We start from the raw sequence: 144,179 nt of genomic DNA on the forward strand, positions 1-144,179 counted from the left end.
CTATTCTAGAGCCTGGTCATGTTCCTCTTTTGTGCTTCTCAATACCAGAATATGATCATGTTGGAAATTGGGTTACTGGCTGAGGGGGGTGAAACCCTACTCAAGCAGCAACCATAACCTGTCAGGGTGAAACCCAACCAAACCCCAAATTAATCTGTGCTTAACCATCTTGTAACTTGGCAAATGTAAGTAGTGCTGTGCCCAGCTCCATCCCCCATCCTGCCAGTTGATGACTGATCAAGGAACACCTAATCCCTCTGTTGTGTGGTTGTCTGGGAGGAATAATCAAAGTCCAACTGCCAACTACACCCAGTCCTGTAGGAACAGGCAACAAAGAGTTAGGGTAGGAAAATGCAAACATTCTAAAAGTGTCATTTTCAAAATTGTAACTTAAAATCAGACTTTACCATGAAAGAGGATTTTTAATTACAATTTCTGAGACACCAAACATGAAATGTTTACCTGTTCCCCATCAAACATTTGCACTCATTAAATATAATAAGGTTCCTCAGGGCTCCTGCCTCAGCCCTACCCTGTTCAATGTGTATGTGGCCCCTTTCGCTAAGATTATCAGAAACCATGGGTTCACTCCCTATTCTTATGCAGACGACATCCAACTCCTCTTATCTTTTGATAACAACAAGGTCTCAACCAAATCTCACTTCGCTGGTGGTATGCGAGCAATCTCCGGGTGGATGACGAAAAACTTCCTCCAGCTTAATGCTGCTAAAACCGAAATTTTGTTATTCGGCAGCGCTCAAACTCTGTGGTGCCCATACTGGTGGCCCGCGGAGTTGGGCTTAGCCCCTACCCCTCTGTCAGAAGCCAAACACACACGTGCACTAACCTGATGTATCTAGGCCCAGCAGGAGCGATGAAGATGACAGTCCGACCACTCCCAATGCCGTTCTCCATGGAGAACAGTAAATTGCTCCCCGTGAGGCACGTCAAGGGGAATGGGGGTTGGGAAAAAAATAATAAAGACTGCTTGCGTGTTTAGCGGACCTCCCTCACCGGTTATTCTTCCTGGAATGGTGAATGCAGGGACTGGAAGATCCAGAGAGCATCTAAAGACTGTATAAGAGAGGAAGAAGAGAGTATCAGCACGCTTAGCCTCCTCAACCGCCCAATCAACAAACATACAGGGTGTTAAGTGTGGATTAGGTTAACACTCACACTTGCGCTACTCCAGCTAATGAGAATAAACCACTTACGTAAAAGCTACAAGCTGGGTATTTTTTTAGACAAACGTGGATAAACAGGAAACGCTGTGAAACTTAAGTCCATAAAGATTAGAGCCTCTCTATTGAAAGTTCCTTCCTGCTTTCCTAGAGCTGCGTCACATGCAGGTTTATAAACGTGTTAGTAGGTTGTAATGCCTTCTCAAGGTTGCATTACCTGTGGTTTGCAAAGTGTTAAGAGTTCGTAAATAAGCTGCATAACATGCGGTTTCAACAATGTTAATAGTTCCTTAAAGAACACGTGCTTGCATGGAAGCGACTAAAGATTAATAGCCCCTACATTACTATTTGACAAGTACTTTAGCCCGTAATGCCCAGCACACTTGGTTATGTATCTGTTAAGAATGCAATTAGTCACGCGCGTGTGAGGCCTTGGAGACGCTGACTTAGCTGAATGGGGAATCCTTCTAGTTGTACAGGACTGCTTCCCCGGAGCTGGATCCGAACAGATGAAGGGACCGGAGATCTAATGGTCGCCCCTTGATGGCAGGAGTCCAGTCGAGGAAGTCTTCCGACAGGAGCTGGATCCGGATGACAGAAGCGGAGAATATCTCTTGATGATAGGTGGATTGCCTGGCAAAGGGAGTGGTCGTTGGGGGTGTTTATATACCCTCCGAAGACCAACGCCAACAAGAACATAAGCGCAAAAAATAGCCTGATGGGAGATGAAGTTCTTTATCGGTAGTGTGAAGTCATTGTGGAAAAGAAAAGTGCCGCTTTACCCCAATGCATGATTGCGGTGTTTGTTGGTTCAGAATAAGTCCAACTGTACCTAATCTCATACATGCAGGACAATGACAAGCATACTCTTGTCCTAAGACCATACATATTTCAGGTACTATGAACAACAGCATTGCAGTCCTGAATTTACACTGGAATCTCCATATCCTCCCAGTCATGATTAAGCAGGGATACCCTTAAGGACTTGGTGTAATATCTCCTGCGCCAGCGCCGGAAGCGAGCAACCCAATGGAACCCTGTTGGTAGAAGGGTGCGTTTTCTTACATGAGTTGTCTGAGCCAGGACTTGGGTACCCATGACACCCTCAAATAGTGGCAAAAAATCTGGGTGTCCAACTCGACCACCCTCCAACTATGAGAGACCAAGTCATGGCCACCTCAGGTACTTGCTTCCACACGCTGAATCTTCTCCGTAGAGTGTTCCATCTCCTTCCCCTAGCAGTCCGCAGCACCCTCATTCAAGCCTTGGTAATCAGCCGCCTTGATTATTGCAACGCCCATCTTGTGTCCGCAAATGAATCCCTGCTGAATAGACTGCAGGTGGTTCAAAATACAGTAGCCCGCCTGGCACTTAATATACTCATTGCCTGTTCAACTATGTAAGTGCTCTAACCTCTGCTTTAGGAAACTTCTTAAGGCAGAACTTTTCAGTAACTGATCGCTTTGGATTTGCATATTCCGCTCCTCTAGCGTGGAGATACCCCTCCGGGAGCGATTCCAGCGCTTTACAAATTCTGAAATAAATAAACCCAAAGTTATCCTATTGGAAAGTTAGGCCTTGAAACAGTGAAAAAGAAATTACAAGTTAAACGTACATGTCCAACTTTTTAAATACCCTGCCTTATGGGCTGTTTGGTGCCTACCCTCGGGGTGACTCATATGTATAATAAAAGGCAGGTTCATGCCTGGTGAAAGGTTTCTGTTGTCAGGTAAAACTGGTAGTTTAAAACTGCAGAAACAGGCTGCAATGGCAAGCACAATCAGTGCTGCAGGCCCATTAGTAGCATTTCATTTACAGGCTCTGGGTACATGCAGTACCACTTTACTAGGAACTTAGACGTAAATTAAATGTGCAAATTGGGTGTAAGACAATTTCACCATGTTTAAAGGCGAGAGCACAAACACTTTAGCACTGGTTATCAGTGGTAAAGTGCACAGTGCCCTAAAAGCCAACAAAAATAGGTTCAGAAAATCGAAAGGTGAAGGCAAATAGTTTGAGGATGACCCTGCAGTAAGGATTAAGTCCAACATAATGCTCCTCTAGCCATAGGCCAGAGAAGACTAATCAATATCTAGATGGGCTTCCCTGTTTAGGCTATAGAACATGAATTAAGGCTTTATCATGCAGGGGCACTTGTGAGTTTAGCGCCTCTCTGAACTCGTATAGATCCCTCTGTCTACACTCTCTGAAACCACTGAACTGACCCATGGGGAACCCCGCTCCTCACTTGTTTCCCATCTGTGAAGCACGTAACCTTAACTTGCTTATAGATGCATCTCAGTAAGCAGATAATACTATCATGGCCAATAAGGAAACCGAGCCCATCCCACCCCTTGGATCAGACTTCTGTCCCCAACCCAAGGAAAATCTTGCGCATAAGGACATCAACCAACAGGGGCCACTGACAGCGGTCAGTGTCAGGAGCCAGGCCCTGTACTGTCTACTGCCAGGTATAGGCGTCAAACAGGTAAATTCAGTAGCTCTCTCTTCCAGCCTTGGACTGGAAATGAGCTCCTTTTGGGCTTCTGAGGCTGCTCAGAGTGGGTAGCAAGCGCCCTGGGCATTAGGTGCCCTATTTGCACCCGACCTCCCACCTGTTCAGGGGTGGTATCCTGAGACTGGCTTTTCAACCCAGGCTATGTACCTTGAGGGTGAGCAGGAGATCAGGGTGAGTACATCCTCCTCTTACCCCTCCATCTGGCCCTCCATAACCTCTCCTCCTATTCCTAGGAGGTGTATGGGAACCCTTTTCCCCACACTCTTCTGGGACCTCTATAGGTCATTCGGTTTTGGGTAATCGGAACCACCCTTTTCAGAATCACTCCTGGGTACCTTCCAGGACACTCTGGTACTAACTCGAAGGTCTGCCTCCTTTGTAAGCTCCCTGGGATCAATAAGCTTGCAGTCAATCAGGTGTTGGTGCAACTCTTGAAACAGTTACTGAGTATGTGCTGTCTCACAATTAGAGCACACAGTCCCTAGATACCTACTCAGTTGGCTGCCTGTCACCCAACCGTTCAGTGCCTTACTGAAGGAGTCCATAAAATCTACCCAAGACTGGCCTGTCAGTCTGCGACTGTCCCTAAATTGGTATCTGTGTGAGCCTAAACTTAGTGATATGGGTTGGGTTATGTATAGTGGGATTTGCATAATGGGTAACGTAACAAGCAGATAGAATGGACAATGTGGAATGTATGTTTTTAAACCTTGCTGGGGCAGCTGTGGTAATTCTGAGTCCCTTCCGTATTTGTACTAAGATGCTTAATTAAAGAAGAAGTAATCATTCATCACCAGTGGTGAAAAGCATCTTTTCAATAGGGGCTGCTCTGTAGGACATCTGGGCAGACACCTTGAAAACCAACAGGGTATGCCTCCATACAGCTGGCATATGCCCCAACAGTCTGGACCCCCAAAACTCCTCTGGTACCCTATGTATTATAATGGCTACCTCATTAACTGCAAACCGCAATTCAATATCTTTCCCCCCCACCTCAAAGCTGGGCACTAGGTCTTTAGGTATGTGAGCTCCTTGATCCCCTTTGGACACTGTGGAATTGCTGCCACCATTTCTGCTGGACTCTGACAGCTGTTTGGCCTTCAAGTCCATCTCCTTTAGACTCAGTCCATGAGCAACATTTGTCTCTCCTCCAAGGCTTTCTCTGCCTCAGCCTTTCTCTTCTCCTCTACGGCTTTTAAGCCTCAGCTCTTCTAGCTCTTCTGTCTGCTGCAGCCAGCCTGGCTAATTGCAGCTTTGGGTCCCTCTCAGCCTGTCTGTCCTTCAACCCTTCGGGAGACAGGCCGTGGGGCAAATACACTAATTCCTACATTGTATCCAGCAGGGGGCTCCATCTCTGTGGGCCCTCCTCCCTCCTCTGGAGCCACTGCAAAGTAATTTCCCTCCTTTTCCTCATCATCCTTCTCAGGGTCATCACCCTCTTGATTTCTCTTGGGGTGTCACCCACCGATATGGTACCTCAAAATTATACAGGACATCCAGGAGCTACTTCACGGCCAGCCCCTCTCCTTGTAGGACTTATTCAGCTCCCTCATATTGCAGTAAGATAGGCAGTTACGATTCATTTCCATTCTGACAAGGTATCACAGCTGCAACAACAAAAGAGTCCCAAGTTTATGAAGGAATCACATTTTGCAAAATGACCAATTGAGGGAAAAAGAATTTGAAAAAGGTTTGAAATTGGGGAGAGGATGTCACCGAACAGGCTAGGGCGGTCGATCTCAAATCTGAGGAACCGGGTTTGAGTCTCTGCAATGATGCTCAACATCCTGTGATTCTGGGCAAATCCCTTAATCTCCCCGTGCCTAACAAAAATCAATATGTCCTTGTGTAACGTAACTGGTGCTCATGTAAAGCGCTCTGATACCGGATACCTTCGCGTTAAGTTTGCGCTATATAAAACTCCAAGAAACAAAATGGTCTTAAATTATTTACCTGGAATTTTAGTGTGAGACCAAATCACCATACAGCACTGCACAAACACAAGTCCAAATATCACAGCTGAACACCAACAATGTCGGAAATTGAATTACTGGTTGACGAGGGTGAAACCCTACGCAAGCAGCAAACATAATTTCTGTCATGGTGAAACATAAGCAAACCTCAATTTAACTTGTGTTTAACCCTCTGGTAGCTTGGCACAAAAGCAGTCAGGCTGAATGTAGAGGCAGTGTGTAAAGTATTTATGCAGCAATTCAAACTGCGAAAACATAAGGAAAATCCCATAACAGTTTAGAAAAATAGAGTAACATTTAATTAATTATTTAAGACCAAAATTACAAAAATCCAATCCCTAGAACCGGAGATTGTCAGCTTTTAAGATTTCCATTAAGTAAAGTGCCTAAAGGGAAAAAACACCAGTCATAGTTATCTGGCCACATGACACAACACCTCCGACAACTCTAATGGCTCCCTATCAACAAGAGAATTACTTTCAAACTCCTCACACATGCCTACAAAGCTCTCCACGATGCAGAACGAGAATATCTGAACCACTGCCTCGCCTTCCACACACCAACCAGACAACCCCGCTCTGCCCAACTTGCCCTGGCCTCCGTCCCATGAATCCACAAGACCAGAAATAGAGAAAGATCCTTCTCATACCTCGTCGCCAAGACCTGGAACACCCTGCCCCTGCACCTCATTCAATTCACGTCAATGACCCAATTCAGGAAGGACCTCAAGACCTGGCTCTTCGACTGAACCTCCACACCCAGATGGATCAGCAGCCCCTCCCTCCCCGCATCACCTAACGGGTGAGTAGCCACTCTGTACAAACTCCTGATTGATTATCTTGTCTCTATGAACTGGATCAGGGTTTTGTCATTGTGACGTTGATAAATGTTTTTGAAAATGTTTGAGTTTAGTTTACTCCTAAATAGGGAAGGGATATAGTATTGTAGGTCAATAGGACCCACCCATTTGGGATACAGAATGTAGGGGGGTTTTAGGTGTGTGCCATTAACATGTGTGTCCAGACAATAGTATAGTCTGGCGTCCCAACATTGTATGTGAACTAAAAAGTCTGGTATGTTGTAAGGCGTGGTCGGTTAGAGACTCACCAGACCCGTGTGTGTGTGTCTCCATTATTTTATTGCTGCCGGCCCATATGCAGGTCACCACAGAGTTGAGGTCCAGTGGTGTACCGAAACTTGAAGGGGCCCCCCTGCGATGTACATGCAGGGGGCCCCCCACACTCTGGATCCAGTCTGGAGGTCTCAGGCCAGGGGCTTGTCTCTACCCGAGGAGGCCCCCCCAGAGCTCGGGCCCCCCTGAACTGTCGAGCTCCCAAGATGTGAAGAAATATGCATGTGCACACTATTACAGATGTCTCTAGATTAGATTGCATGTTTGAAAGGTTTTGATGCTGTAATGAGCTGGTGCAGACTCAGGGGAGCAAACAAAAAGTATCAACTTGTGAACAAAGTTGTAACAGAAGCAGCAGTTTTCAAAAAATCAAGCCTTGGGTGCAGGTAGTGCCACCTGTCCAGGCCCAGATGGGCCTTCTGGTTAACAGTAATTGGCATTGTCAAGAAAACATGGCAGTCATAAGCCACATTTGTCAAGCATTATATAAGGCTAATTGTATGGGTTCAGTACTGGGATCCTTTTACCGAGGTCTTCAGTGTTCACATTCTGTGGCAGATATAGGGATGGTGAATGTACATTCAGTGCATGCTTCTGGCTGAATATGAAGTCCGTATCCATGTCTGTTGATAGCATGTTAGAATCATTGGTCTCCAAATATTTACGGCTCTCAAAATGGTGGCTGGCTTTGTGCAAAGGCTGCCCTGGTCTTTTCTGACCTAGAAGGCTGTGCTGTTGCATTCCTTTCCACCTTCCTTCTAAGGCAGTTGTTCCTGTGGTTGAGGCGGTTAGGTCATCAAACCTTTGTAGGCGCTGCAGTTCTTTAGGCAATGGCATGTAGGTGAATGAGAGACTATGTTAAGGTCCTATAGCATGCACTAACCTATGTTTGTCTTCATTTGCTTTTGTCTGCCATGTTTTACTGCAAAAGGTGTGGAAGAGGCACTGTTCCTGCATGCTGTGGTACTGTTCCTGCATGCTGTGGTACTGTTCCTGCATGCTGTGGTACTGTTCTTGCATGCTGTGGTACTGTTCTTGCATGCTGAAGGATCTTGCTGAAATGTCAGCCAAAAGCAGGAGTGATGTTTGCAGGACCCTACCATAGATAACAATGACTCGAAGCAATCTGCTAAGGGCCTGTCTAGGTGTAGCTTCAGATGACTGACACTCCTTCAAGACCTTGCATTCTGTGGGACCCGCAATGCTCCAGCGAGGTCCGATCAGCTTTATCCATATGAGCACTAAGGCTCCTGTGCGAGGTGCTCTCATTTCCTCCCATCCAGCCCTTTTCCTGCACCACTTTTCGTCTCTTGGGCCAGTAAGCTTGTAGGTATTAGACCACATCAAGGATGTCTTGGTGCCTGGCATATCTTAGTGACCACCACCAATTAGGGACTCAGTATTTCTGTGATCGATCAATGAACAGGTCAACAGATCATGAAGCCACTCCAGGACCATGAATTGCAAACCACAGCACCCCTGAGCCCAGCAAGATAAACTAGCATAGAATCAGTGCTGCATCTCCCACAAAAGGAAACTGCATCAGGCGAGCAAGATTGTTCTGATCTTAACCCACAAGTGTCAAGAAGAAGACCTGGAGAAACTGAGTATCTACGGCACTAAAGGTAATTCCTGCAACCAACAGCCGCTGTAGATATCCCAGGAGACCACCTTGGTACACTTCCTCCCAGTGTGTTTGGACACAACATTCGTTGACCACTACCTGCTGCACAGTACTCCAGGAACCAAATGGTGACCACCAGCCCCAGACTAAAACAGCTGTCACAGTCTTTACTCCAAATAGACCCATCCTTTATTGTCCACTTATCTGGTGTCTTTGGCGACCCTTTGCTGGGTGATGTGCCCTGGCTTGTTAGAAATTGGGTATCTATTTGGCAGAGGTATGCACCCTGTCCAAGTAGGGATGACAATCCTAGTCAGGGTAAATCAGATACACACCATAAATTAACCTGTGTGCACTCTCTGGTACCTTGAAAAAAGGCAGGAAGGCTTAACATAGGGGGCAATGTGTATTTGTGCAATACTTAAAACAGTACAACAGAGAAAACACCACCCAAAAAGATAACACACCTTGACTGGGGTAATACAAAATACAAAAGTTCAGGCCGACTGCGATGGAGCGTGGGTTGGATACAGGGACCAACCTTGTCCCGCTGATAAAGTACCTTGGTTGGAGGATGCGTCGACGTCGAGAATAAGGAGCAGGGAGGCAAAGCGTTGATTCTGATCCTTAGGATCCGTAGGCAATGCATTGTCGTTTGGATACGCACTCGGAAATGCGTCGTCGTCGAACAGCACTGGATGTAGGCAATGCTTTATTGTCGAACCGTGCAGTTGGTGATGCAATGTCCTCAAAGCAGGCGATGCATTGGCGCCGAAGGTTATGAATCATTTCTGACCTGCGCAATGACAGTGATGCGTGGGTTTTGAAGAGGCAACACAGAAAATCCACTTCCAAGGGCCCGAGACTGGATTGGCACCACTTGGAAGGGTAGAACTCACAGATGGCAGAGTCAAGATTCTGTTGCAGAGTTGCTGGACGTCTTTGATGGCTCTGAGACTTCAGAACAGGAGGCAAGCAGATAAGCCCTTGGAGTCACTCTGGGTTCAAGTGGTGTAAGTCCAGTCCTTCACACCTAGGCAGAGAGTGCAGCAGACAGGTCAACAGCAGAAAAGCAGTTCTTCCAGATCATCACTCTAGCAGAGTATGATTCCTTCAGCAACACAGCAGTCTTTCTTCCTGGCAGAGTATCCACAGGTACGGAAGTGTACCGTGTTGGTAGGGTCAGAAGTCCAATTCTTATACCCAGTGATGCATTTGAAGTGGTGGAGACTTCAAAGAGGGGCTTTGAAGTGCACAGAGATCCTTCCTACCTGCCCTGGCTCCATACTCACTACAGGGGGTTAAGCAGTCCTTTATGTGGGAGCAGGACACAGCCCATTAAGGTATACGTGCCAACTTCTCCCTCCCATCCTGCCCAGGATGACCCATCAGGATGTGAATGGACCATCAGACACACCTAAGCTTCCTTTGTGTGTGGTTGTCTAGAGGGAATGCACAGGCCCAGCTGTCATACACCCCAGATGTGCATTGGAGACAGGCAGCAGGCAAACCGAGCTTAAGAGAAGAAAAATGCAAATGTTCTAAAAGTGGCATTTTTAAAGTTGTAATAATCAATCCATCTTTTCCAATAAATAGGTTTATTATTGCAAGTCCATAGGAATAACAATCTCATTTATAAAGCGCACAGCCACCTCTGAGGAGGCGTCCCGGCGCTAGCGGAAAAAAACACTCAAAGAAGTGAGCAGAGGAAGGGGTGACAGCTACCTTAACAAGAATCAAAAAGATTATTTTTTTAAGGACTTCCTAAAGACCGCTTCAGAGGGACTGCTTTTCAAGTTAAGAGGCAGTGCCTTCCAAAGCTTAGTTGACAAAAAGCTGAAGGATCGGCCTCTTTTTCTGGCTCTGTAAATCTGAGGGATTCAGAAGAGTTTCAGATTATTGGATCTCAAAAGTCTCTCCTGTGTGTATGGTTTGAAATGGCTTCTAATGTAGAGAGGGCCCCTTTGATGGTAGGCCCTGAAGGGCTGAGAGCAAAGCTTTAAATTGGATTTACTTATTAATGGGAAGGCATTGAAATGAACAAAGATGGCCAGACACCAAAATTCGAGGTGGAGGTTTCAAAATCAGTTAAGCAGCAGCATTCCGAATGGTTTGCAGGCAATGAATCAAAAAGACTGTGAGGCCCAAGTAAAGACTGTTCTAATAGTCCAGCTTAGAGGTTATTAGGGCGTGGACAATCGTCTAGAATGAAGTGCAGCATCCGTCTCAAAGATCTGAGGGTGAAAAAACAGGAGGAGGATAAAGCCTTAACCTGGGGCTCACAGGTCTAATTTCACCCCCAGGTTTATAACTACCGTAGTGGGACTGAGGGTGGGGGACACCCAACTCCGAAGGCCTGCAAAGAGTTGGTGCCGAAAAAGGCAACCTTGGTCTTGTCTAAATTAAGTCTCAGACAGCTTGTGTTCATCCAGTCCACCATGAATCTTATGCAGAGCATGAAGGGATTAAAGCATGTTTTACTGGAAAGCCATAGGTAGCAAACATAACAGTTGTACTCCTTCGCAACCAGAAATGACACTTATTAAATGGAATCAACAATTCCTAAGGTTAACCTATGAGAGGGGTAGGCCTCACTGTAGTGAAATAGGAATTTGGAAGTTTTTCACTACAAGGACATGTAGAACTAAAAAGTGTATATCCTGCCTTTTACTTACACAACACCCTGCCTCAGGGGTAACATTTGTAAGAAAAAATGAGTTTAAGGCTTGAAAAGGAGTTTTAAATGTCAAGTCTATATGGCAATAAAACTGCACATACAGGCTCTACAGTGGCAGGCCTGAGATATGTTTAAAGGGCTACTTAAGTGGGTGGGAAAGTCAGTGCTGCAGGCCCACTAGTAGCACCTTATTTACAGTCCCTGGATATATATAGTGCACTTTATTGGGGACTTAAAACTACATTAAATAAGCCAGTTGGGGATAAACCAATCGCACCATGTTTAGGGGAGTTTGAACATGCACTTTATCACTGGTTAGCAGTGATAAGGTACCCAGAGTCCTACGGTCAACAAGCACAGATCAGCAAAAAAATTAGGCAAACCATGCAAAAGGTTTTGGGGAAGACCACCCTAAGGCTGACAGGTCTAACATTGCTCCAGTGAGGAAACCATCAATTTCTGTTGGCCCAAACTATGATGGCAGTTGTCCACGGGGCTATAGAGAAAATGAGGAGTAGGGATTGATTGGTAGTCTGCCTTGACCCCTCTGTGCCATCCTATCCTGGCTTCAGGAAAACACACTACACGTGCACAGTATGTATGGGCTATTCCACACATGGTCCAGTTACATACACATACAAAGAATATTCAGCCCTACATCAGGCGCCGTTTCAATAGGTTAACAGGGATGCCGGCTGGTGTTTCCTTTTTCATGTAGGTCTTGTTTTGCAGTTTATTTGTTCTTCTCCGGATTCTCTGCTTCCTATTAGAAGGTCTTCCTTTAGACTGCCCTGCCTTTTTTTGCTGCTGTGGTTTGGAGGGGTTGCCCTCACATGCATCCTTTTGCTGCAGCCTGTTAGTGGACATTGACAGGGCAGATGTGGACTCTATGTGGACTGCACAGTACTGCTCTACTGGCATGGTGGATAATTGGTCACTGTAAGTGCCACTTCTCAACACTGTCACTTTTGAAATCTCTACCTTTTGGAACTCCAGTTGTTGTGGATAATAATTGTGCTGAAGTGTAGTGCAGGATATTTTCCAGTTTAGTGAAGGGGAAGGTATGGATCACCATATTTGTTTATCTTCTGTTGTGCGACACCTGAAGTTGTTGCATTACAAGTACAATTGAGGGAGAGGTGCTCTAGGGGAACCACTAAAACACTATAACATTTTGTTGGGCTTATCTACCTCTGATAATAGTAATAGTGTCCCTTTATATCATAACGCCTACAGGCACCAATGCACCAATGTAGGAAAGTGGAGTATTATGTAATAAGGCTGGTTAGGCTTCACCATCTAATGCGCTCACAGTACCCCAAAGATGGTCTTTGGATTCACAATAATAAATCTTTAGCTCAGTCCTGGTAGAGTGCAAAGAGCAGTCAGGCTTTAATAGAGAACCATGTGTTAAGCGTTTTAGAGTACCATCATTGACAATCAGTAATTGACACGACTCTAAAGAAATCTAACACCAATTTATAAAAAATAAAGCAGATATTTATATTAATTTAGACACCAAAATGAAGACAATTGAATGTGTGTAACTGGAGTTATGGAATTTAGAAGGAAAAATAAATCAGTGCACTTCAGACTGCAGAACTTTAACATTGTGGTCAATGGTTAAAAGCACTAGTGACAATCGGTCACTTACAGGTCGAGTTGAGTGGAACCCACTACGGCGTAAGGTGATGTGGGTCCCAGAACAGGCCATGGCAGTCAGTTGAATTTTACCTGGCTTATACGACCCCAGTGCTGAGTTGCTCTGACTGTCCCTGGTGTTGAAGTGGGAGCCACAGGAAATCTGATTTACCACTCAGACGGTGCTATTGAGGAAACTGATGCAAAATGTCAACAACGGGGACAGTGAGGTGGTCAGTGAAGGTGCTGTGGAGTTCCCTTATGGTGCAGCTTCGAGTGCAGGTAGTGATAGCCGGACTGGCCACCAACAAGCCTTGGCAACTGTAAAGTCAGCATGTGGATACTTCCACATCTGGGGATCCACGGGAAAATGGTAGCCACCTGAAACTTGCTGGAGGTCAGGACTGTTTCCCACAACCACAAACATGACCATCTACTTTTGGGCAATCCCTCGGAGGGCCTGATGGCCAGCAATTCTTTGGTTCCTGGACTTGGTTTTTACCTGCAGGCGATTAGTGCCACTAGTCTAATACAGTCTAGAGTTGTTTTTGGCTCTCAAAGGGGTCCCTCTGGTTGGGGCAGTCGGTCTTTGGTCCGGGATGAGTCGCAGTTGTGCAGCTGCAGGGTGGTTGCCACAGGAACAGAGTAGCATGCCTTTGTTTTGTGCAGGTCTTGAAGTTGCAGACTCAGGTCTCATCTTTGTCCTCTGTTGCAATTCAAATCAGAACTGAGGTTCTGGTTCCAGGGGTGCCCCTTAAATCCTAGATTTAGGGGAGAAGGTGCAAGTAGCCAATGGGCCACTAGCCCCAGCATCTAATCTGCCCCTGAGGCCACTACATCCAGTGGGTGGTGCCACCTTTGCTATCCAGAACCCTCTATTCTACCACTTTTAAAAATGGCAGAAAGCTTCCTTAGCTGAACAGACCAGGTAGCCAATCCTACAGGTGTGGCTATTCTTCTAGGTGTGTACACCTCCTAACTACATAATTTTCCCACCTGCCCTGATGCAAATGCGCCTGGGGGAAGTAGGGGAGTTTAGTCCTTTGGGATGCAGCCTGGACGTATATCAGAGGCGGAGTGAACTTTGAAGCTCACTGCCTTGATGTGCCACTACACTAGCCATCCTGTCAGGGAGGGAGGTGTCACCTCCTTCCTCTCCAGGCCTTTGTTTCTGATTCCTGGGATTGTTCACATCTCCTAGCAGGAAGTCATATTCCTGTCTTGGCAGTAGCAGCTCCAGGCTGCTAGCCAGAGCACAGGAAAAGCAGGGGCAACCAAGTGGCAACCTCTAAACTAGCCACCTGGGTGTATGCCACATCAACCCTGGCATGAGAATCATGCCAGCGATAAGGCGAGTTGTTTGATACCCAACATGACATATTTCAGCGAAGCCATAATGGAGCTGGCAACCTCAGGTGCCCTGGTGGCAGCCCAAGGTATCCTATGGTCCCCCTGTCCACTTAGAGCAGTCCTTAATGGAAAGGGCTACTATAGGGACATGTAAGCTTGCACTTATATGTCCACACCTTTAATATAATGCACCCTGCCTCCTGGGCTCAGGACGCCTACCTTAGGGGCGACTGACATATATTAAAAATAGTGCTTTGACCTTGCCACTCATGGTGAGGGCAAATTTGAGTTGGAGCAGTTTGCAATGCTCCTGTAGTCTGCACTGGCAGGCCTGCTGTCATCCTTATACTTGGGTCACTCAGGGTGGCACGATCAGTGCTTCAGTCCCTAGTGACCCCTTTAACTCCCAAGCCCTGGGTACCACTGGTATCACCTACCAGGAAGGGGGTTAAAGTCCTTGCCAATTGGGATTACCAATTCACATTCATCATATTGAGGGAGAGAGAGCACTGGCACTGGGGGCTGGTTATTAGGCTTCAGTGCTCTTTCAGTCATGCACCAGCAGCTCGTAGTCCAAATGGGGGCAGAAAGTGGGGGGACAGCTGCAAAAAGCCTTTTTTCTTAAATAGTGTCATAATAGTTATAGTGTTCCTTTATGTCATTGCACCTATGTGCTGTGCCTGGTCTAGAGGTGAGTGCTGTTGGTCCTTCTTCTCTTTCTCTTCTTCCATCCTCCATCCACAATTGACTATTTTAGCGTACTACAGCCCTTGGCGCTAATCACAGGTGTTAGTCACTATCGACTGGTTATGTGTTTTTTTTATCTGTTGCTGCATCAAGTTCCATGTTGGTGCTTGACATCACTATGCACCTGTGGAAGGCACCTACTCACTCCACCAAGAAACTGTGGGGTTTTATACTGATTAACTGTAATTGTAGCTATACACATGTGTCCCTTGATTTCCCTATGTGTTCAGCCCCCCTGACTCTCTCCAATCGTTGTGTATACTTCTGTATTTCTGAGCCTTTTTTGTTCACTTCTGTAAACCTTGTAAGGCGCTCTGATACCCTCACGGGTCAAGTTTGCGCTCTATAAAACACTAAAATAAAAAGAATAAATAAAAGAATAAAGAGAGCGACACAGGAGGCAACTAGCAAGATTTGTATCTTTCGAAAGATAAAAAGGTCATCCTTAAACAAGAGATATGGTTCCATATCAAGATCATATAATATTCCTTCCAAAAGCTTGACACAAAGTCCCCAGAACGATAACTTGCACACTTTCTTTTGCAGTACAGCACAATTGCACAGCGGCACAACTACAGTCACTCCCTGTCAAGAACGAGATATGGGCTTGGCTGACGGTCCAGGACCTCACCACAAATCAAATGCCAGCGACATGATGGAATCGAAAGAAAGACTCTGGCACTCATGAGGGAAAGAACTGGGGGATCACAACAGCTGATACAGACCAGCAATATGAGCCCTGGCACAACTTGAAGAGGTGCTCTTACACATCCTTGGAGGTGGCAGCAAGCAATCACTAGTGCAGAGGGCATTAGTTTCACCGGCATTGCCAACCTGATATAAGGCAACCCACCCATCCTGGCAGCAGGGATCACATATAAGGAAAAATTATATAATGGAATATATGGTTCTGGGAAAAGGGTTCATCTTAACACCCTTTACTGCATTGATGCCTTGGAGGTTGAGAGTGGGCCCTGGTACCGCCAAACTGGATGCCACACAGTACAAAAAGAAGACCAGGAAACAAGCCTTTTAATACCAGACACCCAGGGCATGGAATCGCAGTCCACAGCAGAAGTGACACTTTAGCTGTTGAAAACACATCGCTTTAATGAACATCTTTTTGCAACTTGTACAATCTACTGCGTTGGTGATCTTGCTTTGTCAATGTGTACCGCGTGCTACTGCTGCCTAGCTAGTTCTGGACAGTTTGCATTTTCATACATAGATATAAAATGAATATGTGACTATGACATGGTTGGGGTCACAAGCTGAGTATAAAATAGCTTCAATCTACAACACCCTGCTCTCCCATCTTCTTTAGGTTCAAGGCTGATTGCTGGGTCTTGGCAATATAAGCAAATGGCAGAGGAGAAGATGCTGTATGGAGCTGTACTGGAGCTGGTAATAAACCATGGTAAAATAACTGATGGGTGATGCATAGCTTCTACCAAAAATAACAACCCTGGTACTATATGCTTTCCTGTCTATACTTCCAACGTTTTTTGTGAAAACACGGTTAGATTCAACAGTTCTGCGGGTCATATTTTAGAACCCATACACATGACGTCGAGAAAAACTATCCTTAAATCCAACTCCTGGTGCTCACCAACGACTAGGATCGGGATGGGTGTAGTCCTGTTATGGACTTTTGTGCCCACGACTGGAGCTGGCAATTTCTGTATATTGATTAAGTTCAGTAGCAGGCGATGAACATTCTTGTAAGAATGAAGGACAGGGTTGTCGTTTCAAAGCTTTATATAAAGTATTAATAGGCAGCTTACATAGACCATACCATAAGTAAATTCGACAGCAAGGTCATAAGTACAGAAAACTCAGTACCGTTCTAAATAAAATCCGGCATAGGTTCTCCTTCTAGAGGTGGGGGAAAAGGGCTCTTTCTCATAGAAAACGACTTGTCCTTTTATAGGACTGTAGACAAAGTCGTTCATACATTCTACACGAGTACACAGTTCTCGGGATATTCACCAATAGGGATTGAGCAAGAAGAAACATTTTACTAGAGAATACATTCAAAGTTCCTCAACGTGGTACTACATCGGGTCTGCAGACGTTCTCACAGTTTATTCGGCAATTCGATTGATACATTGTATAGCAATAGCCTGGGAAAGTTGCAATGTCCTTGTTTAGGTACAGAGGGAGAAAAAGTCTCTAGGAACATTGCTCAGTTCATTAGTGGGAGTCTCGCAATTCTTTATTTAGAACGAGAAGAACAACAACAGTTAGCACATGATATTTGAGACATTGGTGCAGGATGGAGAACGTTGTAAACACAACCAAGGTTAGCGTTGGCCCAATTTATGATGAGTTTAATATGTAGAGAGAACAGTTCTCATAGGCACAGATAGCCCCTGCTCTGAGAGTAGCTTGGTAAAATGCAGACCCAAATAGCCAAGGTCACCTTCTCTGATTCCACCTCAGGATTCCTGGCACTGTGCTGGAATCAGTCCATAAAATGTATTTTCTGTCGGAAAGAATAAAAAATCATAAGGGTGGTTTCAGGGCTAAAGGATACTCCCATTCTTGTTGATTGACATCAGTTGTAGTGATGTGTGGGTAAAGGTATTGTTTAGATAGTACTTGGCAGAGAACCCATTCAGTATCTAAACCCATCTTGTCTTTTTGAAACCCTTCGATAAATATTTCGGTGAGACTGTCCGCCACCGCTGTGCGTGATACTTGAGTTTGTATGACTGAAAATGCATTGAAGACGGCGACGGTTGAACTGGATAGTCAGGTTTGCTAAAAGGCGCCACCCTATTTTCCAATTTGCCAACGTGGGTTGGTAGGAAGGGCTATGTTTAGTCACACCACTCAGGATTTTATCCCTGTAGCTTGGCGCAGTTGGTTACGTTTCTGTGCTCAATAAAGGGCATTTCAGAAGTTAGAATGGCACAAAGCATTGATCTTTTAATGTTCCCTTGGGTCCAGATGTCAATAATGTAAATAATGAATATTAATAAAGCATAATCCCCTTTTGATGCCTTTGGTGTATGTAAAATATTGCTTATGCTAAGATTTGATTGGACGCACGCGACCCTCAAGAGGTGGGTGTCTAAGCTCATCTACCTCTCCCACCTCAATTTTCCGTTGATGTTGACGCTACGCGCCCTAGTACCGAGGAGGCTGAGGGAGCTAACATTATAACGTGACCTTTATTACAAGGTTCAGGAGTCACTGCCAGCTCATCCGCCGAGGTCTGATTGAGGGGGGCTCCCAGGAGACGCGGCTTCAATGTCTCATCCAAGGCTCACCTGATGGCATGGGTTTAACTTCACCTTGTATGTCTTCCTAATCATTGCACACAGTGGACGTCAACAAGCGGTCCCAGCAGAGAGGTAAATTACACAGAGCTAAGCTGGGGGACGGTATAAATAAAGAGGGCGCGCGCGTGCTAATCAGTGAAGACGGCACGCGCAGCGGCTCAGAGATCCAGAGAGGTGAGTTACTCTGCCTTGTGCGACTCCTTGAGCGCAGACATTCGAGTCTGGCTGATTTTAATGCATGTTAAAACTGGAAGGAGGTACTTGGTATTGTCTGAGACAGCTCAAATAAATGCAAAAATGCTTTATACAAGATTATTGGCTGCCACCATACAAGTGAGTTGAACCAATTTAATGCTGCATGAAGTTCTCAGATGAGATGCCATGCAAGGAATATTTGGAGTTTTTGGACCGGTGATGTGTTGCAGGGCGTGCACGCCTCCCTTCTAAGCAGCATCTGAATTCCAAATTAAGAGAATAACTTCATAAGAGGAATCCACGTTTAACCTTACCTTCAACCCACCCTCCTTTTTTATTCTTCACTCGTAACTTGAATTCATTGTATATTATCTGTTTCCTAAAATTATAAAAGTGTTTTGAAAAGAAAAAGCGAGGTCTTGCAATTAATTTCATAAAGAAAGATGAAAACGGCCCCTCTGCTTATGAACTCACAGTTTTCCTATTTAACTTTCCTCTGTGCTAATTCAATGTCCCAGGAGGGTGAGACTAAATTATAGATGCATTTATTACAATTCTGATGTTTGTCCTTTTTTACTTCATGCTGCCGCGCGATCTTTAGCTCTGTGCGTGCTCTATGTCACATTATCACCAGAGGGCCGGCGCTTTAAATGTAAATGTCAGCCCGAGTTGGCCTTCTGGCGCCTAGACGTGCAGCGCAAATTCCTAAAGCGCTTCAGAATTCGGCATTAATCCTAATGAAAGGTTTGACGAGGCATCCGCGTTCTAAACGGTGCATGACTGGATGTCTTTATTGCAGTACCTCCAGAATTATTGGTTCCGATCGTGCAACACAGGGGATTTCGTAGCATATCATTTTCGAATTACTTCACTTCAGTAAAAGATGTCGCAGCCGCTAAGGGCTGTCCACGCAGGGAGTGCTTTAAAGTAACACTGTGGCCGGTCATCTTTGACATGAACGCAAAATTGCCCGATTGTTCCTAAATGTGTTTCCTTATTTGCTGTGAATTAGTCGTGCATCTTGTCATGCTAAATACTTCATCTCCTAGTTTGATTCCGAGGAAACGTGGATTGGAGATATGGTTATGACACCTCCATATCCCTGCATGGGCAGCGGTGCAGGAACACTTTTCAGATGGGGGTGGGGGGGGGGGGGGGTGGTGGGCAGTTGGGGGGGGGGGAGGGGGGTGCTGCCATCAGTGGAGTCACAGGGACTGTGAAAAATCCAAGTGTCACACGAAGAACAAGTGTCGCAAACGAGACGCCCGTTTAGCAGGAGGGTGGCGAGGGTGCGGTGTGCGGCCGGTGGTGCATTGTGGAGGGCACTGGCGGAAATGTATTAATAAAGCAAGGTGTGGTGGTGCATGGTCATTTACACAGCACATTTCCCACTGAAATGGGCTCTAAATTTGCACAACCAAGAGGCTTCACTGATAACAGTATGCAGTATACGAACCATAATGTTTGAAAATCCGGTTTCAGTGAATATTTTTCATTTGCACATTACCGAATAACGTGTATTTATTGATTTGGATCCTATTAAAATCTTTGTTTTCATCACACTTCACAATTACAAAGAAAGTGCTTCTTTTCTGCTTTCCTAACTGCTAATACAATGAGATGCATTTTTTTCAGTTCATTGAAAGGTATTTAAGTTTTGTGGTATATTTGAATACACTGACACCCTACACCCTTTCCTTTCATACTCCCTGAAAGTAAACACCAATCTCTATGTTAAATGAATAAGCAGCAATTTGTCGGAAGACAGAACCTGTGACCTCTGTGACAAGATGAGAACAAACTTTAAAGGCATCTTTATTGCTCTTTCACCTTCTGACCTCCAGTATGGTTATTTTGGGGGTGCTGCAGCACCCTAGAAACCATGACTTCCAGGTGCTGTGTGCATGGGACGGTTGGCATCCAACGCCGCCCCTCGGTGCTGCGTACATGTCACATTGACTGCACTGCAGCAAGCTGTCTCCGGCCAGACTCACCCTGTGGAGCCTGGGGCTGCCCTCTTTCTCAAAGGACCTCGCTCGGCCCAAGGTCTTGCTTTATTGAGTGGCGGCCGGCTTGAGAGAGATGTTGAGGGCCTCTTACTCTTCTCTCCACGGGGTGGGCTAACCTAAATATTTTGGTTGATGGCCCTCAACATTTGCATTTCCACACTGAGCTAATGGTGTAAGGCAAAATGATTAGGCCCAGGGCCGGCTTTCGCGCTGGGGACGCACGGTGTGACAATCTTTTTTTTAGCGCCCCCCATGACTTCCTCCTCGGATTCCATCACTACCACCTGGCAAAAGAGCTGCTCGTCTCTCCATAGCCCCTCTCTCACATACTCTTCACTTGTTTTAAAGCGCTGATAATGGATGACTTTACTAATCCACTCCGCTATCAGGAGACCGCTCCTTCTCCTTCCGCACGGCCAGAGCCTGGAACGACCTTCCGCTCCAACTCACAGATAACATCGCTCCCTATCAACGCAAGAAACCTCAAAACCTGGCTCTTCGACAGACCCCCTCCTTGAAGGACCGGAACCTGTGAACCCTCCCACCCCCCAGCGCCTTGAGACCCTTATGGGTGAATAGGCGCGCTTAACAAACACCTGATTTTTGATCCACTCAGCTATCCACTTCAAATACACATCTGTTCTTTGTAGCTGGCACATTAACCCTCTGTGCTACTTTATGGCGAAACTGCCACTGGACAAACAAACCTCAGATTTCTCTCTCTCTCTAGCAGGAACATTAATCACAAGAGTTATCTTGAAATATTTATTGCTGCCTGAAACGTGGACGCACAAGGAACTCTCCATCAGCTGATTTTAAATCTTAAGTTATGTTAAACACAGCGCCCCACCTGAGGTTGCGCCCCCTCCAGGTCAGCGCCCAGTGCGGCTGCACCGGTCGCACTGCCATAACACTGGCTCTTATTAGGCACCACATTCCAAAATATGCTGAAGGTTCCCTGACAAAGCCATGATGCACTGCTACCCTCCGTAGCCTTCAAGTCACTAAGGCCATTGGTTTTGAAGCCTCAGTGGCCCTCAGCTTCTGACACTCTCAGGGGTACCACATTTTCATGGCAGTGAGTTGTAGGGTATAATGACCGTGTGGCACTGACCTGCAGCCAGAGTCTGGGGTCCTCCATTTTAGGGTGTGTGGAGGAGGTATCCGAACTGTGGTCAGAATAATTGGCCCTCTCTTTTAATGAGTTTGGGGCTCTGACCTGATCCTATGTCTGTTGCCACCATTATATCCACTCTTTTGATACTACTATATCTAAAGAAAAGGTGGAGATATCGGATATTGTCAGTATGTGTGCTATGAAAAATGACATTCATTCCCAAAAATGCCAAGGGTACCCTTCACTGGACCTTCATTCTCCAGGGCCCTGGTAAGATTGAAAACCTAAGGGGGTGTTTGATCTGAGAAAACTGCAATGGTTTTCACATCTTTAAGCCAACATGTTTCAGTCTGTCATTTACATCCCAGGGGGTCTGTAGCTTGTATCAAGACGTCCATTCGCCCCTGTGCTCTTAATGTGCATTCATAATATTAAGCAAAATAGGAAGCAGACAACTCTGGGCAGTTCCCAAATTTAGGTAGAGAGCAGCTTCTATGTAGAGCATTCCGCAAAACCTGCGACACACAGAATCTGCTCACCTCAAATGTCTGTATTAGAAATACTTGCTATTGTTTGGCAGGCTCGTAACCTAAAATGAGGTAAATAGAATAGAATCATAACTGGAGGGTAGCCTAGGTATTTTTAGTTATCTCTTGGTTCCCCAAAAAATATATGGTCTTTAGGAGAACCCACAGAATAATTTGGTGAGCGCAGATAGGCGACTTCCGCCCCATCCGCAGGATAGTCATATGACGAAGCATGACATGATAGTGGGGGAGGGCCGAACCTCAAAAACATTTTTTAATTAACATAATCTTTCATGGCACACTTATTGGAAATATCTGCTACCAGGTCATTTTCTTTGGTGATAATAGCTCTCCGTTAAATGGCTGTGCAGCTATTACCAGCTTCTAGTGTCTGAGGCCTACGGTTTTAATGGGAGCAGCGAGTCTGACCTGCTTCCGGTCTCTGTGGCTCTCTTTTTTAATGATATTGGCAGGGAGTTGGACCTGCTTCCAGTGTCTGGGGCCCATGATTTTAATGAGTCAGTTCCTTTCTGCTGCTAGTGCTGGGGGTCCTCCATTTTGATTATAGTCGCGGGGTGTCAGACTTGCTGCCAGTGTCTGGGGGCCCACGATTTTAATGAGCGTGTGGTGGTGACCTCCTGCCAATGTATGGGATCGCCCAATTTGATGATAGTGGCGGGGTGTCGGACCTGCTACTAATGACGTGTGGCCGTCTGCTTCAATGATAGTATGGCGGGAACCTACGCTCTGCCCACCTGACCCTCGCACAGACTCAACGCATCAGCCGTTGCCACATTGGAGGATGCTCCTTCTCCCACCTCGCCGCCAAAGCCTAGAACACGCTACCCCTCCACCTCCACACCGCATCCGCTCTGAACCAATTTCAGGAAGGAACTCAATACCTGGCTCTTAAATTAAATCTGCAACACAGCACCTGGAGAACCCCTGGGGTGACAATTTGCGCTCTTAAAATACCTCTTGATTGATTGATTGATTGACTAACCTGCAGCCAGTATCTGAGGTCCTCTTTCTTAATTAGGGTGTAGTTCATATCATCTATCAGTATCTGTGGTCCTCCATACTGATGCTAGAGGCAGGATGTTGGACCCGCTGTCCGTGTCTGGGGCACCCCGCTTTAATGAGTGTGAGGTTCAGACCTGCTGCCGTTTGCTGCCCTCCGTTAAATGACCGTGCTGCTGTGTCCTGCTGCCCGTGTCTAGGGGTCCAAGGTGCTAATGAGAATGTGGTTGTGACCTTCTGCCGGTGTCTGGGGTCACTCTTTCTGTTTAGAGTGGGGGAGTCTGAGACTTTCTGCCAGTGTCCTGTGATTCCAACCTTTAAAGATGATGGAGTGGTGGCTGATCTGCTGCTGGCGCCTGGGGTCAGCCATTCTGTTTAGAGTAGGGGTCTGAGACTTGCTGCTAGTGTCTCAGGATTCTACTGTTTAATGATAACTGGGTGGTGGCTGCCCTGCTGCCGGCGCCTGGGGTTGGCCATTCTGTTTAAAGTACGGGTCTGAGGCTTGCTGCTAGTGTCTCATGATTCTAATGCTTAATGATAACGGGGTGGTGGCTGACCCACTGCCGACGCCTGGGTTGGCCATTCTGTTTAGAGTATGGTTCTGAGGCTTGCTGCTAGTATGTTGGGATTCTACTGTTTAATGATAACGGGATGGTGGCTGCTCTGCTGCCGGCGCCTGGGGTTGGCCATTCTGTTCAGAGTACGGGTCTGAGGCTTGCTGCTAGTGTCTCATGATTCTAATGCTTAATGATAACGGGGTGGTGGCTGACCTGCTGTCGGCGCCTGGGGTCGGCTATTCTGTTTAGAGTGTGGGTCTGAGACTTGCTGCTAGTGTCTCGAGATTCCAACATGTAACGATGATGGGGTGGTGGCTGACCTGCTGCCAGTGTCTGGAGCCCTCAAATGAAAGTGGAGTCCTGACCATTTGCCTGGTCCGGTCAGCGATGTATGCTGGGACTCTAGAAATCAAGGCTTGTGCAGAATGCCCACGTTGTCATTAGGTGAACTTTTTATAGTTATTTCATTAGCAAAATCAAAGTCTCAAAAAGTAGACATGGAGCTTTGGGAGCAAATAACTTCAGCAAAACTCAACCTGAGTGAGGTGACAGGAGGATTCCTCTAGGTTTGCTTACTTCCAGACGGCAGAGCAGCAAAAGTAGTGTGTCTCACTACAAATGCAGCCAATGGAAATGTAGGGAGTCTGTATGATTTTCAATACAATGAATGAAAATTGATGGCATCAGACAAAGTCCCCTACTGTCAAAGGAAATGGAGGGAGTCTGCCCACGCCCCTATTTCATCAATGGCAATGCAGGAAGTCTGACTGAGTCCCTGGGTAACCAATGGAAATAGAGGGAGTATGTTTAAGGCTTGACACCATAAATGGAAATTGTAGGATTATTTCCTAGTTCCAATGTCATCAGGAGAAATAAAGGGAACCTACAAAGTCCTAATGGAAATGGAGGGCAGTACTCTGGACATGAAAGGGACATAAAGTTGGACACCATCCAGTCAATAATATTTCTCCAAAACTCGAACACATCTACCCTTATTATTATTATTAAGTACATCACAGGATCAAATCCTGGACCACACAGTCTTATACAATGCAATCTGTGCCAGTCTCTGACATGCAGCCTCCTCTTTGGAGGATCCGTGGATATTTCTGGACATCCAAACTTGCAAAGACAGGTCATCTGGAGCACTGACCAGATGTAACTTGCAGCTCGAGGGAACAAGACCTTTCTTTCTAACATCAAGTCAGTGATGCTTTCGAAGCGCATGCCTGACCCATGTCACACAAAGTCAAATACAATACTCCTTACAACAGTTTATTTACCTTAGGTGATGGAAGGTTTAAGAGTTCCTTGGTGGGTATCAGCCATGAGTGAATCAGCTGCCACCTTGCCAACGTAAGGCTTGTTTCTCATACTACAATGTTGCCACAACTACTGCATCGTCAACTCTACACTTCATCTTTGCCTTCACTTATGTTAACAAAGGACCTTTTTGCAAATATTGTGTGCTCCTGGGACTGACCTCCCTTCTTCAATCTTTATCCCGTCCCCACCTGTTATAGACATGCGCTATAGGCGAGTGAAAACCTCCCTTTCACCGTCCTATTCCCTTTTTTAATTGTACCTATCTTTCTAGATAAAGGATACGTGTTTGCTTTCTGCAGGAATTATGGGCCAGATGTACTAAGCATTTTAAAGGTCGCAAATGCTCCGATTTGGTGTTTGCAACCATTAAAGTGTCTTTCCTTGCTTACTGATCCCATTTTAGAAGTCGAAAATGTGTTTCCGACTTTGAAAGTGGATTTCTGAATTAATACAGATTCGGTTGCTGAAGGTGCCCCTTCCAAATACCGAATCTGTTATCGAATGTATCGTGGTTTTGTGACCAAAATCTGGTTGCAAAACAATTTCCTTTCTCACTTACATCTGGTAACCCAACTCTGTAAATATATGAAAAGTTTTAAAAATATTCCTCATGAAAGAGGACCTCTGCCTCCTCCCAAAGAAACTTTAAAAAAACTAGAACTTTTCTTTTAAAAAGGTCTGTTTCCTTTAAGGAAAATGGGCTGCAATTAAAAACATAAAATGTTTGCTTTATTAAAAAGCAAACACAGACATGGTGTTCCGCTGATGCCAGCACGCCACCATCCCTGCGATGGCCCCATTTGTAGTGAGTCAAAATTTGCGTTCTACCTCATTTATATGTTTGAGGCTGATTAGATTCTGTCCCAATTTTAAGAACCTACTTATTACTACATTATAACAGCAGGAGACCTAATCGATTCTTAAAATAATTTACTGGGGGAAAAAAAACTAGTGGCAAGTTGCAACCAGTAATTTCTACATCTAGCCCAGTGTTGCTTGTTAACATTCACTCCATTTCAATAGGAACCTACCACAACATGAGTGCCACTTTTCTTTTCCAGCAACCAATGGGGATGAATTCTAGAAGCAAGGAATGGCACCAGTGCATAGATTAGTGGTGTCACAAGGTAACCGAGTGAGGACAACTTACCTTAGTCAAAAAGAAACTCACAAATCTGGCTGTGCGTCATCTTAAGGGTCTTCACTGACATAACACTCCCTAACACAGAAGGGGCCTGAAGAACTGTCTCGCTAACTACCTGAATGGAAGTAACAGAAACAGGAAACAATGTCAAAAGCATCTGGATAGCCAGTTTGCCCTCAAACTTATTCTCAAGATTGCATCATCTGAGTTGTTGCATCATCACATTACAGATCACCCACCTGTGCGGAGACATCTCTTCCCAGGTGCGCAAAGACAGTAGCAGTGAGGTGGAAGGTAACCCCTTTTATGAAATAAAGGGGCACACTCTGACTCACAGAGGAAAAGGGTATACTTCTGGGCCTGGCTGTTTTTCTAGCTAGTAATCTGAAGCCCCATTCTAGCCATCTCACCTGTTGGACCTGGCCCTTTTGCCCGGATGGTCCCTAGACTTTTCGCCTTCCACCTGTACTTTTTCTGACCTGTTGTTGGCTATTCTATGACTCTGGGCACTTTACCACTGCTGTTCAGTGCTAAAGTGCATAAGCTCTCCCTATTTAAAATGTATATGTTGGTTGGATTCCATGATTGGCTTATTTGGTTTACTGTCAGACCCCAGTAAAGTGCACCAGGGGTGCCCAGGGCTTGTAAATACAAATGCTGCTGGTGGGCTTGCAGCACTGGTTGTGCCACCCACAGAAGCGGTCTGGTAAAATGTATCTAAGGTCTGCCATTGCAGAACCTGCGTGCAGTCTGGTACTGTCATGCTGACTGGGTAAGTGCACACACTTGCCAGTCCCTAAACCTTCCCTTAACTTCATATCAGTCACCCCTATGGTAGGCCCAAGGGCAGGGTGCATTGTAAGCATAAGGTAGGACAAGCCCTAATGTGTGTGGCATGTCCTAATAGTGAATTACAGCCATTTTCGTTTTTCACTATTGTAAGGCTACCTGTTCTCCATAGGCCAGAATGGGCTGTTAGAATTGTTACATCCTATGATCCTAACAGACCCAGGGAACATGGTAGAAATTAGAGTTTAGTATGCCTAAACTCAGAATAATAATATACATCTTTTAGTAAAGTTTATTTTAATATTCTGTGTTTGCAAATACCACTTTTAGAAAGTTGGCATTTGCTTGCCTGACCATTTCAGCCCGCCTCTGCTATGATGTGTATCTGCCTGTCTGGTTGTGTGAGTGACAGGGCTGGGGAAACCCAGAGGGGCAGGGCTAGGTAGCCTGGTGGTGAATAGGAAGATTGGCAGTCAGATGGGTGGGAGGATTACACCTGGGTTCAGAATAGGGTTGTGCTCTGCTACCACAATGCTGGCTCCACCTCCTGCGGAGCGGCTGATGTCTCTGCCCTGCACCCTGAATAGAAAGGCAGAGTCATGTCAACAAAGTGCTCAGGAACTGGTTTGGACTGGGCAAAGGCCCCTCTACCCCAGAGCAACAAAGGATTTAGGGGTATAAGTATTGGGACCCTGCTCCCAAGAAATTAGATCCTGCTGAAACAAGAAGAACCTCTGCCAGAGGAGAAGGAACTGGGAAAGCTGTAGGAGGAGTAACTGTCCCTGACCTGGGGGATTGGCCTGCAGTGGTTGCCTTGCTGCTGAAGGAGAGGAGAAAGACTGCTAAAGACTTTACTTCAACTTGTGCTTTGAAAAGATCTCCAAGGGCTTGAACTGAGCTTGCCCCCTGAACGAAGTCCCAGGACCAGTGGACTTCACCCCCAGCTCCCCAGAGTCTTTTGGAAGTGCCTGCTGCTGTTATTGGGCCTTCTGAGGGACTGCGTGTCGCAAGGAGCTGGAAGCGCGATGCAAGGAAGAGAAGCGTGCCGCCGTCGGAGCCGCTGTCGTCGCATCTCGCAAAGGGTGTCGCCGCTGCAGCATCGCATCGAGCGGAAGCGTCTCGCATCATTCCAGAAGTGTCTCGCAACGCCGAAGAAGCGTGTCGCCATCGCAGCCATCGTAGCTGTCGCATTGCACCGCATCGAGAGAAGAGTCTCGCATCGAGGAGGAAGCGTGTCGCCATCGCAGCCATCGTAGTTGTCGCATTGCACCGCAACCAGAAAAGCGCCTCGCATCCACGGAGAAGCGTGCCGCCGTCGGAGCCGCTGTCGTCGCATCTCGCAGAAGGGGTGTCGCTGCTGCAGCATCGCATCGAGCGGAAGCGTCTCGCAACGTCGGAGAAGAGTGCCGCTGCCAAGGCCGCTGTCGTCGCATCTCGTCAAAGGTGACGCCGCTGTAGCTGACGCATCGAGTCGAGCCTTCTCGCAACATCGGAGAAGTGTAACGCATCTGGAAGATCCCGTCTTTATTTCTTTTGCACCAAGAACTTCAACGCATCTGCATCGCTGCAACACTTTCGTTGCCCTGCGTGTCGCATCTAAGGTACATTGACTTAAAGTGTCGCACTTAAGAACTTAAGAGAAACTAAGCAATCTTCTACCAACTAAGCAACCGTATTGTGTATTTTTTTAAATAGTTTTGTGATAATCCTATGTAAAGAATCCTTATTTTTAATATAAATACCTGTGTGGTGTCCATTTGTAGTGTTGTCACTTGGTTACTGTATGTGTTCACAAATGCTTAACCTATAACGCTCTGAGATAAGCCTTGTCTGCTCGCGCCAAGCTACCTAGAGGGTGAGCAGGGGTTATTTTAGGAGTGTAACCCCTTACCCTGACTAGAGGAAAGGTTCCCTGCTTGTCACAAGTACCTACCTGTGCCAACCAGAGAACCCGGATTCTAACATCACCTATGAGTTGGTAGCCCTTGTGGTGACATGATCTGTGGCACTGACCTAATGCACTGACCAACATCTCAGTGACCCAGCTTACATTCGACTCCCCTATCTGCGGGACTAGGCGTTGGTAGGATGACGTCAGCGACCCTTTCTACGAGTATATGCACTATCACACCACTTCGCCTCACTGATTCTGTGTACAATGTTTCCTAAATCACAGATTTATCTATCTGATTAGATACTACATAATCTTCACACAGTCTTTTCTGTTACAAATCAATGTGAATATTCACATGAAGAGCTGGATACTACTTTCTACCTTCAAGTCATCATTACACAAAAAATTCCTTTGTGGTGAAACGCGTCGGCAGTAGTATGTGTCAAATATCAGAACATACCTGTCACATCATTATCTTCCATGTAACTAAATATCGAGTGTACATGTGTTTGTTCTGACCTTACAGACATAACAACATTGTTTGTTCTGTCAATATTGGCTGTGATATTTAACTTTTGTTGGATTCAATAAATGTATAAAATTGTAGAACTTGCTGAAATCAATCGTCAAATAGGGATGGAATGTTCTAGGAGTCTTATAGCCCTCCGTAGCGGGCTCTACCGGTCATTAAAGGCCCGCTCCCTTGTTAAAGGCCCGAGCCGAACCCTGTAGCGGGCCGCCACTGTACTTATTCTCACTGCTTGGTATGCTCCAAACAAACCTTGATAATGTTAGGGAACTCAAGGGCGAAATTTATTTTCTCCTTGTGGTTTAACATTTTCACCCTGTTAACAGCACAGAGAACCTTAATAAATGACATGCACTTTTTTGCCACAAAATAGTTTTTGGGGAATTCATACACAGACCTCTGAGAGCACATTCAAGGGATAAAAACAACCATGATTTTGTCATGTATTCAAACTTAATTCATCATTATGTTGTTGGTGACACAATTACATATTATACAACTCTACCCAGGGTAATATTGTCTGTATTTTTGGAAACAAATTGGTGTAGCATGGCAAGGCAAAAGGCTGTCTTGGAGGTTATTGTACTGAAAGAAGTAATCAGGTGTCATGGTTTATAATATAGCCTTAGAGCCTGCTGTAGTGGGCTCCACCAGTCATTAAAGGCCCGCTCAAGCGGTTCGGCTTGGGCCTTTAACAAGGGAGTGGGCCTTTAATGACTGGTACAGCCCACTATGGAGGGCTCTAAGGCTATTAGAATATTCCTCCCCTAGAGGGAAGATTGTTCCAATTTGTAGAACAAAGGCCTCACGGAGCCTGAGGGGGTTGAAAACCCCTCGGATTCCATGAGGTGTTTGCTAACAGCAACAGCTGTAAAAATCAAACATTGGAATGGTGATGCTCCGGGCGTCTACCAGCCATTAGAAGCCCGGAGCTACTTCATTGTTTTCAATGGAGCTCCCAACATTCCAATGTTTTAATAGTGCTTAGCCAGTGCTCCATGGTTATGTGGCGTCTGCTGTTTTCAATGGTGGCGCTGGTAGTAAGATTTCCCATGATCCAGGGAAAAACAAATGAACGCAGACATAAGCTGTACTAGCCTGCGTGTGTTTGAGTTTTAGTAAATAGTACATTGACTAAACTAACAAGTGAGTTGTGGATTAGCTGGTCTTTCTTAATATCATATTGGAATGGATTATCACCTTGACTTTTCAAGTCTTCAGTAATGAAGTTTCCAAGATAAGAAAATCAAAAGTACAATAAGAATTAGGTCCTGATTACAAGTGTAGGTGCTATATAGCGCACCTGATAAATAACCATATTGGCTGCGATATATAGCACCCATTACGAGTTTGGGGGGAGTAACATGTACACTTTGGTGTTTAACGCACAAAAATCTGCATGAAATGGTATATACTATACACGTTTCTCTTTGGATTCACCTGCCAAAATTTAAGGAAGCTTGAGGTATTCAATGCTTCTGATAATTATCGGATAATACCTAGCAACTCGTATCGTAATTCCGACCCTTGCGTAAACAGGGGTTTATGTACAGTGTCGAAATTAACCAACCTACTCACAATCCGGACCATAGTATTCTAGGAAGTACTAACTAGTTTAGAAAAGTATATTTATGCTGTTAATAGATCAAAAGCTATTTCAGCGGTTCACTTGAGTTTACGGAGCTCTGGGTTTGTACAAAATACAAGGGGGCATGTGTAAAAGCCCCTATCACCACATCAATGTCACTTTTATGGACGTTGTGGTGGTGGTGATAGGAGCTGCGCCTTATGTACCAGGCAGCATTAAGCCACTTAAAGAAGCTTAATGGTGCCTTGTACATAAGGCACCCTTTCACACTATGGTAAGCGTGAAAAGAGCTTCCAATGGGTGTTATGGTGGGCATTCCACCACAACACCCATTGTATTTGAGGCTGCCCCCTATGTACAAGGATGGCGTACATAGGGTGCAGCACCAAAATTAATACCAGTAAAATCCTGGTCTTCAGATGGCGAAATGAGGAGAAATGCATTATTTCTCCTCGTTTTTGCCTTTTTCACGTGTGCTGCTTTGTGCAGCACACATGGAAAAGCAAAATGCCATGGTTTGTTTATGTTCAGGAAGGTGTCCTTTCCTGTACATGAACAAACCTTTTAAAAAAAAGCCATTTTGTAACTGTCATGTGACCTGCATGAAGCAGCACACATGGAAGTTATGAAATGGCATTTTAGGATTGTTTATGTGCAGGAAGGGAGACCTTCGTACACACAAACAATCCTCCCCTGCACACAGACACCCTTAGTGCAAGGGTGCCTGCGTTGGCGCTAAGTTGTTAAACTTAGCGTCATCGCAGGGAGAAACGCAAGGCTGCACCACATTCTTGTAAATATGGTGCAGCCTTGCGTTTCAGAAGTAGCGGAGCGTGTCGTTAAGTCAAGTAGGCTAACGACTCGCTCTGCCACTTCCTAGTACATAGCCCCCCATGTTTTTTAGTCCTAGATTTTCATTTAGCAAACCATTGCATTTTGGGAGTTGTATTCCTTGTTAGCTTATTTTACATAATAGATTAATACACTTGAAAATAATGATTTGTAATATTAAATTCTGCATCGCATAAGGCTAGTCATCCTAAAAGGTGTCCAAAATTGTTATAATACCCTTCTACTGATATATCTAAATCCATGATCAACTTTACTTAAGGAACTACAACAACCTTTCACCCCCATTCTTTAGCCTTTACGTTATGCATGGCTTGGTACAATCCAACATTTAGCTACACAAGACGACGGTTAACTGCAACCAAGGCAGTGCTTAATTTGATCCAGTGGTTTCCGGTGCTCAGCACCAGCATTTAACTGTCAGCGCCAACACTTATGACAGTCTGCCACATGGTGGTGTTGTCTGTCAAATTTAGAGAGGAGCACAACTGTTGTTCATTAATTCAATATACATAAAAAATGACTAATACCTCCCACCATTCTTATAGGTATGGGGCAAGGAATAGTCTTAATTGTCACACTTGTAGGAGTACAATGGTTAGTAGTTGTTTTTTACTATCATTGGCAGCACTAGCAGGAGCAATGAATAGCCCAAGCTACAGTGGCCTCCTGACAAGGGCCCTGGCACTTATATTTTACAAATTAAGCACTGAGCCAAGGGTCACTCCTGGATCCCTCCAGCAATATATAATGCATTATATACCAAACCATGAACAACCGGATGTTAGGGATGACCCCTACCATCCTCCTGTTGATTCATTAGAACCATGTGAGGATTTCTCGCATTGTTTTGTCTCTTTACAATTAAGGTTCATTTCATGAAGTCAAGGTCAACTGTTAAATTCTCCAGTCACAACTAATCAAGAGTAAAGATATCACCTCCTACCCAATTTTCCCAGTGTAGTGTATTGTCATTAATCTTCACTGCCGGTACCCCGAAACTCAGGATTTTTATGCATCAAGTTTAGTTTATCCCTGTTTACACCAGCAGCCTGATTCACAACTATTTACACCTTTTCAATCAACTTACTTGAGGACGCAGCTATCTTTACAATTGAAAGTTCATATTTTTCAGTCACACAATGTTAACTTAGACTCTCAACTCAATATCTTCACACATAAAATTATGCTAATAGCGTGGTACATGACATGGCAGTAGACCTGCTCTCACAGGCGGAGTGGTGAGAGTTCCCGGAAGGGGATGCGCTGGTAAGTTTGCAAACACCCACATACTTGTACGTTTTGGGGTATCCCCAGGGCTTTAAGTGGGATCAAAAAAATGGGAAGGGGGGGGGGGTCTTCTCATAGGGGCGTAACCGATGTGATTAAGGGCGTGGCTTAAAACATTTACGTTTAAATCTGTACTCTGCATGGTGTGCCGCCCCACTGGTATTTTGCTGCTTCTGTCCAGACATCCAGATATATAACACAGAAAGTAACATTACACCTACAAGAAGCCGGGACTATTGGCTTTGTCAATGGTTGTAAGTTGCATAAGGGATATAAGCAACAACTATGACTTCCTTGTATATAATGATGAAAGGGCCTCGTTCTTGTGACTGAGGTTGTGGCTAAGGCTAGAGCTGCTGGCTTTCAAGCTATCAAAGCAGGTTCGAGCCTGACGTCAGCTCCAAATTTTGTGATTAAAAAATTAATGTGGGGGGCGTGGTTTGGACGCCGAAGGAGATGGCGGCTCGGTGATTCTCTCTGCCCGTGCGACACACAAATGAGGGCAGAGGAACGGGCCTCACCGCTCCTCACCAGCAACGGAGGGTGGAAGATGTGAGCGGAAGGTGAGGAGGCCTGAGTGGAGAAATTTGGAGGCGTTTTGCTGCCGGGAAGCGGCTCGGCCACGGCCCTAAGCGATCCGACCGATGCCTGTGAGGACTTCGGCAGACTACGGGACCGCGTGACAGGAGAGGTGTCGGCGGCTGGGCGGTCGTCGATGTGGAGCGGGGTCAAGTGTGAGGCTAACGGATCTCAGCCGTTGTGGGTGCTGGAGCGCACTTATGGTGATTTGGAGGAGTTGCGCAGTGCGATGAACAGTCGTTGATGTATGTCGCACTGACAAAATGGCGGATGCCCGACATGAAGGAGAGCCCTCGTGCTTCTGATGTGGAATCTATGGGCCGCTTGGGTATTTCGAGCTATTGGCGTTCCGCGTGGGATGTGTGCCTACCCTGATGATGTGGGCTGTGGAGCTGTGAGACCGACTCTACTACCTTCGTTACGGCCTGTGTACAAATGATTATGGCGTGTATGTCATTGTGGCGGTGCGCATGGAATATACGGCTCCCTCCGGGGTGAGCTCGGCCTTCTGGGTGAATCCGGAGCTCTACTTCTTGTCCGCGACTGGGTTGCTCTGTGCCTGCATGACTTCCTGGCCACTGGGTGATCTCGCCTGCGATCTATTGCCTGGCACCAGGGTCCCGATACGTGGTGGTGCGGCCATTTCCTGTCCATCTACATTGATCAGCGCCATGTTCTGAGTTCCTCCAATCACATTGCTTGAAGACGGGAAGACGCCATTTTAGACGGCAGAGTGAACGACTATCAAAGTCACTCCACTGGAGCAGGCTGATGTAATTTGATACTTTTTATCTGGCAGAGGTGTCTTCTCGACGGTCTATCATGGCGGATGGCAAAGAATCGATGAAGAGCACGAAGAGGCTCAAATCTGACCAATCAAATCCTAGTTCACCCAGCAAAGGGGCGAAAGGTAATCCCGATTCAACGGAGCTGATTCTCAATAAACTGGAGGAAGTTAGGGAACTGGCTAAGGCTACTAAAGATGAGGTGGCGGCCATCAGGCAGGATAACCGTGAAACCAATGCAAAATTGGTGGAGGCAGAGTCGAGGATCAGCAGGCTTGAGGATCTCGAGGTGAAGTCGTGTGCAGCCATCACCCGCTTATGCATTTCATCGGATCACACAATGCGGAAACTGGCGGAGTTGGAGGACAGGAACAGACGGGGGAACCTACGCATTTTTGGTCTTCCGGAGGGGTCGGAGGATCAGCATGCTAGTTGCGGGGCTTTCCTGGAGTCTTGGTTCTCCCAGGCTACTAATCTGTCCTTCCACCATCCACTGGAGTTCGATAGGGCCCATAGAGTACCAGGCCAGATAAATAAAAACCAGAAAGGGCCCAGAGCAATTGTGTGCAAGCCATTACGTTATCAACACGTGGAACAGATTCTTGGTTTCATGAGAAAAAACAACCATATTTTATGGAAATCTGCCAAGGTGTACATTTCGCAGGACTACAGTAAAGAGACGGTGGAGCTTAGGAAAGCGTTCTTGGCGCTGCGACCAATGCTAAAGAAAAGGGGCTTTCAATATGGGTTCGCTGGCCCTGCAAAGTACCGTGTTTTGATCCAAGGGTCCCCTCATTTCTTCTCTGATCCTTTGAAGCTGAAACGCATGCTGGAGGGCCCGAGCGATCAGGACATGGACACGAGCGCCTCGGTGGGACCGGCGGCACATGCCTCATCCTCAGGTTATGGGTGAACATAGCTTTGTTCGTTCTAATGCTGACTGGGGAGCAGGCTGCCAAGGACATACTTCCTGTCTCCGGGCTTTCTCCAAAACAGCGTTTTTGGTAGTACGCAGTGGATGACGCACAGGATATCTAACTATGAGTGATGTTTTAGAATTATAGCTTTCTGTATAGAGGAGTTTCAGTTTACTGGGCCAACATAGTAAACGGTCATGCATAATGTTTTACAGGTTTATTACGGGGGTTGGCAGGGTTTGTCGGGGGCTTTAAACTACTGGTCCGGATGGATTGTTGAGGTGCGGGTGGGTTATGCTGGTGGGGGGGTGGTGTTGCCTAATGGGTTGTATCAGGCCTTAATCTAAGGGAGATAGTTCCTCAGGTCCATGGGGCCTTCTCTCAGTATAGATGTTGCACGGGGGAGTTCCGACGCATTCTCCTTCCAGTCACCATGTCTATCTCGTTCAGTTGGGGTGGGGAGGGTGGGGGGCAGGGGGCTTGTTGGGTAAGGGTGTGTGTTTTTTGTTTCTTATTATTGTTGTTGTTATTTTTGTTTACTCCGGCTTGCATGGTCCTCATCTTTTTGCTTCTTGTGGGTGTGGGGGGTACTGGGATTAACTGCGGATACGATTACACCGTGAAATATGTGTTTGTTGTGATGTTGTTGCAACCTCCTGATGCTAAATAGCTCATTTGGCTCGCCGTTGGGAGCATGTAATTTAGATAGACTAAAGGTGCTGTCGTTTAACGTTAAGGGCCTGAACCAGCCTGTGAAGAGACAGAAGATATTAGATTATGTTAAAAGATTGAGGGGTGATATCGTCTTGCTCCAGGAGACGAAGCTTGAGGCAAAGCAGTTTTACCACATGAGAAATAAATTCTATAATGAGGTGGTGGGTGCAGAGGCGGTAAATAAAAAGAATGGTGTCCTGATACTTGTGGCAAAGAAATCGAAGGTGGAGGTCTTATCGTCTGAAGTTAGTGCAGATGGTAGATGGGTCACGGCCAAGATGAGTAAGGATAATACGGAGTTTTATGTCACCAGCGTGTACGCACCCAACACTAGCGATCTGGTCTTTTGGGACAAACTAAATAAACACCTTGAAACTATTCCGGATACTGCGTTGCACATAGTAGCTGGGGATTTCAATCTCCCTATAGATGCAATTCTGGATAGGGATTCACGCTGTGTCTTTAAATCTACGAAGGCCCATAAAGCTTTTCTTGGTATGTGTAAGCGTTTCCACTTGTTAGACACATGGAGACTCCAGAACCCCACGGAGAGAGATTATACTTTCTATTCTCCACCACATGACTCATACTCACGGATTGACTTCCTCTTTATCACACAAAATGGCGTTTCTAGATTGGATTCTACAACCATTGAGCCCAGGGTATTATCGGATCATTCATGCATTTCCTTAACACTCACTAATGTTAAACCATCCTCGCGTCAGACAGCTTGGAGGCTGAATGATGAAATACTAGCTAGTGACAAGCACCGGGCCACAGTACAGGAGGCTATAACATCATATCTTCAGATTAACAAACAAGGGGACACGTCCGATCTCATTAGGTGGGAGGCTCTGAAAAGTACTATAAGGGGTGTGTGTATCAAACTTAGGTCAGAAATGAATAAATCCTACAATGAGAAGTTGGAGGCTTTGGAGATGGACATTAGGAACTTAGAGATTAAACATCTAAAAGATAGGGATAAGATGTCTCTTGCTGCATTGGCGAATAAAAAATATGAGTATAATAAAATAGTTAGTGAGAGGGCGGGAGTCTGGCTAGACAAGGGCAGGAGATTTAAGCTTTGTGAATCTAATAAGGCAGGTAAGTCCCTCGCTTCATACTTGAAGTTCAAGGTCCAGAAGAACTCGATTAGTGTCATTAAGGATGCTTCTGGGCACTCGCACTCGGACCCTGATAAAATAACGGAGGTGTTTAGAGTTTTCTATGAGGACCTTTACGCCAAAAATGAGGCGGTAGAGGAACCTAAAATTAAGGACTACTTAGATGCGTGTGATCTCCCACAGCTTTCGGAGGAGGATCGGACCAAGCTGAATGGTCCAATTAGCTCCGTAGAAATAGAGGCTGCGATTAAGCGTTTACGGCAAAATTTTATAAAACTTTCCCCTCCCTTCTGGTTGACCCCCTCCTCCAACTATTCAAAGGTATTAATGAATCTGGTGAAGTGAGAGGTACTTTGGCTGAGGCCATAATTGCTGTACTTCCTAAAGATGGGAAAGACCCCTCGCTACCGAAAAATTATAGACCAATCTCATTGATTAATATTGACTGCAAGCTCCTGGCCATGATACTTTCTGCTCGCCTGCAGGGGGTTCTTCCGAAGCTGATTCACCCATCTCAAGCCGGATTCCTTAAGAACCGTTTGTCCAGTGACAACACAAGAATTCTAGCGCATGTGTTGGAAAAGGCGAAACTCTTAGACACGCCGACTGCAGCGATAACACTGGATGCTGAAAAAGCATTCGATAAGGTGGATTGGTCCTTTCTGCGAGCTGTTCTTTGTAAGTTCAATCTAGGAGAGTCATTCACTAAACTGGTAATGTCCCTCTACTGTTGCCCGTCTGCACGTGTCAGAGCTGGTGGATCCTTTTCCTCTCCCTTCCACTTAAAACAAGGTACGAGGCAGGGTTGCCCCCTATCTCCTTCACTCTTTCTGTTGGCGATTGAGCCGTTCTTATACCATATACGGCATGATCCGCGTATAGCCGGTATACCATTTGGTGATTGTACTATAAAACTAACGGCCTACGCGGATGATGTCCTGATAATGTCGGAAAGAGCGGACGAAGCAATTCCGGCTCTCATGGCTGACATTGAAGATTTTTCCAGAGTATCTGGTTACAAGCTTAACAAAGATAAAACGGAGGTCAAACTTTTGAACAGTGTGGGGGATAAGGGGATTATTGGAGATTCCGGGCTTACGTGGCAACCTCGGTGCTTTAAGTATCTTGGGCTGGATTTTGACAAAGATCTGATTTCCACGCTGAAAGTAAATGAAGACTTGACCTTGAAAAAGATTTCTACACTGCTTGATGGTTGGTCTCCAAAGTTTCTCTCTTGGTGGGGTAGAGCAGAGACGCTTAAAATGATGTCGACTCCGTTGGTAAATTATTTGGCAAGCATGCTCCCTATGACGTTCTCTAATGCTTTTCTTACTAAAGTGGATCAGGTGTTTGGGAACTTTCTGTGGCAGGGTAAGAAGGCCAGAGTCTCTCTGAAGAAGTTACAATTAGCAAAGGATAAAGGCGGACTCGGTCTCCCCTCCTTCAGGAGCTATCAGACGGCGTTTCTGTGCAAACAGGGCGCACAGTGGCTGTTGAAATCCCCTACTTACACACCATTATGGATAAATATAGAGGAATCTTTGGTAGATCACGCGCCTTTGGAGGCCCTCCTTACGATGAACCTGTCACACCTTCCTCACTCTAAGTACATCATGCTTAATACTAGAAGGGCCTTACTTAGACTCGATCAAGTACATAAAACAAACCTGACAGTCGCAAGGTCCTCGTATATGTCCCTGTGGAGGAATGCACATATTAAGATTAAGGGTAGTACTATATTTTGGGAGTCATGGTCCAAGAAGGGCATTAACTTGGTGAAGGACTTGTATGAGGGTGGGGATCCTCTGCCATTCTCGACCTTACAGAGCAGGCATGATCTTAGTTCGATGGATTTTTATGACTTTCTTAAACTTAAATCGGTTCTGACAGCAAATAGCTTCTCTCCATATGTCCCTTGGCTTATACAGCAGATCCCACGACTACTACACGATGGTCACTTTGTGTCGAAAGTATATAAATTGTTGTTGCCCCTACCCATGAAAAAACATAAAAGAGTGGAAAGCGTTTGGGAAGCGGAGCCAAATCTATCAGGCATACCCTTTGACTGGGAGGCGATTCATAGGTTAGCCCTCACACACAAAGTCTCACCCATTCTATTTCAGACGAAGTATATGCTTCTCAACAGGGCATATTGGACTCCCGACCGGTTATTCAAATGTAAATTAAGAGATTCGCCTGTGTGCTGGAACTGTCAGCTTGACACCGGGGATCTTGCGCATATGCTTTTCTCATGTTCTTCATTAAAGGATTATTGGGGGAGAGTATTTGATTGCATTTCCCATGTCTTTAAGATAAAACCTGTACAGGAATTTGTGTACGTCATTCTGGGGGCACTGGACCCACAATTAACATCTGACCAAGATCGCCAATTGATGGACTTAATGTTAACAATGGCATGTAAAGTGATTCTTTGCAAATGGAAAAATGCGTCCGAAGTGAGCTTTAAAATCTGGCAGGAGTGGTTGTCTTTCCTGAGGGGGTCAAGTAATCCGGCGCTTCAGGCTTCTACCTGGAGCCCCTCAAACAAAAAGCTCTGGAGGTCATTGGATGTATCCTCCTTTCATTATGACCCGCCCTGAGGGGATACTTTGCTTGTTCCCTCTGAGTGGGGTTGTGATTGGGTGCAGCGTGTTCGATCCAACGTGTCCCGGGGCGCTGCGCGCCACGCAGGAGGCAATGTACTAGACTGTATTGGTAATTGATGATGCGAGCTGGACTGGGGTTTTATTCTCCATTTATTGTTTTGTCATTCATTTGCATTTTTGGTATTTGTACATATGACATGATTGTACTGATTTTGGTGCACGGAAGAGTTATTGTATTGTCTCTTGTTTTTTGTTTCTTCAATAAAAAATATTTGAAATCAAAAAAAAAAAAAATGTATGTGTACTTGTGCAATGTAACTGGTGCTCATGTAAGGCGCTCCAATACCTTCAGCCGACTTTGCGCTATATAAATCTTACAACAAAAAAAAAGTATATTTGAAGTTACATCAAAAGCAGTGAAGGGTGGAACTACTGCAGAGTAAAGGTATTTTTTCACACCGAAGGAAAAATGGAGAGCCCGATGGGGATCCATTTCAGCACCTGCTTTTAAGAGCTGCCGTGCTGAGAACCCGCAGGACCCGGCCCACCTAGAGTCCTGGGTATCCCCAAACGATTTCCAGCCCATCGCATTCCTGGAAACAGGAAGCAGTGTTTCCAGAGTGGGGAAACGCAGGGTGCGCCCTCAAAATTGGCGGGGGTTTAAGAGAGAAGGTTTCCACATGAGAAAACAATAATTTGTAGGTGCAAAGGCTCACTTGATAAGCATTTACAAAAAGGTAATTGCACATTTTCCGAATTTAAAAAACAATTAATTTTACAACCAAATGTAGGTGAATCCATTACCCTAAGATTGCAATAGCTCCAATGGAACCAGGCAGGGCTTTAGGTGGGCCGGGTCTTGCCAATGGTCAGCACCGGCAGTTCTAAAAAGCAGGTGCTGAGACGGGTCCCTTTCGGGTTCTCGATTTTTGCCCTTACCCTCAGGATGAAAATAATATATCCTAACTCTTTGGCAGTACCACCCTGCACTGCCTTTGATGTAACTTCAAAAAGACTCGTTATATTTCTTTCACAGTCTAACCATTTCAGAACTGAAGCATTTACAATATGCTGTACAATGAAGCTAATGGTTTTACTTATTCATCTTATGCAAATAACAAGCATTGACAAAGCCAATAGTACTGGCTTGTTGTAGGTGTAATGTTAATTGTTGTGTTATATATCTGGATGCAATCACAGAAGTAGCAATATACCAGTCGGGCGGCACACTAAGCTAAGCACTGATTTTCAGCTTACTGTTTTTAAGCCACGCCCTTAATTACATCAGCCACACCTCTTTGAGAGACCCCCAGTTTTTTTACATCCTACTGAAAGCCCTGGAACCAGGCCTAACTGAGTTTGTTCCAATTTGGGCCAACTCTGAGTCCTCAGAGTTACGATTTTTTACTTTCTTTGTTTAAAAAAAACCAACTCGTAAACTTTTAACAATATATTTTTGTTTTAACGGAGAACGGTCTTAAAGTATGATATTGATGTATATCTGTAGTTACAGTAGGAAACTTTCGTTCTTGCCGGCGAGATAACCTGTATTTTTATATTGTAATTAAAATGTTTTTTAAATGATTAAACCACTGACAGTATGCATTAAAGTTATCTTCTAGACAGTTAAAGCAACGCCACTTGTTTATGTGCATGTGTAAGCGACTACGTTGTTTTTAAGATTTTCACTTGTAATTCTGTAAATATGTGTATTGAATAACGTAATATGTTATATTTAAATTACATTCGTAACAACAATCTCAAATTGCTGATGATTTGCACTAACCCATAAATACTGGCAAAGCCAATAAGTCTTGCCTATGCAAGAGATATTAGCTTAGACAAAATGTTTTAACCAGGGTGTACACCAGCGTGGCTGCTAGGCAGCATGGCTAAAAGTAAGTGGGGTAAGGAGAAAGGTGAGGAGTGTTGTAAAGTGAAATAGAGTGCAGTGTTATTGAGTGGCGTAGAGAGTCATTGAGTGACATGGATTGGAATGGTGTAGAGTGTTGTGGAATGTTGTGAAGTGAGTAGAATGTCGTAGAATGGAGTACAGTTGAGTGGCGTTGAGTGGAGTAGAGTGTTGTAGTGGAGTGGTGTAGGCAAGTGGGATGGCATAGAGTGGAGTAGTGTTGTAGAGTTGAGTGGCACAGACTTGAGTGGCATAGAGTGGAGTAGTGAAGTGGAGCAGAGTGAAGTAGTGTGTCATAGAAGAGAGTGGGGTAAAATGGCATGGAGTGACATAGTGGGAGTTGTGTAGAGTGTCGTAGAGTGGAGTAGTGGCGTAGAGTGGCATAGAGTAGAGTAGAGTGGAGTTCCGTGGAGAAGAGATTAATGAAGCAGAGCATCATAGAGTGGCCTAGAGTGAAGTGGTGTAAAGTACAGTGGTGCAGAGTAGATTGGTGTGTAGTGCATTGGCATAGAGTGTATTGTTTTTGAGTAAAATGGTGTAGACTGCATTGGCATAAAGTGAAGTGACGTAGAGTAGAGTGGCGTTGAGTGCAGTGGGGTCGTGTAGAGTGTTGCAGAGTAGATTACAGTGGCGTAGAGTTCAATGGCATATAGTGCAGTTGGGTAGAGTTCAGTGGTGTGGAATGCAGGGGCATAGAGTGGATTGTTTCAGAGTAGAGTGAAGTAAGGTAATGTGGAGTAGAGTAGAGTAGAGTGTACTGGTGCAGGGTAGATTGTAGTGTTGCAGCATAGGGTAGAGTGTACTGGTGCAGGGTAGAGTAGCTTAGAGGGCAGTGGCGTAGTGTAGAGTGGTATAGGGTGCAGTGGCATGGTGTACAGTGCTGCAGAGTAGAGTGGTGTAGAGTGGAGTGGAGTACTCTTAATCTCCATTGCACTAATTAAGCATCCACATGGTCACCTGTCTATTTACCCATTGGTTTGTTTGTTGGTTTATCTCCTATCTGTGTGTGCTTATAATAGAAAGGCAAAACCTACTGGCTTTGTCAATGTTTCCTTTGATTATCAGTGGCAATGGCAGAACCATAGAGAAATGTAGCAAAAACCTTAATTCATCAGATTCTGCACTATGCAAAGAATCTACCCATGGGACCTCCTTCCCCCTGATTGGGTGGCCTGCAAAAAATATTTATATATTTTTTGCTGCATTTTCGATGAAATGTACCTATACGTATTTTTATCTTTTCCTGGAGCATATCAGTGGGAAAACTCAATTTTGATATTTATTCTGCCTGATTTTTTTTGTGTGTGAAAGATCCAAGACTCATTGGTTTGTGGACCTAAGTGGTGAGAGATATCTACTCCAGGACCACATGGAAACAGCCCTGACATCACCTGTTACCATCATTGGAACCATCCATTGCCTGCACTGGGAATGCCAAAGCTGGATTGTGGCGAGCAAATGAACATTAGCGGTAAGAGCGGTGTGGCAGGGCGGGGTGGGGGCTGGTGGAAGTTGACAGGCGACGGGATAAGTAATACTAAATAAATAAACAAACACTTACTCTGCGCTCGCCGCATCGGTGGTGCAGCTGGCTCAAAGTCAGTGGTTTTATTGATTGATTGATTTATTTGCTATTACCTATCCCATTGTCTGTTGACTTCCACCACCCCACACCCTGCCCCAACTCACTGCTCTTAGCTGTCTGAGCCGCTACTGCAAATGAAGCGAAGACATTTTCCCACAGGGTGGATTCATTTGGGGGTCTCCCCTTTAGAAAATGGTTCCCGTGTCACTTTCCATACTTGACAAGCTGGGTTGATCCTTCACACACTTTGCCATAGAATCATAATTACAATTGGCAATATGTGACTACCATTCTGTGCACCTTGCAGAGAGGCCAAGGATTGGATGAGCGTACAGTAAGACAATCTTTATGACACAGTGACTGGCACTGTCAGATTCTCGCACTGCCTTTAGCCTGAACTCCAGAGCTCTTAGTCGAGCCATCATAAAATCCCATCCTCTTCCCGAACTCTCCCTGGCCACTACAAGACTCATATGTGACATAAAAAACAAATTGTAAAATCACATCATATGGGAAACTAAAGCAGTCTTATGAAATAGTGACACATGTTCCATGCAACAAGTAAAACGTGAAATGTAGCAGTCAAAGCATCACTTACCTAGTAGGCTCTTGCACACACTGTCAAGAGAGAAATGATTGTGTTTGTAAAGTTATGGTCTTAAAAGACAGGGTCTGGTAGGGGGGCTTTTCAAAGCCTGTCTTCAAATGCCGCCATTGCTGGGCTCCACCCTACAGAAGGCCCTGACTCACACCCACCCACACAGATGTTGCACCGCCTGGCTTGGGGTGAACACACATAGGCCTTCAGGGGCTTGTTGAATGCCACAGCTTCACACTCCAATGCCAATGCCATGGAAATCAACTTGGAGTCTAAACTCATGAGCCAGAGTGAGCCATCATTTAGTCTCCATCAGTGGCCTTTGGGAAAGGACAAAGTAGAGCTGGAATCTGAATACAAATACCTTGGTATGCTGTTTGGCAGGCGAGGCTTCTGTAAACAACATCTGGAGCTCATGCGTCTGAGAGCGAACATTCTTTTACACCTCTTCTGAAAATAATGCAGACCAAACTAGTTCCAACTATCGCCTTTGGTAGCGAAGCATTAAGGGGCAGAGATGCCTCCCACCTGGACAAAGTTATCATAAAACTCTTTAATCAGTCTTTTCCCTGCCACGCTATATGTTCACAGTCCAGCCACATCTGGAATTAGGCTCGGTCAAACAAAGCGAGACAAGGAGCTTGTATCAAACTCTGCTGCAAGTTAAAGAACGCAGACCGTAGAACGCTAAATGGCCCTCTTTGGGAAGAAATCAGCAGCAGAAAGCATTCTCCGGTCAGAGATTACCTTTCTGGTTCTCTAACTATCCTTGGCCTAACCAATGAATAGTAGATGATTTCCAAGTACTCCCCAGCTAAGCCCTTCATAAATAGGAGAATCAAGAACCCCCCCAGCACCTTGAGACCCTCACGGGTGAGTAGAGCGCTCTATAAATCCCTGATTGATTGATTGATTGATTGATTGAAGAGACACTCGTTGCTGGCAGACAAGGATGCATTTGTGCCCAGTCGGCACGCTCGGCTTACAACAGTGTCTTACAATAAGTTAGCTACTCAACCGTATCTGGAGCCCAGACCAAAATATCACTTCTGAATACCACTTGGGCTGTCTACCATCACTTTTATACCTACCACCCTGGAAAAGAAGCACCAGTCCAGAGGTTGGCCAACTTTGTGGAAAAGCCCCGAAGACTCGGGTCCACAACATCTGCATGAGCGAATATGAATGATCGAAGAACTATATTAAGATCCGCATTCAATCAGAGGGGGTAAGGCACCGTCTGGCCGGCAATTATAGCTTGTTTCAAACTCTTCAGACATACCACTTAACTGTAGACTGAAAAAATATCTGATCAGACTAGACCAGAAAATGAATCCTCTAAATGATGGCACAACATTTGCAGAGGACCACGCACTCTGAACATGCTCCCATCACAACTCTACCTTAACCTAGACTCCTTTTGCAACTCTAACGAGCATATAAAAAGTCCACGGTTCACGCGAGGGAGCACACAAGCAGAACAACTGTGTTTGCACAAAATCCGGACTGCACTGCCACTCTACCAAAGACTGAAAAGACTCAGTCCAATGCTGCTCTCCCTCAGCATGGAGAAGCCTGGCACACCAAGCACTGTACATTGACTCTAGCTTGCACAATTGTTCCTGTCCACATTTGCATATCGACATGTTTCCTTTAAAAAAAAAGTTTTCAATAAATGTATTTTAGTGCAAAGGGTTTAATTAACTAAACTCTTGCATGAAATTTGAGACTAGTGATGCCAAAGGAGAGTATCAGTGGCCTTAGATCATGGCTAGATTATGTTTATTGTATTATTTCGTTTCTTATGTTCAACTTATGTTAGAATTTATACTGTAATTTGTGACAGGATTGCTCCTGATTTTGAGTCTATTTAACAATTATAAGATTAGTGAAGGTTACTTGCCTACTGAATATATACATCTGTGAAATGTTGATGCTCTGCTGGCCCTTTTCATTGCCCCAATCCAACCTGATAATAATTACTTGTAAGTGCTCTACAGGAAATCAACCAATTGGCATGAGGTCTATGATTCTAGCATCGTTCAGCTTTTGCACTGTTGTTAGCAATATAAAGTTAACTCAATAGTACTCATCTCTAACCAATGATGTCATTGTGTTCTATGAGCAAAACTGTCCAACTTCCATCTTCAGGTGTGGTGCATCAAAGCCATTCCACAGCATTCATTGCATTCTTGATGATTTAAGGGTATTAGTGTACTTTTGGCTGTTGCATTTTATCCTGGTTGTACCTGTCTGACAAGTTATGGTAATCACCCAGAGGATACATGAGTGTCCTTATCAGAAGCATTAATGTATGTTGCAATATTTTACACACAAGTGTCACGTTATATGTTTATATGAATAATACCTATGAGAAATCGGGCTGTTGGTAGACTGGGGTGTGAGCCTTGTTCAAGCATCAGCCACAATGCCTTGCAGGGTGAACCACCAAATGTTATTAAACTAACCGGTGGTTCACCCTGGGCACCTGTACACAAAAAGCAGTAAGGCTTCACTTAGAGGCAATGTGTTAATCATTTATGCCCCACACAAACAGCAATAATGTGAAAACACAACACAAGAAAAATCCCAAACCAATTTAGAAGAATACAGTCAATTCTAATAAATCATTTGACACCAAAACAACAAAAACCAGAGTTCTGAATTTTAAATTTTGTTAGTAAAAACTAGCACCTAACCGGGTACAAGTAGTTGCGCGAGACTGTCAATGTAAAAAAATATGTCCGACAGTGATGGAGTACGGTGCGGATACGAGAAGTGGGTTCGACCAGGTCAGCGTTTACTTTCAGACTTAGAAGAAATTCTGAGAACAAATGTCTGAGAAAGTAAAGTTCAGAGGGGAAAGGTTTCAGAGGGGGCCCGAGGAGGGACTGTTGTCATCAGATGCCTTGGGTCATAGCCACAGTCAAGATTTCTACGTTCGGAGATAGTCGATGAATATGATTGACTCAGTTTGTACCAATCTCCTCCAGTTATCAACATAAAGTCTGCCACCATAGACTACCCAATATGTGGAGAGGCAATATTGCGTTGGGCTTGAGAGAATCTCCATGCTGTGCTTCAAACAACATTACAACCAACGTCATGGACAACAAAACGTGTGGCGAAACTAAAGGCCGGTGCTGCATGCAGGTTCAAATGCAAGGGTGTATCGATCTGATGGGGTTAATTTCCATACCAAAGTGTGGTGTGCATGTTGTGAAGAGTGTGCATACTCACAAAGATCCTAAAGCAAGGTCGGGATCTGTGAAGTAGTTACCGAGCAGCTTGCACTTTTCTGCATGCAGCACCAACCTTTAGTTTCGCCACACATGTGTTGTTGTCCATGACGTTGGTTGTAATGTTGTTTGAAGCACAGCATGGAGATTCTCCCAAGCCCCACGCAATATTGCCTCGCCACATATTGGGTTGTCTATGATGACAGACTTTACGTTGATAACTGGAGGTGATTGGTACAAACTTGGTCAATCATATTAACTCAGGATAAGAGGCACCAGTCTGACTTGAGCAGCTTTGCAGTGTTAAGTAAAATGTGTTTATATATTACTTTGCAGGTTTCTTATCTTCCCATGTCTTGAAGAGGCCCAACTATAAGGGCCAAAATGCATCGACCCCTTTGATTTGGAGGAGTCCAATACAAATTTAAAATCTTATTTATACATGGGACTCAAAAATTATTTTTGAGGACAGTACATTCCCTCATGGATGTCTCAACAAAAGACTACCTCTAACATGGACTGCATATGATATTTAGAATTCAAAGCTATATATATGTATGTAAAAAATTGTGGAAGAGAAAAGTTTCTCATTTTTTAGGGATTTTGTGTATATATGTATTTTTGTATTGTAACACTTAACTAATCTTGTTTATTTGGATTTTTGTAGTAGACATCTTTTAGTATAAAAGAAATGTCTTATGTTGTGATGTCAATATACATTCATTTTGTTATATTTGTATGTAGATACACTGCTTTCTTCACCTCAACATAGGGGCTTAGTGTTTTCGTTTTAAGATAAGGCTAATAAATAGCATTTTGGGATTATATACCAAACCGGTGAATAATTAATAAGCTTTCTGGATTAGTTTCCTAATAAATTATTCACACAGGTCAAAAACACACCTTTTTTGTTATCTAAGACAGGCCACAGTCACAATTGGCTGAAGGCAGGAAAATGCCAATTTTCTGAAAGCGCCATTTTCAAAATTGTAATGAAAAATTGGACTTTACCTTTAATGATGGTTTATCATTACAATTTCATACATACCCAACGTAACAGAGGAACCTGCTCCAAATCAGGAAATACAGCTTATTAAATGTAATAAGGAATACCCAATGTTATCCTATGGGAGGGGTAGGCCTCACAGTAGTGAAAAATGAATTGAGGATTTTTCACTATCAGGACATATAAACCATAAAAGTACATATTCATCCATTTAATTACACAGCACCCTGCACTATGGGCTACCTAGGACCTTACTTAGGGGTAACTTAGATGTAATAAAAGGGACGTTTAAGGCTTGGCAAGGGGTTTCTTGCCAAGTCGGCATGGCGGTTTAAAACTGCATTCAAGCTGCAGTGGCAGCCTAGGCCATGTTTTAAGGTGCTACTTGAGCGAGTGGCTCAATACGTGCTGCAGGCCCACTGGTAGCGTTTAAGACAGGGCCTAAGTATATGGTATTGGGTATAAAAAAATTCTACCATGTTCTACCAAAGCAGAGCGCACAATAACTTTAGAAGTGGTGAAGTGCACAGGGTCCTAAGGTCAACAAAAACGAGTTCAGAAAAAAAGTGAGGGTAAAAGGCGAAATGTTTGGGACTGACCCTGCAGAGAGGGTCAGGTCCAACAATACCCTGATTTTCATTCAATTCAATTCATGACATTTACAGAGCACAAAGCTTCCTCCAAAGAGGTGTCCCGGCGCTAGCTGAAAGCTCGCGGGAGTAAAGGAGGAACTGATGCTTACATAACTACAATAAAGATTGAGTCTGAAGGTAGATTCAGAGCGGCAACAGCGCATTCTGAGCAACAATGTGTTCCACAATTCGGAGGCCACATACGTGAAGGAACGCCCGCCTCATCTGGCTTTATGTATGCGGGGGAACATGCAGTAACTTGAGATTGTTGGCCCTCACTGCTCTGGACTAGAAGTAGGGCCTATGTCTTTTCCTAAGGTATATAGGGTATTTATGAGTGTAGGCTCTGTAGACCAGAGGTAGTGCCTTAAACTGGATTCTCTTAATGACAGGAAGCCAGTGATGATGCTACAAGTGAGGAGATACAGGTGAATGAGGGGGGATCTTCATGACGTGGTGTGCAGCAGAATTCTGGATAATTTGGAGCCGTTGGATATGGACGTCAGTAGGTCCAGGTATAGACTATTAGCATAGTCCAGTTTTCCTGTCACTAGAGTGTGGACAACAGTTTTTTAGAGTGAGGCAAGGCATCCTTCTGAGAGATCTGAGGGTGGCAAAGCAAGTAGCAGAAAGGGACGTAATTTGGGGCTCAAATGTAAGAAGAGTGTCGAATTTTACCCCAAAGTTTCTGGTCATCAAAGTTGGGGGCGGGGCAGCCCCCAGTTCAAGTGGCCACCAGAGTCTGACATAAGAGAAGGACTTAGTGCCATAATCAAAGATATCTGTTTTTCTTGAGTTCAGGATAAGATAGGTTCCTTTCAACCATTCCAGCAAAGCCTTCAGGCACAGCTTGAAGGAACTCAAAGTTGCAGTCGTGTTTTCATGGAAGGCTCAACAAAGCGGAGTCTCATCTGCGTAGGAGACCACCTGCACCTGCCAGGACTCCACCAGTTTAGCCAGAGGCTCAAGGTAGATATTAAAAAGAGTGAGGCTAAGTGCAGAGCCCTGGGGGACCCCACAGACCAGAGGTTTGGAGGACGAGGTGAAAGGAGAAAGGAAAACTGCTTGGGAACGATCAGACAGGAACGATTTCAGCCGGCGCAGAGCCTGGCCTCTGGCAATAATTATTTTGAGTCTGTCAAGTAAGATGACATGAGAGACAGTATCAAAGGCTGAAGACAAATCCAAAAACATAAACAACACAGGAGAGCTCTGATTGAGTTTTTCCTTGATAAATTCAGAAACCTCAAGTAGGGTGGATTTGGAACTATAACCAGAGCAGAAACCTGATTGGGAGCCATGCACAAGAAAATTAGATTCTATAAATAATGACAGCTGCTTATTGACCCTTTTCTCGAAAGGTTTGGCAACCTTAGGGAGAAGATAAATGAGTCTAAAGTTGCTGCGAACCTTAGCATTGCTGTTGGCATGGAGCAATAACACATGTTTCCAGTAACGCAGAACCATGCCCAATTCCAGGGATTTATTTATTTATTTATTTTTTATTTATTTTTTTTAAAACCTTTATTTGTGCATAGTAAAAGAACAAATATGGGCCTACAACCATTCGGCCGGCCACAATACGGTTAAGCACTGAGTCAAACATTACATCCCTTGTGCATTGATGATCAAGTTTAGCTACGATTGACGAGGTATACACTGGAGAGATCCTTGACACCAGGGGAAGGAGAAGTGAAGGTTAATTTTAAGGTTTTTAAAATAATTTTTTCGAGAAAAAAAAAGTCAGTAAAGGATAGAACCAAGGAGATTCGAGTCCGCAAGATGGCTTCACCACAACGGAGAGCAGCAGCATCATTAAAACGACCATAGAAAATCTCAGACAGTGAGGCGGTGCAGTTAGATAACAGGATAGTCACGTGAGTAAATACGCACCCCTCCAAAGCCGCCCCCACTCAATCCACCCCACACCCGGACCCCGAATCGAAACAAGTATAGCGCAGAGACATAGAAGAAAAAGGCCCATAGAACTAAAAAAACAGTGAATTACCCCCCCACCCTACACCAATGCGGAGGCTACGGCCTGCCCCCCCCCCAGCATAGTGCCTGTCGCCCAATGAACCCGAAATATAGACAAGAGAGAAAGTAGGAATAGAATGAAGAAAATAAGAAAACAAAGAAGAAAGAAAGCGGGGAGGAGCCCCACGTAACCTCGGAGCGCCCGGGACCACCGGCCAGCCACGCCTCCACACACTGAAAACCCACTATACCCAAAAGCGATCGTGTGAAGATAACGTGTCACAGCAATTTAAATGAAGGCAGACAATTCGCGACGAGTGCGCACAACATATGCAAACAGTTCCAGTCCGAGTCCAGTCCAGCCGTGAAACCATGGTGATATAACTCAACCTAGCCCTGGCCCGATCGCGGGCTTAAGATTAGACCAGCCCTCACATGAAGGCCCCGCATCCTGTGCAGACAAAGACAATATGGCCGCTGGGGAGAAGATGGAGAAGTAGAGTCACAAAATGGCCGCCGATCGGCTATTGAGGTCCCCTTGTGCACCATGTAAAATCCAGACCTGGCCTGTAAAGTACACGAGTTCCACATAAAAGAAGCCGTAGGCCACCGTGAACGATTCCTCGAGGACGTCAGGTGTCGCTCAGCTGGATACTCTTGCGGGCGCGGTGGGGCAGGCAACAACAAGGCAGGCAGCGATGAACGGGGAAACAAAGTATCCGCAATTGAGCAGGAGAGCGATTGATCCTGGATGCCGGGAAAGCCAGTTGCAGACACCAGCGTAGCACGGTTATACACAGTCATTGCGGCCCCGCAAGAGGACAGAAGCACCGGCCGACCCATGTCTTGTTGATAACAAACGGGGCGCTCACGACCCGCAGCCGACAGTATGGAGTCGAACCGCTCACTCAGTGTTTGCAAGCCAGCACACAATTGCAGACGAAAGTCCCGCAGGGCAGCCAGAACGGAGCCGCATGTCAGCGGAAGCTGCGCCCCCACATCGGCAGCAATCCGGGACGGCACTGTGGAGCTAGAGTCTGGTAGAGGGAGGGCGAGGCGGGTAGCGGGCGAGACCGGAGCATCCCCCCCCAGCAGCAGGCAGGCAATCAACGCCATGTTTTACCGCTGAACGGTGCAGTGGCCAGGGGGGGGTCGTTACAAGGAGGCAATTCCCATCAGGTCTGCGCCGCAACAGGTGAAAGCCAACAGTCGCTTCCCCTCCCTCGGGCTCTCTGTGCCGCCAACTAGGCGATAGAAGAAGGGGGTCTGCAGCCTCCCACAGCGCGGTCCACAGAGCGGGCCAGAAGACCCGCCACACCGGGGCTTACCCTATAGCTCCAGCCCGTCAGGTGCAGGGTGCAGGAGGTGTCCGGGCTTCTCTCCCCCGGCTCATCTGGCGACAGTCCGTGGTGTGAGGCGGGATCGGGACCGCGGGGCTCAGGTTTGCGCCAGCGGGTCCGGTGACTGCGGAGCTTCCAGGGGGCCGGCCAAGGCCACAATAGAGCAGGGGTCCAGTGCGAAGAACAAAGGCACCAAGAACTCCGGCATCCGGGCGGGCTAAGACTCCGGGAAAGCGGCGGCGCGGTCAGCGCGTCGTCGCACACGGTGCACCTCGAAAATCGGCGAGGATAGGAATCAGGATGATAGTCCGAGGCCAAGGGCCGACGGAGCCGGGCGCTCAAGCGTCTGCTCCGGTCGCCATCTTGGCTCCTCCCCCTCCAGGGATTTATTCATCAACATATTCAGGATAGGATTTACCTTATTAGTGACCAGTTTTAAGAAAGCTGGAGGATAGGGCTTGAGTGGTGATCCAAATTTGCAACTCGCCAATTCAGACGCTGAATCACCCAAGGAAATTGGCTAGAACCTCATTATGCAGAGGGCCTGCAAGCGTGAGAACAGGGTTGACCACGTCGGATAAAGTAGGAGCAGTCAATTGGTTGTAGAGGTTTTGAATTCATGGCTAATTCAATGATTAGTGGTCTTGCTCATTGTTTCCACTTATGATTTTAACTACATAAAAGGAATGGCAGTACCAGGAGTCTTGATTCTAAGTCTGTTCTTCTTTAGGTTTGGCTTTAGAGCCCTACTCTCTGATAACCTATTGTTGCCAATTCTTTCAAATATACCTAGTTTAGCTTTGACTCCACCCAGATCAGTATTTCTCTCTCACCTCGTTCTTTTGGCTCTATAGGGTATCATTCGCCTTCTATGGAGTGCTTGCATTGTAATGTATGGAGGACTATTGTACAAAATGAATTATTTAAGAGATGCATTTTCTTCAGAAAACAAGTGTTTTATTTTTCACAGATTATTTTAATGAGAACTCCAAATATAAGCCAGAACCTGGAAGTAATGGTGATGACCTTCTATTTTTACCACTTTTGTGTGGTCATGGGTTCTATGAGAAGGGTGGCTGAAGGACTCTCCTTTTCCTAGCATCAATACTGTCTTCAGATACAGGAAATTGTCTGGGGCGAGGAACAAATTCGCCCAGGTGGATGGTACAGGAAAGCTTCTGCACGCGGCTGCCATGTCTTAGTATCCTATCAAAGGTAAAGGTTGGATTGTGCACGCTCTTCTGGTGGTTGTGGCACTGGAGAGTCTGTGCCCAAGGGCAAGGCTGTCAATCGTGGATCTATAGACAAGTGGGCACGGATCTATGGCCCTGTGGGGTGCACCGTACGGAGCATTGTGCACTGTTCCATGTCAACGGTTGCTTCTCTTGGCATGGTCCACAGCATCCTTCAGGGAATCCGCGCCTCTGCAGTTTCACGGCTACCGTGAGCTCAGGATCTTGCACATCCCAGACACGAACCATAGGATTGCTATTCTTGCAAACAAATGTCTACTCACCCACAGTGCACACTACTGAAGGGAGGCAGGCAAGTAAGGCTTCTCCACATTCTCCCAATACTGACAATCTGGATGTAGGTGTATCACACCGCCATTCCCTGCTTTCAGGTATGACCCATGCCTAGAGCTCTGATTTCACAGGGCGCGTCCTCTGCCACCCAACTCCAGAGCAGCTCTGAGCTGGTGGCGGCCTGGGTTCCCTGGGGGGCCATGGAGTTCCCTGGGGCTCAACACTTTTGACTTCCCGAGCCCGGGAAAGGTGTGTTGCTCTGTCTGTGTATCCGCGATCACGTGGCATCTACGTCAATGCGTGTGTGGTGGTTGTGTCTGTCCGCTTGTTTGCATGCACTGTACAAAGCACAAACCTATTGGCTTGTGTAAAGGTGGAGTTAAGACCCTCGCCTGTTTCCATGACTCTGTTCGGCTCTTTAGTTCCTGGAGCATGTAGAAATGTACATTCCTCATACTATTGTTATGTGCACTGTCAGTGTAGGAATCTATTTACCCAATCCAAGGGGTTCATGGGTGTTTACTGCGGGTTGTAGGGTGACGGCCTGCCCCTTGGATTACATTTACAGATCTGGTTAATCAAGCACCCTAGAGCACTCAGCCATTGCACCTTAGATATACTTTGCGCTTAAAATTTTCACAACCGTCATTGTGTGATTAAGGATGTGGAATTTCAAAAAGATTTTTCCACACACCTAGGTGACACACGAAAATGTATGAATGGTGCCCAAAATGTTCCTCTGGATTTTCCGGAAATGGTAATGTGTGACTGTCTGCTGATGGAGGCGTCTTGGGGCAGTTACATTTGTCTAGCTGGGTGGATGAAGACAGGTTCTATATGAAGAATAAATAATTCAACAGGATTTGTTATCTACTGACTGTTGTAAATGCAGTGGCACCTTTATCAAGGCAAAGAGGAAACGCTGACACCGAGCCTGCTTCTGTGGGGGCGCCTTGTGCACTTCTGTGGCCCTTCCTGGCTCTGGGGGTGTTTCTGCACATCTCTGCTGTTCATCTGTCTCGGGGGAAGGGAACAAATTGCCTTTACTAATGCAGAACTTCTCCAGCAATTACCCAGCACTTCTGTGTTCGTTTGATGGAAATGTTGGAAATAATCTCTTTAAGTACAAGCAAGGGACCCGGCCTGTAAACCGCACACTAATCCTGTTTTAAACAGATTTAGCACTTTAATGTAACTTCCTCTGGTTATCAACGAGTTGTTTTTTTTGCTTAATCAGCAGATCTGGGTATGGGCGGTACGTCACACACTGCAGTTTACTCTGTTTTGCTGTGCTTCGTCCTTTTAGATGCAATCCTACTGCGGCACACTATAAATGACTCTCGAAAGGACGCGGTACCGTATTTAGTTACCGGCACAAACCATGCATACAAAAATAAACATGCACACATTTAACGCCAGGCGGTATTTTTTTACTGCCAGACGTATTTTGGGCAGTACTCAGGGGCTTGTTTACAAGAAACTGACGCATCTGTATAGGTGCATCAGTTTCCCTCCTCCTCCATACGAAACCCTTGCACCACCATGGATGCGCCGTATTTACAATACGTAGCACCATGGCGCAAGGATTGACAGATGCGTCAGAAATTCTGATGCATCTGTTGGCGCAAAAGTCACGCATTGCTGGAATCGTGTCGCAAGCACAACGCAACTCCAGCAGTGCATGGGGAGGCCTATTCCTAATACACTGCGACATTCCTTAGGCCTGCTCCAAGCGGGTGTAGGTTTCGATGCAGTGGTGTCCTAGAAGTGGCGCAGTGAAATCTTATCTATTTCACTGCGTCACTTCTACAAGGCTTTCCTGCGTGGGAACACCCGCCCTGCCTGCATTATACCTGACGCAGGTATAATGTGGCGCAGGGCTTTACAAGGTCACGCATCTCCCTAGATGTGTCACATTGTAAATGGGCCGCAACGTAGAGCATTGTTTAAGCTGTGTCACAAAAAGTGACGCAACCACGGCACAAAAGTGTTGCAAGGGGCTTGTAAAACTGCCCCTACATTAGTTGGTCATGGTCAGGACTTTTTGATGTATCCATCATAGTATGCACGCACCATAGAAGGCGTGTGAGTGATTCACCTAAATGTTCATGTTTCTTATGTGTAGGTTACATTCAGTGGTGTAACGCAAAATGATGGGCTCCCCATGCAGAATGTGATTTGGGGCCTTGGAGTCTGCCAAACCAGACAGATATTTATTTGTCTTGGCCTTAATGCCCCCACACCCAAGGGTTGAGGTCCCCCCCTAAGGGTTTGAAGGGCCCCCTGCACCCGAAGGGGGAGGAGGCGGGGGCTGCGTTACGCCCCTGCCATACACTTTCGCTGGTCCTCTGTCTGACAGCAATATTTACTTACCAGATTTGTAATTCTGTTTGTTTCCGCTAGGGAAAGCAGAGTGGCTTTCCTGAGCTATTAACTGTTTCATATCCCATGCCATTGATGCGTTCTGCTGGCATGCAGTGGTAAGGCTTAAGGGCTGAGACAAGGAACCTGAGGGCCCCCCTGCACCGCGAGGACTGCGGGTGGCCTATGTTACGATCCTGGGTACAGATCATTTAGGTCCACCGCTGTTTGTCTGATGCTGTTAAGTTTAAACACGAGGGCCTCTGTATAACGAATCTGCTGCGCCTAAGGAACGCATTCTTATTGTACTAAACAAGCATTGGAAAATTCTAAAGGTCAGGCATTGTCCGCCAGCTTTTTGGCTTTGTCAATGCTAGTTCTGTTTTGTAATGGTTTTTGCAAAAATCTTTTGCTGGCAAAACTGCCTAGCCCTCATTAGAATATTTTTTGATGTCTGAAAGGACGCATTGCCATAGTAGCCCCTGACACTGAAGGCAACTACTTTGTGTGTGAATGTTCTCCTTGTGAAAGAGAAGAATTCAGCCACTCACAGTGAAGTTAACCAATGACTGCATTGGGCTGACCCATTGGCCCATGCTGTAGTGTACACTGTAGTGGGTGGAAGGAACATCTGAATGGCAGAGTAACAGGTCAATTGATGAAGAGGGCTTGCTGAAAGGCCCTATAAGTCCTACACATATAATTGTAGTAAAATCAAAAGGTCTTGGCTAACGCAAGACCAAAAATGATAATGCCATAACTGCCCATTATGAGAGCACCTGGGCTGAGCACCTACTCTGAAAAACAGAAGTCTTTTCTACATTTATAATTTTCGATTACCAAGAGACAAGTTACTTTGTGGTGTCCAAACAAAATCCTGAGCAACCTGTCTGTATTTTAATACTGTTACGTTTAACATTTTCACAAGGTTTTCCAGCCTGACGCTGGAGAAGAGTTCAAACCTGTGAAAGCACTGCCAGTCTTTGAGGACTGATAATACATGGCAAATACATTCTAAACATATTCTAGAAACTAAGAAGCTGTCAAATAGCTATACCTGAACTATATTTTGGGGTGCTCTGACCCTCTCTTGCTGTTCAGTGGTTCAGCACCCAGATTCACGCAGCCCAAAGACAGGCTCCACGGTTCTAATGTGTATTATTGTCCCTGCAAACTCGCAGTTGGATTACTCCTGTGAGTAGGAAGTCATCTACTCCCTTTCACTACTTTAATCTGTCCTCCGTCGAGCCATTGCCCTAGTTCCAGGATATCTGCTGTTGGAAATGGTCATCTTTTGGGTGGTATTCCTCCCTTAAATTGAACCCTTTACGTTGGCCATAGGACTTTGCACACTTTCATCTTGTTAAAGGGTGGTAAAGTGCCTTGCTAGCCCTCCTAACCATGGTAAAATGGCATACACCAAATTGGAACATTTAATTTAACTCATAAGTCCCTAGTACATGGTACTCCATGTACCTAGGTCTAGTAAATTAAATGATACTAGTGGACTGCAGCACCTATTGTGCCACCGACTGAAGTAGCCCTGTAAAACATGCCTATAGCCAGCTGTTAGAATCCGGGTTCTCTGGTTGGCACAGGTAGGTACTTGTGACAAGCAGGGAACCTTTCCTCTAGTCAGGGTAAGGGGGTACACTCCTAAAATAACCCCTGCTCACCCTCTAGGTAGCTTGGCGCGAGCAGACAAGGCTTATCTCAGAGCGTTATAGGTTAAGCATTTGTGAACACATACAGTAACCAAGTGACAACACTACAAATGGACACCACACAGGTTTTATATTAAAAATAAGGATTCTTTATATAGAGTTACCACAAGACCATTAAACGACAAAAATACACAATACTGTTACTGTAGATGGTAGGATTTTGCTTAGTTCTCTTAAGCTCCTAAATGCGACACTTTAAGTCAATGTACCTTTTAGGTGCGACACGCAGGGCAAAAAAAGTGTTGCAACGATGTTGATGCAATGAAGTTTTTGGTGCAAAGAAATAAAGACGCTTCTCCGTGGATGCGAGGCACTTTTCTTGATGCGGTGCAATGCGACAGCTACGATGGCTGCGATGGCGACACCCCTCTTCCTCGAGGCGATACTCTTCTCTTGATGCGGTGCGATGCGTCAGCTACGATGGCTGCGATGGCGACACGCTTCTTCGGCGTTGCGAGACACGTCTTGGATGATGCGAGACGCTTACGCTCGATGCGATGCTGCAGCGGCGACACACTTTACGAGATGCGACGACAGCAGCTCCAACGGTGGCACGCTTCTCCTCCTTGAGTCGCGCTTCCAGCTCCTTGCGACACGCAGTCCCTCAGAAGGCCCAACAAGAGCAGCAGGCACTTCCAAAGAACTCTGGGGAGCTGGGGGGTGAAGTCTGTTGTTCCGGAGACTTCAGCAGGAGGCAATCTCTATTCCAAGAACTTGGACATCTTTTTAAGCACAAGTTGAAATAACGTCTTTGTAGTCTTTCTCCTCTCCTTCAGCAGCAAGGCAACCACTGCAGGCCAATCCCCCTGGTCAGGGACAGTACTCCTCCTTACAGCTTTCCCAGTTCCTTCTCCTCAGGCAGAGGTTCTTCTTGTCAAGCAGGATCTAATTTCTTTGGAGCAGAGTCCCAATACTTATACCCCTAATTCCTTTGTTCCTCTGGGGTAGAGGGGCCTTTGCCCAGTCCAAACTAGTTCCTGAGCACTTTGTTGACATGACTCTGACTTTCTATTCAGGGTGCAGGGCAGAGACATCAGCCGCTCCACAGGAGGTGGAGCCAGCATTGTGGTGGCAGAGCACAGCCCTATTCAGAGTCCAGGTGCACTCCTACCACCCATCTGGATGTCAATTTCTCTATTCACCACCAGGCTACCTAGCCCTGCCCCTCTGGGTTTCCCCAGCCCTGTCACTCACACAAACCAGACAGGCAGATACACATCATAGCAGAGGCGGGCTGAAATGGTTAGGCAAGCAAATACCAACTTTCTAAAAGTGGTATTTGCAAACACAGAATATTAAAATAAACTTTACTAAAATATGTATTTTATTATTCTGAGTTCAGGCATACTAAACTCGAATTTCTACCATGTTCCCTGGGTCTGTTAGGATCATAGGATATAATAATTCTAACAGCCCATTCTGGCCTATGGGAACAGGTAGCCTTGCAATAGTGAAAAACGAAAATGGCTGTAATTCACTATTAGGACATACCACACACATCAGGGCTTGTCCTACCTTATACTTACAATGCACCCTGCCCTTGGGCCTACCATAGGGGTGACTAATATGAAGTTAAGAGAAGGTTTAGGGACTGGGAAGTGGGTGCACTTGCCCAGTTAGCATGACAGTACCAGACTGCACGCAGGTTCTGCAATGGGAGACCTTAGACACATTTTACTAGGCTGCTTCTGTGGGTGGCACAACCAGTGCTGCAAGCCCACCAGCATCATTTGTATTTACAAGCCCTGGGCACTCCTGGTGCACTTTACTAGGGTCTGACAGTAAACCAAATAAGCCAATCATGGAATCCAACCAACATATACATTTTAAATAGGGAGCACTCGCACTGTGGCACTGGTTGGCAGTGGCACAGTGCTCTGAACAGCTAACACCAGCAAAACACATGAGGCACAGCGACAAAAAGTGGAAGGGAGACTCACGCCAAGGTGCCAGGTCTAACACCTGCCCTTGCAGCCTATGTGTGCAATTGTACACTGCCATTTCAATCTGGCAAAATAAATCTTGTAGAAAGGATTTCAAGAATGTTTTCAAACACAAGTCTCCCAAGACTTCAAATTTACGTCAGAAAGAAAGAGGAATTGTAACACAAATTGCTAATAATACAGAGATAATATTTTGTAAAGCGGACACAGTTGGTGCTTTAGTCATCATGGACAGCTCCTATTACACTAATTTATTTATTTATTTGAAGAATTTTATATAGCGCTGGCTAGACCCGAAAGTATCAGCGCGCTTTACATGAGGTTAGCATTTTTACAAACGTTACATCAGTTACAAGAAAAATCATTGCGAAGAGAAAAAAAAACCTTGTTACAGAATTACATCTGTGCGAAGAGCAATACAAAACTTTGAAAACAGGTTCTATGGTGCGACGAGAGTGTTTGGGGAAAATTAAGGGGGTAGGATGCAGATCAGGACTGGTAGGAGCGGCCATGGAGGATAGTACTTAGAGGGAACGTAAAAAGATAGAGAAAGCGAGTCAACAAACCGATAGGGTCCAAAAGATCAACAAAATCCAGGGCCAGGAGTCCTTCACTGCTTCAGGTCGAGTTAGAAAAGGGAACGGGTCAGAGGGAGGGGGCACATGGAAGTATCCGAGTGAAAAAAGCAAGGAAAGAGGGGTGAAGAGTTCCAAAAGGGGATCCATTAGGGCGATGAAGAGACTGGAGGGTACAAGGCGTAGCCCAGCAGCAGGATTCGATGTGAGAGTCTGTAGAGACCGCAAAATGAAAGATCCTGGTCAAGGACCCGAATAACTTTGTTACAAAATGGCGGAAAAATGGGTAAAAAACAGTCCGTTTGAAAAACCAATAAGGGAACCTACCGCTGGAGCATGGCTGGAAGAGGAAGACTGTCGCCCGATCTGGCTGGGAAATGCTGCGGGATTCCGAACGTACTCGAGTCGACTCAGTCAGCGCGGGCCCCCAGGCAGCAACCTTGGAAGAGGAAGGCAGCAGCCGGATCAGGAGGGCGCACCAAATCGGAGGAAGAAAGGGAAAAACAGGCTCGGAGACAATGGCAAGCAGCGATTTCGGCACCCTCGCTGCTGTTCTTTCGGGGTGACAGGCACCGTGCGTCCCAATCGCAGTCCAGGAGAGGTGATGGGTGACGCCAGGCAGCTGCAGCTCAGGTCCGGAGGGCAGGCGACGGCCAGAGGGCTGCTCCCCAATCATTGCCCCAGAAGCATCCAGGGCAGCCCCACCAGGCATCCGCAGCGATGATCAGGATCCGCCATCGGCAAACCCCTGGTAGTTAATTGGACTGTAAGGGGAAGAAGGAGAACGAGGTGGGGGCATAGGCGTCCGCAGAAAGTTTTCCAGGGGGGGGCAAAATGTTAACGTCCTCACCATCCTCCGACATGATGTGTGCCAGGTGGGGCACAAGAAACACTGGGGCGCAGAAGGAGCCATGGGGGACAGGAAGCAGGCTGCTTATGATCTCATACACCATAGGGTTGTTGTGCCACAGCCATCTCTTTCTTTTGTTGACTTTGGAAGATATCATTCACATCTTCTAGCAGTTGGCAAAGAAAAAAGCAGAGCTCAGCTGCCGACAGGAGTCGCTCTTGGTCAAAAGTCAAAAAGCACATGCATGCAAAGGGTTTAGAAACCTGATGCAAAATATTAATGGAAGGATCAAGCTGCCATTGTCTGATTAGAAATTTCTAATCTGTTTTTATGTAACCGCTATTGAATATACCACATTATTCATACACACATGATCAAGGCAGCGAAGGCACTATAACTACATTATAAAAAAAACATGAAAAGCCAGTCTGCATTTGGAGTTAACATGCCCAAACAAATGAAAATTAAAATATATGACAAGTGTATTTATTTTGAATATGTATTAACTTAAATATATTAAAATAAATAAAATCAAATATATTACCATAAATAAAATAACAGCTGTTCTCTTCCAAATTGGAAAATAAAACATATAAACTTAACCTGGATAACTGTTGCAGGAACTGCAAACATGTAGAGTCTTGCTGAAATGTAACAGTCTCATTCTTCAATGAGTAGTAGTTTTGTACAGTTTTTGGTCACTGGTTAGTGTACTGATCTCGAAAAAGGAACTGTAAACGTCTGTAGTCTTGTGCAAATTTATCATTACTTTATCAATCAGCTGTTGTTTGTTTCCATCAATTTTTGCTCGATGTATGCTCATCATGCACAAACCCGATAAGCGATCATCCACCATTGTTGACCTCAACCAGGTTTTCACCCATCTCATTGTGCTGAAAGACCTGTCCACTGTGCAAGTGGTCACTGGTAATGTAAGAGCAATGAGAATTGCTTGCTGGACTGATGGAAATAAATCTGTGTGGTTTAGCAAATCCAGAAATCCATTGTCTAACTGCTCATCCTTCGTTGACCAGGTCTGAAACCATGTGACAGCTTCGGCTTCCAGGTTTTCAATGTCGTAAATTTCTCTGATGTTTGCAATATGGCATTTGTATTGCTCAGGTGTCATTTTTGCCATATGTTTTGGGTAAAGTGATAACAAACTCAAATTTGCGATGATAGAGTCCATGTATGGCACATAGATAGACTGCTGATAGTATTCTTCCACAGAAGAGGAACCAAAATTTGACCGAAATACTTGCTGGCCACACTGTCTGGGACGACAAAGTTTGATGTTCAGTTTTTCTGCCAGTGTTTGAACGTTTGTAAAAATGTCCTTAAATTGCTCTTCTGCTTTTTGTCTGTGATCACGGAACAGAGTCAGAAGGTCTTGCACGCGATTACACACCTTGAGTATATCAAGCTGAACAGCTTGGAAAGCCTGGTTTACAGATTCCAATCTTGATGAGTAATCTGAAATTATGGACAAGTAACAGAGAAAGCTCACTCTGCTGGAGAAACATTGACATTGATATATATCCTGGCGTGCTTTCCCTGACACTGTAGTGCTCAATCAGCTTATTGCTTAAAAATCTCTTCAAAGTGTGAAAAATTCGAATGCTCTTGTATTTTGCTGTTCATCGTGTTTCATTCAGCAATGGCAGATTAGGAATAAGAGATCTTCTTTTTGGACTATCACGGAAAAACTTGATGATGGCTTTCAATGTGCCAATAGAATTCCGTATATCAGGAACAGCATTCAGGTCATTAACAACCAAATGAAGTTTATGTGCAGCACAGTGAACAAAAGCGGCTTTAGGATACGTTCTCTTTATTATGGCTTGAACGCCACCTTCCTTTCCTGCCATTGTAGAGCATCCATCATATCCTTGGCCATGGAGTTTTTCTAAGTTTAATCCAAATTTAGAACATGTATCCATAATCGTATTTGCAATTGAGATAGCATCCATTTCTTTTAAGGTTGCAAATCCAAGGAATTCTTCTCTGATGACCGCTACGGTGCTACTTGTCGTGTCTACAAAACGTACTCCAAGTGACATCTGTTCTTTTCCAGATATGTCAGCTCTTTCATCAGCAATGATTGAAAACCCATTTGACCTATTGACTAAGGATACTAGATCTTCTCTTAATGTTTCTTCACATAATGTAATCAATTCATGTTCAACTTGAACAGATGTATAACGTGCATTAACTGGCGCATTTTCCAGATGGTTCTTTAGGGTGACATCTCCTGCTTCAATGCGAAATTGGTACAGACTTTGCACATTTCCGGATGTACTTTTTTCCCCACGTAATGCAATGTCATGTGTGCCACAAAATAAGATAGATGACAAAATTGGAGATAACATTTTCCGATTTTCTTCAACATGCCTTTTCACAATACTTGTTTCCGGTTTCCTTCTGATCGCCAAAAAGTGAGTTGCATCCACTTGTGTGTTTTTATGCCAAGATGATAAGACATGCTTGCGTGTACTTTCATGGAAGTCTTTATATTTAGTGAAAGGCCTAGTTATGAATGCTCCAACTTTAAACAACAAAAGAGTGTGTACAAAAAAGGAAAATACCAGTGATAAAATGATGTATACATGCACACATATATATAGTGTATACACATATATATGCATATGTAAATTGACGGAGTGCTGCCGAAAAATCAATCAGATATTTGCATAGAACCCTCACTCACCGACCTAGTCGGTGACATGCTTCATCATAGGGTTCCACCAGGGGTGCCAAGTGCACCTCTGGTGTGCTTCAACGCTTTGGTTACAGCGGAGCGCAGATATCAGACAAACGGAATTCTCGTATGTGATAAGTGGAAGGGAATGTGAAATTTAAAAAAAAGCCCCAAAATTCGCCCAAAAACAATTTTAATAATGACGAATCAGGCACTGGTTAAAAACAGTGTAGCATGACTAATACTGATAATTATTGATCAGATACATCCTATTAGGTATATAAACAAATGGTCGACATGTTTCAGATTGTTATTGTTAGTCACAAAGCTTTCTTCAGGACCTAATAGACGATACAAAATGACACCTTGGCGGTGTAAGCTCTCTAAGACTTACCCTGACCTCAGGTTCAAAGAACCGGGTACACTCACGGTTCCAAACGGGCCCTCGAAAAATCCACAAAGGCCTCAGGATCTGGAAGAAAACAGAATACAATCTAGAGTACTTCTATTATTTTCATTACTAAAGCTCAGCTTCATCTATCCGCTTTAGTACATTTTGACTGAGAAATCAACAGCACATGAACATCTGGTGTACTAACATTAGAGAATTACTTTTGTACATTGACAGCATCCCTAGGTAACCAGAACTAGAACTGGCTGTGGAAAAACTGTGCAAAACTTGCAAATTGCACCTTTCAGTTGTGGAGAGTGGCTAAGCCATGGTGAATATTGATTCATCCACACATGACGGAAACAGCGTGTTCCACCTGAGTTCTTCTTGAAGTCATACGTTTCTGGTGCAGTATACGTATTTATTAGAAGATTGTATTTGACATCGTCTGTTAGTTTTTTTGCTAAATTAAAATACAATCCAATATCATTTACAGGAGCATCAACATGAAGGCTAAATTCTGTTGGAGCTAAAAGTGGACCTACAGAACTGTTTGTGCTTGGTTCTTCTGCCTCCTCCTGTTCACCATGTCTAGATAATGTTGGAGCTAAAAGTGGACCTGCAGAACTGTGCTTGGTTCTTCTGCCTCCTCCTGTTCACCATGTCTAGATTCTTTTCTTGCTTCCGTAATGTCAGATTCTACAACAACAAATTTCCGTTTTGAAAAAAAGTTTTGGATGTCCATTCCTAAAAAGAAATGGGGATCATTAAATACTCTGCTCATCACCAGGCTGGCTGTATTGAATAAAGTGAGTTGAAGATGGCCCCTGGCCCCTTAAAACTCATACATTCCCTGAACCCTAAAATTACCCCCTGGCACCCCAAAGCTCATTACCACCATGAACCCTAAAATTACCCCCTGGCACTCCAAAACTCATTACCACCCTGAACCCTAAAATTACCCCCGGCACCCCAAAACTCATTACCACCCTGAACCCTAAAATGACCCCACTTGCACCCCAAAAGCTGAACGCTACAGGGCAGATTTACAAGCCCCTTGCGCTACTTTTGCGTCACTTTTAACATGGGAAAAGTGACGCAAAAGTGGCCCAAGGGGCTTGTAAATCTGCCCCTACAAGTTTACACTACATTTGCATATTTGGAGGGGACTGTCCTCCTTGATGTTTCCATGCATGTAAGTCTAGAACACCGTTCACTTAGAGTAACCTAGATATGCAGCCAGTAGGTAATGCTGGTGATGCTGTAGGATGCATTAAAGTTACTGGAACTTACTTAAAAACTGCTGCCTGCTCTTCTGATACTTTTCGGTGGAGTTGGGCAGATCAGCAGCACTGTTGTCCTGGCATCCAGCCCCTCCTGAAGGTCTCACTGTGTAGAAAGATGTGGTTCAATGTCTCCTGGTTTCTTCTTGCCTGGGCCTCCTCTGCTTCTTCTTCGGTGCCCTTGGAGGCAAAAAGAGACAGAACCATGGCCCTGTTCACCATTTATCTGGTGAGCAACGCCGTGGATGTGTATTCCATACAAGTGCACAGCAGGGGGAAAGGGATGACAGTGCAGGTGACGCTTTTCCTTTGTAAAGTAAATCCTGCAGGCGTCATAGCCCAGGGTTTGCTGTCTGTGCACTTGTATGGAATACACATCTATACAAGTGCACAGACAGCAAACCCTGGGCTATGACGCCAGCAGAAATTCCTATACAAAAGAAAAGCGTCACCTGCACTGGCCATCCCTTTCCCGCTGCTGTGCACATCTTCCCACTGCCACCCCATGACGAGGCAGCTAGAAGTGGTATTTGTCATTCTGAGGGGTGTGAATGTTATAAGAATGTGTGTGCCCGGCTGGCTGAGACAGCTTCCCGGGCACACACACAGATGCACCTGAGTACTTCACACAAGTCTTTAAAAGACCATTTACTTGGTAATGAGGCGTTGTTGTGTTTTCACCCCAACTTAGAGCCCCTGCATCTCCACACTGCATATGGCTTTGGCTGGATGAATTAGCCCCCCCCCGAAATTTTTATCAGCCCCCTGGGAGTCTGTCAAAGTAGATTTTGGGGGGGGGGGGTGGTTGATACAGCTCTCCCAACTCCTGACTAGGGAAGGAGTGTGGCAGGGGTCAGTGGGAATGCTGGCAAGGCTCAGGTGCTAGGAACGCATGAGGCAAAGGAAAGGTAGCAGAAAGGGACTCGAGTGTGGGCCAAGTGCGACCCTGACTGGGTGGTGAGATGGCAGGCAGCAAGTGGCGGGTGCCGAAGAGTACACAAGCACCTTGGTGGCAGGATGGCACACGAACAAGGGTGCAGAGGAGAGGGAACAGGGCACCATCAAACTCCATCCGCATCTTCAGTGTGCAGGTGTCTGGGTGTGATGCAAGGGATACTGACAGCATCATTTCTGACAGAGCAAGCCGTTCGTTTACAGTGTCTACGGCTACAAGATGGTGAAGCAACCATTTGTGTAATGATGATCAGTGCGCACAGCAGCATACAGCACTAATTCAGAAGATAAGCATATCTGACGAATTGTAATAAGAAATGTATGATCAGCCTGCCATTACTTCCTGCTGAGCAGTCAGGTTCTGGGTAGATGCACTCCAACAGCTGCCTGGGGGTGCTAAAACGTCCTAAAAGTGCTGTTTGCGGAATTCTGATTATGTTTGACAAAAGTAAAACACCTGACAATGACTAGAAAGCGCTCACCATGGAGGCATTCACTTTCAAACAAGAGAGCTGGTATGTTATGTGCTGTTTTTTTTTCTTTCTTTTTTTAAATTTCATAAGTATTGTTTAAGATGTATTCGCTTTGGAAAATATAAAAACATGTAAATTATTCGTCTCGTGGCGCACTTACAGCGAGGTCTACTGATTGACGGCTTCTTTGTCAATCCAAAGCCATCACAATGGAGTCCTCTACACTACCCTGGGCACCAAGCCTGCAAGTAGAAATCCCTCGAGCCCGTTTCTTTGTTAGGGAAAGCTTGCTGAGGGGCCAGCTCGTCTCCTGCCCTCCTGACCGGTCTGAAGGTTTTTTTTTCTGGAAGTTGGGCCGACGAGCTGATCAGGTTCTTTTCCCAGCACTCGCCTCTTTCTTCATGTGGTGGTGATAAGTGGGTTGGAGGGCGCCTGCACTTGTCACCTCTGTCATCGTTAGCCCCCTGCTTCCATCTGAACGCCGAGGATCACCTTCCCCCCTGGAACCACCAGCACCTGGAGGGGTCGCCGTGATGTCCTGCCTGAGGGCGAGCCCCGGCGCCAGGCCTCCCTCCGGAGCTATTTCATCAAACTTAAAATCACAAAAGACGGGTTTAAAAAAACAAATCTGCGGCCTACACATGGACGTGCGCAGGGGGGACTAGGAGGGGCGCTCTGTGGAGGACAAGCACCTCTCCTTTCCCCCCCCCCTGCGGACGCTCATGGGTGGGGGGATGACAAATGAGTGTCTAGTCCAGAGAGGAGGCGAGGCCGAGGAGGAAATGGAGGCAGCAGCAGGGACCAGGCAGGCACGCCTCCCATGGCTTGGAAGGCGAAAGCAAGCTCAGGGGCACCACGCAGTATCTGGCTACATCGACAGAAAATCATCGGTGAAGAGGAAGGAGATAGCAACGGAGAGACAACGACAACTGTGCCCCATGTCCGGCTGGGAAGGTGACGGCTGAGAGAAAGAACCCGAGCCGGTCTCCTCTATAGCCAGACGAGTAGCTCCACTGGGCATCGGCAATATTGATTGGGTCTCCGCAGTCAGGACTTCAATCACGGTTCATCCGGAAGAACTCGAGACTCAGTCACGGGAGTTGGAGAAGACGAGGACTGCAGTCCACACAATCCAGGTGAGCAAAAAGGGTCCACGGAGGGGGTGAATTTGAGGCATTAGAGTCCAAAAAGGCGATCCCTGGCCAGGAGCTCCCGGCCAGAGCTCATCACTTGTCAGCCATCTTGGGTTAGATGTCAATAAGCTAAGAATGTCAACAAACATGTTCATGACATGTCCACCTGTTGCAGGGATTCTGCTCATGCACAGAGCTATGCGCAGGAAACCAGGACCTCAGTGAATTGCGGTGTACCAAAAACTCACCTCAGTACCTAGAACCCATATCCGACCAGCATCAGTGTCTTATTCGCTCTTCATACCATATAGAAGCTACCCAACCCAGAACATGCGACTTTAGAGTACTCTCAGGAATGGTGGGAATCAGAAACACCTGTTCGTTATTATTCTCATATCAGTCCACAACAAGAGTATTCAGAGACACAGTAAAGTTTAAAATGTTTATTTTATAAACTGCGTGTCCTAAGATGCAGTACTTTGGCTAACATAAGCAGACAAATGATTAAAATTAAAACCATCAGCATTGTTACAATACCATAGAAAATGAAGGGAGAAATCATATTACAAATGACAGTGGACTACAACCACCCTCCCTTCACTAGTGAGCTAGTATTATTAGACTAATAGAAGGTCTCTAGGTTTGAATGGGGAACCCCATACCGTAAACATCAGCTTAGGTGAATCACTTCACAGGATCAGCTTTGCTCTGCGCCTGGAAAAGTTCTTCTCCAGAATGTGTGTCTAGTGCTCGCAAACAGCAATATTAAAGGCGCTCGACTTTCAGATGTTTGCAGCTGTGTGTGTGTTATGGCTAGAGCGTGGGCCGATCAACCTGAACTCAAAAACATACATTGTTTGGTGACCCAGACTGTTTCTGCACACAATGTTCAGACCGAGGTCGCAGTGCACGTCTAGGTATGTGAACAACAGACAAATCCCATGTGAAGAAAAGGCAAGCAAGCAGTTTTCAAATAATAACATCAATCTGCAGTGTCGTGTGCAAAAGCAGCAAAAGTGGCAAGATGGCATTTCTAACATCTAAGACGCTTATGCTAACATAGCAATGTGTGTCATCTAAAACTCTGCCTCCACTACACACCTACTTAAGGTTGGATTCAAATCCTGCCAATCAATCAATCAATCAATACATTTATAGAGCGCGCTACTCACCCGTGAGGGTCTCAAGGCACTGAAGGGAAGGGGGGTGTCGCTACTGCTCGAATAGCCAGGTCTTGAGGTGTTTTCTGAAGGTGAGATGGTCCTGGGTCAGTCGTAGGTACACGGGGAGGGAGTTCCATGTTTTGGCTGCCAGGTAGGAGAACGATCTTCCTCCAGTGGTGGTTCTGTGAATTTTGTGGGACGGTGGCGAGGGTGAGGCTGGCGGAGCGGAGCTGGCCGGTGAGGGTGTAGAACAAGAGGCGGTTGTTGATGTATTCGGGGCCCTTGTCGTGTAGCGCTTTGTGTGCGTGGGGGAGGAGCCTGAACATGATCCTCTTGCAGACGGGGAGCCAGTGCAGGTTTCTCAGGTGGGCGGATATGTGGCTGTGGCGGGGGATGTCGAGGATGAGTCGTGCGGAGGCGTTCTGTATGCGTTGAAGTCGTGTCTGAAGTTTGGCTGTGGTTCCTGCGTATAGGGCATTTCCGTAGTCCAGTCGGCTGGTGACGAGGGCCTGGGTGACGGTTTTTCTGGTTTCGATGGGGATCCATCGGAAGATTTTTTGGAGCATGCGCAGGGTGTTGAAGCAAGATGACGAGACGGCGTTGACTTGCTTGGTCATCGTGAGGGAGGATTCCAGGATGAATCCCAGGTTGCGTGCGTGGTCCGTGGGTGTCGGCGCGGAGCCCCGTGCTGTGGGCCACCAGGAGTCGTCCCAGGCAGATTGGGATTGTCCGAGGATGAGGACCTCCGTTTTGTCTGAGTTCAGCTTCAGGCGACTGAGCTTCATCCATTCTGCGACGTCTTTCATTGCTTCCTGGAGGTTGGTTTTGGCGGTGTCTGGGTCTTTGGTGAGGGAGAGTATCAGTTGGGTGTCGTCGGCATAGGAGATGATGTTGATGTTGTGTTTGCGTGCGATGGCGGCGAGGGGGCTCATGTAGATATTGAAGAGTGTAGGGCTGAGCGAGGAGCCTTGGGGTACTCCACAGATGATCTCGGTGGCCGCTGAGCGGAAGGGAGGGAGGCGGACTCTCTGGGTTCTGTCAGAGAGGAACGAGGTGATCCAGTCCAGGGCCTTTCCTTGGATCCCAGTGTTGAGGAGGCGGGTTGATAGGGTGCGGTGGCATACGGTGTCAAAGGCTGCCGAGAGGTCTAGGAGGATGAGAGCGGTTGTTTCTCCGTTGTCCATCAGGGTCCTGATGTCGTCTGTAGCTGTGATGAGGGCGGTCTCGGTGCTGTGGTTGGCTCGAAATTCGGACTGGGATGGGTCGAGCGAGTTGTTTGCCTCGAGGAAAGCAGTCAGATGTTTATTGACGGTCTTCTCGATGACTTTAGCCGGGAAGGAAAGGAGAGAGATGGGGCGGAAGTTCTTGAGGTCTTTGGGGTCCGCTGTGAGTTTCTTCAGAAGGCGTTGATTTCTGCGTGCTTCCAGCTCTAAGGGAAGGTGGCTGATGTGAGGGAGTTGTTTATGACGTTCCGGAGGTGGGGTGCGATGATGATGTCGGCTTTGTTGAAGATATGATGGGGGCAAGGGTCAGAGGGGGAGCAGGAGTGGATGGTGTTCATGACGTGGGTGGTGTCTTCAGTGCTGATGGGGGTCCAGGCGCTGAGGGTGGTGGTGGGGGTCGTTGCTTCGTGGCTGGAGGTGGAGTCTGGGGTCCGAAGCTGTCGTGTATATCTGCGATCTTGCGGTGGAAGAACGTGGCGAGGGAGTTGCAGAGGTCTTGCGATGGTGTGATGTCGTTGTTGCTGGCGCTGGGGTTGGAGAGCTCTTTGACGATGCTGAAGAGTTCCTTGCTGTTGTGGGTGTTGTTGTCTAGCCGCTCTTTGAACGATGCCCTTTTGGTGGTGCGGATCAGCTGGTGGTGATCGCGAGTGGCGTTCTTGAGGGCTGTCAAATTTTCTGTTGTCCGTTCGTGGCGCCAGGTTTTTGCGAGGGTTCAGCATGATTTCTTTGAGTCTTTGAGCCAAAGAATTTTCCAAAATCTTATCAAACATTATCAATAGAGCTATCACCCTGGGAACTGTCACTGAGGAAGACAGGAGATATCTTACTCAAAGGAATCTGCAGTCTCCCAGCATACATATGCTACCTAAGATACATAAGAACCTTACTCAGCCACTATTTCGTCCAATAGTTTCCAAAATAGATTCCATAAACAAGCCTGTTGGAAAATATTTGGATCGCCACTTACAACCACTAGTCCAAAACATGACAACCTACTTGAAGGACACCACCAAATTCATCAATAAAATCAGGACTATTCGTTTCGAAGAAAATGACAATCCCATCCTATGCAGTCCCTAAGGGCCATATGTAGGTAGCTAAATACCGGTCGGTAACGGCCGAAATTCGGTAAATATCCCGTTACCGACCGGTATTTAGGCAATTGAGATGTAGGAGTCCAAAAAGAAGGATTCGGTAAATATGAATCGGTAAATACCGATTCATCTTTACCGAATCCAAATACACTGATTTATAATTACCGAATTCATATTTACCGATTCGGTAAATACCGATTCGGTATTTACCGAATCGGTAAATACCAATTCGGTATTTACCGATTCGGTAAATATCGATTCGAAACTCTGGTCGGTGTTGTGGATTCGGTATTCAATTACCGAATTTTACCGATTCGGTAATTTTTACCGAACTATTTGGTACATAGCAAATACCCATTTCTAAATACCGATTCGGTAAAATTCGGTATTTAGGAATCGGTATTTCTGGCCTACCTACATATGGCCCTAAATACCTCCATTCCACACAACTTAGGGCTAGAAGCAGGGGAACCATTCTTATTGAATTTGCAAATGGATGAAGACCTTAAAGTGTTCATACTCAAACACTTTACCCTGTCCCACAGCTATTTTTCACCTTTATGCACCCAATCAACTTAGATAGAGTCTACACTTTAACCACAATCATACAACAACGGAGTACAATTGTCAACATTCCAGTAAAAGAAATCTTGTGCCAGGCCGAAACCGTTTTTTAAAATTATACTTGTACGTCACCTCTAAGATACACCCTAAATTCCCTTAGGGCAGAGTGCAGGGTATTTAAAAAGCAGGACATGTACATATTACAGGAAAAACCACGAGGAGATGCAGTGGGTTGGTAGTCAAAGTAGGTTTTATTAACAGTCTGCAAAGAGCCACTGGATACTCTGGTAGATATGGCCCTGAGGCTCGATTTGTGTCTTTTCATCTCTTTGGCTCACTCCTCGCCTCTTCGTTTGATGCCGTCAGTCCTTCGTTAGTCCACCCATGGGTCGTTTCTCCCTCTGGGAAAAAGAGAAAATGAGAGGCAATCAGTTCTCGGGCCACTTGTTTTTGTATTAGTTTCTTCAATAACACTCCCCAGGTAGTTGGGTTGTGGGAGAGGCGGAGGTCTTCTAAAATGCACTAGACTGCCTCTTAAGATAATGGGGGCGGGGAAAGTAAGATACTGCAAGAAAGCGTAGGGCTCAAGACCTGGTGACGTTCTCTTTCACGTGACCTCTGTTGCACCCTCCTTTACCAATCCTGGGTTGTTCTCACTTCCTGGGCTAGTGAAACACACAAAGTAACACAACCGGGGACAGCCCTCCCCAAAACAAAGGGAATCTGTATCCTCCCTTCAAAGCCACATACGGGCCCCTTTACAACCCCGTAAGGTATGCTTGGGTGAAAAACCACCCGCCCACTAAACGGCCAGATGTTCGGGCCACTTACCTGAGGCCATGGCTCGATGACAGAGTCACGGCTACCTGGTCCAGAGCGCCTTCCCCTGGGATAACACACACCGCTGGTCCGCTCCGCGCCTCCTCGTCTCGGATCCGGTATTCGTACTGAGCACTCGTCTCTGCTGGGTCTCGGTGCTCCAGTGTTGGTCGCACTTCTTCCTCTCAACCGCAGGTTTCCCCTTCCCTTCACCTGGTGAACTCTTACGTACTTTCGGGGCTGGCTGAGGCACCGGATTGTGCTGCCCCTCCACGGACGTTGAACACACCTTCCCGGTACCACGGGGCACCTGTAGTTCTCCTCCAAGGGCACCCTGTCACAGTATATTTAATGTTTTTTATGTCCTGTCAGTGAAAAAACTCCAAAGGCGTTTCCCACTGTGGTAAGGCTGGCCATCCCATAGGAAAACACTGAGTTACGTTATAACAACTAATAATGCTTTATTTTGGTTAGGGAGCAGCTAGAAAAAAACAATGAATCTTTTTAATAGTAATTTAAAATCCAACTTAATGGTAAAGTCAGATTTAAAAATTTTGTTTTGCTTTAGAAAGTTATTTTATTCCTGCCTAAATCAAATGTGCCATTCTACCACTGCCCAGTGCCGCTTGACTGGTGAATGGCTTCCCTGTGGTGAGATGTGGATTGCTCCCAGACAGTGGACAAAAGGCTTGTGTTGGAGACTGGGCTTCTTTGCAGAAGCCCCCACACCCCATTTTTCACCTCATTTTAGACTGCTAGATGCTGGTTTCTGACAGTGCACTGGGACTTGCTAACTATGCCCCAGGGCCTGTGCTTTTTCCCCTAAAAATGACGTGATTTTGAACACCCAATTGGCGAGGTACTTTGCCCCCTTATAAGTCCCTAGTGTATGGTACCAGGGCATGGGTAGTAAAGGGGTCACCACGGCTGCAGTACTGTATTGTGCCACCCTGTGTGATCCAAGTAAAAGTGTGTCTTCAGGTCTGTCAGTGGAGCCCTGCACGAACAACCTGTCTGCTTCAGAGCGACTCTGCACACTCCATGTGCTGTAGAGTCACACTAATGCCTTAATGTAAGGAATTCACTCTTAAAGTTGTCCTCCTAAGCCCAGGATGTCGGGTGCATTATATTAAAGGTGTGGATATAAATGTTTGTACATTTATATCTCTACAGTAACCCTGTTAAGCAAGGCTTTACTGTAAGTGGCCAGCGGTCCAAAGAGTAACATTGGCTGGCTACCAAGAAAATTCGAGATAGCCAGATCCATTATAAAAAAACAACTGATTTGGGTAGTGTTTGGTGTCAAACACCGTGCTTTTTCTACCCCATCGTGCCGAGGGTGAGCTGGAATGCACATTGCTGCCACCCTGAGTGGGTGCCCCCCTAGGATACAGTGATCCAGTGCCTTGGCGGCTTCCCCGAGCCTTTTGTCGCCAAGACAAGAGTCTTCCCTCCTGGTGGTATGAGCTTGCTCAAAAGAAAGAGAAAATATACATTTTTTGTTTAAAAAAATTAAATACAAACAGCATAAGTAGTGCTATATACAGACATATGCAGTGCTATGCAATGTAATACAATAAATAATAACAATTATATTTCATCAGTCCATTACATTTCATTTTTATAGACCATATATTCAGTCTTAACAACACAAGGAAACACATTTCCATGTGTTTACATTTTTGTCACACAATGTAGTCACTCATGAAAATTGTCTGGTCCCACACTGCCTAAACCACTCATACTTCACACTCTCACACATTCATTCCCTCACTTTTACCATATATGTTTGTTCCAACCAATATTAATTGAAACCATCAAAACACAACAGGAAGTAACAAATATCTCAGCTGTCTTCAGAGTCTTGATAGTCCAGTCTATGTACGTTTCAGTTGAAAGTATGTAAAGCTCCACCTTCTTCTCGTCTTATCAGCTGTAATCTACCAAACAGGGACCCACATTGTTTGTCAATTTATGATGGCCCACAGACCTGGGGCCCCTGCAAACTAGGCAGGCTCCATTAGGTAATATCCTTTTCATTCAGGTGGAGCAATGCTATTTTTATCACTGGGATTTAAACTTTTATGCACATAGATGTCACGGCATGAGAGCACAGAGGTGCGTAAAACGCAATATTTTGCTTCCCATGTGATATAAGGTATAAATTCTTAGGTCATTACTCTGGCCAACATATACCTATTATCTCTTTTCATTCTTATATTCTCTAGGCTTTTTCTCGAAGTACATAGGTGTAAGTTTTCTGGCCCTTTGTTCTTACTGTGCAGAAAAAAAATATTGGAGATAGATTTTTAATTAAAAAAAAAAAACAATGGTTAGGCTGGTCTAGTAAGAGGTTTTTTATCCTATCCACCGATATCCCCCCATTGATCCACAATTTTAATTAGAATTCATCACTGTTGAACCTAAAGAAGGAGATTTTACATACTTTCCACCAAAACGTACTGAGACCGGACTATTCAAGACTCTGACCTACAACACAGCAACTGTTGAGATAGTGGTTATTTCCTGTTGTTCTTTGATGGTGACAATTAATAATGGTTGGGACAAACATGTATGGTAGAAGTGAGGAAATTAATATGTGAGAGTGTGAGGTATGAGTGGTATAGTGAGCTAAAGAACAATGATGGATTCAACCCAGATCAGTGACTGGGGGTGAGTGTCTGAAAAGTTTCTACTCTCCATCCATCATCTCCTTTTGTTTGCTTTGTTCACCCTAAGTTGGCTGGGTAAGCTCAGATGTGGGTCACTTGCTCACTTTGCCACTGGATTCAAACTAGCCTGGCTGATGAGGGGTGTTACCCTGAAACCGGTCCCATGATGCTTGTTTCCTGTCTAGGGAAGATCTGGCTTGGCAGTTCGGGATAGACTGTTCCCACGAGGAACAGGGTCAAGACTGATTTGCACATGGCTGGGTCTGAACTGGGGTGGCAAAGTGAGCTAAAGAACGATGATGGATTCAAACCAGATCTGTGCATTGGGGGGGGGGGGGAGTGTCTGAAAAGTTTCAGCTCTCCATCCGTCATCTCTTTGTGTTTTTGCTGAATTGATTATGCACCATAATGGTACTGTAAAATTCGTAACACATGTTACTCCAGTAATGCCTGGCTGCTCTTTGCCACACTGGCACGACAGAGCTAAAAGTTATTGTTGTTGAATCCAAGGATCATCTCTGTATATTGTGAGAATATTGCATGGTAAGGTCTCCCAGCCATACCACATAATACTCCACCTTGTAACAGCTACGGTGTGAAGAGGTATTTTTCCTCCTTGAGCAGGATGGTTTGCGGGCTGTGCCCAGCCCCTTCCTCCTCTATTACTTGCAGCTGCAGCTTACAACTAGATCTTGTGCCTTTAGGTTACAGTAACACACACAGGAAGCGCTGCACAAATGGGTACGCACAAAGGGCCTTTGTGTGCTACAAGGAGGCTGAGCCTGGATCTGGATTTATACAGTCAGTTCATCTCACTGCATGGGCACAACAGTGTAAATGTTAAATCAGGGGGAAAATACCTCAAGAACTCCTCGGAAGCAAGATTGTTGTCTGGTGTCTGAAGAGATGTCAAGGAAGGTGACTACCTAGGTTCCACAGGTGGAACAAAGTGTGCCTTCCAAACACTTTTATCTGTGACTGCCACCTGATACATTCATCCACTTGTGCTACCGAATGAAAGGACATGTTCAATATGGTCAAGTTAAAAGGGGCTAAATCTAATGCACACCGAGAGGCAAAGGGCCAACCTCCTGCTGTTGGCAACTTGGAAATGCATCTCTTGAGCTGAAAAGTATCAATGCCACTAAAATTAATATCAACCAACTATGCTCAGTCATTGATTGGAGAATGTGTCATCTGCAAATGTGCCACATGTCACCAAAAGAGAACCAAGGGATATTTTACCAAATACATGCATTGGATGGCTCGGAGCTAAAGGAGCACCTAATAATGTTGTGCTCAAGACAAGAAGATTGTTAGAAGAATTTGTATTACAGGCTAGAAGCATCAATCATGCTGCATTCGCAAGCATCAAGCTAAAATAAATCCCTTGCATTTCTTGTGCGTTTCTTGGAAGAGCTTATCATCAAAGATACTTCTTTGCATAGTTGCTCAAAATAGGGATGCAGGGGTGCTGCAGAACCCCTAAAATAGCCATACTGGAGTTCAAATGGTGAATGACCAATAAAGATGCCTTTCATTTTTGTTTGTATCTTGTCACGTTCGTTGTGCGTTTAACGACGGAGGTCAAATGTCAGACTAGGCCTTCTGACATTGTTGCTAGTTTTTTTTTAACTTGGAGTTTGAGGTTTTCCTTTCCTTTTTTTATCTGACTTCAATGGGAGAGGATTTTGTAGAGTGAGTATTGTCACACTCCTGATATGGTAAGAGAGTGTGAAAGAAAAGGCGGCAGCATGTCAATTTTATTTTAGCAAAGAACAGCATTTATATACTTGTAAAGGAACTGTACAAATGTTTCTATATATATCAGCTTGCCATTAGAAAAGCACACGTGAGTAAAAAATGTGATAATTCTGAATTGTGATGGAAGCATAGATTTTAATAGGAGCGTAACAAATCAAGGCATTTTTCTTGTTAATGTGCATATGATAAATATTTGCTGAAACCCTATTTTCACATATGATTGTTTTGTACAAAATATAGTTTTATCAGTTTTATAGTTTTATCAGTAAAACTGACTGCTGTCTGTGCCACTTTAGTGGCTATTGCAATGGGAAATGTGCTGTCCTTGAATGGCAGTGGGTAACCAAACCATGCTTTAGTAATATATTTGTGACAGTGTGGTCCAAAATGCAATACAACCCACATAATACACCCTTACTACTCTCCTATTGAGTGGACATGTTTTAGACGTGTTCCTTGTGTGACACATGAAGTTTTGCAACCCCTAGGACTTCAGTGATGTAACATTGATGGCGGCGGCTCCACTTCCACGAATCTAAAAGGGATGAAAGAAGAACCCCTAAGGCAGTTACTCTCTGAATGTTAGCTCTAGTTTCATTCCAGTGTGATGCCCCCCCTTTACTAACACCCCACCAGCCAATAGAAGCTGCAAACTAAGGGCCCTATGCAGCGCCGGATCCGCTCCACCGGCAAAGACGCGGTCGGGCCGGCCGCCAGATTAGGAGTTTCGTCAACAGTGCCTCTAAAAACAGGCACTGCAATTGGAATGCCAAAAACAGTTCCTCCATGGCATGGACTGAAAAGGAACTGATGTGCATGCACACAGGGGAGAACATGTTGTGCTCCTCTGTGTGCATCCCCCGGGCACAGCGGCACCAGGGGCCCGGAAGGGCCTCCTTTGTTTCCTCTCCACCACGATGAGGAGGAACTGCCATGAAAATCCCGGAGGAGAAGAATCTCCTAATATGTTTGGCGGTACCGCGTCAGTCCAGTCAAGCATATGGATGCTTCTACACTGCTGCAACACCGCCAGGGAATGGCGGTTCCCTGGCGGCTGCGGCAGGACTGTGGCGGTTCTAACGCCCAACTCCTAATAGGGCGTTCAGGAGACCACCACCAGCACGCCCCCGTGAGTCTGGCGGTCCTTAGACCACCAGACTTGTAATCAGCCCCTTAGAGTCCTATTTTCTTTCCAAAGACTTGGAGGTATTGTACTTCTCTGACCCTTCTTGCATGAATTGATACACTGAACTACATTGAGGTGAGAGAGTAAAAAGGGACAGTATAGACTTTAAGAAGTCCAGACAAAACGGAATCACTTTGCATGAAAAGTAATCTTGCTAAAATGAAATAAATTGGTTTCATGATATTCCACTGTTGACTGTCCCTCTTATTCTGCAACAGCTGCTTTTAATCCACACATGAATGGCTCACCTTGGGTTTTGTTGTTCTGTTGACCAGATTGGAAGTGTTACCACTGGCACCATGGCATGTCAAAGGAAGCTGCTGATCCTGGCCTTTGTGCTGGCAGCTGTCAGTGCCCACCTGTCACATGCTCAGCACTGGTCTCATGGGTGGTATCCGGGTGGAAAGAGGGAGCTGGACTTCTCCCAGTCTCCAGAGGTAAGTCCTTTCTCTCCCATATCTCATCAGCCTGAATTGGTACATGATGCCTAAAGCATGGCCGTTGTTCAAAAATGTCTACCAGAAGGTACTCTGGTGTTTGGATCAAAATGGTAAAACTCAGGCTACTACTCAGAATTTTTAAACTTAAGTTTGAAGTACAGATACATTATTAAGAGGCGTTCAAGGAGATATTTCTAACCCCTGTGTTCTCCCTAGAAAGCCTTATGCCTGCATGGTAAGATACCTGACGTGTGAACCTGGTTTCTTTAACTGGTCACATTGTGTGATCCAAGCCAATCACTTCATCTCGGTGTGCTTCAGTTACAATACTTGGTTCATAAGAGTTTGAGCTTTAATATATCTAGTCTTGTTGGAGCAGATCTACAGGGGGTTATATAGCATTCCATGCCTAGATAAACCAGCAAATAAATTGTGTTTGACCGTCACACTTTCTCTTGCAACACATTTTTCTGCTGTGCATCCACTGTGTTTACGGCTCACATAAACATCCGATGTCCACATAAATATAATTTCTAGCTGCAATTGTGGCAGAAAGTATGACAATGATATGAGAGCTCTTCTTCTAAACTGTATCTGACATACATGCCACTTGGACCAATATATTTGGAAAAAACATCTTAAATGTATTGTTTTGCTCTGCAAGACTCCTGTTGGAACATATGCCCTGGTCATAAAGCTGGATGCTGTTTTTAACCCTTAGGATTTATAGAATAGGGCCAGTGCAGACGGGGCCATGGGTTCTCAGATGGTCATCAAAGAACCTTACCATGACTGGAAATTTGCTTAGCACCAAACAGGTCTGGGTATTGGGTGACTGGATTTTTCAAAGGAACCTTGTCTAACACTATAATCCAGAAATTAGAGGGTTGAAGCATCATAGCAACGTATCCATGTACGTAAGAAATCACCACCTACATTCACATGTGCACCCTGGGGCTTCTTTTTTTTTTCATTTTGCAAGTAGTGAAGAACAATAAAGCAAAGACCTGACTTGCAGCAGAATAAAGTGTTAGTAGTCGTTGGACATAGTGAAAAGTGCACAATCTTTGAGTCAACGTTTGGAGAAACAACAAACGAGGCAGAAGAAAAGTGCAATTAAAACCAAAAGGCGGATGCCTCAAAGTATGAAAAACCAGCTAAATCTGCATTAGCATCTGGTGTCCCTGTAGGGTCCCCTCCCAGAGTACTCAGCCAGGCCCGCATCCCTCCCGTCAGACTTTGCCATCATGATGCTCCTTGTCGCTCTCCCAGTAAGCCATCGCCAGACCCTCCTATGCGCGGGTCAGCAGAGCCCCTCATCGGATCCGGTTGTGGGCCCCGCTGGACCTCCATAAATCTGTCAGCCTGATCTCATCAAGAATTGATTGTGGTCACCATCCAACAATCCAGAACCTAGGGAACCTGTTCATGTCAAAAAGTGATTCCCAAGATCTGAAACTCTCTCCTATTGCACATTAGCCAATAAAAGTGAACTTGTTGACATCTGGACCTTTCATATGATCCTACCAACAGCAAATTAGCACCAAGAAGTACATCGCTTTGTAGGGGGCGCTTCCTATGTACATTGAAATCTGCTCCTTAGTTTGCTATTGAATGCCATCACCAGTGTGTATGCAATTGATTCTATGAAAGTTATGCATTAAGCCATTTCAGTTATTATGTTAAATTCTTACCATTCTGTTCTTGTTAACGCTCATATATTTTATATTGTTACTACTAGCTGCATTCTATTTATATAGAGTTAACTCGCTAACCCAGCTTTTAGGCTCTAGAGTTACATCTACAGTAGATATTTCCTCCCCACTAAAGTTTCACTCCCATATTCAACTTTGTGTTATTAGTAAAATAGCAACAACCTCTCAGATACTTTACTAAATCTCATATGTGGAATCGGGAGTCTGCTGGGAAAATATCTTAACTTTGCATTGTCCCCTTAGGTTGCAGTGGCGGTCCGTGAAGGTTAGCGCGGTGAGGCAAGGCGGGAGGGGGTAAAGTTGACAGACGATGGAATAAGGAAAATGCTAGGTTGTCTGAACCCTGTCATGCCTGGAACAGCACAGGAAGATGGCAGCTGTTTCACTCCAGATCGAAATTCATTTCTACATAAAGGCAGGCTCAATAAAATATGTGGGGTAGTAATTTGTAAAAATATCTTGCGCTTCTAGCTTTGCTGACTCCATTCATATTTTTTCCTCTGAATGTCCATTTAATTAAAAACCTTTCACACAATGTATTTATACTTATGCATTCTCTATGGGGCATATCAGCAACAACCGGCGATAATTATCGCTAAGCGCACTTAGCGCTAGGATAATTATCGCCGGCTAGCGTGGATTTTTATCCCTGAGATAGCGTGCTATTAGCAACGCTTATCTCAAAAGCGATAAGAATCCTAGCACTAACTGCCAAACGTGAGATTATCGCTGGAAACCCAGCGATAATTCCACGAAGTTTGGCGATAGCTTGCTGATAGGGCCTCACATACTTAGCCATGATATCCACCTTCCATAGGATATCATGGCTAAGTCAGTTTCAAAGCAGGCGTAAGGAAAGTAGCGATAACAGAGGTTATCGCCACTTTTCCTGTCGCTATCCTGCTTTGCGTGAGGCTTGATAATAGGAAAAATGTCGCTTAGCGACATTTCTCCCGTTATCCTGGGGAGGAACGCCCACTTTGCATCTCATTAGAGATGCAAAGATGGGCGTTAAGGGAAATGGCAATAAGGCAAGGTTTCACACGATAGCGTGACCTTGCTGATCAGGCGATAAAATTATCGCCGCTTTTCGTCCGAAAACAGACGCAAAAGTGGCGATAATTTTTTATCGCCTGCTTGCTGATATGCCCCTAAGTACTTTGCTGACATCAAAGTCCGTGTTGGACCTGACCTTTTCTTCAAGGTCACCCCAGATTTCTGCCCTCCTTTGCTGAGCCCGTTTTATTTGGCTTCTAGGAATCTGAGCACTTTACTCCTGCTAGCCAGAGGTAAAGTGCTTGTGCAAGGTAAAATTGATATACACCTAATTGCCACATTTAATTTATTTATAAGTCCCTGGTAAATGGTAAATGGTACTACATGGACCCAGGTCATGCAAATCAGTGTCTGCAGCACTCACTGAAGCTGCCTCCTCTTTCAGCACATCTTTCTTGGCCCTGCGGTCTCCCTTCGGCACTGATTTTCTATGCTTCCTCCTACTTTCTCCTCCTGCTGGCACTTGGTCAAAGCCTGACGATGAAACATAAGTCCCAGTCCCCCAAAAAAGTGACAATGACCTCAACCTGCAGCCACCTTTAAAATTAAGCTCTGGTAATACCGCTCTAGCCTGCTCTCTCAAATCAGCACTAGCTCATGTCAGATCCATTTCTCTTGCTCTATTGGTTCTGGAGGTAGGAAATCATACCTCATTACTCTAATACTCATGGCGGCATATTCTCAAGAACGTGTGATAATCATTGCAAAAGTTACTTAACGGAACCTTCAACATCGCAGTCTATCGCGGGAAACTTACGCCGTGTTAACCAAGTATTCACAACACGGCGGTACCATGCGATAGTCTCCGGGTAACGCGTCAACTCACCGCGTTAAAATCAACACCATGCTGCAAAAATGTGAAATACGAACGCACAAAAAACTGCGATGAGGCCAATCGCGATACAAAAATCTGGAGTAGGAATAGTAAATTATATTATTCCTAAGTCCAGTGCACCCCCTACAGCAAGCCGTTGTAATGACTTGCGATGTAATGGTTCATGTTGTAACAATGCCGTCGTTGTAACAACCGCGTTGTAATGGAATGCGTAGTAGCGCATACGTTGTAAAGAGATCTATTAAGGCCACAGACGACTGGACTCTACAGGAGACCTGGATAGAGGGAAAGCTGGCCCCTGCAGGGGCTGAAGGACTGATCAGAAGGAACTTTCCTAGCAGCAGGAGAAAAGTGGTACTTAGTAATTTTTTCCTTCAAGGCATGACGTTTTACCGGGATAACTTGCTTGCTGTATCCGACTTCCACTCCATTGCAGTCAGCCTGAAATTGAGCCTAAGTCTTAGCCATCTGCGAACTGACATGTATCAATGGCACTTTACTTTTAGTAGGATCTTTTTGCCTTAAAAGTTTAAAATCCATGTCTTGTCCAATTGTATTGATCCTTGTGTTTTTTTGCTCATTATAATTGTCTCTAAATTGGTTTGGGAATTTTATTGTGTTGTGCTTTTTACTTTAAAATTGTTTGTACTGCTTGAATGTAATATGCATTTCTCTGGGGAATGCCTGCTGCTTGTGTCATAGCTACCAGGGGTGGATCAAAGATGCTCTAAAAAATGTGCTTTGACCCAACCGTTGTGTTTATTTGGGTTGCCCCCTCTGTAATGAATAACCAAATTGTTGTTTTTAGATACATTAATTTGTGTTTGGTTTTGTTAGGTTGTTAGGCACAGGGAGATTAAGTGATTTGCCCAGAATCACAGGATGTTGAGCATCGTTGACGGGTTCGAACCTGGTTGCCCAGATTCGAGGTCGACCGCCCCTAGCCTTTAGGCCACATCCTCTCGGTTTGAGCAATCTAAATATTCATCTAAAAAGATCCATGTAAACGTGCTATCTTCTGCACTAACAGTGTTGCTTCAAAACTTTAAAGGTACTGTCTGCCACATAGCCCAAAGATTCCTACAACAGAAATAACACTTCCCTCATATCAAATCTGTAAACACCATTCTCCTACTGCCTGGTATTTACAAGCAGCCAATGGAAGGAAACTGCGAATTTGGAAACTGCAAATATGTTGGAGCAGCACTCAATCACCTGAAGCACTGGAATCATTAAGAACCCAGATAAAAATAAAACTACATTGAGCTCTGGTAATCGATGTAAAACCACAATACTTTCAAAATCAAGATAATGCTTCCTCTACTCCCATGGCAGCTTTTCTCTGCTATTAAACATTGTTTTAACCTCCTCAAGAAACGATTGTTTACTCACTCGATAGAGAATGTCACCAATATTGCCAATTATTCCAAAAATGAAGTCTTACAAATCAAGGCACACATTGATACTGGAAAAACACCAGCTCAGCCCATACCCCATCTCTCTTCTCTTTCTGCCTGCCTTGAGTTTCAAAAGTCAAAGTGGAGGGCATTTATCCAGGAAATCTTTCAAACCCGTGTGCCATTCACCCGCTAATTAAATGAATTAAAGAGCACTTCTGTTCCGCAAGGAATGTTCCCGTTTTCTCTCAAATATGGCTAATTTAACTCTGCTAAAAAAAATATATAATTATGAACCCTCTGACATTTAGAAGTTCAGACCAATCCATAAATGACTTTTTTTCCCACCAAACTCATGTAGAAAAATGAGACTAGACAATTATAATCCTGCTTTGTGAAATATCACCTTGAATGCTCCCAACAACCTAGCTTCAGGACTTAGTGCAGCACTGAGACACCAAAGCCTTAGTTTCAGATGAGGCTCTGTACATTGTGGGATTGTGAATGATGGCAATGCTTGTCCTGGGGAGGGGAGGGGAGCTTGACCACTCAGGGCCTTTGACATGGTAGATCACAACGCATTGATTCAAACTCTTTCTTCCAGGCTAGATTGCTGCCATTTCTGAAGATCAAAATCTCTACTCCCACTGTCCTGTAGGGCACTATGACGATGTTTTCTTCCACCCTTCTTAATGAGAAAACTATTGCACACAAAGTTGTCACCGAGCATTATTTAAAGGTGCCATCTTGTGACTGAGTTTTAGATAAACACCCTGTGGAACTGGAATGTTCACCTGAAACATAAATCCTCAGAACACCATGGCTCTCTCGACCCAGCTGTTCAGTTCTGTCTTGACCCCTTTGCTGTTTCACCCACAAGTGTGGTGGGCCTTCATTTATCAATGTAGCCTCGCTTGCAAAAGTATTGAGATCAGTGATCTACAGGCCACATGATCTTCAAATGGACAATGTGTTGATTCTGGGGGAGAACTTCAGGGCAATGGTGAAATATTCACTATTAACGGATTTAGACAGGGGCTAATATAGAGGGGCAGATTTACAAGCCCCTTGTGCCACTTTTGCATCACTTTTAACATGGGAAAGGTGATACAAAAGTGGTGTAAGGGGCTTGTAAATCTTCCCCAACGTGCTTAATTTGTAAAACAACAAGTGGCAGGGCTCAAAAGTTTCATAAGAACACACTGCTGTCTCTGGCAAATATTGGGGTTGCAAATACTGAAGCTGCCGCCTCTTTCAGCACATCTTTCTTCTACCACGCTTCACTTTCTCTCTCTTTATGTAATGTAATGTAAGCAGGATTTATATAGCGCACTGTCACCCAACGGGTATCCTGTCACTCTTGCATGACCTTTTTTTGGCCCTGCGGTTTCCCTTTGACACTGTTTCCTCCTACTTTCTCCTCCTTCTGGCACTTGGTCAAAGACTGATGATGAAACATTAGTCCCAGTGCCTCCAAAGAAGTGACAATGACCTCCACCTGCAGCCACCTTTAACATTAAGCTCTGGTAATGCCACTCTAGCCAGCTCTCTCAAATCAGCACTAACTCATGTCAGATCCATTTTTCTTGCTCTATTGGTCATGGTTCTGGAGGTAAAAAATCATACCTCATTACTCTAATACTCATGGACCGGCACTGACTCCCTCTAGAGGCTTGGATGACTTTTAACAACCTCATCTGAATAAAGACATGGGGGGGATTTAATAAGATTTTGTGCCGTGTTTACACCACAAAAGTGACGCAAATCTACGCAAAATCTTTTTTTCCAATTTACTTTCCAGCACTAAACTAGAAAAGTAACGCAAAGCAGCGCATATCGCTGCTTTGCATTACTTTGCGTCATGGGGGCGTACCAAGGGTGGAGCATGGGTGTTCCCATGCAACCTCCCAAGGTTTCTCATGCTAAACCCAATTTACTAAGTAAAGTAGATTGGGTTTAGCGTGAGAAAACTGTGCCCTGCTCAAGTAGGCACAAGGAAGGAGCAATGTTTCATTTTTCCTTCCTTTTCCGACTTTGCACGTGTGCTGCAATGTACAGCACACATACAAAGAGGGAAAAGGTTTGAAGTAAGTCTCAGCATAGTATTTTATACTGGAAGGCTACCCTTCCAGTACAAAACCTTTGCTAGACTCACAGAGTCACCCTTGCACCATGGCGCAAAGGTGTCTCCGTGGTGCACGGCAGCTGATTTCAGCACCGGCGCTAGTGAGAGGGGAGGAGAGTGCCATATTTTAGTAATTAGGGTGCTCTCCTCCTCTCTCCTTTTCACGTAGCACAGCGCAGCATTTGCGGCTGCTGCAGTGCGCTATGTGGAAAGTAGGTAAATCTCCCACATGGTCTTGGTTGGGACGTGATGCATACAAAATAAATCAAAACTAATGCTGCGATTCTATGGAATGAAAAGAAGGAAAGGATGATTCGAGAATCGTCTTGCTTTGCAACTAGCCTCTCGAAAACCCCTCAATCGGTCTTCCTTCCACGAGACTTTGATCTAACTATGCAAGTCAAACTTTCAGTGCTAACTCCCTGATGTAACTGTACTTAATTTGAAGGCGATCCTGTGTTTTTACTTTTATGACATATCCTTATGTTATCTCTACAATGATCATCTTTCCCCATGTTTAAGCTATGTAACAATTGAAAAAAGTATGTTATATTAAGTCATGCAGGTTTGTAGAGTGCGATATCACCCGTGAGGGTATCCTGTATTTTCATTTGACGATGACATCATCTTGAATAACCTGTAGGGTTTCCTTGGTATTATCTTGGATTACATTCAGAAAGGAGTTCAGCTGAATATCTTCATGAACTTACTGTCACTGAAACTGGCAGGTTGTGCACAGTTACTCCATTGTGCATGATAGCACATATCACATCGGGGCTTTCTAACGGCTGCTAACATAGCTATTGGCCCAAGGTCTATCAGTATTGGTCTATCTCACCTTATCATCTTCTATTGATGATAGAAGATGGATCCTGCGTGATCCACTGCAACTGGTGAATCCAACACGGACGCAGTGAAGGACAGAACAGAATCATCTCAACAAATCTTGAAATGATATTTATATTTGTACAGCCGTGAGAAACACCAGGGCGAGATACACCAAAGAGGGTGAAACGTGTAGTGCATCTATGCCCTGTATAAATAGGTGGACTCAGCAATTCTTGATACTAAGATTGCATGTACGGCAGACTTTGCACTTTTGAGTAAGTGGGAAGAATAGCACTAATGAATGTCACTAGGGCTCGAAAAATAAAAATAATGTTACCAGACCTGCAATTCTAGTAACTTGAATAATTTATTCGACCTAACAATAATGCACTTGACCCATAGACTCATTTAAAAGTGTGTGATCCCAAGCAAATATTTTATTTCACTGAGTCACCTTTTTCTTCATTATCACATACAAGAGGACAATAATTCACAAACGGTAGTGGTGGTTTTAATGGTAGCACATCATTCTTAGTGTAAAATGGAGAGTGGTATATAGTAATGTTGCCCCTCGAGGTTAAGAACATACACCCCACTACCTCAGGTGTCAACCCACTATGGCTCAACTGAACCCAGTGTATATGTCATATATAGAACTAAACCTTAGCACTCCGATCTATTTAGTAATTCATTCGTTGAAAGTTGTCCAGTGATACTCCATATTAAACAAGGAGCAATGAATAGTTTGCTGTTCAATTTAATATTTGTAAAATACACAAATTTTGCAATATTTTCAATGCATTTAGTTCAAAAGCAAATCTTACTAAGACATGGTGTTACAGAGAGGGAGAATGTAACACATCATCATCAAATAACTTTATTTCGAATCCAAAGAGGAATCATAAAAGTATACACATATAATAAAAACAGTACACACATATTAAAAAAGAGAATGTAACACAATAAGACTCCCGTAGAGCGGTGGATCGGCAGCCGACACGGGTTTCATTACAAAGTAACTTTTTCAAGGCTTAAAAAAATTCCATAGAGTTCGTTCAAATTTTATAAAGATCCAGGGTCTCCTTGTTAAGATGACCGATTCCTATTTAGTAACTTCGTGGATGTCGTCCGAAGTGATAACAGTACCAAATAATCTCAGTGGGTCAGATGCTATTCCTTCCAACATAAGGGTATAGTGTCCCTTGGCATTCAATCAGCTTGTCTAAGCCAAAGCTAGGCCGGTGCTGCCTCTAAAGGAACTGGATCCTATTACATCATGGACCAAAATAAGCCCAATTTTCCGAGGGAACGGAGGGCTGTGATATGCCCCTTTAGCTGTTGAATTTCATTGTGTAAAACCGGCCGTCCCGAGAGGTTCGTCAGTGCACCTTTAAATCTGTGAGTTTAGTTTGCCTGCTGTACGAAAAACTATTTTGTTTGATTTAATAGACTAAACGTTGGCTACATGTATGGTAAAAATCTAGCCAACACATGGAGTATGCATGACCTCTGACTTTCCTCCTAGTTCCCTAAAAGCATTGTGATCAGGACGGGGACAGGAATGTTTCTCAGTTCAAATTTGAAAATTCTCACTTTTAATAAATACATCACTAAAGCATGGTGTGGTAGTGCACTGTCTTTACAGACAGACATTTTCCATTGAAATGAGCCAAACCTTCCCCTTGACATGCAGTTTTACTGATAAAACTGTGGAGCGTACAAAAGAAGTGTGCAAACAACTTTCAGCAAATATTCATCATTTGTGATGACCTAGTGAAATATTCTGATTTGTATTAATCCCAATAATCCTTGTTTACATTTCACTTCAGAATTAGAAAAAAGTGCCTAATTACAGAAATATATTTTTAAACATTTGTACAGTTTATTTACAAGCTAGCTAAACGTTGTGTGCACAACAGATTTGTGGCAATTCACTTTACATAATACTTTAACTTGGCAGTCAGAGAAAGAAAAGTAAACACCAATCTCCAGGATGAAATAAGCAGCAATCTGTAAGACATGGGCTGACATTAGACCTCTGTCTTTGAACACACAGCAAATGTGACAAGATAAAAACAAGATTTAAAGGCATCTTTACTGCTCCTTCCCTTTCTGAATGAACAGAACACCTGTTCTTTGCCAGCTCAAGCTCTCTCGCCAGACTGGGCCAGTGGGCCCTAAAAACAGCTCATTCTGATAAACTCTGACTCGCCATAGCGAGCAGGCGAGTAGATTTATCAAAGCCTGGCCATCCATTCTGTAACCTGAAGGTAAGCATTCACACCATGCAGCTCTTGTTCACAAGTTTCTACCCTACAATCAAACTCACAAATAAACTGTAAGTATGTACATTTTGATAAACGAATATGCATTTTTTGCTGCTGTAATTCTAAGCTTTAACTTACAAATATTGCCAGAATCTTAGACACTGCGACTTCCAAATAATTATGATCAACAAACACAGACACATATTCCTGTTTGGTAATGATGGGTGTGCTACAACAGCTAACACAAAGACATATTCAATGACATGACAAGTGAAAAGGAAGTGGAGCATTACATTTTCAGCTTTCCCCATGTTGATAAATGTTTTATATCACCTACAATCATTTGATACTGTTGAAAGCAAATCAAACTCCCTTTTGGAATTTACTCTGTTAGTTGTACATACCGCTTGTGCCTAAACAGCCAATGTACTATGATTAGAAACAGGTCCTGGATAGAAGGTTAGAATGTTTATTTACCTTGCGTACAATTCAATAGTTTCTCCTTAATCTATTTTTAAATGCTGTAAACTTCTTTCTACTACCCCACTACTCAGAGTCTCACCTGTGTTTATAGGTTTCCGAAGAAATCAAACTTTGTGATGGAGATGAGTGTGCCTACTTCAGAAATCCAAGGAAAACAATTGTGAAAAATATTTTGGTAAGAGACAAAACATTTTTTTTTGTCATTGAAGCCTAATGTTAAGATTTGTAATGTGGCTCATTGCGCCCTACAAAACTTCTGAATAAATAAAGAGGCAAATAGAGTAGACCTATAGCGAACAGGGCCTATTGTTGATAAAAAACACAAGAACATATGGACAGTCATTAAACGGGCCCGAAAATAGTGTAGAGGCAAGTATTGTGTTTGTGGAACTGGCCACACTTAAGGACTGTTGGGAAGGCATGATGGTCACTCCTGTGTTTAATGGAGATGGGGAGGGTATGACATGTTTTGCTGCCAGTCCTGAGAAGATCTGCCCACTCGAGCACACTGTTCTCAGTAGTGGAGCCACCAATGCATGTAGCTAAGCACTGTGAAGTGCACTTCTTCTTGGGAAGAGGGAATGCATGTAGCTTGTGGGAAATCTGGACTTTGAAATCACAATTTCTAAAACCTTTTGTGCATGAAAATGTCACATTGTTTTACACATACAATTCCAGGTTTGGAATTCATAAAACCTGAATGTGTCCATGCATAACATTAAACCACAGTGGTGTGAAATTCCACATTTAGCATCAGAGCAGCAACTGCCTCTATAATGTAAAGAATGTAGAGACTGCCTAACCTTTTTAAGAGTTCCCAAGTGAAAGAAACAGGTGTTCACTACACTTCCATCCTGGAAGCAATAGAGATGTCTGATAGAGACTAGCACCTGATTCCTTACCTTTGAATAGTCTCCAGGCTTAAAACTGGATCCGACAAAATCTTCAGCAGTACTTATGCACGCGGTAGGCGACGCCGATCGTCTCCGCGTCTGCATTGTAGATGTCAGCCGCACCAGATGAGATGTGCCTATGTAGGCACCACCCTAGCATGCAGACACTGGTTACTTTCTTTCCACACCATCAGCACAGAACTGGAAGAGCTACCACAGTAATTGTTTGACTTTCTTTTTGTCTAAATTATTTTGAGGTTTCAGCTTCCAGTGTGCCTCAGGGATGTCCCCTTAGAAATCTGTGGTTTTTAAACCCTGGTAAGCCTGTCACAAGCAAATGTTGATGACAGTCCCCTACCTGGTTTGTTTGTGGTGCTTGCAGCTGTACCATGACTCCATGGCCTGCCTCAATTGCCGTACTAGAACCCCAAGAGTGATTCCAAGGGCTAGTCTGCTGGCCTCCTGTTCAGAGTCACAATGACATAAGAGGCTCACAACCACCTGAAGCAGCATCCAGATCCAGCTGGAGCAAGCCCCTCACCTCCAAGTGGTGCCCTTCAGGTGCTAGATCCTTGTTGTGGCCTCAGCGAGGGTGAATTGATGTTTTTGGGCTCTTTGTGACCACCGACGGGACCGTTGGTGCTAAAATCTTGTCACTCTTCATGCCACAGCAAAGACCGTCAGTAACGTCAGTCCCGCTCTTCACACTCCATCGACAACCATCTGTGATGCCGCCTCCACCTCGAGTGGGACTCTTTACGCTAGTCCAAGAGGATAACTTTTTATTGAACATTATGATCATTAGACAGCATGAAGTAACTAGTTAGTCAATTTGGGAATTAATATATTCAAAATAATCAAAGTATAATTTTGCAAGAGGACTAACACAAAGTCTGCCTCTGATGAAAACCCAAAAAAAGACAAAGTAAATCAGTAAACAGACTGACATAGAGTCTGCCTCTGAAGAAAAAAGCCAAAGGACTGGTTCATCTCCGAATCAACACAGCTTTTATCATATTTGAGAATACAGAAGCCAGACACATTTCATGGTATATGACTTAACAGGGATGGATCGGCAATGTTACAAACACGTAAACTAATCAATTTTTACCAAACAAGATACTACTAGGGAAACCTACTTTCTAATGCATTATATTGGTTAGATTACGCATAACTAATTTAGGAAATGTATTGCCATTTTTTAGGGGAACATAACAATAGATGAAATTAACAGCACTTCAGCAACCTTGGAACGTCACAAAAGAAAAGGAGCATTCCAAGCATTGCTTCCTCGAGAGAACACAAATATTACATGTTATGCTCGTACAGACACTACAATTAAGGCTTCATTTTAAATAATTTTCTCGAAATGGAAAAACAAACAAGAATAGAGATAGAAAAAAAACTCATTCTCATAACCGAACGTGCAGCATCATTCTGCAAATATGACTAGCTGTCCATTAAGCTGACTGCAGCCTCGTCATTCTAACCGAAACACTTTAAATTAGGGATTATTTTCTAGGATGCAATACCAGGTGTGCTCGCCACCCAGCGAGGTCTCACCAAATACCAGTGTTTGCTGGGGTCCTGAGGAGGGTGCGGATGGAAACTGTTCCAGAGCCCCTCCCTCTGAATGTGGCCCTTGTGTCCATCATGGTCTTTCACCAATCTTGACCTGAGGAAGAGCAGGATGATGTCACAAGATTCTTGTAGTTATCACGTTGGCAATCTTCTACTGATGTCAAAGAAGAGGCATCAGGCTCTTTGAATTGGGGGGTGAGTGGCTGCTTGGTGTAAACATACTCACAATAACCTCACTCCTGGCAAACCATAAGAAACACAAAACAGCTCATGCAATCCAGTGTGAGAAGACAAACACTGAATGTGTAGAGTTAAATCATGTTTATTACACATACCAATTTCAAGCTTCACCATGTGTGTGACTGAAGGGTCTTGTTTTTGTTTTGAGCCTATATGGGAAGTGCTTTCATGTAGGCCTTTAGTTTGAGTTTGAGTTTAAATCACTTCTAAAGCGCACGTACACCTAACGGTTTCATGGCGCTGTGGTTCACTGAACCTCAATTAGCAGGTGGACCAGGAGGCAGGGGAAAAATCATTGGGAGAAGGCCTGTGAAAAAAGAAAGGTTTTTAATGCTTTATGAAACAGAGGATAATGGGTGAGGGACCTGAGGTGAAGCGGGAGACAATTCCAGAAAGTGGGGGCAATAGTGGAAAATTTGGAGCCTCCCCATTTTTTTCGGCGAAAACGGGGGACAGTCAGCAGATGTTGGGTGGATGATCTCAGCTCCCTAGCAGGGGATAGATTCTAATCTCAGAAGAGATAAAGGCGGGGGCGGATCCTGACTGGGCCTGAAAAGAAATACAATCCATTTTGAACAATGAGCGTTCAAGGATAGGGAGCCAGTGGAGGTATTTTAGAAGGGGAGTGACGTGGTGTGACTTGGACAAATTATAGACTAGCCGAGCGGCCTGGTTCTGCACCAGCTGAAGCCGTCGAACATTGTAAGCAGGCATGCCGCAGTATAACGCGTTGCCGTAGTCTGGTCTAGAGACGACCATAGCCAACACAATGAGTTTAAGGGCAGAGAAAGAGAAAAAGCGGGATACCTTGCGGATAGTGCGGAGAGAAAGGAAGGAAGAGGACACAACAGAGCTCACCTGGGAGTGCAAAGTGAGTTGATCATTGATCTTGAAGCCGAGCGCTTTGACGGAAGAAGAGGGGGAAGGGGGGGAACCCAAGGAGGGGGGCCAGAAGAGAGACGACCAGGGATTGGCACAACCACCTGTCAAAACCAATTCGGTCTTATCCGGGTTTAGTTTCAGGTGGTTGTGGCTCATCCAGTCCCGGATGAAGGTCATAGTGGTTTGAAAATTAGATATGGAGTCGGTGGATGGAGACAGAGTAAAGATGAGCTGGAGGTCATCCGCATAGTTAAATACGGAGACCTCCATTTGTTGAAGGGCAAAAATGAGAGGGGCAATGTATAGATTGAACAGTAGTGGGGAAAGGAAGGAACCCTGGGGAACCCCACACGGCACCTTACAGGGCTTAGCCGAAAAGTCGCCCAGCCGCACTGCTTGGGAGCGGTCCCTAAGGAAGGAAGATAGCCAGACCAGGGCTACCCCGCCGACCCCGGCCGCCCCGACACGGGAGAGTAAGATGGAATGGTCCACCGTGTCGAAGGCGGCAGACAGGTCGAGGAGGACCAGGGCCTGGGGGAGGTTGGTGTCCATACCTTCTCTGAGGTTGTCAAGGACGGATATCGCCACAGACTCGGTGGAATGAGCGGGGCGAAATCCGGCCTGACGGGGAGCCAAGACCTGGTTTTCTTCTACAAAGGTGGTAAGGGCTCTGGTCACGTGTCGTTCCAGTACTTTCCCTAAAAAGGGGAGTAAGGAAATGGGTCGGAAGTTGACTGGGGCGGAGGGGTCGGCGCCAGGTTTTTTCAAGATAGGAAGAATAATGGCTGTTTTTAGAGTTGGGGGAACAACGCCCTGAGATAAGGAGCAGTTGAGAAAGGAGAGAGGTGGTAACATACAAGTTGTGAAAATGAGCCTAAGGATGTGAGCAGGGCAAGGATCTAGGGGGGAACCAGATTTGACCAAGGATAGAAGGGAAAGGAAAGAGTCTTCGGTTAGTGGGGGGAATGAATCAAAATGCGCCTTTGCAGGAGGGCTAGGGGAATTGTAAAAAGAGAGCGAAGGAGGAGGAATATTGGCTTTGATTTTGTCAATTTTATCCAAGAAGTAGGTGTTCAAGGACTCACAAAGAGACTGTGACGGAGGGGGTTTGAGAGTGGTTCTGTCAGCATATGCAAGATTGTGAACTATAGAAAAGATTTCTTTAGGCTGGTTCTCGGCGGCTAAGATTTTGGAAGAGAAATATTCCGTTTTAGTAGTTAAAATAGTTTTTTTGTATTGCAATAGGAGGGAAGTGTACTGGGATTTAAGGTTGGGGCAGTAGTGGCGTCTCCAAGCTCGTTCGGCATGGTGAACTGAGAGTTTCAGCACCTTCAGTTCCTCACTGAACCATCGGTTGGACTCATACGGCCGTTTAGAGGAAACTCATCGGAAAGGAGCAATTGAGTCACAGCCTGACTGGAGCCATGAATTAATAGAATCAGCTTGTACTGTAAGCGGTAAACCAAATAAATCGGGGCAGAGGGGAAGGAGTGTGGAGGCCACTTGAGAAGCGTCAATCCGGCCCCAAGAGCGTGCCCAGATATTTTTAGGAAGTGAGGGATTGGTGGTTAGGAGAAGAGGTGAAGAAAAGGAAATCAAAAAGTGATCAGACCAAGAACAGGGGGAGATAGAGAGAGACACAATAGGGCAGTTGAGAGACCAAATCTGGTCGAGAGTGTGACCCTGATTGTGGGTAGGGGAGTGAACATAGGAATTGAAATTGAGAGAACGAAGGGTGTCAGAAAATTCTTTGGAATTGGAACATTCTACGGGGTCAGAGGGCCAGAAGTTAAAATCACCTAGCACCATGATGGAGGAATTATTAACCGCTAGGGTGGCCACCAGATCTTGAAACCCAGGAAGAAAGGCTTGGGAAGGTTGGGGGGGACGGTACACGAGTAGGCAAGTGAGAGTAACTTTGAAAGAAAGAGAGCGGACTACTAAGAAATCGGAAGTACCAATAGGGGGGAAGGTAAGAGGCTGAAAGAGGAATTCTTTCCGAGCGATCAAGGCAACACCACCGCCCGCTTTATCCGTGGATCGGTCAGCTCGAATCGCGTAGTAAGTGGTTGGGAGAGCTGCCAATAAAGAGGGGAGAGAGCTATCACGAAACCAGGTCTCTGTGAGAAATAGGAGATCAGGTTTGTATAGGTCTAAGAGGACAGAGAGCTCGTGATAGTGCTTAACAGCAGAACGCGTGTTGAGGTAATAGATGGAGAGAGAAGCAGGTGTAGGTGCAGCAGAGAGCTCAGGACGGGAGACGAGGGGATACAAGGGGGGGTGAGAGGAGGAAGGAAAAGAGGATGGGGGTATGGAGGCTGTAAGTCCCAAACTGTCAATGTAAGAAGTCACAGAGTCATTTATCGGCCAAGGGCCTTGAAGACCGTGAAGTTGGGCTGACGAGTATGTTATGTTATGTACATTTATTACGCGCACAGATACTCAAAGAGTGTCCCGGCGCGGTCAAGGAAGAACCAAAAGAAAGGAGGGAATTAAGAGAAGAGATACGTTTTTAACCGTTTTTTAAAGACCACCTGATCTTCAATAGAACGTAGTGATAGGGGGAGCGTGTTCCAAGCGCGGCCAGCAGCCACGACCAGAGAGGCGCCGCCTAACCGGTGCCGCTGAAAGACAGGAATCTTCATTAGCCTAAGTGCCGAGGACCTCAAAGAGCGACCCGGCACGTAGAACGAGAAGCGTTTCTGTAGGTAACCGGGACCTTGTCCATGCAGCGCACGATGGGCTATGGTGAGGGTTTTAAAGGCAACACGAGCTTTCACTGGAAGCCAATGGAGGGAACGACGATAGCCATGAACGTTCTGCCTACGACCCAGCCCACCCAGCAAGCGAACAGCCGCATTCTGGGTCACTTGCAGCTTGTTAAGGGCATAGGCTGGAATCCCAGCATAGAGGGCATTAGCGTAGTCTAAACGGGACAGAATAAGTGCCCGAACCACCGATTCCCTGGCCGCTTGCGGAAGCAGCGGCAAAAATCTTCTCAACACTCTGAGTAGGCCAAAACAGCAACCTGACAAGCGTTTGACCTGACTAGAGAAGGAGAGATTACAATCGAAATAAACTCCCAGATTCTTCACGGTCTGGCTGCTAGAAGCCGGAGGTGGGAACTCGGGAGGCCAAATTAACTCTCTAAACCCTGAGGGGAAATTACCAAACATCAAAACGTCCGATTTATCCTCGTTGCATTTTAAATGAGCAGAAGCCATCCAAGCAAAAACCGAGGAGAGACAACTCTGCACAAGGGCCACCGAGGATCCCTGCTTATCCCAAGTGAACAGAAGTTGAGTGTCATCGGCATAAGCAATAACCTTAGCCCCCAACCCCTCCGCTAGGTAAACCAGAGGCGTAAGGTAGATATTAAACAGGAGGGGGCTAAGGGAGGAACCCTGGGGGACCCCCGTGCCAACCTGTCTAGGTGAGGAGGCCACCGGTAGTATCCAAACTTGCTGGAGCCGGCCATCCAAAAAGGATTTAATCCAGCCCCAGGCGAGGCCAGATACCCCAATCTCCGTCAATCTATCAAGCAACAGAGAATGGGGGACAGTGTCAAAGGCTGCCGACAGGTCAAGCAGCACTAAGGCTGCCTTCCCGCCGGCGTCCAGACACTCTCGGATAGATTCAGAGACCTCCACAAGAGCACCTTCCGTGCTAAAGGAGGGACGGAAGCCAGATTGGGCGGGATGAAGAAGTCCTCTACTCTCGACAAACTCCGACAGCTGTTTATTCACTATTTTCTCACAAACCTTAGACAAGCCAGGAAGGAGAGAAATAGGTCTGTAGTTGCCTGGGGTGGAGGGGTCGAGGGAAGGTTTCTTCAATAAAGGAAGAATTTTAGCCTGCTTCCAACGGCTGGGAACCCTGGCTTCCTGCAAAGACAGGTTAATAATGTAATTAACCTCCACATTCACCGTCTCAGCCACCGCGGCCAAATGTCTTGCTGGGCACGGATCGTCCGGAGAGCCGGATTTAAGACCTTGAAGGATTCTCAGGGAGCAGGACAAATCCACCGGGGAGAACTTGGACAGGGAGTGAATAGGGATCAAAGCTACCGGACAAATAGCCGATGAGTCCAAAGAAACAGAGGGCCCGTCAGCACCGACCGGGCAGGGGAAGCAGCTTTGTATCTTAAGAATCTTGCCCCGAAAAAATGCAGAGAGCGTCTCGCACCAATCCACAGAGGCCGGCAGGATGCTACTCTGCGCAACCGGGGACATAAAACTTTGAACAATAGCGAAGATCTCCTTGGCATTGTTCTGAGCCAGATCAATCCGGGTGGTAAAGAACGCTCTTTTAGCAGAGGAGATAGCTTTATAATACCTCTTCTGAGCCTGCCTGAGCTGCGCCTTAGCAGCCGGGCAATAGTCTAGCAGAGGTTGGTATGGCAATTGCCGCCATAGAACACAGAATCCAGTTGGAGAAAGCAACCAGACACTGATCGAGGTCTTGAGGCAGGACTGGCCTGTTGTCCTCCAGCGCCCTGGCAAGAAGGATAGGGTCAACTTTCTTAAACGCTGGTTTAGAGCCGAAGCTGGATCTATTGCTAGGTGAGGACACTGACCATGAAAAACCAATAAAATAATGGTCGGACCACGAGACCGGAAGCGGCGCTTTAATTGAGATAGGAAAGTTAGAAAGGATAGGATCAAGAATATGGCCCCCAAGATGGGTAGCCTGATTGATCCATTGTGAGAGCTGTGTGGATTGGCAGATATCAAGAAACTCACTTGTGTCCCTTGAGTTTAAAAGGTCTAAATGGATATTAAGGTCACCTAGGATCATATAGTGGGAGAAACGCAGGGCTCTCAAAGACACCGCCTCCACACAGGCCTGAAGAAAAGTATGAGCCGTGCCTGGTGGACGATAGATCAGAGAGCCCCCCAAAGAAAAATGGGCAGAGCAGCGGATACTGAAATCCAAAACTTCACATCCGTCCCACGTACTGAAAGAGCACTCAACCACCTCCCACGTCTCTTTGAAGATAACTGCCAGCCCTCCACCTCTTCCTGTAGTCCGGTCTAGCCTATAGATTTTATACCCCAATGGGATAGCCAGAGGTACAATCGGATCGGAGGTATTGTCGAGCCAAGTTTCCGTGACAAAGAAAAAGTCCAAAGAGTTGTCCTCCAGAAGCTCGAAGACCTCCGCATGATGCTTTTTCAGAGAGCGGACATTAAGCAGCGCTGCTGAAATAGTGGAGGCGGTACGCGGTTTAGCGCTAGGTGTAGGACCCAGTACTAGTCGAAAACCACAATTCCCACACACGAAGTTCAAAGCCCCGTCCAAGTTAGGGGAGGAGAGGGAATTACAACACGACCCGCGCAGCTGTTTAAGATACTCACTGGAATAGGACCGGAGGCAGGAATCAGTGACCCCAAAAAGGGCAGCATGACTGGCCCCGGTTCCCGACGAGCTGCTGACGGGCGCAGACGGGCTTGCCTTAGGCGCGCCCGCTGCGCGAACGCGCAGCGTGCATTTAAGTAGTGTCGGTGGTCCAGGAGACTAGAGCGCCAACCCAACAAAATGGCGTCAAGCTCTAGGCGCCGGAAGTGAGGAAAAAGTTCACCTCGTAAGTGGTTCAAACTTCCCCAAAGTTGTGCAAATGAGCAAATAAAGATCGTTTTTTAAAACACAAGAATTACTCATTTTAGCAGCCTACAAACGGAAGTGGAGACGAGTTGAAATTGCCCCCAATTCTGTAGTTCACCAAAGCTGTGCAAGGAGCAGATAAAAGGATCGTTTTTTTAAATAAAACACAACAAATACAAATTTTGGCAACGTTAAAACGGAAGATAAAAGCACAATAGCAAGTAAAAAAATAAAATAATGGTTCAGCCCTCAAGCGTAGAGTAGTGTCTCGATAGGGCAGAGAGAGGTGGCCCTTGGTCCGGTCGGTCGCGGACGGGCGCAGACGGGCTTGCCTTAGGCGCGCCTTCGGCGCGCCATCGTCGCGCCCGCTGCGCCCGTCCGCTGCGCTTCCGGTAGGGACACATACTATATACTGGTGAGGAGGAGGTTGGGAGGGGGCGTGGCCTGCACAAGTGGGCGTGTCTTGCTGGCCGCGGCGAATGGCGGCAAGAAGGTCCAAAACACCTCACCCGCTGAAGCGATAGTTCCGCTGTGCAGGGGTGTTAGTGCCTGGAGCGAAGTGAAATGCCCAGGGGTAAGTGAGTAGGTCAATTAAAAACACACAAGTATACAAGTTTTTTGAAAGAATCACTAAGTAAGCTGCTCCCGGCTTTGCCTCAGGAGGATTCGGTGTAATCCTTTACGACCACCGAGGTGCGTTTATCCTGTTGTGGGGCACAGTGCCCGGCAATGTGATGGGTGAGGGTATGTGGGATATGCACACAATATAATTGTATTAAGGTTTAATGGGCTTAGCCATAGGGGCTATGTGCCAATATACCACAAGCATTGGCATAGCCAATAGGTCTCGCCTTTGGGAACTTATAAGCATTTAGCCATGCAACAGTTGCATAACTGTGCGGCTGCGAAAGTGATCGCGATCAAACATCAAAGCGGCCGTGCGGCCACGAAAGTGAAAGTAATCGCGGAAAAGCGCAGCGTGCACGCCCGCGCACCTGCACTGTAGCTCTAGGCTGGCCTGGTAGCACTTTTTGGAGCCCTCTCAAAAAGTCTTGCAAAAAACAAGCCTTGGTAATGCATTGGTTTCGCCTATGTAACAAATAAAGAGCTGCTTTCATCAATCATCGTACGGGAGAAGGAAAGAGCTCCCTGACGAATAACATGGAAGATGACAGGATATGGCGCAGTGACCGGAGCTGCTGACTCGAGAGCTGGGGATCCCGGTTGGGCCACCAACATCCTGGGATTTTGTGCAAATCACTTAATCGCTCCGGGTGATAAATTGTAATATGAATATACTGTAAGAGTAAAAGGAAAAACTTTATGGAAAAACAGTTCCCCCCAAAGTGCTAGTTAACAGTATTTCTGCGGTGGGAAACTGATAAGAGGAACAAGCATTGGTAAATGCAGGAAAATATGCTACAGCCAATAGAAATGGAGGAAAGGTAAATTGCATGGACAGGAACCAAAGAGAAGCCAGGAAAGAGAGGAAGTGGGATGTAAGCCCCTTTAAGTTTATATAAAAGCAATAGATTTCTCCAGCACAGCGCAAGCAAAACCTAAAAAAGGGGTAATCAGAGGTTTTCCTTATATGTAGTGAATGACATTTTGGTAAAACAAGGGCGACAATGTGGCGAAAGGAGACTTACCGAACAGACTTACCATGCACAAGAAACTCGACAAGTTTCAAACCCATTCATCTTAGTAAATTCACAATATTGAGTTGCAAAATTTAAAAACCATGGAAGGTCATTACATGTGGCTTTAACTGATCCATGTAAGTGAGGCGTGCTAGGCAATATGTTTGAATAGTGCACACTTTCCTCACCAACGTTGTAGATTGTGGACACTTGAGCATCGATCTACGGTCTAATTCTTGTTATCAAACATTTTCAGAGGCAAAGGGTACTGAGTAATGAAATTGCTATCGTTTTCCTTTTTCCTTTTTATAGAGCTTGAATATCAGCTGTGCATGTACTGCCACCTAGAGACCAGAGCGATGTATTAGGATTGAATTGCTTGCGTTCATTCACTAAGAAACAGGCTGCCTTCTCTACTTAATTTTCCAGCTTCACTTCTTGTTTCGCCTTATAGTGATGGCCCATTGGGTCATGGGCCTAGCCGTATTTAAAGCTATGTGGCTGCCCTTTAACCTCCATCAAACATGTCAGTGAATTTCGATTTACTTTGATGAAAACGAGTCCTCTGCTTTTTAAAGCATTAGGTGGCCACTTGTTACTGTATTTTTTTGCTTTACGACTTTTACAGTCCTATTTTTCTCAGCTTTTCATTCTCCAGTATATCATAATCCATTTTGAATTTTAGGGCCTTCATCTAAAAAAAATCTGACCAAGGAAGGTTACGACCCGACCGGATGGTAGATTTACAAATTTTGGAACTTCACAGCAAATTATTGGATGTGTCCTTGTAAACTTGTGTGCCACAAGTTTTCAGCCATATTCTTTGTGAATTCTGCTATTTAACCATATAGTGCTTGGACAGGGAAACACAGAGTGGCTGTAAAGCAGCTGCTCTGTATTTCTCGTGAATGCGCTGCCCGAGGGCAGCATGAGAGCGCGGCTGCCCTGGGGGCTGTTGTGTTGTGGGCCAGGCCCACATGCTGGTGAATCAATAACGCAGACACCGTTAGTGGGGTACTACAACTGGCCACGAGCACGTGTACCCGGGCCCTTTTATTAACAGGCTCACGTCACTTGTGACGCCTGTGAGGGATGCATGTGGGGGTGCAAGTGTGCCCGCTCCCATTGTGGGAGTGGCTACTAACTCTGCATTTGTCGAGACACTAGAACGTGTCTCGCAGGACACAACAGGGGCTGAGTATTCCTCATAATGCGGCGCACTTTCCTTCATTGAACCGGGTGCTCCTTTATAAAGGTGTGCCAGGCGCAATGAAGGAAAGTGTGCTGCATGTGTAATGCGGCCCCTGGAGCCAATTTTGTCTTTGTCAACCATTATAGGATTACCGAACAAACTATTCAAAAGAAGTTTGCAAGTATTGCCAAAGTTTTGTCACACAGCCCATTTGCTCCACACCTCACATTGGTTGCCTATGGCGCCTTCTTTGCTTGAGCCAACAATGTCTCCATGACCGGGCACAGTAGATCTTTGTAAGGCTGCCCGGGGGGGGGTTGCGCAGCGGCCCGCCCCTTTGAGGGTGGCCGCCTTAGTGCCACAGGAAGGCACAGGGGTGGGAGGTCGTGTCCCTGGGATGGCCCAAGGGAGACCCCAGCAGATAGCTGCTTCCGGCGGGGAGGAGCCAGGGGGGTACATATTCTGTCTCCGCCCCCTCCTCGCCCTCTTGTCCGCTCGTTCGCCTTGTCACGCTACGTTGTGTTCCTTCGTGGTGCAGGGCGTGGCCCTGAGGGAGGCATGCTGGGGCGGCCGCGGCTCGCTGTCCACGCGGGCGGGGGCCTCCCGCGACCAGGAACGGCGGCCCGGGGGTTCGAGTCAGGCCAGCACCTGGTCACCTTTCTATAGATTTTGCGGTTTTTAGGATTATGCTGGTACTTATGAAGTGCAACCTATGCCCAGAAAGTATACCAAGTTTTTAATAATATGTGAAAATAATGAAGTATACCATTACTAGATGGCCGTATTGTGCCACATCGTTTGCCTCTTCTGGGTGCGGTTTTACTCGACCCAGCTGCATTATTGTTCCTCACAGCCACATCCTCCAGGGGTAGCAGAGGGCCTGGAGCAAACAGATAATTATGTAAGCACTTGCTAGCACCGGGCAACTAGGACTGGGGGTTGAGCATGACAACGGCTTGTCGCTTGTCTTAGAGATTGGGTGACGTTGCTTGAGTTCTACCGGGCTGGGACTGTCGAAGTACACGTGGTGAGTCGGCCACCTTGGAGGCATGCTCCTGAAGGGCTAAGGTGTATACAGCATCCACCAAGGGGCAGGTGTCCTCCGCCACAGTAGATTACCTCGGGGGCCCGAGTCGGTCAATGGCATAGCGTGAGGGGCCCGTTTTGTTGTGTCCGTCAACGTCCCTTGACCCGGAAGGAGATGTGATTTCCCGGCTATTGCCTGCAGTGGGCCAGGCAGGTTGACCTGTTGTGTGATTTCTTGGTGGCCACTGCTTTACCAGCCTTTTGTGTACGTCGTTCATCGCTACCGGCCCAACATCGTACTCTGGTGGTAATGCATGCAGATGTCTTTAAAGTATTTGGTAACTCATTAGATGTTGTAAACAGACCTGGGGAAGCAATGATCTGCCTGACTTAGCCTGGGCTCACCCTCACCGATAATGACCACGGCTGTCACTGTGGGTAATGCACACCCTTCTTCGGGATGGTCTCGGGGCCCGTAGGTATCCCGGGTGCCCTCTAAAAAAAAAAAAAAAAAAAAAAAAAAAAAAAAAATTCACACTGAAAGGGCTTGGGAGTGTAAACTTTAGTAAGTTTGGCTAGCAGTGTTGGTGACCCGGCCTTACCATGCCTGAACAGAGGCATTTATCAAGAGGCTATGCCTGTCAGCCACAATGATGTCGCATTATCCTATGCACCATAGAGGCTTAGTCTAGCCAGTATTGATGTGAGATGGGAGGTTGATTGGGAGTACTCCTGCCTCAGCGGTTCTGGGGGGGGCCTGGTTGCAATGCTTTGTTGCAATGGCAAATTAGGCCGAGTGGACTTGGAACGCCTAGTGTTGAGTGAGTGTTATTGTTACCTGGTCGTTCTTGGCCTCCTGAGGGTAGGAAGACCTAGCAGCAAGGAACAGCTAGGGGTTTTCGTGTGCTTCAGTGACCCAAAAAAATGAAAAAAAATAAAAAAATAAAAAATAAAAAAAATTCACCGGGGGCCCTGGCTCGCACGGTAGTGGGCAAAGATCACTCACGACACAGGTGCTGAGGCCTGGCGTTGGGCTCCCAGGTTACTTCGGAAGGGCTAGGCCTCCAGATGCTGAAAGGATGTCCGTTGTTATTTACTCGCTTTTGTACGATGGGTTATTTCCTGGGTCTTCCAGGGGTGTAGAGCATTAGGTGCTTGTCTTTCCATCGGGTCGGTTTGATGCGGGATGGTGGTTTTTTGGGGCAGGTCACAGGCTGCCTCCTCTCGCTGTTTTGTAATTCTAGGTGTGGTCGGGTCAAGTGACGGAGGAGAGCATTCATCGCCTGGTATAGCTGGGCATGAAGGAACGCCAGGCAAGATTGTAGCGTAGGCAGATAGTGGTACTTATCGGGGACTGGATGTTGGTCTCAATGGCATGCCGCCATGCTAGGGGACCATGTACCTAGGTCACGTACATCAGGCAGTGACAGGTGAACTGGGACCATGTGTACTAGAATATACAGGAGTGGTTCCCACCACGGTCGGTCAGATGGGAATTTGTCATCTTGTTTCTCACTGGATACCCTCACTCCATCACGCCTATTGTAAGCTGAGGATGCCTGTTGACGCTGTTAGACCTGCTATTAGTTAGTACACTCACTGTTGTGCCTTGGCCCGGTTTGTCTCGCATCAGGGCCAGTTTAGGGGTACCGGCGAGTTGTTTGCTCCACGGCTGAAGCGGGCGCTGCTAGAACAGGGCAAGATTGATGAGGCCAGGCAGCATGACAAAGGTCTTTTCGGCACTGGCAGAATGTTGCAGGCTGCGAAGTAGTGCCATTACAGAACATGGATTTGTCAACATTCAGCTAGGAAATGATTAGCAGCAGGAAGGTATTAAACCATGGTGAGCAATTGGTTTTTGGGTTCGTGCTCAACAGGAGCAAGGGATTTGCATTCTGTCCCATCAGGGTCGGGGACCGTCTATAGCACCAGGTACTGTAATGCTGCCATCTTCACCCTGGGCTGGGGGGTCAATGCCTTCCAACTTTACAGCCAGACTCTGAGCAGGCAAAGGCATACTTGCGATGGTGCAATGGGCACTCAGCAGTCGAGTTAGATGGGTCATCATACCCCGGTATGACGCAGTGATGAAACCTAGGCTGTGGCTACACACGACCAGGCACTCGAGGGCAGCTGTGGCGGGGGTGTGCCAGTGCCAAGAGGGTGCGGGTTGCCTGAGTAGGGCTGCTGGCTTGGAGGGAGCACTACTCGGATCGCCACAAGGGCACGTTTGTCTCATAGAAGGTTGAATTGTTACTTTTATGGCATGGTGCCAGTTGCTTTAGTTATGCGCATGTTTCTTGGCAGCGTCAGAAACATTCAGAACTCAATGCTGGTGGTTAGCTTGTTGTCAGGCTGTTCAGAGGTATTTTAGCTCAGGCATGGCCAAGCATGGATTATAGGCCGGTGGTCTGCCCTGGGATTCGTGTTAACAGGCAGGTGAGGCAGCAGAACTTGGAGGGGCTTGGGTTTGGCCTCGGGGTACTAGGGCGGAGCCTGGTTGCTCACTTAGTAGCACGCCCTTGAGTTAGACGAAACAGGTACCTTGATGCGAGCATCAGTACCGGGTAACTTCTCCCGACCTCCAGCACTGGCTGGCAGCTATGCAGGTGGCCTTCCAACAGGGCCATGGTCCATATGATTAAGGGAAGCACCGGGGTAACACTTTGGGCTACAAATCTGCAGGAGAACAATTTGGCTTTCCCAGTATTCAAATAGAGAAGCATTTTACACGTTGTTCTCCTCTGTGGTCACTCTGTCCTGTCTCTCCGTGGTTTAATAGCAGAATTTGGGGAGGGCAAGGCTTCACATTGGGTGGTGACTGATGGAATACGATGGGCGTACTCCAACGGAGTGAAAGAGGAAGGAAGGCAGGCTTGTCAACCCTTACCTCCTCCCGCATGGGCACTGCCAGGCAGGAGTGGGCGGAGCCTGGTTGCTCACTTAGTAGCCCGTCCTTGAGTTCGACGAAACAGGTACCATGGATGCGAGTATCGGTACCGGGGAACGTATCCTGCCCTTCAGCACTGGCTGGCAGCTATGCAGGTTGTGGAAGTGGCCTTCCTCGGGGGCGATATGGTCCACATGATTGAGGGAAACCCCGGGGTAATGCTTTTGGGCTACCAATTAGCAGGAGAACATTTGGCTTACCCAGTATTCAAGATAGTGAAGAATTTTACACGTTGGTCCTCCTCTGTGGTCACTCAGTCCTGTCTCTCCCTGGTATACTAGCAAAAGTTTGGGAGGGCAAGGCTTCTCATTTGGTGGTGACTGATGGAATGTGATGGACATACTCCAACTGAGTGAAGGAGGAGGTAAGGCGTGCTTGTCAACTCTTACCCCTCCCGCATTGGCACTGCTAGGCAGGAGTGTCTTGTCAAGGGGATTGTTCTTCAGCCATTCAAAGGCTACATTGGACCAACGCCTAGTTTTAGGTTTACGGTCATTTCAGTCAAAATCCACGGGGGAGTTAGAAAGGATGAGGGCACCTGTCCTGAGGGGCAGGCCGCCCGCCGGTCCAGCTGGGCGTAGATTGTCTTGGCTGGACCTTGGAGAAGCCCGGCATCAGTTGCTGTAGGTAAAAAGGTCTACCTGGAGCCATGCGCAGTTGCGCAGAGCAAAGAGGTTTTGGGCTTCATCAGGCATGGTCTTATACACGCCAAGTCCACAGGGTGCCGGGAGGGAGATGGGGTGCACCTCTCTAGTTTAGGCACGGTTCTTTTCCTACTGGACCTAGGGGAAGCTTTGGCTGCAGCAGGTTGTAAGGAAATAGGTCTACCTTGGTGGGGGGCCCTGGTAGTGACGGTGGCCACTCCCAAGGCTGTGGAGGAGTTACAGGGCGATCCAGGGTCTGCACATACCAAGGGGTATAGCATGCAGCAGCACCGTGTGGTGCTAAGCCAGGATACCCAGGGATGTTTAGCGTGTCCACTGGAAGACCGACGGCGCCCCGCTATCCGACAGGCGGTTGTGGGTCTGAGCAACCGGGGGCTGCCATGTATGCTCCGCCCACCCATCACGGGGGGGGCGTGTGTAGCAAGTGGACTGGTGGTCCACAGGTGGGAGGGGGGGACCCTCCCAACATTAGGTATACACCAATTGGCGTTGCCATGGTGACACTAGGCTTATCAGACGGGCAGGCGGCATAGGGGCTGGCCTGCCCTGGGATCGCCCGTAAGATAACCCACCATGTTTGCATATTGCTTATGCTAATAAACCTGCAGCAATATTTCTCCACTTACTTTCAGTGTCGTGTGTTTTTATTTATGTACTTATGTGTGTTGTGATAACTGTTGCCGATATTGGCACTATAAATGGTGCAACAAAACATACATCTCTGGTTCACCGGATTTCCTGTGTTTGACGCAGTTTTGCCGTCAGATCTATCACCCCCTCCCCCCTTCCAGTTCGGCGAATCCGGAGAGTCGTCTGCCTTCTGATAAAGGCTTGGCTCTTTCGTAGGTACTGAGCAGACGAGCACTCGGCCAAAGCTGTGTGACGTAACAGTTTACCGAAACATCTAAGAACTGTACAAAAGAAGTTATAAAAATATCAAACACCATCCTACTAGAAACCAATCAGAACTCAAATATAATGCAAGCCAATGGTGTGTGTTTGACCAGGAACTAAGCAACCTCTGAAGCTGGCAATGGAGGGAGGATGAACACAGGCTGGTCTTCCTGGTAAAGTTTTATGAATGACTGATACTTAGGAAACACTCTCTGCAACTGACTGGCTACGAAGGAAGGCCTCGGTCAAAAAGTTTACCATCAGACTTTAGTACTTTTTAAGATCTCGCCTACGCAGCAAATAATTAATTAACAATAAATTATTTATCAATACCAATAAATAAAAATAAATATTTACTTAATTACAATTAAATTACTTCCCACCCAGTTTTCTGCCGCTAAAGTGATGATAATTTTAACACCGTGCTTGATAATAAGCCCCAATTGTTTTTATACCCAGGTTAAATGGTTATGGAACATGTGAAACTGAAAGTGCAGCTGTGTGTCATTTTTCTGTCTTGATAGGAAATCTCAGCACATATTAGACTAACAACAAGCATTTGCAATGCATTAAGTTATTGGTATTGTATTATGTTTTGAAAACAAAAATAAAAGGCATTGTGATTTGCAATGTCAATAGCTCAAACTCTCGTAAATGTGAGACCTATTGCATTGCAAATGCTTGTTTGTAGCTGAGCTGGGCTCTGCAAGGCTATATATATATATATATATATATATATATATATATATATATATTCACTTAAAAAACCATAGGTTTCACGCATGTTATAGTTAGGTGGATATTTCACTCGTAAAAAACCAATGAAATTCCCCCGTTATAGTTAGTTCATTGAACTATAACTCGCGCGCCCGCAATCCTGCTCATGACGTTACATATTACATCACTCATGACATGGTCAGTGGCATCACTCATGACATCACTCATGACATCATCCTTGTGATAGAGTGGCGGTCGCGCGAGTTATAGTTATCTGAACTAACTATAACGGGGGAATTTCATTGGTTTTTCACGAGTGAAATATCCACCTAACTATAACATGCGTGAAACCTATGGTTTTTTAAGTGAATTTGCAAGGTTTTTTAAATGCTAATTCATAACTATAACGTGTGTGAAACCTATGGTTTTTTCAGTGAATTTGTACGGTTTTTTAAATGCTAATTTATTTATGTATTATTATTTTTTTTATATATGTATCTTACAATAAACTACGTATTAAAAATTATTATTTCTTTTTTTTTGGTTTTTCACCGTGCGCGCACAGTGCGCGCACCCCCGCAATTTTTAAAAATTTTTTTTTTTTTTTTTTAAATTCTGCCTTCGGGGTCCTTCAGGGACCCCCTGACAAAGGCTAGGGGGTCAGGAACTCTCTACCCTGCCCCCTTTTCACGTTCGCCACCTTCCTTTTTCACTCTCACACTGAAAACAAACAAAATGGCGGCCGACACTTCCTGATTTCGACCGATTCGAACGTTGACTAACATGTAACCACCAATCAGAATTACGCTCGCGCACGTTAGGGTGCTCGCACGGTGCGCGCTTATAGATATTTATATGTTTTTAAATGCTATTTTCTCAGGAACTACTGAACAGATTGACACCAGACCTGCAAAAGGCACTTCCCTGACCTGAGGACTACCTCTCTGCCAAATTTCAAGTAATTCTGTTCAGCCGTTCGGGCTGTACCTTCGACTAAAGGTCCTATGGTAAAATGCATGGGGAAAACACGTTTTGGACCCCCCTTTTTTCTCAGCCCCGCTTGACGAATCACCCCGAGACTTTCAGGGTAGGAGCTGAGCGCCTCATTAGTTTTAAAAATTTCGCGAGGATTCGTCAACCGGCGCCAAAGTTATTCAAAATAGAATTTTCAGATTTCCTATGGAAACACGCTCCTAACTATAACTATCTACTGGCGACCACCAGTAGATAATATATATATATATATATATATATATATATATATATATATATATATATAAATATATATATATATATATATTAGGAAAACGTCCTCTGTGTATAAACTGCCTCCTCCACAACGGAAGTCGCTTCGTTACGGGAGGACCCCACAGAAGCGGGTCCTGTTAAATTTCAACAAATCCTTCTCGATCCTTGGAAGGAAAACGAAGCCGTGTGTGGTCCTTCAAAATCTTTATTCCGCCACTTATGCCAAACGCGTTTCGAGTGCCACGCACTCTTGTTCACTGACAAATGAAATCTGAGCAAGCGGCCATTTTTACATTGTTACCCACGTGATTGAATTAAACTACAAAATAAGTGCATTGGAAGACAGACTTGTAGTTCTTTGTTGAAACTGTTACGTATAAGCAGCACGTGGTAGGTGACAATTACGCATTCATTAAAATTCATTTGATATTGAATAAAACAAGCGTAGAACAACTGCATAAAATATATACAAACTTTTCTTTACGATACAGCTATATACACTGTGAATTAAATATGAAATATATATAAATATTAAATATTTTTTTAAATATTTTTATAAAGGTCAGGGCCCAATACAGCAAAGAATGGGAAGAAATCATCATGCATTGGAGCAGGTACATAGACGACCTATTTGTAGTGTGGAAAGGTACGGAAAGTCAAGCGAAATCTTTCATAAATAATCTCCAAACAAATGACCTCAATTTAAGTTTTACTAGTGAAATTAGCCGGACGAGTGTCAACTTTCTAGATGTAACAGTGTTTATAGAAGATGGGAAAATACAAACCAAACTTTACAGGAAACCCACATCTAGTAATACAATTCTACATGCCAAAAGCTTCCACCCGGTAAAATTAAAAAGGAGCATCCCCTACGGGGAATGCCTAAGAACCAAACGGAATTGTAGTAGTGAACAGGAATTGGAAAAAGAAATGAAAATCTTAGAAAAAAGGTTCAAAGCTAGAGGGTATCCTGATAACTGGGTTGGAGATGCAATGCGTAGAACCAATGAAAAGAAAAGAGAAGAAATCTTGTTTAATAATAAAAAAGCAACAAAAAAAGATGAAAAAGAAATAAACAAGGAGTGTAGATTTGTGATGTTCTACAGCATTCAGCATGAAAAACTAAGGAACATCTGCAATAAACATTGGCACTTAATCAAGAATGACCCCATTTTAGGTAAATCTGTCACAAGGAGACCCCAGATCACATTCCGCAAAGTGAAATCCTTTAAACAAGCCCTGGTGAAAAATACTATGAGCAAACCACAACAAAAAACGACATGGCTCACAAAACGCAAGGGATTTGTAAAATGCCCCAAGTGCAAAGCTTGCACACATGGCGTAAATACAGAAAGGTACAAACCAGGCTTTAGTAAACACTCCAAGAAAATTAGAGGCAAGTACACCTGTAAAACAGATTTTGCTGTCTACGTGCTACAGTGCCCTTGTGGCCTGAAGTACGTGGGCAGTACAATATTGGAGGTGCATGAGAGAATTTTACAACACCTCAGGGCTATCAAGAATGGCGATCGGACATATCCAGTCGCCAGACATTTTGAAAAATTTCACAAAAAAGATGTTAAAGGATTATCTTACTTTGTAATTGATGCGGTGATCTGTACACTCATCTAGTCTGAATAATGTTGGTGGGAGGAGCAGGTGGTCTGGAGCGTTGAAAATTCAGATTGGACAAAGGAGATTGTATCTTGGCATCGATATATCGATGACCTTTTTATAATCTGGAGAGGTTCCACGGACAAAGCAAATGATTTCATTCAACACCTTAATGAAAATACTGTGAATCTACACTTCTCAGGGGAGATTAGTTTAGTGGCAGTAAACTATCTAGATTTGAAGGTAGAAGTAAAATCAGGGAAACTAACAACTGACCTTTATCGCAAACCCACAGCAGGGAACAGTATCCTTCATGCCTCTAGCGCTCATCCTGAAAAACTGAAAAATAGCATTCCATATGGCGAGCTCCTTAGATTAAAACGAAATTGCTCAAGAAAGTGTGATTTTGAAAGAGCAGCAGAAAGCAGCCTCAAACGATTCGAGATGAGAGGTTACAATACGAATCTTTTAGAGAACACTCTCGAACGAGTCAGAAAAATACCTAGGGAACAAACTTTGCAAACCAAACAATCTGAGAAAGTTACGGAAGGCCAATTTCGGCTTATCACAACTTACTCCAGTGACACATTGAGGTTGAGGTCTATCCTCAGAAAACACTGGCATGTACTAAAAACTGACCCTATTATTGGGTCTGATGTTTCAATGACTCCCCAAATCACATACAGAAAAGCTCGATCGTTGAAAGATAACCTGGTACACAGCCATCTAGACCCCATTTCCCGCAAACAGGGCACTTTAAAAGAAATGAAGGGCTTTTTTCCCTGTGGGAAGTGTAAAGCCTGCGCCTTTAGCAAAAGAGTATTTCACTACAATGTTAAGGGCTTGCCTAAAGAAAGAGTCATCTCGAAATTTCTGACTTGCCAAACACCATACGTGGTATATTGTTTAAAATGCCCATGCGGGCTCATGTATGTGGGAAGTACAGTAAACAGTGTTAAATTCAGAATTCTGGAACACATGCGGGCGATAGCGAAAAAAGATCTTACCTATCCCGTAGCGAGACACTTCGCTATAAAACATAACAGCAACAGGGATCTGTTGCAGTTTTTTGCGATTGATTGTGTCTTGGCACATGCCAGAGGAGGGGACAGAGTAGCAAGATTAAGGCGACTGGAGTCAAGGTATATAATTGATCTCCAAACTAAGACCCCATATGGGTTGAACTCAGGAGAAGAACTGATTGTACATCTAGGGACCTAGATAATAGATACTCCAGGAGTCATTGCCACTCAGAAATACTTGACCTACTAATTATCAACTGCAATTTTGATTGTGACCCAATGTGTATTATCTGAATATGCTGTCTAGCATTGACTCTCGAAAAATATGTGTCGCATCTTCTTTCTTCTGTTCCTGTTTTTCCCTTACCTTTTTTCTTTCCTTGCACCATTCCTCCTTTTTCTAAATTGATTGTTCTTTACCATTTGACTTATTAGCCAGTAGTGCCGATACACGGCGAAATACTGACAACTGCATAATTATGGTCAAATGAACAGTTTTGTCTGGCACCTACTACGGGGTCACAAATCGCCTGATATAGGCGGACTGCCGATCCACGGCTTTATAACTAAGAGATTGTACTGTGAAACATATCCAATGTGATAATTTTATTTTTTGCATTTGCACTGATGAAATGTTTCATGTATTTCGAAAAACATTAATTGTTTAAATTTCACAGCCAATCCATGATCATATACCCATATATGTTTGTATCTGAACCATTATTTTTTGACCCTTTAAAGATGGCGCCCAAATATCCCGGACCGCTGTTCCCTCTGACCTCCTCTATGTTTAATTTTGAATGATGTATATAAGATGTAGCTTGCAATGAACTTAGTAACAACACTGAGGAAGCACTAGCTCCGAAACGCGTCTGTTGTTTACTCCTCTGAAATAAACGAAGCTGCCATACTACTTACCCGTGAGTGCTCGATTCTTTCCTGGAAACCTGAAGGAGTCATGGAGCGTTAATAGAGATTGCGGTGCACCTCCGCATTTGAAGCACCCGCCTTCAGCGTGCCGCGCTTCCCAGTTGCAGCTGAGCAGGATATATATATATATATATATATATATATATATATATATATATATATATAGTTACGGCCCCTCAGCAGTCTCAAACATTGTGCTGAAAAGCTCTGAACAGGTCAAACCAGGAAAATGTAACCACCAACGGTTCTTCAGGTGAGCTTGGCACTGTCTCTGTTCTCCATTAATAAAAAAAAATGTCAAACCCCGTTTCCAACGTAAGATCCATAAGTTCTTCCAAAATTTACGAACTTTGTGGCAACTATTTTGCTGTTTTTCTTCGCCATGGATGCAGCTGTCTCTGTCCATCGGATCTTTCACGCACTCCGAGTTCAGGTGAGAGGTTCCAAGCAGCAGGGATGCTCTGTCTGGACAGATTGTGACCCTCTTTGTCCTTGTAGGGTCAGCAGTAGGCTGGATTCCTTAGCCTTTGGAGCCGGCTTCAGGCCCAGATATTCAGGACAACACTGGAGCCGGCTCTCCTCGGGATTTCACCAGGGATGGGAATTCTTCCAAGTCGGTGGTCTCACTTCTCAGTTCGGTTGCACTCTCCCTCCCAAGGCTGGTTTGCAACAGATTTTAGCAGGTAAATTTAACTTTAATTGGACAAATTCAACAAGTGAACCAAGCTAACGTTCTCGGACATTCTTTACCTAAAATGTAGCACAATATTACCACGTTCCATTATCCAAAAGCTGTTGTACCTTAAAAACAAGCACACAGCGCCCTCCTTCTATTAGGCAGAATGAATCCCTGTTGAGCTCTCTCCATCCCCAAACCCTTCCAAAGCCACCCCACTCCAGCCCAGGAATGATCAAACACGATTGGTAAACAGAGGAAGGAGACACTCGGGGCTCATTTACAGCCTGGTGGTTTTGCAGTGTTTTCATATAGCGCAAACTCGACCCGCAGGTATTGGAGCGCCTTACACGAGCACCCGTTACATTCCACAAGGACACACTCATCTTTGGTAGGTACAGGAGGCAGCAGCGGCGCCTCCGCTATGGCACAGGAGCATCGCCCCACCTGCCAGCAGCCCAAAAAATGAAAAGTAAAACGGTAATAAACCTTTGTTTGTTATCGTTTTATTTTTGCTCTCGGAGCTGAGGCTTAGGGGCGGGGCAGGGGAGGGGTGACAGGCTGGTGGAGGAATGGTTGCACTGCTATTCAGTGCGTATGAGGGTCGGGTTGGCTGTCTGAGGCCGGCCAAACCGCAATTTGCACTGAAGCTCTCTCAGATCCGAGCTGCGTTGCCGGGTTGGAGAGAGCAGGCACAGGCTCCCGGTCTAACTGGGAGTACAAATCCTCGGCAGTCAGGCCAGGCGCGGAGCGGCGATGCAGCAGGTAAGTGTTTTTTTTAAAACAATTGTATTCATTTTGTCATTCATCCCCCTCCAACCCCCCACACCCTACCACTCTATCCGCACAGCAGAAACTACTTGACTGGGAGATTACGTGATATGTCCAGGATCACAGGGTGTGATCCCGGTTCCCCAGTTCCAAAGTCGGCAGCTTTGGTTGTTACAACACGTCCTCTCCCTGGCCGGCCTGCCTGCCAGGTAAATGGAGGCTATGGAAGTGCTTCCGCAGTTTCTGCAAAGTTTGCTTACAAAAGACAGAAAAATTCAATGGCCATGATGCGTACAGAGTTTTCTCCTCGCAGGTGAAGGCCATGTTGTTTTTTTTTATGCCATGCCTTGTATGGGGGTGTATGCGTTACAGTGACCTGGTAGCCCTCTGGAAGATGGGCTGTCATATCAAAGGTTTACACCAGTGAAGAAATCTGAAGCTGCACCTGTGTAATTCCACTGCATCCTATGACTCTGAACAGAACCCCCAAACTCTAAATTATCCCCTCAGGCTCAAAGTATGATCTAAGACTCTGGAGCAGTCTTGCCCGGACAGTGAGACTCCCAACATGCACCTCCACAATACCTGCTTATCCTAGAGGCTTCCTTGCTCCATTGTTGTCCAGTATCATTACCCTGGCTGAAGTATCAATGCTTCTTCAGGACTCATGACACCTTCTGCACTCTGTTAAAAATGAAACCCAACATGTCGAGAAGCCTAACGTCCAACTAGCGTTTAATGCAAAATAACAGGCAGCGAAGCTCAAGACCAAACACAGATGTCATTTCAAATTCAAAAAATCTTTATTCAGCCAATCAGGCCATAAAAGACAGTTAAAACCGTTTACCACATATGTGGATTTATTGATATCAAAATCCACATTTGATGTGTCAACAAGGAAAAAATCATAAGGCAGCAAAAGTGCGGATCAGTAAAATACAATCTCTAAAATTCAGATTTACATAATAATATAAGATGAGTGATATAGCTTGAAGCTGTTGGAGGAAGGTATAAAAACTTCTGACAAATGCTTTTTTGCCTCGGACTGGAGTAGGGAAGCATTTTGGCAACCCCAGATCCCTGCCCCATGCACTGCCCCAGGAATGCATTAAACATTATATATTTCTTACACTTGCCAAGTGTGACATTGCACACCACTGGTAATGGTATAGGTAATTGGAAAAAAGCCATGGATAGATGCCTGTCGGCTAAAGTGGCGGTATTTCAGGCACGGGATGTCCGCAAAAGCACAGGAAGATATGGGGGTGGGCTGGGTCACATATCGAGGCATTGATTCATCCCTCCTGGGGCCTCCGGTTTCCTGGGACCCGATCGACAGGCTAGTAGTAAGCAATTCACCGGTTTAAAGCCATAGTGTTGCGCAGGGGCAAAAGGGCATGTTTGCATAATGTTGTCTTCTATTTTCCGTAAGGTGTGTGGGGCGTGGTTGGGGGATGGAGGTTCTGGTCTGATGTTTGCAGACCCTTCTTGGGGATGATATTTGGTGCCAAGACCTTCTACTAAATGCCTTTTACATGTATAATGCTTGCCGGATCTCGCTCATTTGGCACCTTGGAAAATCAATAAAATCTGTTGTTAAAAAAAAAACATTCTATATTTCTAACAAAGGCCAAATCTTACCTGTAAGGGTGGGACTGGCACATTTAAAAACAATTCCTGCCGTTCTGCTAAGCGTCAAGCGACAAGAGGTAACCTGAGGGTGCCCCATACCTGAGGAGTTGAAATTAATTCCCAGGTAACTAAATTCTCTGACACCTACCAAGGACTGGCCTTTAATAGTAATTCTTCTTACCAGGCCCGCAAGCCATGATTTGTGACATGCCATAGTTAGTAGCCAGATAAGGTTACTCATAAAAAGAACGAAGCGACCCACTAGCAACGCGCGGTGTTAGGTATATGAGCCAGTCGGACCGAGTTGTCTGCGTTTAACAACACGGGTACCTGGACACCAACGATTCTAAGAATATCATCAATGCTGGAGGTAAAATATAGGTAGAGACCATTTATGTCATTTCAACTGACCAAGGCTCTTGCTAGAAGACATTGTTGTGGAATTATGCGCCAACAGGAATTTGTGATTCTCAGCAGAAACGTATCTAGTGCCCAGTGTGAGGCTCTTCCCCGCAAGGAGGCCCAGGACGGCCTTGAAGGGGAGAAATTCATATACACAAATGTTAACTCTTCTCACAAGATCCAGCCTCTATTGTCAGCCTTGAAAAGGTGGTTGAAAAGGAGGTGTACTTACTGAAAATGTGCAATGTACTACAAGGTGCATTAAAGCTCCTGGGCCTGTCATGGTCGTGAAACATTTTCTGCTAATACAATACTATGTGAGGCTTCACACAAACAGGAAACAACATTCAGATGTATTGTATTGTAATTGCATTTGTATAGTGCTTAGTACCCCTGACGAGGCGTCGAAGGGCGTTTTCGGCGAGTCCGTGACCCATAGAGGATTAGTGTTGAATTAGTATAGTGTAACATGCATATGTGATTAACAATGACAACATTCATGAATATACATATGGTTCCTAGCGTGCCTCTTCATGAGTAAATATAAACATAATACAACATAATTTGAGTATCTTTTTACAACTTCAACTGATGTGCTATGATATTTATATTTATTTACCATGTTTCTCTTTTCCTATTGTGTGCAGCACTGCATTGCCCAACTCACTCCCACTGAGCAAGAAACTCAATACTGAATGATACAAATTCAAGGTCTTCAGATATAATATACTGGTCTCCTTGTTAGTGAACTTACCTTTCTTTTTCCCAGGGTTTCCTTACAATTTGAGCTAATATAATATGGTTACAGTGATCTTTGTACCTTTTGCTATATACTATAATGCATCTTCTACTTTTGTTTTCTCCGCAGGCGGATCTTCTCGCGAGGCGGATGCAGCGATAGAATTGGCAAGATGCTGTGAATTGTAGACTCTTTAAACATGTGCCACAGCATCTCTACTTTACACTCAGATCACACTCTTTGGGAATCTGCATCTTCTCTTCCAACATGTCTGATATGTCAGCTGGTCCATACGAAAGCCTCATTGGCTGCACTTGAAGCTGGATCATATGCAAGGTCTGAAGATTGGGGTAACCTGGGCTGAATTTGAAGATCACTCACCCAGCTCTTGGATCAGCTGTTTTTCATTGTGATTTGTAATTCCCCTGGATTGAATAAAATACCTTATTTTGGTACATACAGAAGTAGGTTGGTGTCTTTTTTATGCTTATCGGTTGTATTCTGTAAGTTTAATTATTTTCATACAATTTTTTAATTTTATTTCAGTAATGGAGGATAATCTAAAGGGAAAGCTTACCATTTACTTTTGTGTGTTTTTAAACCTAAGTACTGGAAACTGGAGGGAAATTCCACATCTATGTGCTTGTCCTCAACATTGCAACTGCTTTTGGCCCTGGGTTTGCCATCTCTGTACCCCATGGCCAAGCTTGCCCAACCCCATTCTGATGCCTGTCGGAGGAGGAAACCCTGTCAAACCTGTGAGGGCTAGGACCAACACTGGCCGCCACGTGACCCGGTGGATGCCTGACAGACCCTGCATTTGCCCACTGCAACAGGGCATCCCTTGGGGCCCACATGGACACCAAGGTGCCTTATCAACAAAGCACAGTGGTGGCTCCCTGATACATGAGGCCTGATTTAGATCACGGAGGACGGGTTACTCTGTCACAATGGTAACGGATATCCTGTCTGCCAAAATATAAATCCCATGATATCCTATGAGATTTATATTTCGGAGTCCGGGTTATCCGTAACCGTTGTGATAGAGTAACCCGTGAACTGAAATCTAAAGTAGGCCCATGGTCGCACGGTGCTTAATTTGAGCCGGTGGTTTCCTGTGCTCGGCACCGGCACTTAAATGTCAGCACCGGCTTTAGAGACAGTCCACTACATGGTGACATTATTTGTCAAATTTTGAGATGAACAAAAACAGTGTTTAATCAGTTAATATAAATGAATGATTCCTGCTGCTCACATCATTATTATAGCTTTGGGTGGCCTGTAAAAGAGATGGCTTGAATGCTTTCTTTAATCTAAGCCCCTGGAAGTTATTCAGGGTTTCATTCCAGTCTATCATTTTGCACACTACTATAGCTCTAAAAGACCAGCCATATGCAAATCACTGCTGGCCCTGCTCCTAGACCGAAAGATTGCATACTTTTATTGTCCAACATTTAAAAGATAGTAACATGTGCCCGATGCAGTAATCCTGTGGCACACCTACATTTCACTTAGGTGCCAAACAAGATGCTCTCATTCATATGGAGAAGGGCACTCAATTGGAATGCAATTTGGTGGACATTTCGGCCCAGACTTACACACTATGCAGTGCAGTAATCAAAGTTGCTGCATTGCGGGAGAGAGCAGGAAAGTGCCATGTCCACTAAGATACGCAACAATCCTGCTCTTTCAGTAGTGGCTGGCGCACAGTAGGGCTGCCTAGCGCCACACACCTCAGTGCAAAGGTGTATGCACCATGTCTAGTATAGGTTTTTGTACCGGAAGGGTACTCACCCAGTATAAAATACTATGTTTAGATTAACCTTAAAACTTTTCCCACTTCGGATGTGTACTGTACAGTGGAGCACATATGGAAAGTGGGAAAAGTAAGGAGAAATCTTTTTTATGCCCGATTCAAAGTGGTGCTATTTTTTGTGTGCAAAACCCTGTCTCCTATTGTTAGTAGAGAAGGGCCTCCGTCAAAAGTCATGCGTGGTTGCTTTGGAGCAATCATGTGACACCCATAGAACGCCCCCTTGATGCAAAGTAATGCAGCACAAATTTCCTGGGCTAAAGAAGTCAGAGTTAGGGGACCAGGTCAGAAAAGTGGAAGAAGGGGATGACAGCCGGATTCAGCGGAGAGCCCATGTCAGGCAGAGTTCAACAAATCTCGCCTGAAGGGGACGGTTTAGTGTTCCTGGTTATCAGTCCTCAAGATGCCATGCTGCAATGGAAAGAGGGCCTCGCCTAAGCTCCCTTGACTAGCTGAGCAGATGCAGGCGAGCAGCCAAGGCCGAACATAGTGGTGATGGGTGGGGTGAGTCCAGGTTCAATGGGACACAATGATCACAGCTTCAATGTCGGATGAATGCCAAGCCAAGGTTGTGTGTTATAGAATATCTTTAATACTATCTCATGAATATTAAATATATTTCCAGTATAAATATAACTGACAAAAAGAGCACACAAAGCACAATACACACATGTAACACAGTAATGATACAATGAATAATAATCTCATGTGTGCACCTGAAATCAAACGAAGCAACTGGTAATCACAATGTACAGCAATGCAACCAGGGCTCTATACAACAGTGGCGGTGCGTCCATTAAGGGCGCTGGGGCGTTGCCCCACAAGCCGCCCGCACCGGCAGCTCCCTCTGCGTCAATCATGTCAGTCACAGTCAGCAGACAGCATGAACTCGGACTGCCCACCCCCTTCATATTCTGAAGGGGGAGGGCGGTCCGACGTCATGCTGCTGAGTGACTGACAATACATGCAGCAGACCAGGGGTGGCGCAGAGCGCACAGCAGGCAGCAGTGCGCATGCTGGGTGAAGGAGGCGAATTTTCGCTCCGTGCCCAGTCATGCGCACTACTGTCTACTGTGGCTGGCGCATGCCCATTAGGAGAGCGAGGGTTGAGCAAAGGCTCAAACCTCGGTCTCCTAATGGGCAGGCGGGCGGTGAGTCACCCTGCTCTAAGCCAATGCTGGCGCTGCTGGAGCAGCGTCAGTATTGGCTTAGAGGGGTTGCCAACCAGTGCTGTTGCCTGTTGCTAAGTTAGAAGAGGCGCCAACGGGACCCGGCCGAGAAGCAGAGAGGCGCCGCGCGGTCCGGACCTGGTCTGGTAAGCTAAAGTTTAGCTTTCTTTTTAAAATTGTAATCCCCCCACCCCCGGCGACCTCCTCCCCTCTCCCGCTAGTATTGCGAGTAGTAGTGAAGTTGTATAGTTGTATTGTCAAGCTGACTGTGTTTACATTGCCATTCGTGAGAGATACTGCCGAGTCAAGAAACATGGACATTGAGATGTTAAGAATGCTGAAATATTCCCAGAACTGATCTCTGATCTACGTGGAGTTCTTGGAGAAGATGCAGTAACACTGCACTCCCAAGCATTTTTCGTTTGGATCTGGAAAACGCAATAGCTTATTTGTCGAGTTTAGAATATTAAGCAAACAATCGGGGAAGTTCGAAAGTTTGCTTTCCCGAAGTCGGATGACTGAAACTTCGTTTATCATGCGATTGAAAGCAGCGCCAAAATAAATACACTTAATGTCAATTAAGAGAGACTTGTCAGTAGGGCTGGAGAACTCACACATACAGAAACCAAAAAGACAATGTTCTGGGCAGGTTCTTTTACCCCTGCGCATGGCCAGCTAGCAACCTGTCATTTTTCTACAATGCATAGCATTACAGTATCGAAATATACTTCCATCCATCCTATGTCTCTTCATGTCTACCCGGCAAACCAATACTTTGTTTACCATTGCATAGGGAACTATTGTTTCATCTAAGGGATAGCTTAACCCCTTGGATGCCCGCCCCTTTCCCCGCCCAGTGCCGCGCCTTGCATTAGCGGACGGAGTTCATGACGAGCTGGACTCGTCATGGGCACAGCGCCACCGCAGCCCATGACGAGTCCAGCTCGTCATGGGCACTGAAGGGGTTAATGAAATATTTGATTTCACCTAATTTATATAATTCCAAATTTCACTTTTTTTCAAATTTAATGTATTATTATAATTATTTGCCAGTGTCTAGAGTTAGCATTAGGGTAAGAGTTCCTTACTTTATAAAATGTTGCTGGGGATATTGTGAGAGGTGGGTTAGGATTTTGCGAGTAGTGAAGTTGTATAGTTGTACAGTTTATTTCCTAGGCTGATTTTAGGCTTATTTGTGAAGGAAAGGATGTCTGGGTAGACTGCTTTTTTAATAAATTGTTTCCTTAGTCAACCAGTCTATAATTTATGAGAGAGAAGTCTGGACGAGGTGCCTGTAAATCGTCTGCAGTAGTATCTCTTCTGTAAAAAGGAACGTGTCAGCCGCATAGGGCACAATGTAAACACGCTGCTTTTAGGGTTGTGTGTGATGCGTGTGTATGAGTGCGTTCGGTTATATGCTCGGTGTGTGCGTCTGTGGCGAGTGTGTGAATGCAGGCCTCTCGAAGCTTAGAACTTTTTCAGCTTGTCTGTAATTGTATGTGTATCTGTGAGGGAACTGGGTTTCAGTCTGTGTTTTTATTTCTGTACCATTCAATGTGCATGTATTTTTTCCAATCGTTTGTGTTTGGACTGCAATTAATGGTTGTTTTTATGTCATCTATTTTTTTACTTTATTTAAAATGGCCGGTTTAGATCGGCTGTTTCCAAAGAACATGGAGAGTTTTATATATTGAACATGAAGTGTTTACACTGTAAGATTGTTGTGATGTCTTACTGATACATGATTTTAGAAACCTTGATTTGACTGGGGGTGGGGGAGGGATCATATAAGTATTACTTTACTGAATGGTGCACTGAGCAAATTGGTTTTACACTACTACATTAAATTACATCACATAATCACTGTTATATAACATTAGGCATATTTCAGTGGTGTAGCGCGTGCCACAGGCCCTCATGTCCCGGAAGAGAAGAGCGTGCCCACACCCTCTACTCCCGCTGACCGCTGGCTGCGCAGTAAAATGCACCAATAATCAGGCTGCCGCCGTTCCCCAGACCAACGTGCCCCAGCGCCAATGCTCCTGCTGTCTCATTGAAAAGCTATGCCAATGCAGTAATAGTTCTGAGACAGTGATATGTAGTGATTTGTCCGAATCGCGCATTTTTTATAACAGGCTTCCAAAGCAGGAAATGGCGCGGAAGTGTCGCGGGTCAAATGGCAGGGTTGTCACCAAGCAACCTTTCTACTCTATGGTAAGCATGCATGCACGTATTTTGCAGCTGCACAATTCTCCAGTGACAAGAGCACAGGTGTGTTGGAAGTGTGATGGAGTGTGTGTGCATGCACTAATGGTGTGCGTGTGTGTGTATGTGAAGTGGGCTGCTTATCTGTTATGTTATGTTATGTTATGTTACGACTATTTATTGTGCGCACAGATACTCCAGCCAAGGAGCGTCCTGGCGCAGAGTCAAGGTAGCACGTAACACAACCACAGGCTAAAAACAGAAACTAAGAAACAGCTAAAACAAGAAGGTTTTTATAGCCCTCCGAAAGGTCAGAAGGTCCTCCAGCAAGCGGATTTCAACAGGCAAGGAGTTCCATGCTGACGCAGCCATTACCCTAAACGAGCGGCCTCCCATGCGGCTAAGCCTGAATCTGGGAACCACCGCAAGGGCCAGACCCTGAGAGCGAAGGCTACGGGCAGGGACATACAAAGACAGACAACTCGACAGGATTTCCGGGCCTGTACCTCTCAAGATTTTAAAAGCAAGGCACAAAACCTTGAAGAGGATGCGCTTCCTGACCGGAAGCCAGTGTAGGGAGCGAAGGACACCTGTCACTGAGCAGAATCTGGGCAAGCCAACAATCGCCTTCGCCGCATGTCATTAAAACAAGAAACTGCAGTTTGCCATAACCTGTAGCAGAATATTTCAAAGCCATTCACCAAATCACGCTTGAAGCTCAGCAGTCGAAACACAACGGGAAAGTACTTAACAGCCTTTCATTTTCTCATTTCGCTCGTTATGAAGAAAATAGCTGATCTATTGCAGCCAACCCCGGTAGGTTTTTCGGGCTCGCTCGCTACGCTCGCTCGCCTCAGTGCAGTACCACGATAACTTTCCGCCTCACCACTTTCAAATGTCACCAGCCGCCACTGCTATACAATGCTTTCAGTGCTCACGGAGCTCAAATGTTTGTGAATCTGATAACATATATTGGTGAATCTAAGAATATACATGGAATGGATAGACAGAGAACTAAAGGAATACAAGACATATCTAGAAAGAATCAAGAAAATGCAAGACATATGCAGAAACACAAGGTTCGCCACGATCTTATGGTTGCAAAACCTGAAACGGGCACTCTAGCTAAAAGTAAACTCACAACCTTCCCGCCAAAATTAGATACTTTGGGGTAGACTCACTAACATTTTGCGCTGGGTTAGCGTCACAAAAGTCATGCTAACTGGCACAAAATGATTTTCTCCTAATTTACTTTCCAGTGCAAAACTTGTTTTGCCCCAGGAAGTACCCTGAAAGCAACGCAAAACAACAAGATACACTGTTTTGCGTTACTTAGCTCCAAGGGGGCGTTACATGGGTGGTTAATGGGCGTTCTCATGCTACCGCCCATGCCTTTTGAAGCAAAACCCTACCTAGAAACAATAGTAGACACAGGGTTTAGCAATAGTAGACACAGGATTTAGCGCCACAAGTTAACGCCATTTAAAAGGCGGCATTAAGAGGAGAAATGTTTTATATCTCCTTTCTTTTCCGACTTTGCGTGCGTGCTGCACTGAGCAGCACACATATAAAGTAGGACAAGTTCTAAACTGTGCCTAAGCATATTATTTTGTACAGAGAGAGTACCATTCCTGTACAAAACCTATTTTCAGACTCAGGAAGGCAGCATAGCGCTTTGGCGCTAAGGTGTGTGCTTGGCGGACAGCAGCTGAAATCAGAGCTAGGGAGAGGAGAGTGGTAGAGCCACATCTCTGTAAATACAGTGCACTCCTGCACCCTTCCTGTCACGAGACGCTTAGCAGCATTTTTGTAAATCTGGGCCCTTATACCTTTTCATTATTTACTGAGGTTCGCATTTATATAAGTTTGCAGATATATAACCAGCACAAGCAGAGCAAACACAATGCCAGCTGCAGTGTTGATAGCATCTGAGACACTGTGCCCTAAGCTGGGTTTAGGCTTCACAGACACCCACAGGAGACATAGAGTTGACTTTAACTCTCTGGTTGGGTTCTCTGATCTCCTTGGACTGGCTGGAGTCTTCATGCAGACAAGGCAGTAACAGCAGCAGGGAAGTCCAGTGGGGCCTCAGCAGCACCTTCTGGCTCAGCTGTGGCCAAGAGGAAGTGATAAGGACAGGGCGCCATACTCTAGCCATTTCAACCAAAGAAGTTTGCAATCAAGAGGAGAGGAGGGGCCTGAAAAGAGGAAGGACAGGAGAGTAGAATATGCAATCCCCTTTGCACTGATGGCGGTCATTGAAGGGGTGTTTTGAATGGTTGCTGCCCAAAGTGAAACTAACATTCAAGATGGGTCCGCCCCCCTACCATAACCCATGTGCAGCTGCGGGGGCAGGTCTTGTTTGTGAAGACCTTTCCTTGGGCTCTGAGTGAGGTGGTGGAAGGGGCTCCTTGGCGTCGAGGAGCGATAGATCAACGCTTGGTGCTGAAGGTAGGAGGAGATAGACATGGCATAGGGTTACTACACCATAATTAGACCACGGTCAGGAAGGAAGGTGTGCGTGCGCAGCTGAATGAGGTCCGCAGGCAGTGGGAGTGTGCCTGGACATCCCTGGGAACGAAGGAGATTACACAACTCAGACTTTGCAGCCCCTCTAACTTCATGGAGCTGCATACTGGCTGTATCTCATTGTCACAGTGAATACATAGATTGTCTCCTTGATGGGGCCTGAAGTCCTTCTGTTCAACTCTTGCTTTCCCTAACATGGCCGCAGCCAAATTAATTGAAAGATCCCTTACTAAAGGACGTAATAGCATCCAAAACGATGGACCAAAAGGAAATGGAGAGGTCAGATGCTCCCATCAACATCTTCTGACAAACAAAGCGTGCTAGTTGACCTTCTGGTGCCCTCAGAAAAAAGCTACATCAAACAACTCTTGGACCAATCCCTGGAGAAAGCAGAGACACAATTAGAAGTTTGGCAGATCAGCTTCAAATTCATGATGAGATAGCTGAAACTGTGGTCATGCTGGAAGCTCAACTGTGTCTACCACTAGAAAGACAAGAAGATGGGGAAAATCATAGTAGACAACAACATAAGCATTCGAGGGTACCGGTGCTTGAAGAACCAGAACCTTTTGGGCCTGGCGGCACAGGGTACGCCCTAGTCTCCGGAGTTCTCCTGCTCAGCTACACAGAGACACAGGACACTCTGTCGGCGTTAGAAGATCAGGTTTTATTAGCTGCAGCTAGTACAGTTATCCTAGAAGTACACAAGGTAGGTTCTCAGGAGACTGCCACTTCACTCTGTGGCGCCCAAACTTAAATACTATATAGAAACATATACATTAACCAAATACACACCTAGAGCATACAAGAAAGAGCCAATAAGGAAAGTTGGAAAATAGGACAGAACCAATAGGAGAGATTGGAAAACAAAGTGTCAGATGACTCGAAGAAACCTCTCCTCCAACTATGTTTGTCACCCCTCCCTCAGTCTAATTTATTAACAGATTCGTAACTAACTTGCAGGTGGCGAGATACGTTTGTGTGTGTTGGAGGACAGTTGTGAAACGAGAGAATGCTAGCAGAAGACAGTGAAGGCCAGACGATAAGATAAAGTCAGAAAAGAATAGTGTGAACCAACAGATAGTTGAGACGGGGATTAGAAAAGACAGACAGGGATTAGTGTACTCGGCCAGTCCTAACACCAGCTTTGTAAATAGAGGCAGAAAGGCTGTTTTTTAACACAAAGCTACAGAAAAAGCAGAATAGACTTTGTTCGCCGTGCTGCCTGAGTGATGGCAACACAAAATGGTGGTGGAGCACAAAATGGCGGGTCGATTCGATCGCGATCAGAAATCAAAGTTCCTCAGACCCTCCTTTTGCCAGAACTCAGACCAGATAGACTCATGCTAATCTGAGTCAATGTCGATAGTCATGAGGTCATCGAGCTGTTGCTGTAACATCATTCTTATGTTTTCTGTTACTTGTGGTTTGGGTTTTGGGATGCACATAGTAGCACAAAGGTCACAGATAGCGGGACCACAGTGCATACAAAGGCAACAGGAGAAAATAATGGTCAGAATTATTCCAAGAAATGTCAATGCTTTCCAACCCCATTTGGACAGTAGTCCCCAAAACCACTCCGTAAAAGACCAATCTCCTTCGTCCTGGTGAATAGACTCAGAGATTATGTGCAACTTGGAGATAGCTTGGTATACTGTCGGAGCGTCATTAGGTATGAAAATGCAGCAACTTGACCCAATCAGTTTGCACACTCCACCACGATCTGCAAGAACAAAATCTAAGGCAACTCGATTTTGTAAGGTCGTAAGACGATCCGCCTGTAGTTCTGCCGTGATGTTACTTAAGGCTCCTACAGTGATGTCTATTGTGGTCTCTACAACACGAACCAATTGCCTTATATTTCTGCTGTTGGCCATTGGACCCCAGAAGGGAAGAAATCCTTTAAGTAAATCTCCTCCCTCTTGTCCTGCTGTGTCCTTCGAATCAATAATCCCTCTGCCGAATCTGTTTCGATGATGATTTGCGGAAGCGTTGTAAGTAGGGGGAAGAAGGAAAGCTATATAACAAGTACCGGAGAAACCCGTTGGTAACCATGTGTAAGCCCTATTATAGCAGATGAAATAGGTGCCTTGAGACGGCACTAGAGGAGGCGAGTTCTGAGAGGAATAAACGTACGTATGGGAGCAGTTATTCTTTTGTATGGTGTCAGAAGAGCGATCGTTTATCTGTAAGCAGAAATTGCCCTGATGTGGTATAGTCCAAATTGGTGAAGACTTTCCTTTCTTAACTTTATCACTAAGACTAGACATATATTGGGTGATGTTCCAGTTAGTGTACGCTTTTCTTTCGTCAATGGAGATTTTACTATTTTCCATGATTTTAGCCATAGCTACCATTCCCTCAATCAAAGAACTATGACTAAAATCCGGATCACTAACATGTGAACTAACGGATCGTCTGAATTTGCTTTGATAAGCATTAGAGAAGATGACGAAATAAGCCCAAGCAGAACCCTCATAAGAAAACGGGAGAACTAAATATGGCATTCCTTTTTCTGTGGTATGTGGCATAAGTCCACACACCCAACAGTCAGTCGTATTGACCACTAACTGGTGTTGGTGTAACAATTGTACAAAGGAATTGTTATAATATTCAGTTCTTCTAATGAGTTCATGTTGAGGAAGGGTATGAAAGAGATGTGGAGAGACAGTAGAAGAAGACGAAGAGGAAGAAGGAGAGACAACTTTTTGCTGCAGAGCATAAATAATCCAACCTGTAACCGCCAAAACAATACACCATAATATAATAATACATAAGGTTATACTAAAACGACTGTACATTAATTTACAGGATTCTTTCTTTATTTCATCTTTTCTCTCTCTTTTCCCTAGCGTAGTTTCCATCTTTCTAATGGATGCTCACTGCAATCTTCCTCGATCGCTCAATTACGATTGTCTGCCGTCCTATGACACTGCAAGTCCTGCAGGCCTATTGCCACTACTCAGGTCGCAATTTAGACTGCTACCGTGACCCTGCAACCGGGACAGAATACTACACAAGAGAGAAATTTCAAGAGGTCTTTGTTCTAGGTCTTAAATTGTAGTGTTCCTTCCCAGACGTGGTTTGATCTTGGAACAATGTTCGTGGATTAGTCGTATTCAAGCGACGATGTGATGGTATTGCTTCTTGAAGAATGTCGTCGTCCTCTTTCTCAGACAGTGTCCCATTTAGGTGTGCATCACTAAAGGGCATGAATCGTGGAACCTTCTTACTTTCAGAGTCACCAATACCCCTGTGCACCCATTGATCGTAGGGTAAAGGCAAAGGCACTTTCTTACAACGTACACCGTGAATCCAATTTTTCTTTCCTTTGACTTTAACTGCTGTTCTCGTAGTTAGCAAAACCATTCGGGGCTCTCTCCACCTGGGTTCCAAATTTCTCGTCCTTTGGACATTCTTGGTGCAGACCCAGTCACCTGGTCGGATGGAATGACCTGGGTCTGTGGAGGCCTCCGGCAGAGCACTCTGAACCTGTTGATGAAGAACACGCAATTTAGTCGTAAGGTCATGCAGGTAGTCAATCAACATTGGATATGGCAAGTCTGAGTATTTCTTAGGACGAGGGACTTCCCATACATTAGCCGGGCGTCCAAAAACCACTTCGTAAGGGCTAAGTCCCAAACGAGAGTGTACTGCAGTTCTGGTGGATAGCAAGGCTAATGGCAAAGCATCGGGCCAATTGAGTCCTGTACTCGCTTGAACCTTTTCTAGTTTTAACTTCAAGGTTCCGTTGTAACATTCTACTAAACCCGCTGACTGGGGATGATTTGCCGCATGGAACTTTTGCTTGATACCAAGACCTGCACAAACTTTTTTCATGACTTGGCCAACAAATTCGCTCCCATTGTCACTCCAGACAATGCGCGGCAAACCAAACCTGGGGAAAAATTCTTTAAGTAGAACTTTAGCTGTGGATAAGGCTGTGTTATCCTTTAAAGGGTATGCTTCTATCCATCTTGAAAAGGCGCATACTACCACCAGAACGTATTTAAGATTGTTGCATCGTTCCATATGAATATAATCGATCTGCAACACCTCAAATGGATATGTCGGAGGAGCAAAATGACCTGCTGGAGTTGGGGTTCCCTTTCCCGGATTGTACATTAAACAAATAATACAATGTTTCACTACATTGTCTGCGCATTTTGGGATTTGTTAGTTTTTCCACACTGGAGCCAGAAGTTTGCTGCGTTTTTGTTCTGTTTAGTAAGGTATCCACTGCATGTGGTACCATGACAATGAGAGTGTTATCCAACACCACTCCAGCATAGGGTTACTACACCATAATTAGACCACGGTCAGGAAGGAAGGTGAGCGTGCGCAGCTGAATGAGGTCCGCAGGCAGTGGGAGTGTGCCTGGACATCCCTGGGAACGAAGGAGATTACACAACTCAGACTTTGCAGCCCCTCTAACTTCATGGAGCTGCATACTGGCTGTATCTCATTGTCACAGTGAATACATAGATTGTCTCCTTGATGGGGCCTGAAGTCCTTCTGTTCAACTCTTGCTTTCCCTAACATGGCCGCAGCCAAATTAATTGAAAGATCCCTTACTAAAGGACTTAATAGCATCCAAAACGATGGACCAAAAGGAAATGGAGAGGTCAGATGCTCCCATCAACATCTTCTGACAAACAAAGCGTGCTAGCTGACCTTCTGGTGCCCTCAGCAAAAAGCTACATCAAACAACTCTTGGACCAATCCCTGGAGAAAGCAGAGACACAATTAGAAGTTTGGCAGATCAGCTTCAAATTCATGATGAGATAGCTGAAACTGTGGTCATGCTGGAAGCTCAACTGTGTCTACCACTAGAAAGACAAGAAGATGGGGAAAATCATAGTAGACAACAACATAAGCATTCGAGGGTACCGGTGCTTGAAGAACCAGAACCTTTTGGGCCTGGCGGCACAGGGTACGCCCTAGTCTCCGGAGTTCTCCTGCTCAGCTACACAGAGACACAGGACACTCTGTCGGCGTTAGAAGATCAGGTTTTATTAGCTGCAGCTAGTACAGTTATCCTAGAAGTACACAAGGTAGGTTCTCAGGAGACTGCCACTTCACTCTGTGGCGCACAAACTTAAATACTATATAGAAACATATACATTAACCAAATACACACCCAGAGCATACAAGAAAGAGCCAATAAGGAAAGTTGGAAAATAGGACAGAACCAATAGGAGAGATTGGAAAACAAAGTGTCAGATGACTCGAAGAAACCTCTCCTCCAACTATGTTTGTCACCCCTCCCTCAGTTTAATTTATTAACAGATTCGTAACTAACTTGCAGGTGGCGAGATACGTTTGTGTGTGTTGGAGGACAGTTGTGAAACGAGAGAATGCTAGCAGAAGACAGTGAAGGCCAGACGATAAGATAAAGTCAGAAAAGAATAGTGTGAACCAACAGATAGTTGAGACGGGGATTAGAAAAGCCAGACAGGGATTAGTGTACTCGGCCAGTCCTAACACCAGCTTTGTAAATAGAGGCAGAAAGGCTGTTTTTTAACACGAAGCTACAGAAAAAGCAGAATAGACTTTGTTCGCCGTGCTGCCTGAGTGATGGCAACACAAAATGGCGGTGGAGCACAAAATGGCGGGTCGATTCGATCGCGATCAGAAATCAAAATTCCTCATGCTAACATGGAGGCCCATGTCTAGGGCCGTTTTCAACACATTCTCTATCTGGCAATGGAGACATGATCCTGGACTTTGACTTAGGTACTTTGGTATTTACTTCAATAAGCTCCCCTTCCTCTTCCTGTATTAGGTGTTATTGTGGATTTGGTGGTGGTGATGGAGCAAGGATTCAAGAAAACGAAACTTGCTCAGAGCAATCCTTCATTAACTTTTACTAACCGTTAAAACTGTAGATGAGACGAAATTAGTATACACCAGACACCGACATATGGGAGAAAGCTTTACGCATGCTTAATTAATGTGGAATAAAGTGCAATGAGACTAAAACCTGTTTTAATTTGTGCAAACCAGAATTACGTAGAGATAATGTGAATAACTCGCTTTGAGAGGGAAAAATCCTCACGGATGCGCAAGAAGGACTAACATGTGGTCGTGAGGCACCACATGCTTGAACTTGAAAGAAATCTGCTGTTGTTAATGCTTTTGCTCAGAAAAATAATAATAACATGGGATAGAGTAGAAGTGGGTGGTGAACAGTGAGAATTATAAGTTTAAGAAAATAACATCCGTTTATGATTCTTTTATTAATAGTGTGCATTTGGGCCTGTTATGCCTACGACAGAGGGAGGAAAATGGCGGTGGATGAGAATGAGTCGCAAATGCTCAGTGGATTCATAATGCGACCCGATGACCGGAAAGCTGAATAGCTGCCAGACACCAAGTACAGAAGACGTGGGAAAGAGAAGACGTGTATCACTTGTCTATGTAGCCTGTATTGAATGAATTATTAAAATGGCAACAATATATGTATGGGAAGAGAAAATTATGAATGAGCTAAAGGGGAAGGGTTTGCGAGACAATAGTACCCTAATAAAAATGAATATGTCAGCATAGTGTGATGAAGACTCCCCTAGCCCTGTCCAATCATATTCTATGTTGTGGGACATGTAGAAATTAAGGGGCATATTTACAATAACTGGTGCATCTCTGCATATCAGCAGGGATGCGCCAGTTATTGTGCACCACAGCTCCGCCACCATGGATGCGCCGCATCTACAATGTGGCGCACCATGGGGCATCTGTGCCGTAAAAGTAGCGCATTGCTGAAGTTGTGTCGCAAGCACGGCGCAGCTTCAGCAGTGCTCTGGGGGGCTCTATCTTGCTAATGCTGCGTCAATCCTTACGCCTGCTTCAGGCAAGCGCAGGGTTTTGACGCAGCATGGGTCTATAAGTGACTGGGTGAAATGTTGTAGATTTCACTCAGCCACTTTTAGGAGGCGTTCCTGCACCAGAACGCCCCCCCTGCGCAGGAAAACCTACATGTGGCGCAGGGCTTTACAACGTGACGCATTTCCCAGATGTGTCACGTTGTAAGTACCCCGCACCATGGCGCAGGATTTGCGTCGCCGCTGCGTCACAAAGGTGATGCAACGGCAGCGTAAATGAGGCGCAAGGGGCTTGTAAATCTGCCCCACAGACTATAACTAGAGTGACTTAGAGGTTAGCAAGAGAGCAGCATCGAGAGAGCATCAAGATCATCATCGAGAGAAAGAGAGAGGTGAAAGCTGCTGCTGTTGGGTCGAGAGTGAGAGGAGGGAGCAGTCTGGAAAGATTCAGATCCAAATGACAGCTTGATTAGATTAGAAGATTGTGGAAGAACATCGTGTAGGGAGAGAGTGTACGAGAGGGAAGCACCCTGGTGCGTCGGGTTTGTAGAGAAGTCTAGTAAGTATCTGGTCCTGTCCTGATCCTGTCCTATAGTCTTTGTCTCCTAATTCTAATTCAGGGGACTCCCACCCGCCCTTTGGCCAGAGAGGTGGTTTTCAATAGTTCTATTCGGTAAATATTATTCTGGCTCAAATTTGCATATCATTTTGCAAATGTATTTTGTTTATGCCTTCTGTCTCTTTGCATTTGATTTGTTGAATGAGTTTTGTGTTATTGGATGTATTTGTTAAATTAATTTTTCTCTCCCATATGAGGAATGATGGAGTTTGCACTGTGAATTTGTATTAGTGAGCATTCAATTTATGACTGAAAATTGACGGACGGGCGGAGGCAAGATGGCAGTCGCGTAGAAGCGGCCGGTAGTAGCAGGTCGCAAGGAGGATGTCGGCCGTAGCTGCCACTGACAGAACATAAGGATTAAGGCTGGTCGCGCTGGCTCATCGTTTTGAGTTAGTCTCGAAAATGGAAACATGATCCTTTCGCTTACCGGCTGTGGCGGTTCCTTCCTGTGGGCTTTGGCTGCTGCAGCGGCTCGCGCTTCCCGCCGCTGGCGTTCAGCTGCAATCTGTGGGCGGAGGCTGCGAAGCGGAGCGGAACTCCGTGTGAGTCGGATTCGGGCTCCGGATTCAGGCTGTCTGTGTCTGTGCCGGCGCCCCCCTATGACCAGAAGAAGAGACCGTACGATGAGACCAGTTGTTATGGCTCCAAAACCTGTCAATTTGAAGCCGGCAGCATCCAAAAAGAAAGGAGGGGTGGAAGGAGGCACGGTGGTGCAGGATGAATCAGATCTGGCAAGGAGAAAGGGGCTAAGGGGAGCTCATTGTTGGAGGTCTCTGGGGGAACACAGGGGCCTGCCAGCATTAAAGAGAGTATGGAAGGGGCAGGCGAGCAACAAGCCTCTGCTGCCCCCCAAGACGAGGGCGGGATTGCGCAAGGAGGTATTTCCATCATAGCCCCCGTTCCTCTCACTAGCTTCGTTGCGGGCTCTGCTACAGGAAGAACATTGGGGGGTGGAGTAGTCGCTGATAATAATAAGGCAGGTGTCGCCCCTAAAGCAGGTCAGCATAACAGCAGTCTGTACCCCCCCGGACACAGTGATAAGCAACATGGAAAGGATGTGGATCAGGACACTGATAATCAGGGGGATTGTGAAAACCTCGAGACAGCTCTCGGTGAGGTCTTCCCAGAAGACGAGTGGCGAGGGCCAGTGGAAAAGGATCCGAGCGAATGCTTCTTCTCGGTCTCTGAGGAGGCAGAATGGTCAGATGATGACGCGGACGAGCATAGCTCCCTACCGGAGGGCAGTCCGCAGGGCACAGGAAGCGATCTGGAACAGGAGCTCCCTATCACAGTGGTAAGGCCCGTTGCTGGCTCTAAGAACTCTAAGATCAATCAGGAGCTCAGATGGGATCACTCTTCGGCCATGCCACTGCAGGGAAGCCCTAGCTCAGAGGTTTCTCAAGCGTCATTATTGGAAGCAATACATCAAGAAATTATTGCCCACCGAGAGGAGACTCGCCAAGATAGTAGGAAGTCACAAGCTGCCCTAAGGAAAATGCAAGGGGCCGTGAGGAAGTTGTCTAAGGCATGTACGACATTAGGCGACAGAGTCTCGAATCTGGAGGAGAGGGTCGTGTCAACAGAGGCCCAGGCTACTGAAGCAGTAACCAAAGTAGACGCCCACAGTTCACAGCTGTCAGACATACAATGGAAACTCGAAGACATGGAGAACAGATTGAGGCGGAACAATCTTAGGGTCCTGGGGATTCCCGAGGGGGCCGAAGGGTCAGATATTAGAGCTTTTGTTATCAAACTGTTCGGCCAAGCTTTCCCCGAGCTCTCTAGTTGGAACTGGCTATGCGAAATTCAGAGGGTACACCGTACTCCTTTCAAAATGCGGAGAAATGCGAGAGAGGGGGACAAGCCTAGGGCTATTTTGATATTCTTCGGCAACTTTGTATTAAGGCAGTTAATTGCGGAGAAGGCGAGGCCGGATGCGAGGAGGTCCTGTGAGGGGCTGTCTTTCTTTGTTCGTCCAGATTTCTGCCATGCCACGGTAGAAAGGAGATGGAGACTTCGCATGCTCATCAAACCTTTCCGGGAAAAGAAACTGCAAGCTTATTTGATAAATCCAGCTCAGTTAAAGGTTATTAATGATGGGAAGATCAATTATTTTTCCTCTGAGATAAAGGCAAAGGAGTTTCTCGACTCTTTGGTTTAATTGATAGTTTGAGACAAAGAGAAACAGTCTGACTCTCATGTTCGCTAGGTGTTACTTTAAATGTTCTAGCATTCTCTCCATGTCTCTTCTTCCTGGTTCATAGGTTTTATAGGTCTTCAGGCTGTTTTGTCAGGCTGCTTTGTTCTATTTGTTTTATGTATTCCTCACTTGCGACCGGGCTTACATCACATGCTCAGACCAGTTCTGAGCGCCTCGATTTTGGGGATGCTGGGGTGGGTGAGGGGGGTGCTGGGGAGTCGGGGGAGGGTGGGGGGAGTGGGGTGGGAGCCTTGGGAGTGGGGGGGAAAACTAAAAAAAGAGACAATCTGGTGTTGTAGGGAGATAGGTCGTTTGGAAAGATGTCAATATAGTGAAGGCTTCCTGTCTGCGGGGTCCCTGTTTTGGTTTCTGGTACAAAATATGATGATTTCAGTTGGACTTTATTTGGTAGGGTCGGAACTTAGAGAATGTTGAATATTAATATCTGTACTGTTAATGTTAGTGGGCTGAATGATTGGAAAAAGCGCCAAAAGTTGTCTCATTTTGTTACATATAATAGATTAGACATAATCTGTCTACAAGAGACCCATCTGCCATGGGCTAGCCGTAATTTACTCTGTATAAAAGGGTTTGATTTGATAGCCTGTACAACACAGACCTCCACTATTAGGGGGGTGGCAATCTTGGGCAGAACTTCATTGGGGGGGGCGAAGAGGGTTAAATGCGATAGAATGGGCAGGTGGGCTATCGCTGAAATGAATTCTGGATATACAATTTGCTCGATATATGGCTCTAACTGCGACGATCCGGATATACTTGACTTCCTTGAGGAAGAGTTAGCGGATTGGCCAACCCCAATGATAGTATGTGGCGATTTAAATATTTCCACTGATTGGCATAGTGCACAGAATTACTCTGGACGGAAACCAAAGGTGTTTCGGGCTTTTTCCTCTCTTATTAAGTCTCATGGGTTAGAGGATGTATGGGGTGATAAGGAACCACAGAACCCGGGCTATACATACTTTTCGAACCCGTTCCAAAAGTATTCGAGGTTAGACTACTTTTTTATATCAATGTCTGAATTGAATAAGGTCTGTATTAAGAAGATCCCAAAAATAATATCCGACCATAATCCTCTGAACCTATCCTGTAGTTTGGATATTGCTGGGAGAAGCCGCACTAATTGGACATTTGAAAGAAGGTTACTTTCGGATCATAGATTCGTAGAACACTTAAAAAAATGGACTGGGGAGTTCTTTGATGCCAATCGTTACAGCACCTCAAGGAATGGTGTCTGGGAAGCTTTTAAGGCTGCTTTTAGGGGGGAATCCATTAGCTGTTCAGCGAACTTAAGGAAGACTGATAAGTTAGAGCTCGATTGTCTTATGGTTGATCTGGTCAATGCAGAGGAGCTCCATATTAGGGATATAGGCAGTGGAATGGATGGGTCAGAGAGTTTAAAAAGTCTGGCGATTATTAAAGCTAATATACTGAAATTAGTTACACAGAAGGCGGTAGGTGATTATCAGGCCTCAAGGGCTAAGCGATATGAGACAGGGGAGCAAGCAGGTAGGGTTCTCGCTCTACGCATTAGACAGGATCGAACTAGGAACATTATTACAAGTATACAAGAGGATGGTAAGAATTATTCAGAGTCAAAAGATATCCTAAAAGTTTTTAAAAATTTCTATCAAAAATTGTACGATTACGAGAATCATCATACTGATCAGCAAGACCATCAAATGTGGGAGTATGATAATGGTGGTCAAGTTCTCGATGGGCCACTTAGAGAAGAGCTAGATAGAGATTTTACTGAAAGCGAGATTAAGGATGCTTTGCATGAACTTGCTGCTGGGAAGGCTGCGGGTCCCGACGGAATTCCCCTAAAAGTTTATAAAAGTATTGAACCTGAGATTGTCCCTATCATGCTGGATCTTTTTAATGGTATTTTGTGTACAGGTGATATCCCAGACTCGTGGAAAGAGACAAATATAATCATTTTTCATAAAAAGGGTAAACCTAAGGAGAACCCAGGCTCTTACAGGCCTATATCACTCATTAACGCGGACACTAAACTTTATTCAAAAATCTGGGCCAAAAGGTTGGGGAGGATCATTGGTGGTCTCGTCTCCCCTTGGCAGCACGGGTTTGTGCCCGGGCGGGGCACTACGGACCATACCCGTCGAGCTATTGCTTTGTTCGATGCTCAGGCTGCTAGGGGGGGGGGATGGCCATGATTCTCCTTGACGCAGAAAAAGCTTTTGATCGTGTAGTCTGGGACTATCTCTGGGGTATCCTTGCTAGAAGGGGATTCGGCCAAAAGTCATTAAAGCTCTTAGAGCCATGTATAAAGATCCGGTTGCCAGGGTGTCGGTAATGGGAGAGAGCTCCGAGAAGATTATGATTAAGAGAGGAACGCGGCAGGGCTGTCCTTGCTCCCCGATACTCTTCTCGCTATATATAGATCCCCTGATCCATAGAATTATGGTTTGTCCAAGAATCAGCCCAGTGATCGTCAACGGGTATAGTAATAAATTGCTGGCCTATGCTGATGATTTGGCGATTCTCACGACCCACCCACAACAGGCGATGTCCGCACTTGTTGAGTTGGCAAAAGATTTCGGCAGTAGGTCTGGGTATCTGTTAAACGAGGGGAAGACTCAGATCATCTGCACTAAGAATATCACCAAGTCAGACAACAGATATGTCGATTCAGCAGTCTATCTAGGGGTAAGGATTAATGCAGCAGTGGACAAGATTAATACTGAAAATTACTGTCCCCTTATTGACTCGATTGAAGTAGAGCTAAAAAGACTCGACGTTCTACATCTTTCTTTGGTTGGTAGGGTAAACGTCCTCAAAATGTCAATCTTTCCAAGGGTCCTTTATTTGTTCCGTGCCATCCCCCTCTTGTTGGAGGAAAAACTTCTAAAAAATCTGGAAGTAATTTTTAACAGGTTCATTTGGCAATATGGGAAAATTAGGCGCTCTATGATGCTTATGTCACTCCCGCATGAAAGAGGGGGTATGGCCCTTCCAAACCTACGATTATACCATTTCTCATCCCTTTTGGCTCAAATGTCAATACTGTTGCAACAAGATGCAAGATCAACAGTGGCCCAGGGGGACAGTCGGGACCCCCCAACCATTTTTGAGCTTCTATTGGGGAAGAAGGCCGTAGGGTTACTTTTGAGGGAGGTGGACTGCAGATATTATAAGAAGGCTAAGTTTAAGATTATGGGTGGGGTTTGGGGGACGTGGAAAGCTATTCAAAAGTTGTTGGAGATTCCCAAGTTTAATGCGTATTTGCTTTTATGGAACTCTAACCTGTTTCCATATTTGGGCATGGACATGAATTGCTTATTTTGGAAAGAACAAGGAATCAGGACTATAGGGGATGTTCTGGAGGGAGAGGCGGTTATTGGGTTCGCAGCAATTCAGCTTAAATATGGGATCTCGCCTACTCACTGGCTCTTGTATGGTCAGCTAGCTCAATCACTGAGGGCGATTAGACCAAGAATTACGGCACCAACTCGCTTTCCCCTGTTGGACTACTTAGGGAACGGGGGAAACAAAATTAAATACATCTACAATCACCTCATGGTTGGTATTCAGGATGATCTGGAGAAAACAGAACATGCATTGACAGTTAAATTAGATGATCCGGATGTGGATCTTGATCTAGCTCTTATATTAAATAAGAAACTATTGCGTTCATCTAACTTACGGGCCCAGCATTATAAAACATTGTTTAATTTGTATTTTACTCCGGCGAAGTTGTATGCGTGGGGAATGGTGGAGAATGATAAATGCCCTAGGTGCCAGATCGGCCCTGCAGATTTAATACATATGCTTTATCACTGCGATAAGTTATCCACGATACTTAGGGAAATTTCAAATTTTCTGGCGGGGTTGTTAAAATGTAGAATTGTTCTATCTCCTACTCAGGTGTTAGTAGGTGTAGACAGGAAAGTTGATCTTTGCAGTACTGCGGAAGCCTTGGTCTGTATTTCGGCCGCCGTGCTGCGTATTCTCATTTCTGCAGGATGGAAAGATCCTTCCCGCCCCACCTTCCAATTGTGGATGGCAAGGTTGCTCGGGATACATAACATTGAGTCTTGTTTATATGAATTAAAAAGCAAAAAAGTAAGGGAAATGGGTAGGAATATATGGGCACCACTTGCTAGCTGGAGAAGCTTAAATGCATAGTCCCTGCAGCTGTTATTTTCTGATTATGTACTATGTAATCTCATTGCTATGTTTATATCAATACTGGTTTTTGTATTGTTTGTTTGTACTATGGTTTAATTCATTTTGTGTTTTACTCATGATTTTACAGGACTGATAAGATTATGTATGTGTATAAACCTATTTACGACACCAGTAAACCCTCAATAAAAATAAAAAAAAAAAAAAAAAAAACAATTTATGACTGCAAATCTTAGATAAAACTTATGAATCTTACCCAGAGTCTGCGGTTATTTCACTGAGATCTGTAAATTAGTTTGATAACTGTTAATATCACCATCAACTAACTCAACTAATGGTCCATCGACCAGAGGAAAGAGTGTTGCTCTGTGAAGATTATTTAGGTATTGAATATTGTTCCAAATTGTTTGAGTTTACAGTAAGTTAACTAATCAGAACTTAAGTGAATTATAAAACTTGACCCCCAGCGGGTTTGCCAGGGAGTGTGGATGAGCATTTGGGTAAATGTGTTTGGGCCTCATTGAAATAATTTTGGTTGTGAAGTGTTCACCCCTGGTCTTCCGTTGGATGAGTTTTTCTGGTAGCAGAGTTATGGTTATTATTGATTAGTTTGGTGAATATTGATTATTGATTAACTATATGTTTAACACTAAGAGTTAGTGTTGCGTTCTATGTTGTCTGGAAGTACAGGTACGGAGCTACCTGGGAATCCCGGGAATGGAATTTAGAAGAGTGTGGTAAGGAAATCACACTGCAGAAGGTTACTTGTCTGTTGTCATAATACCTAAAAGCTACGGAGGGCTGTAGATGTTATATTAGGGACTATATCATATAAAAGTAGAGTGTGAGTCATAGCGAAGGGTCCACCTGTGAAACTTTGGCCTTACCCACGGAGGAGTATCCCTAGAGGAGTAATAGGTCCTCCCCGAGCTTAAGTGAAGGGTAAGCAGTGGTTTTTACTCGTAGTGAAAGGAAGAACTTTTCTTTTTGGAGCAAGTGAAGAAACTATCTTTGGTTTAGCGGAGCAGGCAGAGTAGCGCTGTTTTTACGTTGTTACTAACATAAATTTATAAAGAAAAGTTAGAAAATACATTGTCGTATTACCTTGTGAAGGGAGGGTCAGTAGCAGGAGTCATACTAATGTCACAGAGAGCCGCGCTGGTATTAGTTGAAACAGAGGGCGTGTAACAAGTGCAGATTGTAAATGGAGGGTCAGTAGTAGGAGTAATACTGACGTCACAACGAGCCGCGCTGGCATTGGTCAGACAAGTGGGTGTGTTGTAAGCTCTGATTGGCCAGTAGACAAGAACCACGCTGGTATTGGTTGCGGAAGAGAATACGTAGTGAGACCTGATTGGACTGTTGGTGTGAGACGTGCTGTTATAGGACGAGTATTAGCAAATAGAATACGTGAGAATACGAAAGAGTTCTCTGGATTTTTGCCAACTGGATTAGTTGGTCACAGGAGTCGGAAGAATGAAGTTGATTAATAAAATCAAAAATGCCTTTAAAAAGGACAAGCATGTAGTAACTAGGGAGGGGATTCTTATGCCACCTCCTAACGTGCCTGCTTCCTTGATGATGATGGAACGAGGATATCATACTTGTGTCTGGTTGGAAAATTGGGTAGAATATACAAAAGGTGATGGTGTTCTAGCTTTTCCAGAGCATGGTACGTTCAATGTAAGGATTCTTCAGAATTTGAGAAATCGGATGAATTCATTAGAACTAAATCCTAGGTGAACACAGTTTGAAGCTTTAGAGGAATGGGAAGTCGAGGCATTTGAATGAGAGAAATACAGAGGAGGTAGAAAAATTAATAGAGGGTTTTTACCCAGATACCCATTTGACACTCGAGATCAGATGAAAAGATGGAGAAGAGCTGTAGTAACAGAGGGTTTGTATCCAGCGTTGATGGCTGAGGATCAAGGAGGGAGTAAGTGTAAAGAAAAAATGAAACACATAGGTATGACAGGAACAGGGTGCGATGAATCTGATGATGTGTTATTAGAGGACATTTTAGTTAAAGGACCTCCGCCTTATCAAGAGAATATTAGAGATACAACTCCAAGTGCTCCAATGATGGAAACTCCCTTAGTTCCTCAGGTTCTATATGATCCAACAGTTACCCGAGTGTTACAAGAAAAAGAAAGGAATGCATTGAATAAGACAAAAGAAGAAATAATTCAGAAAATAAATCAGTTAGTTTTAAATGCCAAAGCATTGACAGTACCAGTAACAATTGGTCCTGTTATTCCATTGTATGGTGATGAACGAGACACCCTGAAATTACAAACAGTGACAGTCCCACAGAATAGTGTTAGAAAAGATGTAGTTATGTTAGAAGATCAAACTAGTGAGAGTGATTTGAATGTCTTGTTATTAGATCTCCCAAATCTTGAGACAGTGACTGAAACCCCGAAGAGAATTTCACCTGTAGATACAAGGAGGAAAGTACCAACTGTCACTCCAGTGGCAGGAAATTCTACAGGGTTTTAACCAGAAGACCTAGAGGATTGCACAAAAGCAATAGAAAAGAAAAAACCCCAACCACAAAATATAGATGTAAGCAAGTTGAGAGTGGATTTGGAAGAAATGATTATTGGCACAATAAATTCAGACAGATTAGGTTCATATGAAGATGAACAATTGTTGTTTTTGTACAAAAGTATAACCTGGAGAGTAAAGAATGTTCATGAGAAAATAATGGTAGTGGCTTCAGAATTTGGAATAGATGTAGAAAAGTCAAAAATATTGCAAAAACCATATAGATCAGAATTTACTGAGAAGGATTTGGAAAGTTTGAATGCGTCAGGAAGGAGATTACAGATAAAAGAATTAATGTATATTTTGAAGAAATGGGGAGACACAGACTGATGGAGAGGTAGATGGACAGGAAAGAGGGATGAAGAAGCTACAAAGGAAACATCTACATTCCCATTAAGAGAGACAGAAAAGGTTGAAATAATGTGTCCAATGAGAGAAGTTCCTGGTGGTGGATATGTTCATGTTCCGTGGACTAGACATGATATTTTGTCTTTTACAAATGATTTCCCTAGATTAAGAGGGAAACCAGTTGAATGGTACAAGCAGCTAAGAAGTTTGGGAAAGTTTCAAAGGTTCTGTTGAAAGATTTGGATGGCCTGTTTGACATACTGGTACCAACTGATTTGTGGACGGAATGTAAAATTACTGTTGAATGGCCCACTGAAGAGTATCCCAGAGACTCAAAGACAGGTGCGCCTTCAGAGGATGTGATGAAAAAGTATCAACAGGTGATTACTTTCTTGAAAGGGAAAATTACTTCTAAATAAACAGATTGGGTTAAAATAGACAGAACAACTCAAGAACCAAAGGAGTCAGTGCATGCGTATTATGAGAGGTTATTGCAGGTATTTAAACAGTATAGTGGATTTCAAAATATTGGTGATAAGGATATGGGACATTTCATGTATAGATTTGTGTATGGATTGAGATCAGAAATTAGTCAGATGATTCAGCAACATATGCTTTGCTGGCAAACCAAGCCCATAGATGATATTTTAAAATATGCGAAGTATTGTAGTGACGATATTGATGCAAAACACAAGAAGCTGAAAGAGAAAATGATGTAGGCACAAGTGAACTTAGCAGAACACCAAGAGGCAAACCCTAGTTCTCAAAATGATAACCAGACGAATGGTCAGAATCAGAATAGTCAAGTATCAAATGGAAATAAAGGAAAAGGACGAATGAGTACCGGATTTTGTGGAGATAGTGGCAAGAATACACAAACAGTTCAACAATATTGGATGCAGAGTAATGAGAGTGATTTACACACGTCTCAGTGACGGTGCCAGAGGGGGGAGGAAGAGTGCGTGCTTGGCGCATCCTTGGCGGTAGATCAGTCAGGTCCATTTGTTGATGGAAAAGTGGAAGGTAATGACATTACTTTCCTAGTGGATACTGGTGCTACCCGTTCTACTGTGAGAGCAGCATAAATTCAAAACCTGTCCCTCTCAGGAGAAACTATCCTAGTTGTGGGAGTCTCGAATAAGCAAATAGAGACCCCAGTCACAAAACCAATGGAAGTGAATATTGGAAATTTCAAAGACATGCATCTGTTTGTGGTATGTGATTCAAGTCCGGTAAATCTGTTAAGGAGAGATTTGTTGTGCAAGATGAATTGCACCATCTACTGTATGCCTGATGGTATTACTTTCCAAACACCTGATGAAGATGTTGCAAGGGACAGAAGTGGATGAAATGTTTTCACTTCTTACTGAAAATTATTTACCTGATGAACTGAAAAATACAGTGAGATCAGATGTGTGTGATTTTTCAGGAAAAGAAATTGGTCTGATGGCAAATGTAGACCCAATTAAGATCATGGTGAAAGAAGGTGCAATTTATCCAAACACACCCCAATATAGAATGAGTCCACAAGTAAAAGTAGGAGCTGCTCCAGTAATTGATCAAATGATTGAACAAGGTATTTTAAAAGAAATAATGAGCAGTCCTTGTAATTCGCCAATTATCGGGCTTAAAAAGCCTAGCGGCAAGTATAGAATTGTGCAAGATTTGAGGAAGATTAATAAGATAGTAGTACCCTGTTGTCCAGTAGTACCAAATCCAGCAGTGATCCTTTATCAGATACCTTGGGATGTACATTGGCACACAGTGATTGATTTGTGCCAAGCATTCTTTTCAATTCCTTTACATCTGGATAGCCAATATCTTTTTGCATTCCAGTTCGGAGACCATGTTTTTGCGTGGTGCCGAGTTCCTCAAGGGTACACGGAGAACCCATCGATTTTCAATCAAATTTTGAAAAAGTGTTTGGAGACATTGGTTATGCCAGAAAATTCAGTTCTGGTTCAGAATATTGATGACCTACTGGTGGCATCAAAAACACGAGAGGCTTATGTCACTGACACAATTGCTTTACTGAACCATTTGGCAGAAAGAGGACACAAGGTGTCACCAGAAAAATTACAGTTTTGTCCACAACAAGTTCCATATTTGGGACACAAGATAGAAACAAATGAGTATGTCTAAAACTAAGAAAGAAGTGCAAATGTTTTTGGGAGTGATTGGATAATGTCATCAGTGGATCAGTGGATTCTCACTGCTTGCAAAGCCTTTATTAAGGTTGACACGAAAGGATGTGACAGATCCGATTGAATGGGATGATGAAAGTGAGGAAGCATTCATAAAACTGAGAGATTGTTTGTGTCAAGCACCAGCATTGGGAATGCCAACTATGCAAAATAATTTGCTTTGTTCAGTGTTAACCCAGAGACATGGATTGTCACGACGTCCAGTGGCTTACCTTTCTGCCACTCTGGATTCAGTGGCTGCGGCATTGCCTGGCTGCTTAAAAACAGTAACTGCTACTTGTGTGAGTCTAGAATAGAGTGCATCAATTGTAATGGGACATCCCCTAAAGATATAGGTGCCACATTCAGTTCGAGTTCTTTTACCAAGGACCCGTACTCAGCACTTGACCCCTAGTCGACTGACTAAGTATGAAAGAGTGATTCTGGGTGCTGAAAATGTAATTGTGATAAGGTGTACCACAGTAAATCCAGCAACTTTGCTGCCGGATCCATACTGTGAGGAAGTAAAAGAGGAGGTTGGTCATAATTGTTTGGATGTAACAGAAATGTGTACGAAGCCCAGACCAGACATTCATGACGGTCCATTAGAAGATTCAGATTCTGTATTGTTTGTTGATGGGTCATGTTTGAGGAAGGTAAATGGAGAATTGAGCTCTGCCTATACTGTATGTACCATATCTGCTATTCTGGATGCATCCTGTCTAAGAGGAGTC

General features: G+C 45.1%; 1 protein-coding gene across 2 annotated transcripts; it reads left to right on the plus strand.

Moving 5' to 3' along the window:
* Nucleotides 1–18,283: 18,283 nt before the first annotated feature.
* Nucleotides 18,284–117,273, plus strand: LOC146863253 (progonadoliberin-2). 2 transcript variants are annotated; one of them, XM_085643350.1, is made up of 4 exons: nucleotides 18,284–18,304; nucleotides 78,650–78,811; nucleotides 89,612–89,695; nucleotides 116,968–117,273. In XM_085643350.1, exons 2-4 carry the CDS (start codon nucleotides 78,674–78,676, stop codon nucleotides 116,998–117,000), a joined length of 255 nt encoding a protein of 84 aa, XP_085499476.1. In that variant the 5' UTR covers nucleotides 18,284–18,304; nucleotides 78,650–78,673; the 3' UTR covers nucleotides 117,001–117,273. The 2 variants fall into 2 exon arrangements, 1 of the variants encoding a protein (XP_085499476.1); XR_014978579.1 differs by lacking the exons at nucleotides 18,284–18,304; nucleotides 78,650–78,811; nucleotides 89,612–89,695 and adding an exon at nucleotides 113,874–114,059.
* Nucleotides 117,274–144,179: the final 26,906 nt, after the last annotated feature.

This window comes from Triturus cristatus, chromosome 2_2 (assembly GCF_964204655.1).
Source record: "Triturus cristatus chromosome 2_2, aTriCri1.1, whole genome shotgun sequence".
NCBI classification, from domain to species: Eukaryota; Metazoa; Chordata; class Amphibia; order Caudata; family Salamandridae; genus Triturus; species Triturus cristatus.

Excerpts from the sequence above, each read along its gene's own strand:
- LOC146863253 (XM_085643350.1), top strand. The coding sequence starts at position 78,674 with ATGGCATGTCAAAGGAAGCTGCTGATCCTGGCCTTTGTGCTGGCAGCT. Across the intron at positions 78,812-89,611 it reads ACTTCTCCCAGTCTCCAGAG|GTTTCCGAAGAAATCAAACT; the intron begins GTAAGTCCTTTC and ends CTGTGTTTATAG. Across the intron at positions 89,696-116,967 it reads CAATTGTGAAAAATATTTTG|GCGGATCTTCTCGCGAGGCG; the intron begins GTAAGAGACAAA and ends TTTTCTCCGCAG.